Source organism: Magnolia sinica, chromosome 3 (assembly GCF_029962835.1).
Source record: "Magnolia sinica isolate HGM2019 chromosome 3, MsV1, whole genome shotgun sequence".
NCBI lineage: Eukaryota > Viridiplantae > Streptophyta > Magnoliopsida > Magnoliales > Magnoliaceae > Magnolia > Magnolia sinica.
In genome coordinates, this window is record NC_080575.1 from 118,239,199 (window position 1) to 118,375,830 (window position 136,632).

The 136,632-nt window shown below is 39.7% G+C and overlaps 1 protein-coding gene and 1 non-coding gene across 2 annotated transcripts; one reads left to right on the top strand and one right to left on the bottom strand.

The window, feature by feature from the left end:
• Positions 1 to 14,707: 14,707 nt before the first annotated feature.
• On the bottom strand, positions 14,708 to 102,646 carry LOC131239117 (uncharacterized). The gene is given in 50 exon segments (XM_058236675.1): positions 14,708 to 15,307; positions 16,084 to 16,234; positions 16,447 to 16,684; positions 16,773 to 16,983; positions 17,103 to 17,221; positions 18,449 to 18,595; positions 18,814 to 18,989; positions 18,991 to 19,055; positions 19,127 to 19,214; positions 19,216 to 19,504; positions 20,956 to 21,002; positions 21,157 to 21,192; positions 21,286 to 21,351; positions 22,055 to 22,098; positions 22,315 to 22,380; positions 22,438 to 22,576; positions 23,449 to 23,520; positions 23,602 to 23,673; positions 23,813 to 23,884; positions 23,991 to 24,062; positions 24,175 to 24,246; positions 29,641 to 29,712; positions 29,809 to 29,880; positions 29,963 to 30,031; positions 30,160 to 30,293; positions 31,957 to 31,978; positions 32,117 to 32,499; positions 35,040 to 35,190; positions 35,398 to 35,635; positions 35,743 to 35,953; positions 36,078 to 36,196; positions 46,790 to 46,936; positions 47,433 to 47,625; positions 47,699 to 48,072; positions 48,616 to 48,662; positions 49,024 to 49,059; positions 49,176 to 49,241; positions 72,606 to 72,677; positions 72,783 to 72,854; positions 74,288 to 74,359; positions 74,454 to 74,525; positions 74,607 to 74,678; positions 74,774 to 74,845; positions 74,962 to 75,033; positions 75,163 to 75,234; positions 77,441 to 77,512; positions 77,601 to 77,669; positions 77,765 to 77,836; positions 84,558 to 84,729; positions 102,445 to 102,646. Coding segments are annotated over 50 exon segments (6,069 nt in total). The 5' UTR covers positions 102,593 to 102,646; the 3' UTR covers positions 14,708 to 14,923.
• Positions 102,647 to 119,529: 16,883 nt separating this feature from the next.
• LOC131241592 (small nucleolar RNA R71) lies at positions 119,530 to 119,636 on the top strand. The gene has a single exon (XR_009169152.1). It is a non-coding gene; the product is annotated as a small nucleolar RNA R71 (small nucleolar RNA).
• The last annotated feature ends 16,996 nt before the right edge of the window (positions 119,637 to 136,632 follow it).

Sequence of the window (136,632 nt, forward strand, 5' to 3'; positions counted from 1 at the left end):
GCCGGGGCCGCAACTAATCTTAAAGAGTTTTCCAAACGTACGTGGATGTCGGCCAACAGGTAATGTAACTTATCATTATTTAGCCAGACTCGGATTGCCTGTTGTGTAGAACACAAGACGGATCATGGAAAAATTGTGTCCCACCATGCATGTGTTTTATCCAGGCCATCTATTCATTTTGTCGGATCATTTTAAGGCGTAGACCCAAAAATGAGGCAGATCCAATACTAGTTTTCAACGATAAGCATTCAATCCTCACTTTTCCTGTGGTGGGGTCCACTTGAGCTTTTAATCTGCCTTGTTTTTTGACTAATAACCTAAAGTGATCTAGAAAAATGAATGGACGGTGCGGATAAAACACATACATCATAAAGCGGCCCACAGAGTTTTGACTAGGTGCTGTGCTCTCCACTACACAAATCGTATTCAAAGTAGCCACGTAAGCGGTTAGATGGCTAAGTGGGTCCCTCATCTTTGAAAATTCAAAGAAACTCCTTTGCCAAAGAGACGAGCAGTTGGTGGTTAGATTGTGTCAAAACTAAATGCGCCAGTGTCTGCAAGTGAGACCACTTGAAGGTGAACTGTACTACATAATCTGATGGTTCTTGAATCTTGCATCAGTACAATGGTCTGGGAAGATGGCCAAAGATTGGATGGTTAAGATCTTCAACGGGAAATTTCTGGGACATATCCATCCACAGGTTTGCTCACCTAAACATATTTCCCTCAAGCTCTGACTGTGACTGGTGCATCAAGACGCGCTGAATACACCCTGATGCATCACGACCCAATACACTCTCCTGCTTGAATTCAAATCTGAGGTCAGTAGTCCAGACTATCGATCTGACCATGAATGTCCATGCCTCAATATCATAGAACATGGCTCTAGATGAAGGGCAAAGATTGGATGATTATGATCTTTCTATCAGTGAATCTTGAGGGCATGGTGCATCAACCGGTCAGATTAACATTTATGAAAGCAAGCCCTTTAATTAAGAATTCATCAAATCTCCCAAGTAGGATTCAAAACATCTAAACATGGGCACACTTGTATAATTAAATTCCTTGGTATAACAAGTTTTCTGGATTAAATCATATGTCCATAGTCATTGGTTATGACAAACCAATCAGTTTTTTCACCATTGCCATCCTTATCATATCTCTTCTTCTTTTGCTCCTTCGTGACATTAATTTGGCTGGTGGGTGTAGCATTAGAAGCAGGGATCGAAGAGTTTGGTTGAATTTTCAAAGACGTCGTACTCACACTTGCCACATGTTATCATTGTAAGGGGCGATGCAGACGTACATTTAGCAAACCTATTTCTAATATATTAGATTCCCTGTGGAAAGAAAAAAAGTAGAAGGGCGACAAAGGCTTTAAGGTTGATTGGTACATAGACAAAGACCTTAGCACCCGAAAATTGACACCTAGACGTACATAGATGGTGAATTTGGCCTTGAAATGCAAATGGAGAGGGGAATATGCGTTATTTTGCAACACAACGTTATTTGTATAACCTAAATGCCCTTACAAGTGCTTTCCAAAAAAAAAAACGTTGCCATCGTCGTTCATATTACTGTCTATGATCTTAATGACTAGAGCTTTGCTTAAGTCTACATGTCTGTGTAATAAAGCTCAGCTCATGTACAGGCTAGCTATACACATGTGCCACCATGACATGATAGGTCCATAGGTCTGAGGTCCATCGCATCCATCAAAAGACTATCACTGTATTGATGCCCTAGCCCAAGAATCAGACTGATATATCCATGGTCAGGTGGGCCACAGTTTGCAAAAGAAATGTAATTCTCTGAAAAAACTTGGCTGAAGCTTTTAAAAAAAAAAAAAAAAAAAAAAACTCATCCACGTGTTTCTAATATTGGGGCTATGCTGATCTGGACTATATTTTATTTCTGGGAAAATATGTATAAGGTAGAACCAACCTGACAGGTGAATAAGATTTCACACGTATGTGTTTGCTGGCATATTTGTGGCACGTGCCCAAGCTGTATTGCACATGACGTGTGAACCTAGTAGAGCTCCTCGGTTGCAATAATACAAGTCATGTACAGTAGAGATACCCTACTGACAATAGGGTGTGTACTTCCAAGATAATTTATTTATTTATTAAGTACAATACAAATAAGCTCCACGGACATGGAATATGAATGGCAAAAAAATAAAATGGAACATATTACTCTCTTTATTCCAAAATACCAGTATAGTGTCGCATCATAAAATGTAGAAAAAGAGACGTCTGACCAAAAGGTGAGAATGCATCCATGCATGTCAAAATAAAGCTATGATCAGTGCAAATTCTTGCGAGGTAGTCATGGTGGAAATCTCTATGTAGGGCCCTTTAAGTGATCTATGATCATGGCAGAACACTGTATATTTGGATTGTGTTTTAAAATGCACTTGTTGCAGTGATTCAGTGGCAGACTCTTTGGAGTTTCAACATGAGGTCACAAGTTCAAGCATCCCTTGCGGTGCAAGTGCGTGAGAGCATGTGGGGTGAGTACGCATGTGAATTTAAAAAAAAAAAAAATGTTTTAAAATTCAAATTCACATCTCCCAGGTAGGGGAAGATAACAACCATTGAAATAAGGCCATGCAAAATGTAAAGAGAAAAAAAGGCCTTGAAAATTTTTAATGAGACCATTTCTACTCCTATATTCACTTTGCCTAATTTGACTTTCATTGTTGATCATGGTTATTTCTGGGTGATATTCCATTGAGATGCATGATACATGTTTGATGGGTTACATGTGATAGGATTACATTATTAATGGTTGAGATTGATCAAACATATTGACCATAGGACATTTGGATTGAGCATACCAGTGGGTAGTGGGCTCTATAGAAGTTGTGATCGGTTTAAATACGGAAGGATGATGCACTTGGAGTCTGCTATGCATACATAGTAATTTAGATAAACATTGAATCTAGAGTATTACAATGAAATATAAATTCCGATAGAAAAATAAACTCTTATAATGTGGAGACTCTTTGAGGAATAATTGTGATGAGTTGAACTACCATATATTGGGTATTTCTTCCACATGAAAAATCTTGATGCTTCTCTTTCATTCTATGTTCTATGATACGCTTGTTTAAGTTGGAATTGATTATTACTCATCAAATCTCTTTGTATTGTAAATCTCATTGATTTATACATATTAAAAATATATGTTGTTTCCTCTATAACATAGCCCTCTTTTCTATAAATACATATCTTAGTCACTTCACCTATACTATATATATAACCTCTTCTCCCATCTTAAGTTTATAAAATGGTGTAACTTACAGAAGATCAAGTTACATCATCCTTCGTCGACATCAACAAGGATGGCTTCCCATGCAAGTATGAGTTTCTGGTTAAGTTTCTAAACTCTTTATAATTAATGTATAATGCAATCCTTTACTATGTAAATTAAGTCTAACAATATGTGCATGAGCTAAGGACATTCTTAAGAGGTATGCACAGTAGGTGTTCTCTACCATAAGAATCAGGTTGGCCCACCCAACAGGTGAGCACGCTTGCACATTAAAAGTTGTCATTTCCACCCTTTACGTATTTAACCTAATAAATGAATTAATATGAATTTTGAGATAATAATCATTCACCATGAATATCCACTCATATATGTGTAGGTGAGGGGACTAAAACTCTTGTATTTATAGAAAAAAAGAGTTATATGAGTTTAACTTGTCACAACTATTCCCTTCTCCATGAATCTCCATACTAGATAGAGTTCATATATGTGCATGAGACCATGTTTCACTAAAATACTCTAAAAATCATGTCTATCTGAAACATGTGCATATGTGGTAATCTAGGATCATCACCCATCTACATATTTGACTTGATCACAATTTATGTAAATTCTAGTATGCTCAATCCTAATAACCCAACAGTGATCATATCATCCAAACCATTGATCACATGAGGCCCATCTAATAAAAGTCTTATATTCTCTCACTTAGGCCACACTGATTAATACAGAAAAAAATTTAAAATGTTTTGTAGAATATATTTATTTGAAATCTCCTAATAAATACCCATTATATTTAAAAATTATTGCCATTAATAAATAACATGAGCAACGCTTATTAGATCTAGTCCCTTCAGATTAATGTTTTTGGATCATGGTAGTCATCAAAACATTTAACCTTTTCGAAGTGAGATAAATTACGGTCATAAATGTTAGAAATCACAACGACAAAAAATCAAGGCATGAAAGTATGGTATGAAGATTACATGTTTAACGTGATCACATGTGCCTAAGTGGTCCAACTGTCTCCGTTAAGAGCTTTATATGTCTCTAATGAAACCAAAAATTCTTCTTACTCTAAACAAATGTGCATACTGAATGAAAAGAAAAAACAAAAAAAAACAAAATAACATAATCATAAAAATAAATGAGATCTCTAAATGTTTGTGCATGAATTAGATCATACTAAAACTCATACTAATCCAATATTTTCACAGGTTTGACAACTCCCATGCAAGATATATGCCTCATAAATAGCATGATAAAGCAGATTTTAAAGAGTGAATCTGCCATCATCTCTTCTTGCAGATGAGTTCTACAAACACTCGATAATTCTATATTAAGGACTTAAAGCTATATTACTAGCTAATGTCTGCATTTAAGATAAGTTACATATTCTGCTTCCATAGTAAATGAATCCATTTTTTTATACCAAGACCTCAGTGTTGAAACGGAATTCCTACTATTAAATCAACCAACAAAATCTACATCCGTATATTGATCAATTGATTTCAAATGGTCGAATTCCTGTGACGTCTTTTGTCCGTTTGTAAACTCCATAACACTTTCTTTTATATCGAAGAGAGAGTTTTATAAAATCAATGCCTGTACTTATTAAAATCTCCAAGCAATTATTTTGGCTTCATATATTTAAATATTAATCATAAAGTCATGTTTGATTTTAATATCCATTTATTAGCAATCGACTTAATTCCTTTTGATAATTTAATAATATTTTTTTTCCTTATAGTTTTAAAATTGTCATTTATGACATTAATATTGAGACGTATCACTCTCATTATTTTTAAAATCCTTGATAAACTAAGAGTTTTCAGTAACTACAATCTTAATTGTATGTAGAAGATAATAGAATATGAAACATTTTAATTAATTTTTTTTGGGTATCCAACAATTAACTGTCTTGAGTTAAGTTTTCTTTCTTGCGGGTTAAAAAACTTGACTTCTATATTGTTATGGATAACATTGGACTGACCAAGCAACCAGAATGAGATAGAAAACAGAAGGCACGTAGCTCAGAAAAGGAGATCGGGTAAGAACTCGGTCTAAGCTAATGAGCACAACCTCCACGACTAGCTCGAGCACCAACCACAAGCAGTGACCTTGGTTCTACCTGACATCTCACTATCGTGACCAACAAATAACTATAAATGCTAACTCTCAAGATGACCTTGCGGCAGACTGAGCTACCGACCTTATCGGGGCAGATGTCACCGCTAGAGGTGGGCATGTTGGACCCGATCCAGTGGATCCGACCCGATCCGACCCGACTCGGTACCGTTCTGAACAGAACCGATGGCCTAGATCGGCCCTGGTCGAGTTTGCCAATCCAGATCCGATCATTTTCGGGTCAGGTTCGGATAGAGGTGTATTCGGACAGAACCGATCCGAAAACTCGAACCAAAATGGTCTGAACCGACCCGACCCGGATGTAAATATATCTCTAAACAAAAATTTCATCGCCTAGGCTTTTCGTTCGGCGCCAAAAAGTCCCGCCCAACTCTATCTCTATATCTATCTATTTCTCTTTATATTTGCCTCTCTGTCTCTGTTGAAGAAAAAAGTAAGAAGAAGGCTAATTAAATGTTCTTTGATAGATCAAATTCTCTTTTTTTGCTGTTGGGTTTTGTAGCTTGATGGTATTTCTCTGTTGGAGAGGAATATATACAGAGAAATGGTGTATAGTTTAATTCGAAAGAGAGAGAGTCGTACTTCTAGCAGGTTGACGGTCATACCCGAAGTTGACGGAAGCAGATTGGTTGGATCGGCCGGTGTAACGGGTCTGATCACGAGGTATGTGTTATATCCAAACCATCCATCCATTTGGTCAGCTCATTTTAAGGCTTCGGACAAAAAATAAGACAGATCTAACCATAAACTAGACCACACTTCAAAAATTAGTAGGTGGTTGAACGTCTGCCATTGAAACCCTTTTTAGGGTCACATTAAATTTTGGATCAATATGAAATTTGTTTTTCCTCTTCATTTGGTACTTAAGATCTTATGAAATTTATTTTTCCTATTCATTCAGTTACTTGTGACCTTATAAATAGATTGGATATAAAATAAACGTTATAGTGGGCCCTACAAATTTTTTAACGGTGAAAATCATTATCTCTATTGCTATTTATGGTGTGGTTCAGATGATCTTTGGATATGATTCATTTTTTTGGATAATGCTCTGAAATCATCTCTAAAAATAGATGAACGATGTAGATATAATAAATACATCACTGTGGGGCCACGTAAGATGTAACATTGATCTCCTTTGAACCGTTCTCACAACTCGGAGATCGAGGAGCGTCAGTGCTGTCTTCGCACAACACGTAGCCTATAGGCTAGGGACTAGGGAAGCGGACTACGTACTGAGTAACTCAGTACGGTAAGCGTACTGAGTAAACTCAGTGGGCGACTGTGTCACTCGTGCATTGTATGCACTCCGTCCATTTCTTTTAACACATAATTTTAGGTCTCTATCCCAAAAATGGATTATATCCAAACCTCAAATGGACCACACCACCGGAAACTATGTGGATTGAACATCTACTGTTGAAAAATTCTTGGGGACAACAAAGGTTTTAGATCAAGATGATATTTGTGTTTTCCATTCATCCATGTCCTTCTCATCTTATGAACAGGTTGGATGACAAATAAACATACTGGGGGCCTTAAAAAATTTTCAACGGTTGAAATCAATAGTTCCACTTTTTCCAGTGGTATGGCCCACTTAAACTTTGTGTATACATCAATTTTGGATTGAACCCATAAAATGATCTAGAAAAACGAATGGATGGCGTGGATAAACCACATGCATTCGTAGTGGGCCCAACTGAGTTTACTCGGCATGATAAGAGCATACTACGCGGACCAATTTCATAGGCTAGCTGGTGCTAGCTACAAATAGCAATTATAAAGCTTCTCTGAGAAGCTATATCACCGGTGTAAAGCTTCTTCAAGAAGCTACATACCAGTAGTTTTTATTCAACTGAGTAAATTATGTGGGCCCATCGTGAATTTTTTTGGTTTATCTACACTATCCATCAGTTTTTTCAGATCATTTAAGGAGTTGATACTAAATTTTAAGTGAATTCAATAATCAAGTAGATCGCACCATACGAAACACTAATATAATGATTTTCATGTCGTTGGAAAAAACGAACAATTCAAGCTTTCCCCAATCTGATCCGACTCGGTTTTCCTGATCGGGTCGGACCCAGATCGATTCAGGTCAACAAACGTTCGAATCTGTTCGAATTAGATGATCCAGACTCGGTCCCGGATCGGAACGAGTTCGGATCAGGTTCTACAAATTTCGAATCTGGTCGGGTTGGGCCGAATCCGATCCGACTCGGTCCGATGCCCACCTTTAGTCACCGCATGCTCCCGGCCTTCTGGCACCGGAGATGATGCACCTGAGGGTGCGCCCAATCGAGAGTCCACGCTTTCCGGGATGGACTTCCCATGGAACGCCCCAGATACAGAGAGTCTGTTGGAACCGTCCAACATCCCGAGAAAAGATAAAGAAAAGAAATGAAGAGAAAATAAGGGGGAAGAAGAAGGCCGGAGAAGGAAGAAATTGGCCGAAAAGTAAAGTATGGGTAGGGTTTCCAACTTACCAAAAATCACCTAGTCCGGTAGTCAGAGAGAGCGGTAGAGGCAGAGAGAAGTAAATGAAATGGGTCAGGGGATCCCCCCCTCCGTATTTATAATCTCCTCGGTTGCGGCATTGATTTCTTGCATTCAATGCCGTGATCAGAAGAGGCACTACAGCTCACGCCTCCCTCCATGTAGCAGATGCTGGTTCACAGACCGACTCGATTACCAAGGCAAAGCCATGTGTTCTAATGTTATTCGTCGAAAGACGAAGATACGCCACTTCAGCGCATGTCTCCTCTCACGACCTGTCCTGATCATTAATGAATCCTCCTTGATTCTCGTGTTTGCTGCCTCCACCATAATGACGAGTGGTCCCGACCTCCCAACCTGCGCGTGAAGCCTCGCACTTAGGTGTCTGTTCGAATCCATTTACTTTCCGAGCTTCTGAAAAGCACTCGGAAGTAGAGGGGCTACTGTTATGGGTAAAATTGGACTGACCAAGCAACCAGAATGAGATAGAAAACAGAAGGCATGTAGCTCGAAAAAGGAGATCGGGTAAGAGCTCGGTCTAAACTACCAAGCACGACCTCCTTGACAAGCTCGAGGACTAACCACGAGCAGTGACCTTGGCTCTAGTTGACATCTCACTATCGCGACCAACGAACGACTATAAGTACTAATCTGACTTCGAAGATAGGGCCCGACTACAGTCAACAGTTCAGCTTGGTCTGTAGGAACTCGGCCAACTCGTCTTAAAGGTCGGCATCGACTGTCGACCACGACCTCCTTAGAAGCCGATCGACCATCAAGAGATCTCCTTTGTGTACGAGGATGATTTATTCCCCAATATCTTCGCTGAGGATAATGCCTTGTATCTCGAGGGCGATCCCTTGCATGATACATGATTGAATGGCGGATTCACTGCCATATACATAATTAGCACCAAAGGGCTATAAATAAGAACCCTGCCTATAGTAGCAGGTATGCACAAAAACCTTAATTCTACTAGACCTAGATTGCATGTTTTAACTTTGGCATCAGAGGGTCCCCTGCTATAGCAAGGGTGTCCATCGTTATTTGGTTTTGCAGGTATACAATGGTTTAATAGGGACGACCAGATCTCAACATCAACATATATTACAACCCTATACAGGAAGGTGTCTAAACAGGGATTTTTGACACAGCCTCGCTTGAGACTCAATTAAAGATATGCATGGTGTATTAAGTGACGATGCAACAATTTAATATGTATTTTATAGAATTTAAATCCATTTAAGATAACTTATTCGTCATATGTAATGTATGCATAGGTATAACAATAGTGGTTATTTAAAGGTTACAAAAGACTTCTGCTTGTTCCAAAATGTATTAAGGAATGGTCCACAAATGTTTGTGTATCACTTCTAAGAGTTCCATACTTATAGTAGCACTCTTATAATGTTTGATTTACTCCTCCTTAATGCGATCAACACAAACCTCAAAAATAGTAAAGACTAAAGACTAAAAGATTCTTTCTTGCATAAGCTTTTCCATCAACTCATGAGAGATATTGTCTAATTATATGTGCTATGATAAGGAGAAATTTTCATTCCGTAGCTTTGCTTAATATTGCCCACGTTTTCATACAAAAAATTAATGTTGTAGACATTTAAATTAGTCAAATTATATTTGAATCTAGTAAGTATTGTCTGTGTACCTTTTATATGGAGAAGATTCTGTCCTCATATGCATGAGTAGGTGGGCCAACAAACTGATTTTGGGCTCAAACACTAAATGCTAATCTAAATTATCCTAAAGTGTCCTAATCAATGCATAACCCTCTATGATACCAACCGTTAAACTAAATTGTCGAATAAAAAATCACCTATGCATCAATTATGAAGATAATAAGAACTATATATTCTGTAAAGTCCCTCTTATCAAACAAACCTTTATTATCAAACCATGTTTGCAGTTGTATGAATTCACTAGAAAATGTGTCATTCCCTGATATAACAAGTTTTCTTAATTAAATTCTCCGTCCACGCTAGTTTTGTTATTAACCATTATGAACTGTGACAAAATCCATATTTTCATCTTCTTCTTCTAATGGTCCTATGAAATTCTATGGTCCATGCGACAGAGAGTAGTAAGCTATTGTAAAGCATAATATTAGAAAAAGAAAATGAAGAGTTCGGCCAAAATTTCAAACGTGACATACGGGGCTACATGCATATATGCAGGCACAATTAGTAAAAACCAACCTCCAATGGATTAAATTTCTAATAGAAAGAAGATAGCCGGCCAAGACCATTGCGTTGATTAGTAGTCAGAGAAAGACTTGCAACAGAAAATTGAACACACGTGCAAGAGAGGGTACCTTCAATTCCAGCCTGCAAGTTGACCCAAGAAAAATAGACTATGGAGGCCAGGGCAACGGATTGGCTACTTCCCCTGCCACTAGCCCGGTGGCTGGTGGTCGGTGCTCTGTAGGCCCCACCATGATGTATCTGTTTCATCCATTTTTACAGATCATTTTATGTCTCGATCCATAAAATGAGAGGGTTAAATCTCAGGTGGACCACACCACAGGAAAACAATAGTGATTGGATATCCACCATTAAAATCCTCCTAAGGCCCACTGTACTGTTTATTTGACATCCAATCTGTTAATTAGGTCATACAGACCTTGATGAAGCTAAAAAACAAAGATCAGCTTGATCCAAAACTTTTATATATGGCCCCAAAAAGTTTTTAATGGTCGACGCTCTTTCAACACTGTTTCCTGTAATGTGGTCCACTTGAGATTTGGATATACCTCATTTTTGGTCTCATACCCTAAAAAAATTATATAAAAATAGATGGACGTCATAGATGAAACACATACATCGTGGTGGGGCCCACAGAGCACCGACCACCAGCCAATGGCTGGTGGCAGGGGGAGTAGCCAATCCGTTTCCGGAGGGCAGTCCCAGCTGATTGGCTTTGTAACCAAACATCATCAAGTGGATCTTACCTCTCTACATTACACGTGGACGCGGATTAGCCACTGACAGGATGAGTAGCGAGACTGGCTACAGAAGTGACGTCACCAAGTTTTGTGGCCCACTATGATGGATGTTTTGTATACGCACCATCCATCCATTTGGAGAGATCATATTAGGGAATAATCCAAATAATGAGTCAGATCCAAGGCTGGAGTGGACCCCACCACAGAAAACAGTGGGGAGAGTGACGCCACCGTTAAAAAGTTCTAAGGGCCACAAAAGTTTTCGATCAAGCTGATATTTTGGTTTTCCCTTCTTTCGTGTCTGCGTTAACACATGAACAGGTTGGATCTCAAATAAACAACGATCATGGTGGACCTTCGGAAGGTTTCAACGGTGGGCGTCACTCTCCCCTCTGTTTTCTGTGGTGGGGTCCCCTCCAGCCTTATTCTTTGGGGTGGGGTCCATTCCAGCCTTGGATCAGCCTTATTCTTTGGATCATGCCCTATAAAATGATCTCTCCAAATGTATGAACGGTTTTGATACAACACATACTTCATGGTGGAGCCCACGGAACTTGGTGACGTCACTTCAGTAGGAGTCTCCCTACTCAACCTGTCAGTAGCTAATCTGCGTCCCATTACACGTGGCAGGGTGATATATCAATCAAGTTCATCCATCTAGTTGTCCCTATTGTGGATTTTCTTTTTCCAAAAATACACACATTTGATCATATATAATATCTATCTGATAATTGGCTTTCTAATCATTGAAATAAAATGAAAATAGTTAATGACCAAAAAATCATTAGAGAATTACTGGTGAAATTCAATGGCCCATATATATATATATATATATATATATATCCCGTGACCCGTTTGGTCAACCTGACCCATTTGCTCTCCAGACATACAGACTCAGGATGAAGTACCAGCATGTATTATTCGATGGGCCCACGTGTAACTAGTGCTGATAATCATTACCATCCATCCTATGATAACCGCTTGGACAGTTGAAGACCCTAACCATCCAATTTTTTCTTGGAACATGGCCTCTGAATAGTTTATGTTTTCAACAGTAAGTTTCAATGCCACCGATTGACAGCCTGGATCATCTGTTGCTGCGATGTTAGAGTCCATCCAGAGTAGTCCCTAACAGATGAAGATTTCAAATATCTGACCATGGCTTTATGTCGTCTCATCTTGCGATGCATGCTGGATTTGAATGGGTTGTGATGCACGTTCAAGATAACTGTAATTGCGGCCATCGTTTTAAGATACGACTCGTATTTTACATGGACTCGGATACGAGTCAACATACATCGAGTCTTAAAATTCTTACTGGACCGTGGCTTACTTGCACTGACTCATACACGGGCAGGCTCAAGTCCACTGAGTGACTCGTCCTGCTAGGAACTTGCAGAATGTACTCGAGTTTCTAATTCTGTCAAATGGGACTCATGCTATGGCAATCCAGACCTTTGGTTTGTTATGGATTGCAATTACCGGACCACCCTCCAAATAATTTACTGATTGGAATATCCCAGCCACAAATAATGAGGATTTTTAGGGAGTGTAGACCGCTGCTGAAAAAGGTCAGAACTTAGGTTGCTGAAGGGTTCCAGTCTTTTTATCTTTCGGGGCATCCTCTGCTCAAGATGGGAAACAACATACCAGTGGCTTGAATTACTGCACCATGGCCCCATTGGTCAGAATTGGAAATAGGGGTGACTCAGATGAGTCTTGAGCAGTATGACTGGACTCAGGAAAGAGCAAGCCAGTCCGAGAAGCCTTTCTTGAAGTCGAAAATCAACAGATCAGAGGCCCAATGTTTCTTCTAACATCAGCGACGGACTGTATCCGTCGTAATATTTTATGACGCATAAATCAGTTTTTTCTGTAGTTCAGTGACGGATTTTTTATTTTTGTGGCGGATAGTATCCGTCGTCAATTTATGACGGACTAAATCCGTCGCAACCCTTCGACGTATCCGTCGTTAATATAGTTTACGACGGTTCTAGTCCATTGCAAATTCGTGATTTTGGCAGTGTCCCCCTTACGTCCACTGTCCATCATGTTGGCCCAACCTTTAATGTGGACCGTTCAGCCTATGGGTCCACCTAAAATTGGAGCCTTTTACAATTCTGGGTTGTACCATAAAGTGAGTTGAGAAGAAAAGAAACGGAGAGAGGGATGGTCAGTGGTTCAAGTGTGGGTTTAAATCCTCACTTTTTTCTGTGTGTGTATGTGTTGTGCGTACTTCTGTAAAAAACAACTTATTACACTTCTATCCCTGTGCAACCCTTTAAAACTTACTGTATCAATGTGCCACAAATATGCAATAAACAAGCGGCCTGAAAGGTATGACCAGACTCTTCCTTCCAGCCCAGTGTCAAATGATGGTCTTACGAACGTTGGGAGTCTCAAATTGAAATTCTTGGAGTCGTTTTATGTTTCTTCAAGGCCATGTATTGAAGATCATTGACCACAAAAATCATGCTGTTCCAATTATCAAATGGGCCACACCATAGAAAGTTGTAGAAACGAATCGACAGCCCATGGATTGGTTCACTGTATGTGGCCCACCTGATGTAAAGATTGCCAAACCTTTTCTATAGCTCAGGGTCATAGACACATGCTGCTGCAACTCAGTGGATGATTAGCCTGCAGCATTCATCTTTTTACACATGAGAGATGACATGGTGTTGGTAGAAGTGGAATATGTGCACTGAATTATCGATTGTGATTGTCCACATAGTTGCCTCTGCTGTGGATGTGAAAAGGTTCAGAATACAAGTTTCTTGACTGATCCTACCCATCTAACTAGAGCTGTTATTGGGTGGGCCAGGTCAAGTAAAATTAAAACTTCACACAGGCCCAGCTGATAATTCAAAATCCATGCTGAAGTTGAACACAGGCACGGCCCATTAACAGGCCTACATTAAACAATGGTTTTCAAAGTAATAAAAGAACACAAAAGTAGTTAAAGCCAGCCATTCATTTTGAGAAAGTGCAGAAAATGAACTGTAGGAGTGTCTCATGGATGTGAACCTTGAAAGATGTGCCTTCCATCATACCGCCCACTAGACAACAGTTGCTATTGATAAGTCACCCAACCATATGTACCAACGAGATGGCTCTACTATATTTTGTTCCGACCTTATCAACCCCCACTTTAAAAAATACTAATTCTAAATGTGGAACCAGTGATCCTGATAGTCCATTTTCCTTACATTCCACTAGGATCATCTGATGGGTGGAGATATCAAATGAGAAGGCCCAGAGATGATGGCTTAGGTCAACCGAAGGAGGGCCCCAATTGTATAATTGTTAGGTGGAACCAAAAAGCATCAATAATGCCTCATAAATTATAGTTCTTTCTGTAAACAAACCAAAAACAATGAAGGCTTTGAGGAGAATGATTCTCCTTTACTTTTCAGTGTATTTGAGACAACCCTGAAAGGTTGAATATATAGAGTTTTACCATGTAAACAAACCAAAAACAATGAAGGCTTTAAGGGGAATGATTCTCCTTTACTTTTCTGTGTATTTGAGACAACCCTGAAGGGTTGAATATATAGAGTTTTACAATGACTATACAAGGTAAGATGATAAATTCAAAATCTTCTACTTATACATCGTTTATCTATAGAATCGGCTATACAAGGCATGTGGCCTGTCTAACACTTTCTTCTATCTTAACTAGGTTAATACATACATTAGTTTAGTTGCAAAGGCAAAGACCACATCTTTGAAGCAGCTAACAACCCAGTATTCATTTTATGTGATCTCAATTCATTTTATTAATTTTAACCCCAATTCATTTTATGCCTGTATAATTTGAATCATATCTGGTACATAGTTTCAGTTCATTTATTCAAAAACAAAGGTATCATACAGCAAGCAACCAGATGCATACAACCTGACCCAAGTACAAGCAAGCCACTGCCAATGTTTTTTAGTACAATTGTAATAATGAAACTCCGTATCTCTAATTTATTACAAATGAAAAGGAAAAGCCAATCTGTAATAGATTCCAAAAGCTGCATACGTAGAAATTAAAGTTCACTAATTTATGTTACTCCAACTCTGCGAATCCAGATTGATTGGATAGAGATCAGGGACGGGCACAGAAGATTCAGTCCAGGGCTGATCTGTCGACGCAATCAGGCTATTGCTTGGACTTGAGCTCACGCTTTGGATCTCTTGAGGCAAGTTTCCAACAGCTTTAGCATTGGAATCATCGCTGAATAAATTCAGGTCTGAAACTGGATCCTTGACGCCTCCGAGCATCTTCACTACAGCAGACATTTTAGGCCTAAGTGTGGGAGATGCACTGGTGCATAAGAGGGCCACATCAATCATTATTATTGCCTCTTCCTTGTTGAATTCTAATCCCAACCTTGTATCGACCAACTCTAGTTGATTTCCTTGCTGTTGCAGAACATATGCCTGCAATATCCATACAAACATCATATAGTGAACAACCAACCCATTATGAAAGCTTGAGAGGGTTGTGAAAGTTTCTTGGAGATTTGAGACTTGATCTTAAAAGCATCTCCACTGTACATGTACAAACATCTAAGGCAATCACCACTACTGTTCCGGTGGACCACCACTCAGACAAACCAAAGGCTAAAAAGTCAGGGTCCATTGATTATCTTAGCAACCTGATTGGTGTAAACTTCACCCACTGAATGTGGGGCCTTTGCTCTCTCTCTTTTTTTCCCTTTTTAAAATCTTGTAGCTCAGCCACCCATTTTCTGATCACTCATGCAATAGATAAGATAGTCCACATGCACAATTATGTCACATGAGAAATGCTCCAGTGCTCTCGGAGCACTATTAGTGCTCCTAGTTGCATCAGTTCAGTTAGACAGTACAATCGATTGATCTGAACTATCCATTAAATCTAGATAGAACACATTTCTAAGGCTATCATGCAATAATCGCCCTAATGCAATGATCCAATCCACCCTTGGTTTGGCCTTATTTTCTATATCCATCCATTTTCCAAGTGATGGATGGGATGGTTACAGTTGCCTAACAAAACTGATTCTTTAGAACCATAAACAATCCATGATGATCGCTAAAAAAGAGGGGGATCAAATTGTTGATTAGATCTATTCTTATGTACATGATCTTGACTGTCCTGGTTAATATTTGTCACTTGTCAGATTAGTGTTCGTAATGGTAGAAATGAAAAGTAGCGGGAGATTCAAACATACCCAATCCACCATATGAACGTGGTCCCCCTTTGGCCTGTAACCAATGATGCTCTTCCCACTGACAATTTCCAAAGTCACCACTCCAAAGCTATAAACATCTGCTTTATCCGTCAGGTAACCATGCATTGCATATTCTGGTGCCATATATCCTCTGCAAAATCAAGATTATTACCGAATTACATTTCCCTGCAGTCAGTCACACCCAGACAATGATAAACTAATGGATATACCATACAAAGACGACGGGTGTTATGAAGATAAAGAACAAGTCATATGTTAGATGGTGGATCCCACATGATCCATAGATCAATTATTTACAAGAAATTATAGAAATGGGTGAGAAATCAAAGAACAGTGGCTCACAAAGTTCCAGCTACTCGAGTGCTAATGTGGGTGTCCTCCTCTTCATTAAGCCTTGCCAAACCAAAGTCGGATATCTTGGGCTTAAGATCCCTATCAAGCAATACATTGGTGGCTTTAATGTCCCTATGAACAACTTTCAATGTTGATTCGTCGTGGAGATACGCCAAACCTCTTGCTATTCCAATACAAAGCCTATGCCTAGTTGACCAATCAAGCTGCAATTTGCATTCTTCAGGACCTGCAATTCATCCAGTTGACAAAACTGAGTCGTAATACTTGTTTTATGTGACAACATAAAAATGCCATGAAGCAACTGACAAGCTCACCAAACAGAGCGTGAGCAAGGCTATTATTTTCCATGTACTCGTATATTAGCAGTAACTGCTTTGCTTCGATACAGCATCCATAAATCTTCACAAGGTTGGGATGTCGCAATGCAGAAATCATGCCTATCTCATTCAAAAATTCACGGTTCCCTTGCCTTGAATTGGAAGAAAGTTGCTTCACTGCAATTATGGTACCATCTGGTAATAGACCCTGATTGGAGTAACAATTAAAAAGTATGTCATATATATGCAAGCTTAATTTGAGAAGGCTGAATGCATATGTGTCAAAATGATGATCGATCACAATAAACCAGTGTTTGTTTAGAATACCTTGTAAACGGACCCAAAACCACCTTCTCCAATTTTGTTTGCAGGATCAAAGTTGTTAGTGGCAGCCTTAATCTGTCGTAAGGTAAAGGAACCAGTTTGCAGGTCCAGGCCCCTAAGATCTGTCTGAATGTCATAAGAAATGGATATTTTGGTCTCTTTTTACTAGTGCTTGCACTCTCTATGTAGGTCATCATCCCACAATGAGCAAGAAATTTCTTTCAAAATGTAACTTCTGTGGCATACTGTATTTCGATATTGATCAATGAAATAAGGTAAATCCACACTACATATATTATTTGGTAACAATCCAATCTTTTCAGAAATCTCTGATGTACTCAGTTTGCGAAGCATGTCACAGAATGTGGCTTGTGTACGTTACTGAGCCTTCACCTTCAGATCATACCATAGCAACCAAGATTTCCCATCAAAATTGGTATTCAAGAAATGCCAAAATATCCTGTTTGTGTTATGAAATAAAATTCTTTTAAGAAAAAAAAAAAATCATTAATTTTGATATTTTAAAAAACCACGAGTTCCATTGTGGATTTTTTCATGAATTTGGCTTTTATGTCCCTCGATTGAGAAAAGAAAAATAATCGCAGAAAAGACTGAATCAGGTATTGAACAATATTCTTCTTCAAGTGCAAGCATATAGACCAATGTAACATTTGTTTTTTGTACTTCTCAATGGCTCCCCCTATAGATACTTTGGTAGCTCAGGGTGTCTTAGACAACATGATCTGTTATCTCCCTTTGCTTTCAATAGTGGCAGAAGGTCGTCGCAGATTATTTTCTAAAGCAGAGGCATGCGGCCTTCTTAAACATTTTCATGTGGGGCCTTCAAGCTTATTGATTTCCAATCTCCAAATGTCTGATGACACTGGCATTACGGAATACCTCAACTGACCAAGTTGCCAATTTAAAGTGCGTGCTTTGTTGCTTATGCACGCATATTGTAGTCATATGTACTCATAGAGAATAAAAGTGAAACAATACTATAAAATAAATCATGTGAAAGGGATGAAATCTAGCGTTGATCATTGTCAATAAGTGCTCAAAGTGGAAGCGGTGAAGTGAAGATCTTTCCAAAAAAAAATAAAAATCCTATTTATTGGTGTTATTGGTGTTAGAGGAGATGGTTTCTGTTTTCTTAAACGAGAGACGAAATAGCAACCTCCTTTAACAATTGACATTTATTCATTGTAAACAATCAAGGTAAAGTAGAACAGAATAGTATATGTTTGTTTTTCTTTTTCTTTTTCTTTGTTTATATGGTGGACATACTTTTTTTAAGGACAAGGCTGTGACGATGATGATTTAGGACTGCGCAATTAAATTCTTCTTACCTTGGTCCATGGTGTCTTTTCGTCTCAGGCAGCCTTTCCACCAGAGAATACCCAGAATCAAGAAAGTAAGAAACAAAGCGGAAGCTATAATGCCCGCCACAGCACCAGCAGATATCTTTTTGCCACCTTCTGATGGAGGAACAAAATCTGCATGAAGAAAAATATTGAACAACCATGCTTAACGGATGGGACTAACAAAGCAATTTATGTAAAAATAAAAATTCATAATGATAAAAAAAATAATAATAATAAAAAATAAAAAATAAAAAATTAAATAGCAAACTGAACCCATGTTCACTCAATAGCACAGGGGTGAACCAAAATACACAATTCGATACACTTAACTCAAGTGATACAGATTTTACCTATAAGAAAAACAGCACGGATATCATGAAGACAGAAGAGAAGCATACTAGGAACAACAGAAATAGCTGATATGAGAGGACCATAGATTCCTCTTTCAGGGATGACTGTTGTGCCTTTTCCTGCCCAGTAGAGACGGATCTCCAAGGTGTTGGTTGTCACGACTGCAGTAAAATTCTTCAGTGGGTTTATTAGGCCCACCAGCTTCATGTGCAATATTGAAATCCTTCCAAACTAATTTTCCCTGCAATAGACAAATTTAACTCAACCCAGTGTTTTCATCGTCAAAGTATCTCGAATAATGTGATTACCTACCTGAATACAAATATCAAATATGCGCTTTCCAAGGCTGCTATAATTATTGCCAGCTGTGAACTTTATCTCTGCAAAGTGAAGGTTCAGTGTACTTTTCGTTTATAAGACAAAGTCCATAATAAGTGAGGCAAAGAGGAGAGATCCGGGCCGTTGTGTACAACGCTGAGTTGGGGAAAGAAAGTATGGATATATTTGATGCTTTGTAGTTGTCTTTGTCATCGTCATTATCCAAGAAGTTCCCTGTGCTGCTAAATACCCAGTAGTCTCTAGAATTTGCAAAAAATGTTGAAGGGCGACCTTCATCTTGATCTTCAACGAATGTGATGCTCCCGTCGGTAACTTGCGTTCCTCCACAGTTTATATATAATGAAAAACGATCTGTAATGAAATGTGTGTGTGTGTGTGAGAGAGAGAGAGAGAGAGAGAGAGAGAGAGAGAGAGAGAGAGAGAGAGAGAGAGAGAGAGAGAGTTTAATGATAATGCAATGCAACCAAGAAAAAACAGCAATGCTTTCTGTTGTGCGAAATGCCACGGATTTTGCGAAGTCAGGAAGTCGAAAGAGGACACTGTCAGTCCGACCAAAAGTGTAGTGAGGGATTCCTTGGGTGGAGCAGAGCAGGACATTGTCGGTCCAACCGATGGACAAGGGTTTTGCGAGGTGGGAGGGTTTTCTACACTAGTAAGGGCTTGGAAAGGGATTTCTCAAGGGGATAAGGTTTTCCTAGGTACGCATCGCAAGGGAAGATCAGGTGATCCTGTAATCGAAGAAGGTGAGTGGTGTAAACTCTAAAACTTTTGATTATGGTGGAGATCTCTGTCGCTTTGTGCCATGGTTTTTTTTCCCGCAAGGGTTTTCCACGTAAAATCGGTATGTTTTGTGTTTGCTTACTTGATTGTTTGGTTATTCTAGTTATTTTGATTGTTTTATTTTTGTTAAACGTGCTTCTGTAAAGCGCACGGATTAACGGTGGTATTAGATCCAAATTTATAATACCTAGGGTAGAACCAGGTTTGTTAGGTTTCAGGATTACAATAAAGTTGTATCAGAGCCGAACCTGGTTTATCACAACACTTCTATTTCCATTAGGCTTCTATATTGGCCTAACCAAGTTTAGTTCCATATTTAATTTTAAACAGGCCTAATAATGTTTACATAGTTCTATTTTCACTTAGTTATTTTTGAAAAGAAGTTTAACAATTTCTCAGAGTTGGCAGAGAGAAAACCTCTAATTTGGGCAGACTTAAGCCACCTTGAAATTTATTGAACTCATAAAGGAGTGAAACTTCCGGGCCATCCATCCATGGGGTTGGTCCTAGATGGGTACTAGATGGGCCTTCTACATTAGAAATCGTTTTATTTTCATTCTTTTATATCCTCATTTCATCATCATCATCTAAGCCTTATCCCAATTAATTGGTTCAATTTTGTTCCGAACCATGATTGAACTTACGCGTGGTATTTTCTGTACTGAAATTTCAAATCTGGATCTGTTTAAATAGATCCAGATCCAAGCCAACAGAACTTCTTGTGTCAAGAAGCCACTCCAAATGAAGAAGTATGCACAAATCCACATTTTGTTTGTTTGTGTGTGTGTGTGTATTTCATCTTTCTTTTCTTTTTTTCCTATCTTTCGGATTCATTTTACCAAATCTGCCCTTAATTTTGTCATCTTGCATTCTGCAAAGCAATCCATTCATGTTGGTGATCCAGTTGTAGATGACAGAAGTTACATAATTTGGAAATAAGAAAACATCAAAGAGAACCACCAAAGACAGAAAATGTGAACAAAATACGAATTTCAAGGTACTCATGTTGTAATTTTATATACCTCTTTTAGGACAACGGAAGTTCTTCAAGCACGGAACAACTCCACTCCTAGATCAATATGGGGTCAAGAGTAAGCATTATAAGATTATATTCAAAGGTGTTTTATATAATTTTAAGATGAACAAAACCAGATGCAACAAAACAGACGACCATCTCTAACAACTCATTGTGCAATTTTACAATAAGAACATTAGAAGCTTACGAATTGTTCAGCATTGAAGAGGTCCCGAACAAGTTGCTGGAAATACAAAGAGAAAATTTCAGCTGCAGAATATAAGAAACCATGTGAAGACAGACTGTAAAGAAGCCATAATTACATAAAAATTCTTACACATTTCTTTGTAGACATTCACTTGGGGCGGAGCCTCCCACTGTGAAATTATTGTAAGAAAGATCACTGCAACCCAACATTATATTCCAATATGAGAAGCTGTATGCTGTGATAAGATGAAATCAATAATCTTTTTTTTTTTTTTTTGGTTAGCTTGTTAGTACATCCCACAAATCAATAATCTGATACTATGCCAAAATCATGCATTTTCTTTTTCAAGGAAACATTCATCATAAGAAATGGTTCATTGGAAACAAATTATAATTGTAAATTGCATGGTGGGTAACATATCCACCTTTCTTGTATTGATCAAGATTAGGTTTCATATTTTTCCTTTGGCATGATTCAGAGGTTTTATCTTTTGTACATCTCCATGTAGCCAAATCCTTTTTTTTTTTTTTTTTTTTCTTTTTTTTATGGCATGATTTTCTGCTACTATTTGTCTCAGTAATAAAACACTATTAGTTGAGGAATTCTAAATATTCAGTCTAATCAAGATGAAATGCAGAAAATTGCACATTTCTCATAGTATTCACACATAGGAAGTTGCCCTTAAATAGCAGTTACATTCTTTCAGAGTTCCAATTTTAAGTCCTGTAACTGTTTTTTTTAATTTTTATTTATTTATTTATTTTTATTATTATTATTTAGAATTAAACTGATGCAACTGTGAGTTTGAGCCCTGACCCTCAATAAGAATGCTGGAGAAATTTGAATTTGGGCAATTCCATTTTATGGAAATTAAATTTGGCGATACAAGCAAACACACCCTAGTTTGCCTTTCTTTAAAGTTCCCCAGCATGTCTGAAACATCTGTCAAAGATGATCTATTTAGTTTTCAAGCATGCTAGCTAAAGATAAAAAAGTAACATCAGAATTAGCCAGAAGGATACATGATATATAAAGAAAGATTGGTGAGAAGTTAGAAGTTGATTATTACATCTGATAGCTAATGCCATGAAAATGTGAAATTGCAATCAATTAATCAAATGGAAAACAAATGTCAAGAGTGCAGGAAGAGAAATATACATGTTTGATCCTCTCTCCAGCATCCAAACCAGTACATCCCCCGTTAGCAAGTTGCCAGTCAAATATCTAGTGAAAGGCCACATTGGAAACCTGTTGTCAATAAACAGTTGTTGCTAACAGCACCATAACACTTATCATGGAGATCTGCCCTGTTGTGAAAATTATTTTCAGAAACAGGATCGCTTGCATAAATTCAAATTCTCCCCTCTTAACTTCAAAGGTGGGTAGAATCGATCCCGACAATTGGTTATAGCTAAGGTCTCTGCCAAGAAAAATTACAAGACAATGGACAAATCATTATATTCCATCACTAAAGCTTTTAATCGATTGTGGCACGGATAGTAAGGAAAAAAAATGCAATTCCAAGTATAGCCAATTTTTACAATAAGAACAACTGAAACAAATTGTTGTTGAAATGTGATAGTGATTATAGACTTGAGTACATTTATAGAGCACTATACCAAATAATGTGCCTGAAATTATGTTACAACTGCAGAGTACGTTACTGAGGTTCGACTTAGTCATGAGACAGCTAGCACATAACAGCTTGTATGTCTTGTCCTTTTTAAAACTATTTTATTGTAGGGCCTGTTTGTTTAAGTTCCATGGTAAAGTAGTGTAATGTATAGTAAATGAGTATAATTATCTAGTTTTACTGCCATACTCAATGGGCCTCTCATGGCTTTGCATCCAAACATGTAAAGTACTTTCCCTGAGGATGTAATTTTATCAATACATGTTATATTCACACCATGCATCCATTTTGTAATATCATTTTAGGGCATGACACCAAAAATGAGGAAGATCCAAAGCTCACGTGAACCACACCACAAAAAATATTGGGATAATCCATCCTTTCTCGTGTTTCTTTTGGGAAAGGAGGTTGAAGTTTAGGAAACCATTTAGTGGTGCCAATCAAGGGACTCAAAACTCAAGATCATCAGGCAACAAAAACAGCTCTCTTTCCACTAGAGCGGATCTGCAAAGTCATCCATATAACCTATTAACCAACTGAAATGTGAAATTAAATCCTTCCCAAAAAAAAAAAAAACCCCTCATGAAGAGTGCAAATAAGAAGCCCAAAATCTAGCAAAGAACAATTTCATCTAATCTTTAAAGAAAAAGATAACTAACAAGGTTTTCAGTCTTGTCATTTGCCCAACTTCTTGAGGGATTTGTCCGGAAAGATTGCAATTTCTCAATATCCTGCAACATAGAATCAAACGTTATATACTTTGATAACACTGGAATGGTAGCTTCATAAAGAAAGAAAAGCATTTGACTCACAGTGTCCTCATTCCTTTCATTCTACCCAGTGTTGGAAAAGGTGAGCCTGATCCATTTATATCACTGATCCTCCTGCATATTAAGATTTTCAAAAGCACTAATTACAACAAATTCAGATATTTTCATTACATTTTACTTAATTGGTGATAATGCAAATTGTCATATTACACACAGTAACTTAAAGAGTAGGAAATAAGAAGGCTTTACTTACAAGTCAGTCATGTTTTCCAAAAGTGAAATATTAGAAGGAATGGGCCCTTCCAAACCGCTGGCTTGTATTGCTCTGTGATTGATGAAATTTTGAACACAATAAAGTCGTAACAAACGAAATTCAGAACTTCCATCCTGAAGAAACTCAGAAACTTGGAATTGGAAGAGCAGATGCATACACTCTCTTGAGTTGTGTCCAGTTCTGGATGAAATCAGGTATCTTTCCAGTGAAGTTGTTATCACTGATCCTACTGCATTACGCCAGAAAAAATAAATAAAAATATATACAGGGTGATTCTAGTCTTGAATAATTGCTTAACTTTGTATACAAGAAAATATATGAAACTGGAGAGAAAAACTTACAAATCCTTCAAGCTCTTGAGATTAGCAAGTGTTCCCGGAAGCATTCCTGTGAACTCATTTGAAGAAATTACACTGCAAACCAAAAATTGAGCATTAAACTGTCAGAATAACTTCGGATTATAAAGAAATGGTCTTTCAAGAGGACCCAGTAACAGAAAATACGTTTAAATAATAAAGAGGATCTCTCATGTAAGACCTTCCTGCAATGCAATCACAGAAACAGAGAATTGATCATAATATGCAAATGTATTAAAGAAAGATGCCAATCCTAAAAGGACCAAGAAGGCCAAAACACGCATGAGGAAGAAAGAAAGTTCTTCCATTCTCTATATAAGACCTTTCTCAAACGAAATCATTAAAACCAAGCAGAGAACTATCAAAATCAACTAGAATTCTAAAGAATATGGAAATTCTAAAACCACATAGAGGCCAAAAACATCAATAGAGCATAAACAGAGTCCTTTGTCCTCTCTGAGTAAGACCTTCCAACGCTGCAGTCACAGAATCCAAGCATTGCATGAACAGAATACGAGAGAATTCTAAAGAAATATGCAAATCTAAAAAGACCCATAAACTGAAAACACGTATAAAGAAGGATCTTACGTTCTCTTTGTAGAACCTTTGCACCATCCAATCACAAAAAGGATTTTTACCCGAAAATTCCTCCTGAGAAAATGCTTGGAGATTACACATTTGTCACGCTGTCAAGCTATGTGGGCTCCACTGTGATGTGTTTATGAAATCCGCACTGACCACCAGTTGTGTGAGCTAATTTTAGGTGTAGGTTTGAAAAAAATCTCTGTCCTTGATTCAGATTGACCAAATGATTAGAAAAGATGTACAGGACGACAAACACCCTCCAAACTATTTCCCTCTGTGTGGCGTATTATCCTAATTTTTGGGCACCAGCCTAAATTTCTGTGTGAAATCTAATAGTTTAACTGGATTTCATATAAGCGGACGCCTCTCTCCCATTTATTTCCTCTGATGGGTTCCATTTGAATTACATGTCAGCCTGAGTTCTTTTTGCCTTAGATCTAGCGTGGGATTAAGCATCTAATGGTAATCAGTCGGAGTGAATTTCACAAACACATCATGGTAGACTGGAGTTAGCGTCTCATACTTTTTTATTTTTATTTTTAAATATAGAAATAGAAATCTCCTTCTAACAGCTGGCGAGCGACTGACTCTACCGTGTGTAGCAACAAGGAAACCTTGTTGTGTTGTCAAACCTACGTGGCCACATCATGATGTGTTTGTTTTATCCATGCCATCCATCCAATTTTCCAAATCATTTTAAGGCATGAGCTCAAAAATGAGGTAGATCCAAATCTCATATATCATCCAATTTTCTAGATCATCTCAAGAAATGAGACCAAAAATGAGGTAGATCCAAATCTTAGGTGGACTGAATGGTAGGAAACAGCGTTCATTGCACACCCATTATTAAAAATTTCTTGAGGGCTAGAAAAGTTTTGGATCAAAATGATATTTGTGTTTTCCCTTCATCAATGTGTGTGACTCAATAAACATTTTGGTGGAAAATAAATGGTACAAGGGGCATATGAAGTTTTTAATAGTGGGTGTTTAATCACTACTTTCCTAAGGTGTGGTCCACCTGAGATTTGGATCTACCTCGGCTAATGCTATGGCAAAATGAATGGATGGCGTGGATAAAACACAAACATCATGGTGGGCCCACAAAGCTTTCTCAACACCACACATTAATTATGTCCTGGTGTATGCTATACTATGCAGCCGTGTTCCATATGGACACCTGCCCCACTTGGATTTTTTGTGACGCCCATCTTGATGAATATATGAAATCCACTTTGACCAAAATATTTGTAATCCTATGTTAGGCATACAACAAAAAATTATGATTGACATGTAATTCAAATGAGCCATACCAAAAGAAAAGGTTGGGAGAGAGAAGCCCACTGTTGATTTTTTTACGAGCTCTACTGTGATGATTATGTGAAATTCCCTTGATCTATCTGATGTCATACAAATATTTAGTCATAGGCCCGAAAATCTGGACAATCCGTGATTCAAATGGGCTACTAATAGTGAAAGGGAGGGAAACAGTTTGGAGGGTGGGCATTTCACCATACAACTTTTCTAATCGTTAGTCCTGGTGAATTATGGATAGGGATGGCTTTTAAGTCCTACAATTAAAAATTGGATCATGTCGGTCGTTGACGTGGATTTTGGAAACACATCAGCATACACAGCTTCATAGCCAACATTCCATTTACTTCCGCTTCAAAGTTATACATGGATTCTGTCGTAAGGGTGAACTAAGCCTTTTCTCCTCCTATTCATACCGTCACTCGAATGTTTTGCTAATCATCCACCCTCATAGTATTTTTCTCTATATCGCATTAGAAGTAATTCTGGTAAAAATCCCTGTAAAAAAACTCTATAAAAAGAACAAAAGAAAAAAAAATCAAGAAATTTTCCAAACACAGAGTGCATGGTAAGGACATGGGTGCTCGTTGGGCCCAACCATGATGCATGTGTTTTACCCATACAGTCCATCTATTTTATCCAATATTTTAGTGCACGAGCCCAAAAATGAAGCAATCCAAACTTCAAATAGACTACACCCTAAAAAATAGTGGTGATTGAACGCCCACCATTAAAAATTTCCTAAGGCCCATTGTAATGCCCACCGTAATGATTATCTTTCATACCTGTTGATTAGGTCACACAGACCTATATGAAGGGAAAACACAGATATCACCTTCATCCAAAACTTTGGTGGCCCCGAAGAAGTTTTTAGTGGGCTTTCAATCAACATCGTTTCTTATGGTGTGGTTTGAGATTTGGATCTACTTCAATTTTGGGCCCGTGCCATAAGATTATCTGAAAAAATGGATGAATTGCATGGACAAAATACATAAATCATGGTGAGGCCCACAGAGCCTATGCAATCCGCATCCAGGTTAAAGTTACAACAGATTAAAAGGCTTTCCGGCCCGCCACGGTGTCGCTCTGACCGTGGGGCCTATCTTGATGTATGTATTATATGTACATGACATCCATCGGTTTTGCCAACTCCTTTCAGAGCATGAACCAAAAAATTAATCAGATCTAAAATTCAGGTGAACTGGAAATAATGTTGATTAAATGCCTACTATTAAAAACTTACGAAAGCCCACAATAATGGTTTTTTGCCATCCAAGCTATTGATAAAGACACACATACATGGATGAGGGAAAAAACTAAAACTTTTGTAGCTCACAAAATTTTTTTAACAGTGTTCAGTCACTGCTATTTAATGTAGTGGGGTTGACCTGAATTTGGATCTGCATCATTTTTTGGATCACCTTGTCTAGAAAATGGATGGACTATGTGGATTAAATAAATGGTTTATGGTGGGGCCCATAGAGGACCAATATGTGGCGATTAGCTAAGGAAGCGTGAGTAGGCAATCTGCATCCATTTTCTCTTTCCCGCCTCTGTTTTCCCGCCACTGTCCCCCTGGACCATCCATCACTCTCTCTCTTTGATAGTAGATCTTACCTTGATGCATGTATTGCATATCAACACCATTCATCCATTTCTCCAGCTCATTTTAGAGCATGATTCCAAAAATGAGGCAGATCCAAATCTCAGCGGACCACACTGGAGAAAACAGTGGTGATTGAATGCCCACCATCAAAAACTTTATCCAGGCTACAAAAGTTTTGAATCGAGCTGATATTTGTGTTTTCCCTTCATCTAGTTCTACCTGCCCTTATCAACAGGTTGGATGGAAGCCCTTATGAAGTTTCTTATGGTGGACATTCAATCACCACTATTCCCTATGATGTGGTCCACCTAAGACTTGGATCTGCCTCTTTTTTTGGGATCATGCCCTAAAATAACCTGAAAAAAATAGATGGATGGCGTGGATAGAACACATACACATTGGTGGCACTCCAGATCACCACTGGTAGCCACTTGCTAAGAGAAAAGTCTTGATTTTTTTAGGAATTTCTTTTATAATAATACCTCATTAGTGATATTTACATTCAGATACCTATTTAATTATTCTTAAGCAATCTCATTAATTGCAGGGCAGATTTATAATTTTAGAAAAAAATTATACTTAAAACCAACGAAGCTACGAAGAGATTGATGGAAGATACCCTTTTGACAATAACTTGATTAATAATGATCAGCTAGCTTAATGAAAACGTAATTTTAAAAAGTATTAGGATGTAAATAAAATATTAATGAAGTACTATTTTGTAAAATTCCCAATTAGAATTAATGAACAATATTTACCCACGTGCAAGATGGGCCGTACTATCCACGCACATAATGGTACGTTAAACATGTGAAACTTCGGATAGTTCCGTCAGGTGGGCAATGTTGTGATAAAAAGAAAAAGCTCCCATATTTAATCTTTAATGGGACCATACATCACGTGGATCCAACCTCAGATTGTCCATCTTCTCGATGACTTTGACTGGATGATCTAACCAGCCATTTATTGGAAGGAGAAATAGACGGTCCATATTAATTTGGCTAAAATTGGTCTGATCATTGATCTAGCTCATTCATCATACAGAATACAACCTTTGATTGCACATCCCTCTCAAAAGGCCACTTTGGTTGGATGATCTTAACCGTCTAGTCCATGGCTATGGAAATGAGTGATGCATATTTATTGTAGTAAAAATGGTTTGTTCATTGATCTAAATCATCCATAAGGAGGAGTAACCTTTGATTGCCCATTCCTCTTAAAAATCACTTTAATTGGATGATTTAATAGTCCATTCAATAGCTAGGGAAATGGTCAATCCACATTGATTATACTAGAAATGCTGCAATCCTTGATCTAGATCATCCATCACATGTTTTCCGCCTTTGGTAGCACCTCTCTCTCAAAAAATCACTTTGATCGAATGATCCCAATTGTCTAGTCAATGGCCAGGGAAATGGATGATCCATATTGATTAGAGTACAAAAGATACAATAATTGATAATCCATCAAGTAGGTCTCACCTTCTATTACCCATTCCTCTAAAAAAAAACACTTTAATCAGATGATTTAATTGTCCATTCACTGGTTAGGAAAATGGACGATCCATATTGATTAATACTATAAAATTTTTTTAAAAAAATTGGTCTAATTATTGATCTAGATCAACCATCACATGCACCCTGCCTTGATCGCCCATCACTCTCAAGAAATCACTCTGGTCGGATGATCCTAACCATAATCAATGGCTAATGTAATGGATGATCTAGATTGATTATAGTGGAAACAGTCCCACCACTGATCATGATCATCCATCACATGGGTCTTGCTTTGGATCGGACAACTAGGGCCATGCGATCATTGTAATTTAAAAATAAAAAATAAAATCAAACACCAAATAATTGAAATACATAAAAATTAAAAAGAAACATGTTGATTATAGAAGCACCCAGAAGCGTAAAATGAGTTAAAAGATGAAAGGAAGGTCTTACAATCGTTCTAGAGTGACTATGTTTCCAATCTCTTCAGGAAGAGTGTCGTTAAAGCGGTTGGCTTCGAGTACCCTGAAAGATCCAATTTTATTTAATTCCGCTAAAATTCCCAAATAAGTAATGATAACTGGAATTAGAATCTTCTTCCAAAGGAAATTCGAAGCTTACATAGTCTTGAGAGTGGAGCTGTTTCCAAGCTCCTTTGGGATTGGCCCTGATAGGCGGTTTCCAAGAAGAGAGCTGCAATGACATACCCAATGTTAATTTTAGAAAAACCATGCTTTGATTTGCTAAAGTTAACTGTGGTGGTGAAAGTGCTGACATGTTCACCAATGGCATGGCTCCCCATTCTGGAGGAATTGTACCGTTGAGGAAGTTACGTGTGAGATCGCTGTGGAAGAGAGGATGATAGGTTACAGTTGAGGCGTAATTTAAGGAATTGACGCTGGAAGCATCTAAAATGCGCAGAGAGAGAGAGAGAGAGAGAGAGAGAGAGAGAGAGAGAGAGAGAGATGTTACATTTCTTGGAGGTAAGGAAGCTTGGCGAGCTCCCGTGGAAGCACACCTTGAAGATTCTGGCCTTTTAGAACTCTGCAATCCAAGATAGAACAGGTAATGGCAAGAATACTCTTGTAATTTTTACGGACGGTACCCTACCATACAACAGCCACGGTAGGGGCTGTAGTGGTTCGGGCTCATAGTGATGTACCGTCCAACCATTTTCAAAGCTCATTTTAGGAGATGATCCCAAAAATGAAGCAGCCCAAATCCTACGTGGACAACACCACAGGAAACAGTTGTGATTGAATCCCCACCATTAAAAACTTCATGCAGTCCACCGGTATGTTTATTTGCCATCCAACCTGTTGGTAAGGTCACAAAGAACTATATGAAGAGACCACACAAATATCATCTTGTTCCAAAGCTTTTGTGGTCCACTAGAAGTTTTTACTGGTCAATTACTACTATTTCCTGTACCATGGTCCATCTGAGATTTGGATATTTGGATCTGCTTCATTTTTTTGGATCATGCCTTGAATGACTTTTCAATACAGATGAATGGCGTGGATGTAATCATATACATGAAGGTGGGCCTCACAGTCGGGGGTCCCCCGCACCTAGGTGAATCTGGGGTCTCACCAAATCAGGTCCCTTTGATATGGGTTTAGGGTGCCCATGTGGTGTGTGGGTATGAGTGTGTGTTTTAAAAAGAAATGTTGGGGCCAAAGCCCGGCCAGCCCACAATAGCTTAAGTTAGAACGGCCTTGGAATCGGGGTCTCCAACGGTTCAGTGATCCAGACCAATGGTCTCTTGGGCCCGGCTATGGATGACCATTCCCAAAAAGTTTCGGCGCCAAGAAAATCCTAGATTTCCTTTTCTGACCTTCATGTGAGTGGTCAAGTTAAAAGATGTCTCGAATTGATGATTAGGATCTTCCAATGAGGATTTGGGGTTGTGGTTCATCTACATCTGATACGGTGGACTGGGGCTGACGGAAAATGAAAGCTTGCGCACAGTCATATCCACCACCCCGTTTAAAGATAAGATGGTTGGGAAACCTAGCAAGTAATTTCAAATTGTGAATTTTGAAAAAGCCCATCTTGAAATTAAGGGCGGCAATGAGCGGGTGACCTGCCTGGCCTGACTAGCCCCACCCAGATTTGGACAGGTCTTGGATCTAATAGCTTGACCCGTGGACTGGGCTTGGACCTTATATGAATGGCCATTCTAATCATTGACTCAGCCAACACATGCATCTTCTGTCTATTTCTCTGTGCATGTTCAGCCCAATTCATCAAATTCAAGTGGGAAGTAGGGATTTTGTTAATTTTCAGGCCGGACTTGATCGGTCCCAGGCCTGCTGCGATAGTCCAATGATAGGCTTGTGCCTAGACCTTAAATGTCAGGTCATGTCCAGGCCGAAGCTGGCCCCGCCCAAACCTGGCCCACTGCAACCCCATATGATGAGGACAGAAATCCAGCCCATCCATGATAATCCCACTGATGAACGGTGTCAAACCCCCAACACATTGCCCTTTTTTTTTTTTTCACACAAACCCACATCCACACCCAAGCACAATGCGACAAATCCACCGTAGAAAATCATCCACGTATAAAATAAACATTTGTTAATCGCATCAAAAGCTTCAATTATATTAATAAAAAATAGATTAAGGCACTATAGGTCCAAGATCCAATCCATCCATCCATCAGAAAGTCACCACTACATTGAGTTTATTTTTATTTTCAATCATATCTGGTACATAATCTCAGCTCATTATTAAAAAAACAAAGGTATTATACAGCAAGCAAACAGATGCATACAAGCTGACCCGACTACAAACAAGCTGCTGTCGATGTTTTTAGTACAATTGTAATAATGGAATTCCATATCTCTAAGTTATCACAAACGAAAAGAAAAAGGCAAGCTGTAATAGGATTCCAAATGCTGCATACTTAGAAAATAAAGTTCACTAATTGATGTTACTCCAACTATGCGAATCCGGATTGATTGGATATAGATCAGGGATGGATACAGATTCAGTCCAGGGCTGATCTGTTGACGCAATCAGGCTATGGGTTGGACTTGAGCTAACACTTCGGATCTCTTGAGGAAAGTTTCCAACAGCTTTAGCATTGAAATCATCACTGAATAAATTCAGGTCTGAAATTGGATCCTCAATGATGCCTCCGAGCATCTTCACCACAGCAGACATTTTAGGCCTAAGTGTAGGAGATGCACTGGTGCATAAGAGGGCCACATCAATCATTGTTATTGCCTCTTCCTTGTTGAATTCTAATCCCAATCTCGGATCGACTAACTCTAGTTGATTTCCTTGCTGTTGCAGAACATATGCCTGCAATATCCATACAAACATCATATAGTGAACAACCAAACCATTGTGAAAGCTGGAGAGGGTTGTGAAAGTTTCTTGGAGATATGAGGCTTGATCTTAAAAGCATCTCCACTGTACACGTAGACATGTCTAAAGCAATAACAACTGTTGTTCTAATGGACCACCACTTGGACAAACCAAAGGCTAAAAAGTAAGGGTCCATTGATAATCTTATCAATCTGATTGGTGTAATCTTCACCTATCGAATGTGGGCCTTTGTTTTTTTGTTTTTGTTTTTTTTTTTTTTAAAATCTTGTAGCTCAGCCGCCCATTTTCTGACCCCACATGCATGCAATAGATAAGTTAGTTCACGCACACAGATATATAATATGAGAAATGCTCCAGTGCTCTTGGAGCACTATAAGTTATGGTGGTCCTAGTTGCATAAGTTCAGTTAGATAGTCCAATCTATTGATCTGAACTGTCCATTGTGTCTAGAGCGAGTTTTTAAGGCTACCATGCAAAGATCGCCCTAGTGCAGTGATCCAATCCACTTTTGGTTGGGCCTTAATTTATGTAGACATATTTTCCAAGTGATGGATGGGATGGCTATGGTTGCCTAACAAAAGTTACTCTTTAGAACTTTAAGCAATCCATGGTCTCCAAAAAATAGAAGGATGAACTTGTTGATTAGATCTATTCTTGTTTAAATGATCCTGACCGGCCATATTAAAGACCCCTGATTGAAGGGTTAATATTTGTTAGATTAGTGTGATGCTTGCATGATCGCCCATGAAATATGGGTTGGACCTAGCAAACAGTCTTTGCTTGTCACTTTGTGCTGTGTTTTTTCCAGCAAGGGTTTTCCACGTAAATTCGTGTATTCCTGTGCATGCTTTGTTGCGTTTCTCGTTCACAGATTTCATTCAATTTTGAGGTTTACTTCTATGGCTTCCCAACACTATTAACTTAGAGCTCTCTCTACTATGATGTTTATATAAATCTACCCTGACCATACCACTAGGTGTGTCACCTCGTATTAGGCCAAGGGCCTAAAAATCACCCCCATCCGTGATTTATGTGGACCACATGATTGGAAACAGTGTACGTGGCAAAAATCACCCTCCAAATTGTTTCCCTTGGTATGACCCATCTGAATCATAGATGTGCCAGAATTTTAAGCCCTAGGCATAAATTTTGGTGTTGCATATAATGGTTAGAGTGGGTTTCATATATTTATTACTGTGAGCCTGTAAAAATCACGGGTATGAATCTCTCTCCCATATCTTTTCTTTGGTGTAGCACACCTAAATCACAAGTCAGCCTGAATTTTTGGCTCTAGGCCTACACTAAGATTCACATCTAATGTTTGGAATGAATTTTGCATACACATCACGGTGGTCCCTCCCCCTTAATCAAGTCCTACATCCTTCTCCACCTGTGTTCAGAGATTATTTAGGAAAAAAAGGAATTATGTGCTATACAACTTTTGATTTCTGATGGGGCACACCATGATGTTTAAGTAAGATCCACTCTAACCATTAGATAGTTAGTCCCATATTAGGCCCAGAGACAAAAAATAAGGCTGACCCGTGATTTTGGTGGGCCACACTAGTGGAAACAATTGAGAGAGACCTCCATCCTTGATATTTATGGGGCCCAAAATGATAATTATATAAAATCCACTCCAACCGTTAGATTCCACACAAAAATTTAGGCCAATGTTCCAAAAATCATACCCATTTGTGATTCATGGGGGCCACACTAAAGGAAGCACTTTGGAAGGCGAGCATTGACTTGTGCAGTGTTTCCAATTATGTGGTCCACCTGAATCATGGATGGAGCTTAATATTGGGCCCTCATCCTAACATGGGGTGACGCATCTAGTGTTTGGGGTAGATTTTACATAAACTTCGGTGGGGCCCACTCGAGCCATCCACCCACACATTTGTCGCATGCCAACATTGACAAAAGGCAGTGGAATGATTATTATATTGATTAATGAGGTCGTCTTTTGAAAAAAGTTACCGGAATGTAAATTCTATATTAATCAGGTTTGTTTGTTTTTTTTTTTTTTTTTTGAAAAATTCCCTTATATATAGAGAGAGTCACACTCGCACACCTTCGCACACGTGTCATGGGCAGAAAATCTAAATGTCCATGTGAAGCAGCACCCTATGGAACCCCTAGTACCCAACTTTCAACCTGATCCAAAACTCTTGTGGGCCATAGCAAAGAGAGAGGCAAATCAAAGGAGGAAACTGTTTCCTTTTTCCATGGCCCACTAAAAGTGGGCCCTGGGGATTTCATGGGGTGCAGCATCACGTGTACCGTTTAGATTTTGTGCTCACATCACATGAGATAAGTTCTCACGAGTTGTCGTAAGAATCGGTTCCCACCTAAGCGTGAAATGTTAGTAGAGATGCAATTGGATAGCGAAGACCCATCTCCAAGTTGGTCTCATGTGCCTCTCTAGCGAATCTCATCCCAATAAATTATAATAACAAGAAAATTGATCGCAATCGTAATGGTAGAAATGACAAGGGGACAATAAAACATACCCAATCCACCAGATGAACGTGGTCTCCCTTTGGCCTATAACTTGTGATGCTCTTCCCACTTACAATTTCCAAAGTCACCACTCCAAAGCTATAGACATCTACTGTATCTGTCAGGTAACCATGCATCGCATATTCTGGTGCCATATATCCTCTGCAAAATCAAGATTATTATGAATTACATCTCCCTGCAATCGGTTACACCCAGACAATGATAAACTAATGGATATACCATAAAGAGACGATGGGTGTTATGAAGATAGACAAGTCATATGTTAGATGGTCAATCCCACATGATCTATATATCAATTATTTACTAGACATTATAGAAATGGGTAGAAATCAAAGAATAGTGGCTCACAAAGTTCCAGCTACTCGAGTGCTAATATGGGTGTCCTCCTCTTCATGAAGCCTTGCCAAACCAAAGTCAGATATCTTAGGATTAAGATCCCTATCAAGCAATACATTGGTGGCTTTGATGTCCCTATGAACAACTTTCAATGTTGATTCTTCGTGGAGATACGCCAAACCTCTTGCTATTCCAATACAAATCCTATTCCTAGTTGGCCAGTCAAGCTGCAATTGGCATTCTTCGGGACCTGCAAATCATCCAATTGACAAAACTGAGTTGTAATACTTTTTTTTTTTTTTCTTTTTTTTAAATGTGTACAACATAAAAATGCCATGAAGCAACTGACGAGCTCACCAAACAGAGCATGAGCAAGGCTATTATTTTCCATGTACTCATATACCAGAGACAACTGCTTTGCTTCGATACAACATCCATAAATCTTCACAAGGTTGGGATGTCGCAATGCAGAAATCATGCCTATCTCATTCAAAAATTCACGGTTCCCTTGCCTTGATTTGGAAGAAAGTTGCTTCACTGCAATTGTGGTACCATCTAGTAATAGACCCTGCATTGGAGTAACAATTAGAAAGTTCAATGTATGCATACAAGCTTGATTTGAGAAGGCTGAACACACACACACACTTCAAACTGATAATCGATCAAGATAAAGCAGTGCTTGTTTAGAATACCTTGTAAACAGGCCCAAAACCACCTTCTCCAATCTTGTTTGAGGGATCAAAGTTGTTAGTGGCAGCCTTAATCTGTCTTAAGGTAAAGGAACCAGTTTGCAGATCCAAGCCCCTGAGATCTGTCCATTGACTAAAGTGTAAAAAAGGTATGTAATAAGAAATGGATGTTTTGATCTCTTTTTACTAGTTCTTGCACTCTATATGTGGGTCGTCTCTCAATGACCAGCAAGCAAGGTTTTGTTGTTGTTGTTGTTGTAATGCAACTTCCATCGCATACTGTATCTCAATATTGGCCAATGTACACCACATTATTTGGTAACAATCCAATCTTTTCAGAAATTACTGATGTACCCAGTTTGCGAAGCATGTCACAAAATGTGGCTTGTGTGTGTTACCAATTCGTTACCTTCAGCTCATACCATAGCAACCATGATTTACCATCAAAATAGGTATTCAAGAAATGCCAAAATATCCTGATTCTGTTACGAAATGAAATTCTTTTAAGAAAAATAAAAATCATTACTTTTGATATTTTAAAAAACCATAAGAGTTCCATTGTGGCTCTTTTTCTTTTTTTTTTCATGAATTTGATTTCTTTCTTTTTTTGGTCCCTCAATGAAGAGAAGGAAAATAATTTCAAAAAGGACTGAACAAGGTATTTAACGATATTCAGCTTAAAGTACACTTCCATTTAGCAGCAATTTCTGCAAGTGAAAGCATATAGACCCATAGAACATTTGTTTTTTTTGTTTTTTTTACTTTTACTTCTCAATGGCTCTCCCTTCGGATACTTTGGTAGCTCAAGGTGTCTTAGACAACATGATCCGTTATGTCCCTTTGCTTTCAATGGTGGTGGAAGGTCTTAGTAGATTCTTCTAAAGCAAAGGCATGCAGCCTTCTCAAAGATTTTCATGTGGGGCCTTCAAGCTTTTCGATTTCCCATCTTCAAATGTCTGATGACACTCTGGTGTTACAGAAGACCTCATCTGATCAAGTTGCCAATTTAAAGAGTGTGCTTTGTTGCTATGAGGCAGTCTTGGTCTTGAGAGTGAATCTGCACAAAAGCAGAGTAGGGCATATTGAACTAAAGGGGGATGTGTCAGTTGGCTTCTATAGTTTGATCCAAGATACAGTTGTTTCCACTTCTATATTTGCATCTCCAACTTGGGATCAATCCATAGTCAGTTCCCATCTGGGACCCAGTTATTGAGAAATCAAAAGAAGGCTTGCAAGAATTTGATTTCCCATTTGGGACAATCTGTCTTCCGTCCCCATGTGGAACCTGGTTATAGATATGATTGAAAGAAGGCTTGCATGTGAGACAGGGTACCTCGGGAGATCAGATTACTCTTACGGAAGTATCCTTAGCCAATCTGCTAGTTTAGTACCTCTCCCCATTGAAGATTCTGGCATCTGTGATCACAAAGATTGGCAAATCCAACAAGACTTCCTACGGGGAGGCTTGAGCAATAGGACAAAATTCTATCAGGTTAAATGGAGCAATGTCCAAAAATCAAGAAATGGGGAGCTTGGCTATCAACAGGATAAAATAGAGGAATTGGAGCCTTTGATGCAAATGGTGGTGGATGTTTGGTTCTGAAAAGCATGCGTTATGGAGAAGAGTGATGACCAATGGTCGGGATCCTCGCTTATCAATTAGATTTGTTGGCTAAAGTGTGGAAAGGCATTGTATCGATGGGGAACCATCGACTCTCTAGGGCAAAGTGTTGGTTGAAGGTCTTAGTTTTGTGGTTAACTAACAAAGGTGATAAAGTTCGCATTAGGGAAGATCTTTGGTAAGGAAAAAAATTGGCTCGCAGAAAAATTCCCAAGGCTGTTTTTTATACCAGTAACTCAGAATTCAGTGGTCATGTTCGAGAACAGATACAGGGTAGATTGGTAAGGAAAGTTTCTTTTAAAAGAAATTTAAAAGAAGAAGAAATTGAAGATATTTTCAGCTGTTGTTAGCATCTTTCCAATCTGTAGTTTCGGTGCCGAAAAAGAGGAGGATTCTAGAAGATGGAAGTGGAATGCTTCATGGAGAGTTTTTGGATAAGTCTTTCTTTATTCATCTGATAGAATCAGATCCTCCTTTCCCAACTTTGTTGTGGCAAGTCGAGGGTCCCCAAGAGTAGCCACTTTCATACAGTCAGGCTTAGAAAAGACAAGATTTTGATGGTTGAACATATCAGAATAGAGGTTTCTTTTCGCCAAGCATGTGTAATGTGCAAAGCCATGTGGAGATCCTTTCTCCTCTCCCTACATTTCTCCATCAATTATCTACGTAGGAAAATAACTTTAGTGGTAAATCTCCCCAGCATGGAAACTAAATTGATTTTCAGATAAATTTGTCTCATGCCATAGTCTTTGCTCAGTCACTCTTTCCCAAAGTTTCATAGGCCCATAAGTTTAATCCCATGCCTTCTTGTCCCCAATCTATTGTAAAGATCATCATAAGCCTTACGTTTATCTTCACTTACTACTTTCTTAGCAATCTTTTAGGCATTTCTATACTGTTCATAATTTTCATAAATTCTAGTACCTTGCTAGATCATTGGACACAATCAAAACCAGCATTATCAAGATGGCTTTCCATTCAGTGGAATGTTATGATTTTTTGGTGGAAGGAATGTCCTCAAAGGGGAGATTTGAGGTGATGTACGGTTGTTGTTTTTCGGCTGTGCTTGTTTCTTTGTGTCCTTTGGGTCAGTTATCTTGTGCTTCTTCAGTTTTAGACTTTAGTCTAATGACTCTTAGTTAAATATATTTCTTTTTTAATCTCGAGGCAAGAGGTCCTAACTCTTTAGTTATTTTGACTATTGTCGGTGGCCGTGTTTAGAGGATCGTAACCGTTACATGTATCGATGACTTGGGATATGGAAACACATATTGATATTGATAATGACATAATGTCACAGATACCAGGTTAAATATCATTGCTTGAGAGAAACATGGGAAACATTGGGAAAAGGTGGAATTTTCAGTAAAACTTTAGGAGATGTTAAAAGATGCATGTTTGCATAGGACTCAAAATATTACAAAAAATAATTGTACATAATAGGTTGCTACTAGCTGATGTGCAAGGGCCCAAATAATGTGCTGTCATACAATAATATTTAATTAGTAAATATGATTTTAATGCACTGATTTTATGAAATAATACAATAATGCAGCACATAATGAAGTAATATTTTTGAACGTAATGCAAAATTTTATTAAAAGAGAAAAACAGAGAGAACAATGGATGATGAGTCATCCAGGGATACAAAGGGGAGGAATCCCCCCAACTACCCTGAAAATCATCTACTGGACAACCCTTGAATATTTTTTCGGCTCTAGCCCAGTCCATGACTGACCATTTAGCCTTATGGAACACTTGATTTGGAGATGCAACCTTGTCATTTAAGGTTTTAGAATTGAGTACTCACCAAATCGACTGTATGATGGCCAAAATGGCCAACCGCCATATCATCCTTCTTTTCTTCCTGCTCGAAACATCATGCACATCAAAAGCAAACGATATGGCATAACCCATTGAACTTCTAAAAGTGAGAAGAATGTTTCCCACACTTCCTTGGGAACAGGCAAAGCAGTAGCTTGTGATCCACTTTTTTCCCTCATCTTGAAGGCATAAAATACAGCAGTTAGGGATTATCATCCATCTCTTCCTTAAGACTATCCAATGTAAGAATCCTGTTTTTCTCTGGTAAGTCACCACGTGACTAGGACCTGGATATCTCCAAATCTGATGAATAGGATCCTCTTCAAGGTGGTTATCTCAGGGACAAAATGGTCATTCCCTGCTGTATATGGTCCTAATGATCAGGGCAGCAGAAATCAACTGTGGAATGAGCTGAATGAAAATAAAATCAGATGGGAGGTCCCTTGGTGCTTGGGAGTGACTTTAATCTTGTTTGATTTCTAATGAGAAGCTAAATGGGACGGCCGTGGATAGAAGTATGCAGGAATTCTCTGACTGGGTGGAGTCTAAAGAGTTTATCAACGTTCCATTAATGGGATGCAGATTCACATGGTCCAATAATCGAGACAGCCCCATTATGTCCAGGCATGACTGCTTTTTTTTATTTTTATTTTTTATCTCCAAGGAATGGTATGAACAGTTTCCTAATGCAATTCAACAGATGCTGCCTGGAGTTTATCCCTGATCACTCCCTATTTCTTTGGAGATGAGTGAAGAATCCTGGGGGGCAGGGGCCTAAACCATTTCATTTCAAGCTATTTTGGTGTGAAGAAGAATTCAAAATCAAGGCTAGAGATTGGTAGTTGGAAATGGAGGTGTCCGGGTGGGCCAATCATAGACTTATGTCAAAGCTCAGGTTGTAAACAAAGCAAAAATAATGAAGGCTTTGAGGAAAATGATTCTCCTTTTCTTTTCTGTATTTGAGACAACCCTGAAGGGTTGAATTTATAGAGTTCTACAATGACTATACAAGGTAAAATGATAAATACAAAATCTTCTATTTATACATTGTCTATCTATAGAATCAGTTATACAAGGCAAGGCATGCAACCTGTCTAACATCCCCCCTCAAACTAATGCGGGTCATCGACAAGTAATAGTTTGCTAACTAAAAATGAGTGGCGTGTAGAAGTGAGGGACTTCGTGAGAATGTCGGCAATCTGATCATGGGAAGCGACATGTGGCAGCGAAATGAGCCGAGACTGAAACTTCTCGCGGATGAAGTGACAGTCAACTTCAATATGCTTTGTCCGTTCATGGAAAACTGGATTAGAGGCAATCTGAATGGCACTCAGATTATCTACATGGAGTGGAGTAGGATCTTGTAGATGAACGCCCAAGTTAGAAAGAAGTCCATGTAACCAGATAATCTCACTACAAGCTGCTGACATTGCTCTATACTCGGCCTCTGTGCTTGATTTGGAAACAGTAGCCTACTTCTTACACTTCCAAGAGATGAGAGAAGTGCCAAAAAAAAAACATAGTAGCTAGTGGTAGATCTGCGGGTGAGAGTACAACCGGCCCAGTCAACATCTGAATAAGCACGAAGATCCAGAGAGGCCGTGGAGGAGAAGAACAGATATCGATCCAAAGTTCCACATAGGTACCGTAAGATGCGCAATATTGCAGTCATATGAAGAGTTCGAGGAGCAGAAACAAATTGACTAACAACTTGAACCGCGTAGGCAATATCAGGATGAGTCATTGTTAAGTAAACCAGACTCCCAACCAAATGGCAGTATAATGTGGGATCTGCTAGGAGTTCACCATCGTCACAGTCATATTGAACGTTAACTTCCAAGGGAGTCTGAACTGTCTTCTGATCCGTTAAGGAGGCCAAGGCGAGAAGATCTTTGGTATATTTATGCTGGCTGACCAGGATTCCACGTATAGAACGCGAAAATTCAAGTCCAAGAACGTATGTTAGATGACCCAGGTCCTTCATCTTGAAGGATGACTTCAAAACGTCCTTTAATGCCAAAATGCCAGTAGTATCGCTACCAGTCAGAAGTAGGTCATCAACATAAACGAGAACAATGACGATTCTATGCTCAGAAGTGCGTAAAAATAAGGATGGATCATGACAACTTTGAGTAAAGCCGGCTCCTATAACAACATCATGAAAACGTTGGAACCATAACCGAGGGGCTTGTTTGAGACCGTATAGAGCTTTCTTCAGGCGACAGACTTTATCGGCAGGGCTTAAAGAACCAGGAGGAGGTTTCAAATATACTGTTTCTTGGAGGTCTCCATGAAGAAAAGCATTTTTCACGTCCATTTGAGTGAGTGGCCAAGAGCGAACTGATGATACTGCCAGAAGAGTGCGAACAGTTTTCATCTTGGCCACAAGAGCGAATGTCTCATCATAATCAATTCCGTGTTCCTGTTTGTATCCCTGAGCAACAAGCCGAGCTTTGTATCGATCCAATGATCCGTCAGACTTGAGCTTCACAGAATAAATCCATTTACTGCCAATTAATTGGTGGTCAGGAGGTCAAGTAACAATGTCCCACGTATGGTTATCATCCAATGCTGCAAGTTCTTCTGCCATAGCCTTCTTCTAACAATCATGACTGGCTACCTAATGGTATGAAGTAGGAATAGATATAATATCCAGGGTAGTATTCATGGCAGACATAGAGTATATCAAGCGATTAGGCTGTCGATGTTTACAAGTAGAACGACGTACTAAGATAGGATCTGGATCGGTTACAGGTACAGTAGGGAGAGTAGTAGGTGATGGATCCGTACGTGGTCGTCGTGAATAAACCTAGAATGGACAAGGAGGTGGACTCGACGCAACCGGAATGTCAGGAAAAATAGTAAGAGCAGGAGAGTCTGGTGTGGGCGAAGGAGGACCAGATGAATGGAAGACAATATGCTCAAGAAAAACAACATGTCGTGATACCCGTACACGACGAGAGACCGGGTCATAGCAATGAAAACCCGTCTGAGTTTTTCCAAATCCCAAATACATACATTTTACTGATTTTGGAGAAAGTTTTTTACATTCACGTGATGCCAGATGAACATAACGTACACAACTAAAAACACGAAATGTGGAATATGTAGGAAGAGAACCGGTGAGAATAAAGTAGGGAGATTTACTATTCAAAACTGTGGTTGGCAACTGATTAGTCAAGTAGACTGAATGCATCATAGCTTCTGCTTAGAAGGAACGAGGAACACTCATAGCTGTCATTAAGGTATTGGCAGTTTCAATAATATGGCGATTTTTGCTTTCAGCCACCCTATTTTGTTGTGGAGTATCAGAACAAGTGGTCTGATGAGTAATCCAGTGACCCTTAAGATATGTACGAAAATTTGTGGAGAGATACTCTCCCCCTGAGTCAGAGCGGAGAATTTGAATTTTCACTCGAAATTGAGTGCGTACCATAGAATGAAATATTTTGCATTTTTCAAACACCTGTGACTTAGAGTGCAAAAAGTAAATCCAGGTGTAACGAGTGAAATCATCAATGAATATAACATAATATCGTAGTCCAGAAAGAGACATAATTGGAGAAGGACCCCAGACATCCATATGCACCAGTTCAAATATAGATGATGATTTTGTAGTACTTAGAGGAAAGGGAATACACTTACTTTTTGAAAGGCAAGAGGAAGAACAAAAATAATCCAAATCACTTTTATTAAGATAAATATTCCCTAACATGCCAAAAGAAAAGAGCTGAATCAAACGATCAGAATGAGGATGACCCAGGCGAAAGTGTCAGAGTTTCCACATTTCATTTGCCGAACAAATATCCAAGGAAGAATGAGAGAAGAAACAATGAGCTGGAGTAATGGATGAGTGAAAGTCCAGCACGTACAAACATCCATGCCGCCTGCCCTTCCCAAGTACCTTCCCCGTTGCCAGATCTTGCACAAAACAATAATTTGGAAGAAAGATGACTAAACAGTTATTGGATGTAAGGTGACCAACAGAAATTAAATTTGAGAAGAGTTTAGGGACATGAAACACAGCATGAAGGGTAAACTGGCGATGGTCAGAAGGAGAGAAAGTTAAGGAACCAACGGACTGTATGGGTATTTTAGTGCCATCTGCAGTAGAAATAGCCTGATTGCCAATGTAGGGACGAGTATTGCGGAGATGTGAGACATCACCAATCATATGATTTAAAGCACCGGAATCGAAGAACCATGGAGAAGATGAGGTGATACTTGACATACCGGCCGCAGAAAGGGCCTGCACAATCTGCTGGAGCATCGCAGGAGTCAAAGGTGAGGAAAGACCTTCAACAGAACCAGTGGATGCAGTATCACTAACAGAAGGCTCGGAAGTAGTCGCAGAAGTAGCAAAAAGAACATAACCACGGCAACGACCTCGACCACCACGTCCACGGCCTAATGAGGATCCGTAGGCACGTGAACGACAGTCCTGAATACCATGACTAGTCCTTTAACAATACGTGCACCAATCTTTGCACTGAGCGACGACATGTCCTACTTTGTTACAACCGCAACAAGTTAAAGTATTGGAACCACGATTTGGTCCAGAGGTGGATACAGTAAGTGTTAGGTCAGATGGTCCCTGAGATATCCCTTGAGAGAGGACTTGCAGTCGTTGTTCCTCGGCTAATAAATCATTAATAACCGAATTCAGTAAAGGAGTTGAACGGTTCAGTAGAGCAGCCCTGTAATGTTCAAATTCCAGACGTAGTTTCATAAGAAATTGTCTAACTTGCGCACTCTCGCGCATTGTGTGGAATATTTTAAAGTCATTTGGGAATTTTGGATCCATCATAGCCATCTCTATCCAAATTGTAACCATTTTAGAGTAGAAAGTTTGAATACTTCTGTCACCCTGAGTAAGGTGAACCAAATCATGTTCCAGGCGGTATAACCGAGCCGCATTACTCTGTTGATATATTGTCTGAAGATGATCCCACATAACCTTAGCAGTGCGATGTGGCGTGAGGCCAACAGCTATTGATCGATCGATCGAATCAAGAATCCAGGTAATAATCCGTCCATTTTTCATTTCCCAATTAACCATTTTGTCGGCATTGGTGGAAGCGGGGATAGTAACAGATCCATCAATTAGTCCCCACAAACCTCGACCCTTGAGAAAACTTTGAAAGTGGATGGCCCATAGATTGTAGTTGGTGCCCTTGAAACTACATCGTAGGGCCTCTGTACGGGAGTCTTTATCCATACATAGGACGAGATAAAAAAACGATGTTAAAGAAGAAAGTACCTTGCAGCCACAGACCAGAACAGCAACTAGCAAAAGAGCAACAGACTAACAGATCAGGACGTGCAGATGATGTAGCAGATGATGCAACAAATCAGGGTATGTTACAGGAGATGATGCAGATGCAGCACGATAAGAAGAGGGAGTAAGGATCGAATGTAGCAGAAGATGATGCAGCAGGTGCGTACGCAGGGACTTGTAGCAGGTGCGTGCACAGGGTCATGTAGCAGGGGATGATTGGACGAGTAAGGACGTGCGGACAGGCCTGCGAACGAGCACGGACGTGCAGACGAGCAGGGGACGAGCAGACTTGAGCAAGGGACATGCGGACGAGCAGGGGACGATCGGACCTGAGTAGGGACAAGCAGGGGCATGCGGACGAGTAGGGACGAGCTTCGTGAGGGCCGGATCTGACAGGGGAGGAGCCGGATCTGACAGATGGTGGTGTCGGTGATGAAGAAGATGCCGGACTAGGATCGGTATTGCTCTGATACCATGTAAACAAAGCAAAAACAATGAAGGCTTTGAGGAAAATGATTATCCTTTTCTTTTCTGTATTTGAGACAACCCCAAAGGGTTGAATTTATAGGAGTTCTACAATGACTATACAAGGTAAAATGATAAATACAAATTCTTCTATTTATACATTGTCTATCTATAGAATCGGCTTTACAAGGCAAGGCATGTGGCCTGTCTACAACAGGCTTCTAAAGGTGAAAATAAAGGCATGCTACAAAGAAAACATGCTACAAAGGAGGATGAGAAAAGAAACATCTTGAACTCTATTAAAGATTTGGACAAAAAAGGAGTAAGTAACATTATCCGAAGGGGAATGTGCTCATAGACTCCCTTGTCAAGAGTTGGAAAAGTTTTTAATAGAAGAAGAAATCAAGTGGAGGCAACAATCACAGACTGCTCGGTTAAAGGAAAGTGATAGAGATACAAGATACTTCCATGGCATAGCAAATGCTAGAAGGATAAGTAATCATATACATAATCTAATGGTGGAGGGAACAAAAAGAAAAGAGGAAATATGTGCAAAGATTATTGATTTTTTACAAATGCCTTCTCAAGGGGGATGAGTGGAGTTGGTCGACATTAAGCAATATAGCATTTGATTGGATAGGGGAAGCAGAAGCAACTTGGGTGGAAAGACTAGTTGAAGAAGAGAGGTATTTGATGCCGTCAAATCTCTAGGAAGGGACAAAACCCCAAGACCAGATGGTTTCCCCATTTCCTTCTTGCAAATCATCTGGGAGATAGTCAAAGGGGACTTATTACATGATGCAGTAATTCTAAACACCAATTGGAAGGAGACCCCCAAAAAAATTGAAAAAAATAAAATAAAATCATTTTTTAGGTTTTGTAATTTTCTGGAATTTCAGACTCATTACATAATACAGTAATTCTGACAACCGTAGGAACAATCCTAAAACAAAAAAAAAAAAATGTTTTTTTTTCATTTGGTTTCTTATTTTCTGGAATTTCATAGGTATTAACACCGGTATTGTCAATAATATGGATAACAACGCATGATATCAACCATACAATAATTTTTTTGAAGGGATTCTGCCTCTTGCGATATCATCAGTACATGCAATAATATTGGCGATATTATCGACGATATCTTGCAAATTTTATTTCCATCAGTATCTGTATTGTTGACCCACCAATAACATCTGTGATATGTATTGGTAATATCAGTGATACCAAGAACATTGGTCAGTGGTTGCATTTTTTGCCCAGTTGTATTGGGACCTTGTCCTATTTGTTTTAACATTTTTTTTTTCTTGCTCAAAAGCAAAAAAGCATACAAGTATATGGGAAAGCTAAGCACTTCATGGACTAATATAGAATAAACTATTTGCAGAATGAAATATAAATCTGGCCATAATCAGTAAGACAGAAAGTAAATGTGGGCGTTCAGGGTTAACATAACCATGGTGGGTCATTCGACTTGGTTGAATTATATTTTAGGTAAAGACTTATTAACGTAGTTGGATTCATTTTCACCTTCATCCCTTGCAGTTTTGCTTCCCAGGCAGCCTTTCCTCCAGAGGATACCCAAAACCAAGAAAATAAAGAATAATACAGAAGCTATAATCCCAACCACTGCAGTAGTAGAAATCTTTTTGCCACGTTCAGTGGGAGGTATGAAATCTGCATGCAGAAAAAATATGAAGAAAACCACGGTTATCGAATGGAAATGTTAAGATGATTCCTGAAACAGAATTTGAGTGAGCCAAGTCAAATAGCATAAGTGTGCCAAAATTTCAGAAATTAGATACACAAGGCTGATCAATTTGTCCAGATCTGTTACCCAAACTCAACCTGCTACCAAACTGGATTCGCTTTTCCAATAAGGACTTTGATTATAACCTTTTTCCCTAATTATTTATATGTTTATATTTAAGAAACAAAAGAATATCTTACATAATTTCAGCTTATAATAATAATCATTTGTCTATCTTTTGATCGAGGTGAAATACTAGTCAGGCAAAGTTCACCACCCCATACAAATAAAATCCGTAAGATATGGGAAAGTATCAATGTAAAGGATACCACATAAGATTTATGTTACTTGAGTCAGATATGAGGATCAGTATACTTGAAACCATAAACAATGAGAAGATGCTGGTACAAATACATGACATACCGGGAACCACTGAAATAGCTGATATGAGAGGACCGTAGACTCCTCTGGTGGGGATGCTTTGTGTACCTTTTCCAGCCCAATAGAAGCGGATCTCCAAGGAGTCAGTCACATTTGCGGGAAATGTCCTCTCTATTGGTTTAAAAGCACCATGTGCTTCATCTTCAATGTTAAAATCCTTTAAGACCCGTTTTTCCTGTAGCAACAAATTTAATTAAATCCAAACTCTACAGACAGGCATAAAATATCTCAATACTGAGATTGACTACCTGAATATAAACATCAAAAATGCGCTTTCCGAGGCTTGTATAGCTTTTGTTGTTGGAGAAGGATATCTCAGCAAAGTGGAGTGTCACATTGTAACTCCCATTGCCCATACAGAATCCATAATAAGTTAGGGATATGGGAGAAACACGTGCCATTTTGTACAATTCTGGGTTGGAGGCATTGACAGTCTCTTTACTTGGTACTATATACCCATCTTCAGACTTACTGGCATCTGGGTAGTATCCTGTGCTGCTATATGCCCAGAATTTACTACGGTGAAAATATGAAGAGCCACTGTTATCTAGGTCTTCATCATAAGTGTTTTTGCCAACTTTTACTTCCTTTCCACCACAGTTTATATACAACCAATAATTACCTGCCACAAAGAGAGAACAGATTAGCAATCATTAGATGGTTAGACAGAAAAAAAGGAAAAAGAAAACTGCAACAAAAATGAGAAGCAAATTTAACTGATCAACAGATTTCAACTGCCTTGAAGTTTCTAAATTTACAAAAGGGCCACTTCAAATGAGAGAAGATGCACATATATTGGCATATATAGTCTTCTTGAATGGTTAACCTTTATGTATTGTCACTTCAAATGAGACTAAACCTCAAATAATAGATTTGAAGACCTGAGAAATTTGTAGTAAACATCGGCTCCTTTATAATTTCCCCAATTTTATCATCCTACAGGGATTTCTTTCACAAAACGTGAAATGTCTGATTGTTTGGCCTCTCTAATGAAACTAGGCTCTCTGTTATTCCGATTATGGATGACATGAAATGCAAAAGTTAAAAGAATTGTCAAAGAGGACAATCTCAAGCCAGGACAGTTTTTTGTTTTTTTTTTTTTAAATTTATGAATAAGAGAATTTTGAGGTTACAAAATGTTGTGATGCCAAAACTACATACTTACGGTGCTCACAATGGAACTTCTTGCTTGAACATTGAAAATCTCCACTTCTATATCGTCATATGCAATCAAGAACATGTTGGCATCATGAGATCATATTAAAGATTATTTTGTGAGTTCAAATTGACCAAAGCAGTAAGGGCTTGATTGCATGCCGGGTGGCACCACATGATTCGGATAGGATAAACTATCCATTTCATTTTGAACAGGAGAGGTAATGAAATATATTGCGAAAGAGCAAAATTTTAACATGTTTCCACCCCTGTCAGAGATTTTTTTGGAACAAACCTAAAGCCCAATTTTTTCTGGATTCAAATCCCTTTGAATAAGAAATTGAAAAATGTCAGGATTTGCCGCCACCCAAACAGTCGATAATATTACTGCTTCACGAAAACACATGTAGGAACTTACTTATTGTTCCCAACAAAGGAGCTTTTGAACAAGTTGCTGTACAGATACAGAAAGAAGTTAATTCGTAGGAAAATAGAACATGAGATGCCACATAAAGGTGGAAGTACAGAGGAAAACAAAAAATAAAAACAAAAATAAACAACTGTTCTTACACTCCATTTTGTTGACACTCAGATGCCTCATTGTTTCCTGGTGTAAAATTATTGTAAGACATATCACTGCATGCAATCATTATATTGTAATGTCAATAAATGTTCTTGAGAAGAAAATGAAGAAAATTCTGGCAAAAGTATGGCATGTTAAGCAGAATTACATGGAAGAGATCCTTTAGAGACTCACAATGGCAAAGTTTATAAAAAACAAAATGCAACTAAAGTTGATGCATATTTAGAAGCATTTGTCAAACTTTCCAAAAAAAGGGACATCCAAAGTTCAAGAGATTGGAGAATTGTTCTCTTCACATAAAGAAACTGTGTACAGCAGCCATGAGAACAGATGATCACAGCCCCACCATAATGGCAATGTAAAACTTTTTCCTTGAGGTGCACTGCCCAAAGAGAAATTTGCAGAAGCCATGGAGATGATTCAATGTTTTACCAATGCTATTGAATTTTTTTAATAATTTCCAAACTGGTTTGTAATGCCATCCTTTTTTTTTCCTACTTAAAAAGTTGTGAAAACAAAGAGCAGTTTTGAAAATAAAAATGAAAGATGGAATCAGCAAAAAGAAAAAAAGAAAAAAGAAAAAAAAGAAGAAGGTGTGCTCATCTTCAGCCGAAGTAGTCAAAGCCAAAGCAAGGAGTGCCATGCAGGACTTGGTGCTACAATATTGGATCATGTGCTTTTCATGGTTAATCATGGCTATCTCCTTTCATTGAGGAAAGTGGTGAAAACTGGACAACAAAAAATACCATATGCCATTGAAATTTTTGATTGGTAGAAGCCTTGGGTCGACATGTTAAAGGACTTTTCGACCGATTTAAGCCTCGGGTCAACAGGTCGATGGCCAGTCGTTCTTGCCCATTTTATGACCGTTGAAACTCAATTCCTTTATATAAAAGATCCTATCTTTGGGCAATTTGATGGGTTTTTGGTGCAATAGAAGCTCAGGTGAGTCCATGATCATATCCCTCATCCCAAGCCTCTAATCCAATGAGTTCTAAGTCATCTTCCTTAAGATTAACATTTTAATGAGGATTCCAACATCCACCTTAAAGATGTGCTTAAACTCCACCATTTTCTGGAGAGAAGACTCAACCTCTATAAGCATACAATTGTTTAAATCCTCTAGAAGACCCATCTAGATGAATATCTAGGAATTACAACTTCCCATTAGTTTTAGGAGATTCTACTAACTTCTTATCATCTTGGTCACCTCGAAGGAGCATCTTATGCAAGGTGGTTGATCACTGGAGCTGAAGCATTGATAATGTATCAACATCATGATTGGGGGAGCAAAGGGAAGCTGATTGAAGCACATGTAATCATCGATCGTGCAACCCTAGACAGCGTTACAAAAGGGGCTCAATCTGACAAGTAAGTTGTCAATTGTAAGAGTCCATGTATACTCTCTTTCCTTGTGTAGGATTGATGGTAAGAGTTTATAACCCAAATTCGAATAGGTTCTTGTGTAGGATTTAGGCTCTTGTGTAGGGCAAAATCCACCGGACACGTGTGTACCTATTAGTCTGTATATGAGCATCCAGCGGGAGTAAATGTAGGCCCTTAGACTAGGATCGAGGTTCATGGCAAGCTTATAGAAAACCACATAAGTCGCTTGCGGGAGCCTCCGGTGGGATTATACACTAGAGTCCTTGTGTAGGGCTGTAAAGGTTAGAGGTGAACCTGATTTAAAACCTTCGATAATGAAATCCAGTACACTCATGGGTTGAGTGGGTCCGCCGGAAGTGGAGTAGGGAAACTTAACCATTATACATGCCTGTGTTAGCACATCCCATACACATATAAACTATTATGTTTATAGAATAGTTGCTTAATTGCCTCATTTCTTATAGTTTATGTGATTAGACCCATTAAGGGCTTGAAAGCCTTAGTGTTAAATTGCTTTACTTAGTTTGACTTCCGCTTTAGTTAAATTGTTTTACTTAGTTTAACTTCCGCTTTAGTTTAAGTTAAGCAATTGTGTTTTTAAAATGCATAATTTTTATTTGGTTCTAATCACTACCCTTTACAATATATCCTTCATTCCTTAACTTCGCAAAGCTTCCTTAACTTCACTAAGCTTCCGCGTATAGCCCGTGGGCCCACCACATGCAATCTCAATTGGTATCAGAGTGGGTAGCTCTTACAGGGCTTAACTGCCTTGAGTTGATCTAAGGGGCTTAAGAATGATGTATACCCAAGAGGGGTGTGCCGTCACACGACCACCATATTTTGATGGGTCTGACTACGCCCGTTGGAAGACTAAGATAATGGTCTTTCTAGGATCCCTTGACCCTATGGTTTGGGTTATTGTCGAATAAGGATGGACGATCCCCATGGAACAAGTCATGGTTGATAGTAGAACCATTCGCACTCCTAAAGATAAAATCAAATGGAGTGTCGATAAGAGAGCGCGGTATACCTATGATGCCAAAGCTCTTAATGCTATTTACTATGTGGTTTCCCCCGATGAATTTAAATGTATATGCACATGTGAAACGGGGAAGGAAGCGTGGGATATATTGAATGTCTCTCATAAGGGAACTAGCATAGAAAAGAGATTGAAGCTTTAACTTTTAATGACCCATTTCGAAAACACTAAAATGGAAGTCAGAAACTTTCATAGAATTTTATTTGAAAATTAATGATATTTGCAATTCCATGTGAGGTTTAGGAGAGGATTCCAGAAGGGTGCATATATAGGAAAATACTTAGATTCCTACCGGATAGGTTCACTCCCAAAATAACCTTGATAGAAGAGTGTAGAAATATAGATGAGATGAAAGTGAAAAAAGTCTTCGGTTCCCTACAAACATTCGAAGTATACTTTAAGGGTCCCTCTAGTAGAAAGAAATTAGTTGTCCTCAAAACATCTCATAGGCATTCACATAGGCATAAAGTTATTTAACCTAAAAGTGATAGTGATGATGATGATGAGGAATTATCTAGAAAATTTAAGAAATTTCTCAAGTTTAGTAGATGGAAGAGTTTTGACAAGAAGGACAATATGGTTGAGAATCATAAAGGCAAATCTGTTAAACCATCTAAGCAAGTCTAATGCTACAATTATGAGGGTTACATATTGCCACCAAGTGCTCTAGCAAAACAGGATCCAAAGGCAAGGCTATGGAGACAACATGGGATGATACGGAGGAGTTTGAATATGCTTTAGAAGACTCTTCTAGTGTTGAAGACCTTATTGTAACATCCCAAAAATTTCCACGGCCAGAGTACATATTCGTGCCCGAGAATTTCGAGTGATAATAATGTATAAATTGGATGCTTCAAAAATCGCACCTTTTTTTTTCATCATAATCACATCTAGTTACATTCATGAATGTAACAATTCACGAGAATAAAATCAATTCTATTTATTATTTCATTAGAGTAAAAGAATTCAACAAATTATCAAATGCCCTCTCAATGAGAACTTATTACATTATCGAGTTTGTAACGGAAATATAAAACTAAATCATAAAAACTATCTTATTATTCTTTCAGCATAATCTTCCATAATGAGATAGTCCTCTAGGTCTTCAATTTGTGCATCACTTGCATCATCTGTACGATTAGAGAGGGTCAACGCCCTACTCATAGTGATAGTTATCCTTTAAGATTAACAGTAATTTAAGAGATTTATGAAGTAATGTAAGGGTTCTGATATGTCACGCACTCCACCACAACGAGAGGTATTAGCATGCGTAACCAATTTACATGAATGCATGCCTAGCAAAGTGTGTGTGGCTTATCATACGTAGTGATCATTACAATGTGGAATATAATTCATAAAAAACTCGACTCGCCCCGCATCTCATAACTACGGATATTCGCCGCCGTGTCTAACGTTAACGTGGATTTATGCAAACATCTCAAGGCGACACAACAACGCGAGTAAGGGATTTAAGTGACACGATGTGTTCATATAGCGACTATTTGCGACATCCAATCCCGAAAAGTGATGTAACACGCATGACGATTTACTTACATCGATCGTGCACCACACTAACCAACCCATGGAATTACGTGCTGACCAAGAGGACTGCTACCCGAAATGCATTACGTTCACGATAAATATTTGAATACTAGCCGTGATACCTCAAATACGTCACTTGCATCGATAGAGAGATAAATTGAATCATGCGAGTTTTGAAATTCCAAGACATATGCCTAAGCCTCAACGGGAGGTAGCACAAGGCTAACATAATAAAAGAGGAGAATAGAAATAGCTAACTCAACAAAGAGGAGAGTAGCAAGGGCTAATTCAACGAAATTAATAAAGGTAAGGGCAAGGCTTGTATCCATCGCCCTAGATAAATCAATAAGGATCACGCATAATTAAAATTATACCTTAACCATAATTCCCAAGGGATAAATAATTGTTAGTGGTAAATTAAACAATTGCAGGGAAAGCATTATAGTAACATGAAAGCAAAGCATGTAAAAGGCAAGATAAATCATATCAACTTAAACCAAGGTAAGCTTAAAGGAATCTCTCACCTTAGCCTTAGATCTAAACCCTAGGTAGATATCCATGTAGGAAAGCTTCTACATGAAAAGTTTCTACATGAATCACGACATCGCTTGAGCAAGAGGGAGACACCATACATATAGAGAATGACGAGGTCGTCTAGGCTTCTCCTTCTCTTTCTCTTTCTCTCCCTTTCTCTCTCTTTCTTTTTCTCCTTCTTTCTTTTTCTCTTTTTCCTTGGGCGTTGGGAGATTGGGCGTGTGAGTGGAGAGGGAAGAGCACACTCCGTTTTAAAAAGAGTGGGCATGTGAGAGGGGTGTGTTTCACATCCCACTTGGATTGGGTTTCTCCAATTTTCCATTTTCTGACGATCTTTCTTTAAATCTAATTCGTCCATTGTGTCAGGGTCGTCAAATAGAGCTAGGGTATATGATTTTCTTGGTGATCTGAAATTTAGATTGGCCTATCTTGAAATTCTCCTAACAGGTCCCAAAACGAACTTGATCTCAATTAATGATCCACACTTAATGATCAAGGCCCAATTTTGGTAACAATATGTAGTCAGGATAAGCAAATTGTTAGACAAAATTTGGTGGTTGATCGATGGTGAAAAAATCATAAATATAAAATTTCACATTTTGTACCAAAATAAAGGAACTGGCTTCAACCTTCAATGGTGTAGGATCATAGATCGGAGCCTAAATTTTGTATAACCACGTAATCATATGAGACCAGAGTGTGGTCCAAATATGAGTTTCGATGGACGAAAGGAAGTGGTTAAATCGGAAGATCCAGATTTATATGGAGTTGGTAAGCCTTATAGGATAACTTCGCGCCTAAGGAAAAGCCTACCAAAGTGGGGTCTTCATATTTCACACTTGGTCCATATTATGGGCAATCAAAGTCATTCATATGAAGGAAAATATCCTACTACAACTACCCACAAGGTTTCTTCACTCGATGGATACCAAAATCAACGGTTACGAGACTAATTTGTCAATCAGGTCACTTTTACAATGATCTAAGGGCCGAATTTGACATGTATGATTAATTTATGATACATAGCCATGGTATAAAATTTCACATCAAATGGATCATGAGAACCATGTGATCTAGAATTTAGGGGTCTAGGTTAATGGCATTTTCGTAATTATTGCTGATATGAGAGTTTTGGAAAATCTAATAGTTCTACATATTTGTAAGCACATTTCTAAGTAATTCTTAAAAAAGAACTTATATCTAAATCATTATGAATAAGAAATTATTCACTAAACTAATTAAGGGAGAATGTACATATATCAACCAACATAATGGATGGTCAGATGACATGTTAAAAATAGAAAAAATTGATGGTTAGTACTCTAATCATGTATGTAAGTGGGTGTATGGTCAGTTTTGTAAACGGATGATCACAAGTGGGTTTTTGGAGTGGTCAAGAGGTAAAACATATATACCGTTAGATTCAAGTGACTTGTTCACGTGTATAAGTTTCTTAGATTATAGTTTTGATGGTAGGTTAAGCATATTCATAGGTGGTGAACAAGATGAATGGATCAGAATCTCAATTTGATATGTGTACGAGTGGATGCTGAGATCAATTAGCTAGTTTACTATAATCAGGTAGTCCAAACTCAGAGTGGACGGTCAGATATCTTTACCTAGCGGTGAAAGTTGACTGAATGGTTGGTTATGATGGACAAGTGAGAATACTTGGGTATATGATGATTCTATCTCAAAATCAACGGTCAGATGGGTTAATCTATGAATGGAGATTATTCTCAACGGTCAAATTCATCTTGGAGAATGAATGAAAGGCTAGGATAGTTAGATTGGTATCGTACACATGTACATAATAAGGTAAATTTCATAGTAACACTCAAGAGCTTTCAATACTCGGGTATTGAAAAGTTCGGGGTATTACACTTAGTCACTTACATGTCTTAATGGCCTACACCACAATATCCCTCCCTAGAGATATGGGAGACCATAACACCTCAAGTAGGTGACCTTAGAAGGTCCTCATAGGCTGAATAGAAAATCAGAAGATCCAGCCCCATCTTGTGCTTAATAGTTAAATCTGTGGATTAAGCCTCATTCTTTTTGGTAGTTTAAGCTTTCGAGTTGATGAATTTTTGGTATCTCATGTTTTTAGCTTAAATTATCATTGGTCATTCCTAATTTAAATGACATATCTTTTAAATGACTATAAGCATGCTCCATGTTTTTAATGTTTATATGCACCGTTTAATCCTCTATTAGTATGTGCCTTATAAGTGATAAATCCATGACATGTAGAGTTTATTCAGATTATGTTTTTATTAATATATTTAGTGGAACTTAACTCTTTGTCAAATACTAACAAAAGGGGGAGAAAGATCAAGTCCCACAAAAAAGTTTAATTCTATTTTGCAAGATTGGTTTGTTGTTACAAGAATTGATTAGATATGGGGAGCAATTATAGGGGAGTTATGCGAGTGTTTCATATCTTATTTGTATTGAGTTGTAAATCATTTGTAATTTGACATATAATATTTTGAGTTGTTTTGGTATGTTATTGGTATGGACCATGACATGGTCTAGGTTAAGTTTTTGTCATGTAATTGACAAAGGGGGAGATTGTTAATTTACTGAGTTGTGCGCTTTGTTTGTCAATCATGTAAGTCCATTTGTTGTGCAATTAGTTGAGCCTTCAGAAGCTGAAGACCAAAGATACAAGAAGACATGAGCATCAAGGAACATAACATCTATATGAGGTGCCTCGGTGACCCTAACCCTTGACCCAAAACAACAACCTTTGAACCTCCAGATGATCATTAACTTTATAAGTAAGCCTTATTGATCACCCCTTAGCCATAGGAGTTTAAATTGATCATCCTAAGACTGGCTTTAGATGTCGAAATGGCCAAAATCAGGACAAAAAGAAAATAAATGATCCTGAAATTTTCAACCCATAGATGGACCATTTCGACAGGTCAAAGGTCAAGTTTGACTGGTCGAAAATGAGGGTCGACAGATTGAAAGTGGAAAAAAGTGGATCGTAAAAAATATTGTGTTAGTGAAAATTTTGACAGGTCAAAGCCTTGGGTCAACAAGTTGATTGCTAGCAATTTCTGCCCGTTTTATGATCGTTGGAACTCGATTCTTTTTTATAGAAGATCCGGTCTTTGAGAAATTTGATGGGTTTTTGGTGTAAGAGAAGCTCAGGTGAGTCCATGATCATATCCCTCATCCCAAACCTCTAATGCAATGAGTTCTAAGTCAACTTCTTTAAGTTTAACATTTTAATGAGGATTCCAACTTCCACCTTGAAGATGTTGAACTCCACCATTTTCTAGAGAGTAGACTCAACCTTTATAAGCATACCATTGTCTAAATCCTCTAGAAGATCCATCTAGGTGAATATCTAGGAATTACAACTTTTCATTAGTTTTAGGAGATTCTACTAACTTCCTATCATCTTGGTCACCTCAAAGGAGCATCTTATGCAAGATGGTTGATCACTGGAGCTGAAGCATTGGCAATGCATCAATATCATAATCGGGAGAGCAAAGGGGAGCTGATTGAAGCACTAGAGAGCATCGATCATGCAACCCTAGACAGCGTTATAAAAGGGGCTCAATCCGACAAGTAAGTTATCAATTGTAAGAGTCCACGTATATTCTTTTTCCTTGTGTAAGATTGATGGTAAGAGTTTGCGACCCAAACTCGAATAAGTTCTTGTGTATGACCTAGGCTCTTGTGTAGGGACGAATCCACTGGACACGTGTGTGTACATGTTAGTCTCCATAGGAGCCTCCGGCGAGAGTAAATGTAGGTTCTTAGACTAAGATCGAGGTTCGTGGTGAGCTTATAGAAAACCACGTAAGTCTCTTGTGAGAGCCTCCGACGGAAGTGTACGCTAAGGTCCTTGTGTAGGGCTGTAAAGGTTAGAGGCGAACTTGATATAAAAACTCCGATAATGAAATCCAGTACATTCATGGATTGAGTGGGTCCGCCGGGAGTGGAGTAGGGAAACTGAACCACTATACATGCCTGTATTTGGGATTGTATTAGAGCAATTGTTTAATTATGCTTAAGTGGTGAATGTTTAATTAAATGTATGCATGATTAGATGAATTCTAAGAGTAGATAGGTAGCACATCCCACACACACATGTACACTATCATGTTTATAAACTAATTGCTTAATTGCTTGATCTCTTATAGTCTATGTGATTAGACCCATTAAGGGCTTGAAAGCCTAAGTGTTAAATTGCTTTACTTAGTTTAACTTCTACTTTAGTTTAAGTTAAGCAATTGTGTTTTTAAAAGGAATAATTTTTATTTGGTCCTAATCACCATTCTTCTAGCACATAGCCTTTATTCCTTAGCTCCGCCAACCTTCCTTGCACAGCCCATGGGCCTACCACGTGCAATCTCAGTTTGAATAATAAGTGTCCACCTGACTAGCACTCAATAACTTAAGCTTTGTTATGCTTGTCCTAATCCACATGACCACCGATGGAGTTAACTCCCAATTTAGAATATTGGGCTAACATATGCACTTATCCAACTCATCAAGTTTATTAAAAAAAAATCAAAATCAAAATTTCACAAACATCGGTTTAAAACTCCTTTTAAATTAATAGTATACTACATATACTCTTCAGCAAAATATTATTTATAAAACCTTATCAAAACTTAATACCATCTCGTAGATAAATTTTCAAGTGTGTGTAAAGTGTAATAGCTCTAGAAACTTAGTGTAGATGTCACTAGATCTTCCCCGCATGGACATGTAATCCAAAATCGATCAAGCTACTTTCCTAATGTAACCAAGTCTAGTATGATCCGGGGACCTTTATTATTATATACTAAAGGAGAAACACTCGATCTCGTCATCCCTTACATAAGAGGGTAGTTGAGGACATAAAGAATCACATACATAACTAGCTATTTACACGATACAATGATTAGTTCAACTCAAGGCATTCTGTAGATAATAAAAATAGAAGAGGGCGCAAGCATTGATTAGGACCAAGTTTGCGCCCTCTTCTATAAAAATAAAAATAGAAGAGGGCGTAAACATTGATTAGGACCAAGTCATTATCTCTGAAACTGGGGTTGTTGTTCCACCAAAAAGTGATGAGTTGGGGGATTCCTAACTCATCCAAGTTCAAATGGCCCCTAATCTTCTTGCATAAAGTCTGCATCAATAGAATTGGAATGATGAGCAATTGGACTGGAGTAAATTGGAATACAAAAAAATAAGTATTGTACATAAATAGAAAAATAACTACTTGTTTTGCCAGGCCGGTTATACGAAGAAAAGCCTATTTTACAATGAAACTTACCAACTTCGTTTTTGAAACTCCGGCTTACAAATACAAGAACAAGAATAGGTACTAGATCCATGTGACTTACTATTCGATTTGATTTGGTTGGGTCAGGTTGGAGTTTTTAGCCAGGCTCATATTATGATTTTGACTTCATAAATTGACTTGGGTATACCAAAGCAAAGGTGTATCACTAAATCTTTGATCATGGACAAGAAAAGAGGAAAAAGTCGTATGTCATTCACACACGAAGATTAATGAAGAAGAATGGCTTTGTTTATCCGAGATTTGAAAATGATCCGATTGGATCCATTGGAATAAATTCTTGTTTTCATTTTCATGCCCCGAGGAATCGATCTCCGTGAGCATGTGGGAATGATTCCATTTCTATGGACCAATCAACCGGCCAGCCACAAGCAAGCATTAATTAGGAAATGAAAACTATACAAAAAAGTATAGGGCTATACGGACTCGAACCGTAGACCTTCTCGGTAAAACAGATCAAACTGATTATTGTCGAAATGATTCGAACTGTTTCAAAGACCCAACATGCATTTTTTTTGCATTGGGCTCTTTCATTAACTGATAGAAAGATCAGCTCGTTCACCATATTTTTTCTTGACAGGAAGATAACGAGATGGCTCCATGTGCTCTGATTCATTATTTGTATTCTGATTCAGGAGCAATACCAAAGTGTTTCAAAGAAGGGTTACCTTGACGTAGGTCTGCCTCCGGCCTAGATCAACCTGACGTTAAATGGAGTCTCTATCGCTCCGCTCCAAGAGTCAAATATGATACTTCATACACCTTAAAGTTCATAGGACGAAAAGAGGTTATTTTGAGGTCCTTATACTCATATTCATTATGCCTAGCATTGAATGGACTGGATATTCACCTTATCAATTATCAAATCAATGATGGGTTCTATTTGGCACCTGAATTGGTACCCGAATCGGACCGAACAAAATATTTGTCAGGCTGTTGTTCCCTCGAATCCATGGAGTAAGACATCGATTTCTCAATAAGATCAATTCTGTTGATTGAATGATGGACTCCCCTGAAAAAGCATTGGCGCGCGTGTAAACGAGGTGCTCTACCTAACTGAGCTATAGCCCTTGTCATAGACATCTTAACATCTAGATAATTTCTTGTCAAGATAGATATTCCATAATCCCACATGATAGCTCTCTGATACGTTTCCTGCCAAGGATTGGTATTGCTTAGAAGTCATATTCCATCTATAATTCCCGATGTGATGGGTCCCATTTTTTTTTCTTTGTGATGATAAATAACCTACTTAACCCAGTGGTTAGAGTATTGCTTTCATACGGCGGGAGTCATTGGTTCAAATCCAATAGTAGGTAGAACTTATTAGATACCATTGACTCCGGTATCTAATAAGTTTTTCTACCCACCCTCTTTTCTTTTTTTTTATGGATTTTGTATCTTTTCCCTATTATCCTCCCACTACTCAGATTTGTTTTTTTTTGTTCGTTGCATCAGATTCCAATTGATTGTATCCAATTGGAGTAATCCAAATATGGTGTATAAACAGAACTTCTTTTGATTATTCTGATGCAACGGCTAGTACGAAATAGCATTGATAGCCTCTACTCATGTCCTAGCTCGTCTGAGAACTAGATTCGCCTCAATTGCTTGTCTCTTGCCTTCAACTCTACTCAAGTTAGCTTCAGCTATTTCAAGAGTTCGCTGAGCTTCTTGTGGATCAATGTCACTACCCTTCTCCGCATCATTTACTAAAATGGTGATCTCATTATTACCTATTCTAGCGGAACCACCCATTAGAGCCATCGTTAACCATTGGTCGTTGAGGCGTATTCTCAAAATACCTATATCTACGGCTGTGGCAGTAGGGGAGTGATTTGGTAATACGCCAATTTGGCCACTATTAGTAGATAAAATAATTTCTTTCACTTCTGAATCCCAAATAATTCGATTAGGGGTCAGTACACAGATTTAAAGTCATTTCTTCAATTTGCTCTCCACTTCCAAGTTCATAGCCTTCGCGGTAGCTTCATCGATGTTACCTACCAAATAAAAGGCCTGCTCAAATTGCCTTGTGATCTTCAACCAATTATGTACTTCAATATAATTTACCTAGTCATTATCTACAGAATGCTTTGATTAGGACCAAGTCAACTACACCAAAATTGCTGTTTAGGAATGGCCTAATCTTTGGTTTAGAAATGGTTTTAAGTCGTTCCTAATTGGGGTCGGTTTTTAGTCGTTCTTACTTCTCGAACGAGCCCTACACCCGCCTTGTATGGGGCCCACTATGATGTAAGGGATTTATCCACGCCGTTCATCCCTTTTCTCACATCATTTTATGGGATGATCTAAAAAATGATGCAAAGCTAAGACTTAAGTGGATCACAAAGTGAGGATTAAGTGCCAACCATTAAAATCTTTTTGGGAGCTGCGAAAGTTTTGCATGTCTTGTGTCCTACTCCCGCTGGTCTCCAACTGAGAACGGGTTGGAGCTCTGAGTGGCCACCATGATGTACAAGTTTTATTCATGAATGTGGCTACAATTCACGCTATAAAGTAGACAATACTATGCATATTTTGGGTCTACAATATGCTAGTCATCATATGTGAGGCATAACTCATCTCATTCTCTCATAACCTAACTTTTCAATTAGGCCAACGTTAATTGCATGGGAAAGCAATTGAGCTATAAATTATTTCAACTTTGAATAGTCTCGTCTTTAGTTTCTTATGACCAAAGGTAGATATCACATTTTATCACTCGTATCCTCATCCTCTATTCTTCACAATATAAGGTTGTTCGCACATTGATTTGTGAACATCGATCATCTCAATTGTACCTCTCTTGTACATTTAGGGTTGGTCTACCCAAGAGAGTGGATGACCATCCTACAGACAACGATAAAGATATCCAAAGATGTCAAAGTAAATGCTGATGATCTACATATTTGGTAAAAAAATAGTGCTCAAGATAATCATTTATTAAGGAGAGAGAAAAGGTACATTGTAAATTATAGAAGTGTACGACTACATTGCTCAAGCTCTTCTCAATCCCCCTCATGCCCCGAGGGGAGCTTGTCCTTGACCACACTAGAATTGGAACCGTTAGAGAATCTTAACTCTCCCTTTCCAGATTGCGTAGCATCTTTCTCTAGGGAAAATTAGAGCATCCTTTATTCTTGCAGATTTCTGTCTGCATGAGAATTTCTCAGCCTTGCTCGCTTTTTATTTTGGGTGGATTTTACTTCTTTTTGCTTTTCTCCATTCCCTGTTTTTCTGAATAGCCGATATGATAGGTGAGGCCTGGTGTTTTGTGTGGTGCCCACCCAAAAGCCTCGTTTGTAAGAAAGAAAAAAAAGCCTAGAGAGCTCAATCATGATTTTTTTTTTAAAAAAAGCTCTTCTCAATCCCATCTACCTAATGGAACCTGGAACAAGTCTCTAGCTATAGGTTTCATCGTGAGATCCAATATCTCTTTGGTGTTAATGTAGCTGAAGAGAACCTTTTTATCTCTCACTTGTTTACGAATGTAATGATACTTAATCTCGGTGTAACTTTTGGTGGTACTTGGGGTTGTTTGCTAAGTAAATGGCAAAAGTGTTGTCGATCCTCAATGAATCGGGTTTATGGATACTCGGTACAACCACTAAACTTTAGAAGAATCTTTAGACCCATATACACTCCTGAATAGTAGCACTGCATGCAATGTACTCGGCTTTTATGGATGAAAGGGTTGTGTCTGTTTGTCTCTTGCTTGACCATGAAATGACACCTCTTCCAAGCAAAAATACACAGCTTTAAAATGATTTTCCCTCATCGGGTCATTACTCCAAGCCATATATGAAAATCCTTGAAGCTTAAGATTTGTGCCCCCATAATATGAAGTCTTTGGTTCCTCAAAGATTGCAAAATATACACTGATGGCTTGCCAATTAGAATATCCCAAGTCCTTTGGTTATGGCCAACTATAACTATATAAATAATATCTAGTCTACTGCAAAGCATGGCATGCATTAAGTTACCTACTATAATTGCATAGATTATTTAGGACAGTCAATTTCTTAGAATCAGTCTAGTGACACGACTTCCTGTCTAGCTTAGTAATCTTCTCCATAGATTCAATATGTAGGTAACTTGGGACAAGCCCAAGAACCTCTTACAATGGTCCTTAATGATCTTCACCTCGAGGACGAAGTTAATTTTATCAATATCTTTTATTTCAAAGTTCGAGAAAAGCCAATCTTTAGTTGTCATCAACGATTGCATATCATTACTAGCTACAAAGATGACACATACATAAAGAGTTAATATTAGAAGAGATCTTTCAAACTACTTCACGCATACATAATGTTCTTCTTTGCTCATTATGAATCCGAAGGTGGTGATGTCTAAGTGTAATTTCATGTACCATTGCCTCGAAGATTGGTTCAGCTTATAGATGGGTCATAATAACCTATAAACTTTCTTTGAAAATTTTATGCACATATCCGATGGGATGTTGCATGTATATTTCCCAATCTATATCACCATCTATGAATATAGTCTTTGTACCCGTTTGATACAACCTTAGATCTAAACTTGCAACAATGAACAAGATTATGCACATTAAGAAAAATTTTGCAAATGGGTAAAAAAAAATCTCATCATAATCAACACCTTTAATTTGTGTGAAATCTTTAAAAAGTAATCATGCTTTGTACTTGTCCATCGTACCATTTGTCTCTCTTCGTTTTGAGTCCCCATTATTTCCCTATCACTTTACGATTGGGTGACAGGTTTTGAGTACCCATTTATTCCCTATCACTTTACAATTGGGTGACAGATATATAAGTTTCCAAAATTAATTTTCCTTCATGAATGCGATCTCTTTATTCATGATAGCTACCAATCAATCGAATTTAGAAAAAAAGATAATGCATCATTATAAGAATCAGGTTCATTATTGTCAATCACAACTTAAAAAGTATGCTTCACCCTGATTTAGAAGTATCATGGGAGAATTAATCCTCTTTTGCTTCAACGCAATTCATAAGCATACTAAAGTGTACTCCCACTATTCTAATGAATAATGGGAGAATCTCTATTGTGAGAATCAAAGGTCTCATTCTCTTGAGATGTGTTGGGAATTTCAGAAAGTTTTATATTAACTTTTTTGCTTTTTTCGAAGGGGTATTTGTCTTCAATGAAGGTCATGTTCTAAGATTCTATCTTAATCCACCTCCATGGTCCTCATGAAGTAGAACGTATTCCTTTGAGTACATAGGGTACCTAATGAATACACATTTAATGATTTCACTATCAAGTTTACCTCCTAAGAGTGGGCAATAAAACATATCTTAGAGATCCTTAAGGGCGTGTTCGGTTAGAGAAGGAATCCTCCTATTCCAAATCTCATATAGCGTCTTGGAAATGGATTTATATGACTTTGTTAAGAACATAGGTGGTTGTGAACAACACCTCCCCAAAATGTGGGAGAGACATTAGCATGTACCATAATCGTATGTCCAATAGTATCCTACTTCTTCTCTTTGCATCTCCATTTTATTATAGAGGATAAGCCATGGTATACTGTTGGATAATGCCAATACTTTCATAGTATGATTTGAATGTTTCAGACATATACTCGCCACTTCTATTAGATTTAAGGATTTAGATCTTTTTCTCTAGTTGATTTTCAATTTCAACTTTGTATCTAAGAAAACATTCAAGGGCCACAATTTGTGTGAGATGAGATATATCATATATGCATATATTTGTAGTGCAAAAATTTGAATCAATTTCTAGCATGTACATTTAGGGGTCCATAGATATCATAATGGATTATAATGGATACTTAGACTTAGACCTACTTGATTTGGGAAATAGTTTCTTAGAATTTTTCTCGGACACACAATGTTTATAAAATGACAAATCAATTCTAGATAAAGGGCCTAATAGAGTCGAATAAGCTAGTCTTATCATATGGTTCTTTCTAGTATGCCTTAACCTCGCGTGTTATTTTACGGATTCAAATACAATTGATTCATTCAACATATTAAATAAAGTAAGAAATGCATCATCACTATTTGTGGTTAGAATAATGAATATGATGTTAAATTTCTCTATGCATAAATGCAATTATTAAGTCTAGAAAGTACTTTAGTTTTGGAAAAATGAATATCAAAACCAACTTTTAACAAATTAAAAACAAAGATCAAACTCCTGTATATATCTAATGACTAAAGAGTATTATGAATGACTATTATTCACTTGATGTGTATGAAGATGATCAATGTCAACCCTTAACACGTCTTCAGTGGCAGTGTTCCCTATGTACACCTTGTAGCTTCCAGTGGCTATAGGATGAAATTTTTCGAGTCTTCTACAATTTCCTGTCACATTCTTTGTTGTGCTTGAATTCGAAATTTACTTATTAGATTGAGTATCAACGAAAGGATTTCAGAACAAACGCCTACAAATAAAGTATTGGGTGATAGAAATTACTATCTTTCTGTTGGTGCACTGAAAAGCATGATAGCCAATACTTTTGTAAACAAAGTAGATGACATTAGATGTCTTTTGCTTTTTCGTTCCTTTCCCCTTAGGATTAGGAAGAGGTGTTGTGGGCTTCTACTCTTAATTGCTTTTCTTCACTTTCTTGTAACTTTTAGATCATCTCCTAGGAATCTTAGGATTGTGGGTCTTTGTTGTAAGGGACTTGTTTTTACTTGGCTGAATGACATTTATTTGACCTCATGTACCAAGTGGCCACAAAAGTCTGAAAGTTGTGATATAATAATGTGGTTCAAAATCCTTTTAATAGGAGCTCACGACTCGGGTACAAAATCTACATTTAGCAACTGATCTACCCCTCCCACCTCTCCTCAGCCTGACTATAAAATTGATAGACACCATACTAAAATCCAAAGCCAGTTTGAGAAGTTCCCCATGACCTTTGGAAGATTTTGGATTTCATCTATAAATCTCAGACATATTACGGTACCCCAATCTTTAACAAATTGAAAGAGCATAATAATCTTCAATACAATCCCCAAAGGTAACCCCCACCAACCTACTCACTTAATGCATCGCAACCCTCAACAACCTTTCTTTTGGGCAAATTTAGCTTGAGCCACGACCATATCTACCATGGTAGACTAAGAGTCCTCGATAGAATCTAGCAAGTCAAGGTCTTCCTTGATCCTTAGATCCATCTAGAGAGCCCTATGCATCTTTGAACTCCTCTTGCATATCAACTAACAAGTTTGAGATAACTTCCAAGGGGGCTGTTGTCACGCCCCAAACTCGGAAACCGGGCTCATAAAATTCTCGATTGTCGAATCCAGTGCCGACAGCCTCCGTAGTACCCCATTCTCGGCACCCAGCGCCTATACGCTAGATTCCGATCCTGGGATCCTACAAGGAGGATTTTCCAACGTACATTTATCTCGTAAGAAGCATAACCACAAGTTTACCCAAATCACAAACGCAACGTCATCATTACATATCCACTAATATAAACATTTGAATACAGTGCTAAAAGGGAAATACGTATATCAATAATCAAAGCTCTAGAAGATGGCTGCATGCTCCAAGCTCAACGAGGGTGGTGTAAGTGTGTGCACAAGGTAAGTGCCAAGTATTCAATACAATGTCATAATCATACAATATCGGAAATACTGGCAAGATCATGAATCACACGATATCGAAGTACGTAATACAAATCAGCTATGTAAATGAGGAGTCATAAAGAGCCAAATACCAGATACCAAGGATGCAATGCAATATACAATTCCTAGTGAGTTCACGAATACCGTCAGCCGTATCTAGGCCATATAAATGCAGAAACATAGTAACTCAAAATGCTAAATGTTGCGAATGCAATGCAATATGCGGTGCGAATGAAATGATTAAGCTGGAGTGAAGTCGAGATGATAGTACGTAGTATCACAGGCTATCTCAAAACTGAGAAAACACTAATTAGTTAAATTTGGATAACCTGGCTCAATGTTGTAAAATCCTGATCTCGGGTTAGTCGCGCACCTAACCGAAATCCTGGCCATTGTGAAGGTACACATATCAAATTTGTTACGCACCACCAGCCCGAGTGGATAGTGAATGAATGAATGAGTAAGATGCCGAGTATACAACTCCTACTCAATAAGTCCACATATCAACACCGTACATCTTTGAGATCATCATCGGCTCTAGTACACTCTACATGTAATCATCGCCCACTGGATGCGCAACCATGCAAGTGGAAGAGACCTCACTATCCGCCTAACCATTAGTCAGCCAATATCTACCCGACATGTCGATAGCCGACCCAATTACGAGCTGGTCAAACTTAGCCTAGCTATGCCCACTGCCCTCGGGCAGGTAAGGCCACAACCCCTTCTCAACCAACTATGACACAATGGGAGACGCGGCCTACTGGTATTCGACATCGGGTGCTTATGTATCCACTCAGTCTAGACGTTGGGGTGTCTCCTGTGAAAAGGCCAAACTATATGTCCTATATAGCAGCCCAATGCTAGTAATAGATTTCCAGTGTCCTATCTAACCATCCACAATATGCCTGTGGAGGCTACAGCCTGATGTTGCTAGGGCATACAGTAATCATAACACATAATGCAAGATACATGAGTCATACAATCTAGCCATGCATCAATCCTACGCATACCGTGCGCTCATGTGAGACAATCTATGCCTATCAGGGAGTCTCATAACTTGCCCAATGACATATGCAATAGTCAACCACATCTCATAACAAACATGCAGATGATGCATATGGGCATGTATCATGATGCTATGCTATCACATACTCATAAGTGGTGTTGATAACCAGCATCGACAATCGGCCTAAAAAAAAGGGCCTAAGGGAAGGTCACAATGTGGACATTTAACCATCATTGCCCATCAATGTGGACATTTAACCAACATCGCTCCCAAGGACTGACCATCATAGGACCAAACATATAGTGGGCCCATGGCCTCACACAAAGGCCTAATATATATCACGATGGGCCTCATTACCTACACCTCTCATACATCACACTGGGCCGCATCACATGAGCCTAATAAACATCGCAATGGGCCTCAATACATCGCAAGTGAGCCTCAAATATACATCACTATGGGCCTCGAATACAATTCAATGGGTCACGCCAAAAAGGGCCATAAATACACAACAGGTGGGCAGTCTCATATACATCAAGTGGGCCACATCTTATGGGCCGAAAATATATCATAATGGGCCACGTCCCATGGGCCACAAACATATCATGGTAAGCCTCAGCAAATGGGCCATAAATACATCAATGTGGGTTACATCACATGGGCTGCACCAATGGGCCTAATACACATCACAATGGGCCGCATGACATCGGCCTAATACACAACCCATGGGCCTCAATACACAACAGGTGGGCCCCATCACATGGGCCTAATATATATAACAGGTGGGCCTCGCGTACGCAACAAATGGGCCCCACCAGATGGGCAACGTGGGTACAACATACATCGCGGTGGAGCCCATGGCACCGCCCAAACATGTCCAACACCGTCCAGATCATCTGGACGGTGTGGATGAAACAAATACATCATAGTGGAGTCCAAACTAATGGACGGTGCAACTATAATACGTATACCAAGGTGGGAGCCACGTCCAGAAAATGGACGAACGGCGCAGTTGAAACACATACAGCATGGTGTGTGTCACACAGCACCATCCAGACAGACGGTGCAGATATAGAATATATACATCAAAGGGGTCCCGCCTATCCAGCAAAACAGACAGCGGTGTGGCTATAGAATACGTATATCAAGGTGGGCCACATCCACTGCCAAAATAGATGGACGGTTGGGATATAACCCATACATCAAATGGCCCACATAACTTGCTGACGTCAGTCAGTAGTGGGACCCACCATCCTGGTAGATGGAGCGCGTGAATATAGAATACATATACCAATGTGGGTCCCGCACAGATGGACCACGTGGATATAAAACATACATCATAGTGGTCCCACACGTGGGGTGTGGATCCAAAACATACATCAAGGTGGGGGTCCCACCGTCCAGGCAAAATACATCAAGGTGAGGGCCCCACCGTCTAGTAGCCTAGACAGTGCTGGACACAAGTATAGGGTGGGGACCCCTGCAGATGGACAACATGGTTGGAATACATACATCAGGGCCCCACCGTCCACTGCTGGACGGTGGGATGCAATACATACCTCCAGGTGGGCCACGTGGGTGGGGTCCATGTCCCAGCAAGGGACAGACGGTTAGGATAAAACCCATACCTCATGGTGGCCCACAGACTTGCTGACGTTGATGTAGTGGGACCCACCGTCCCAGCTCCGCTGGACGGACAGCTGGATAAAACCCTTACATCACATGGGTCCCATAGCAAGGATAGAACACATATATCATAGGACTGGACGGTGGATGGATGGTGTGGAAATCACACTTACCTCGTGATCAGTGCCCACAAAACTTGTTGTGTCAATACAGCAACAATTGTTGTTGGCCCACCATCTAGATGATGGACAACTGGGATCAACAGATACATCATGGTGGCCCCTACGTGCTGCACTCAGCACGTTATCAAGATGGGCCCCACGTCCCATGCATGGATGGGGTGTATAACATATAAACATCAAAGTGCGTCCCATATGGATGGGGTCCACCGTCAGATGGACGGTGTTGATAAAACCCATACATCAGTGGTCGGCCCTACCCAGCACGTCCAAATGGACGGCCCGATGGCATGGATATATCACAGTGAGCCACACAATCATCACACAAAAAGGAGAGAGAGAGAGAGAGAGAGAGAGAGAGAGAGAGAGAAATCGGATGGTGGAGGGACCCCGCCACTATGGGCCCCTCTATACAATGCATACATCGAGTGGGTCCCACCATGTGGACCCTCAAATCATAAAATCCAAACAAAATCACCCACCATTTTCGTTTCTTCTTGGTCCGATGAAATCCCTAGCTCCTTGACTTCAACTTTAACGGAGGGTGATGGAGATTGGATGGTTGGATGGTGGAGATGGGAGGTAGGAAGGTGGGTCACACAAAGCTCTCTCATGGAGCTTGGACGTTGGAGTTTTCTCCTCTCCTTGGGTTTGCTTGAAAATGGAGAGAGAGAATGAGAGAGAGAGAGGTGATGGGAGAGAAGTGATGGGAGAGAGGGATGGTGGGTGTACTTGATGGGTGGAGAGAGAGAGAGAGTTGACTTTAGGGGTTGCTTGGGGATGGGGCATGTACTTGACATGTGAGGTGATGTGTACTTGATGGATGGGATTGATGGGATTGATATGACGTTTTCTCAGGTTTTGCAAATGCACGGCGTTTTCCTCGAATTGAACGTGGGCCCACATCTCCAGGCCCGGGTATCGCCTCGGCGCGCGAGACGCGGCATCGAAACCACGGCGACAGCACGGTCGTAAGGGTACAAGTTTCGGGTCGAGCCGACTCTGGAATACGGGATACGACTCAGGGTCACGCGCAACTGCCGGTTATAGATCGCGGGTCGCCGAAATTCGATCGGGAGGACCGCAGAAGCCTATGGAACAGTACGGGCTAGGATATGGGTCTCACAGCTGCTATCAATGTCCTAGTAGAGTTGATAAAAGCTTCAGCCAAGGTCCCTTCCTCTCCTTCTTCCATCTCTTTTGGCAAAAGAAGTGATGAGCAACCATCTTCCTCGGGCTGAGTAAACGTCCTCAGAGATTCGGGTTGAAACAGTTCGCTTAGAGACAAAAAACTTGAATATGTATGTCCGTGCGTGCATGCGTTGGGGCACACACACCCCAACACGTGTGCCCCAACAATCCTGCCACATGTCATGATCACAAATGAAGGAAGAGATTGAATCGTCATCCGATTTTCAAAGTATTAGTATCACTACAAGTTTTGCTCATTGAGGATATGGAAACAATATCGATATTGTTGATAATGTTTTTGATAATTGAAAATTTGGGGAAACATGGGGAAAATGGTGGAATTTTTTTAGTTAATCTTCAGGAGATGTTAAAATACACATATTTGCATATTTATGAATAAAAAATTGCAAAAAGAATGCATACATAGTAAGTTTTCATTTAATGGGGAATTAAAAGCATCTACTATTATAAGAAATCAGTCCAACCATCCCATCAATCCAATCTATCCATCCAAAATCCATCAAACCATCCAACCTTCTATCCAACACATTCATTAATATTTCAAAATATTGACAACACACAATATTTCGCTAAGAATTCATCAACAACATGAAAGGAAATGAAAGATTGTGGTCTCGATATTGTCCATATTGTGATAACGACAATAATGTGGTATTATTGTCAATAATTTCAACACTACATACAACCATGCACCCATAAAAAATTTGAAAGGAATTTTTTTTAATAAACAAATATTTAGCGATATCGATACATTGGAGATATTATTAAAATATCGCCTATACATTGGCGATACAAGCAACACCTGGAATTTACACAGTTGAAAATATTGGTAATTCATTGGCGATATTGACACATTGGCAATATAAGCAACATCTTAGAAGTCGAAAATATTGTTGATACTTGATGATACATCACCGTTACCAGGAATTTATTTTTTTAATTTTATACTACTAGTGTTATTGATATCGTTATTGGAGTTATCGATATCGCCAAGCTGGAGATATGGATAATATCAGGGATATTTCAATAATATCGGTAATACTCCGAACAATGTCGTGCCGTCATCTCAACACTATCCACAGGATACGTGTTGTCTACTCGTGACCTTTGAACGTTGATACTGCCGCCCAAAACCTACCTCGAGTCCCAAGCCTTTTGCACCAGCATCTGAGCCAGCCCACGTGTACTAACACCACTACCTGTTGTAAAAAAAGGCTCTCGAACTGATAGATTTTCCTCCCGAACCTTATGTGTACTTATGATATTGTAATAAGGATATTTTTGGAATTTTAGGTTTTTCACTTGAGGTTGTAAAAGAAAAGGGTGGCAGGGACTTCCAAACCTAATCCCATCTTTTCTCCTCCTCTCTTCTTTCTACTTTTCTTCACTAAGCCATTCCACATTTAATACATCCATTATACAGTCCTACGAGATTAAGATTACACCAAGGAGTTTTTCCAAAAATCCTTAGGTTTTGCCCTCCCAAGGTCACGATAAAGTTTTTATACACAATTTCCTATTCAAAGTAGGTTGGCATTCAATCCATTTTCAGATAATCTTTGTCCATTGGTGTTTATTTAAATATTTCATGTGAAAAAAGAAGAAGAAGAAGAAGAAGAAGAAGAAGAAGAAGAAGAAGAAAAAGAAGCATAAATGATAATTGTGTTGGTTGCTAATTCATTGTAATTTCATATTAGACACATTTTCTGCTCTGGCAAGGCAATTGGCATAAATTGGTAATTTGCTACACTCAACATTTCTCTATAAGAGCCTAATATTTTGTGTGTGTGTATGTATTTTTTTATTTTTTTTTTGTGGGGGGGGGGGCGGGCCGGGAGAGAGACAGAGAGAGAGAGAGATTATATGCTAGGAGAAATTATATAAATATTAAAAGTGCATGCAAATGTGGTGAACAACAGCCTCAAGCATTTAAGAATCAAGAATAGACACGTACATGCTTGTACTTGGACCCAACTTCAACATCCAGTCAGGTATAGATCCACTTAGCAGGTTCCTTGTTAAGTACCTAATCAAAAGAAGCATCATCTACTCCTGAGATTGAGCATTGGTCTATTGTAATATAATACAAAGAGTTGCAGTAAGAGTTATAGAAAGAAAGAAAATCACTTACACAAATTCCAGATAAAATGTATTAGGCGAGATGCTTGAAAGATTTCCAGTCAGTTTGTTAAAGCTAAGGTCTCTGCCATGAAAAAATCACAAGAGGAGATAAGAATAGGGGTTTCTCTCAAAAGAAAATGTGCTAATTCATTTTATTTTTTCATATTCTTATAATGGTAAAGACTAGGGGAGAGGAAGAGACAAAAATACATAGAGTTGCTGTATTTTCTGGTTCTTCATAGCCATCTTCAAATCCCAATGATGTACGAGTGACATGAGTCACTTTTTGGGCACCAAATCATGTCCTAGTTAAAGACTTATTCCAGTTTGAAATCCTACTGAGCTCTAAAATGAGGCCAAGTGTTGGGATTTGGTCTGCGGAATCACACAGATCTAGGTCTAGGATAACAATCCAAGAGCACCAAGCAAACACAAAGGAACACAGAGATTTAACATGGAAACTTTCGGGAAAAAACCACAGCACAAAGCGACAAAAAATTCCACTATAAAAGCACAGATTACAAAGATAGAGGACATACCCGGCTTGAGTAATCCTCAAACCTCTCCTTTTCTCCACCCCTTGAAACCCTAGACCCTTTTTGGAAATACTTAGAACCCCTTAGAATACCCTCCCAGTCCGTATACAACCCTATTTATAGCTTTGGAAACAAGTATAAGCGGAATAGGAAACAAAAAATCGCAGAATCTGCGTTTCTGCAAACGAATCTGCGTAAACCTAGTTCGATGTCATCGAAGAAGGACCAAAATTGTCTAGCGACCAGGGCTGAAAAATGCGGAAAAATTCGATTTCATCGAGTTTGCTTCGATGTCATCGAGCTGGCTTTGATGACATCAAAGCTAGTTTGATGTCATCGAACCAGCATATATACAGATTTAAGAGATCTGTCAGTAACACCAAGATCATGCAATTCTAACATGAATTTTGAGTGAATTACAAACTATTGTTGCGATGGGAATTGGGGATGTCTTAGTCATTTTTAATAATTCATTAAAATGGATGGTTATGTTAGATATAGCAAATGGTTGGGATTAAGTTAGTGTTTTTTTTTCTTTGACTTGTAAAGACTATTTTATGAATGATTGAATGACACTAGAGTTTCTATGCATAAAGAGAGATCCTTTTGCTTGACGGAGCCTTTCCTCAAAAAACGATTGGTTGTGATGCTCAATTCGCACCTGGTTTGATGCTATGCTCATAAAAGGTATGATGCTTTGCATTTGCATTGCCTGCTTGACAGTGTGATGCTTTTCAACTTGTGCTGTAAGATTCAAACTCACCAATCCAATTGCTTATTTTAAAAATTATTGCATTTATCTATTCCAAAATACATTGCGATTGAGTTTGTGAGCTGATCGTGACCACAACAGGCACCATCCTGAATCAATCTTCTTCCTTCAAGAGTCTCTGAACTATAGAAGTATACTGCTCTAGTAAGACAAGGTGAAATCCAACATCTCTGCTAAATTTTGGTCTTACTAAAAGAATCGGCTTACAATTTTCTCAAGCTCGGTAACTGCCAAATATATGAAGGGATCACATCTGAAATATTACAGTTGCGCAGTGTCCTGCAACAGAACTAAAAGTAAGCTCTGCAATAGTACCAGATAATGGGAATTGGTATTACTTTAAGAGAATGAAAATGATAAGCACTCAACTTACAATGTTTTTAGTTTCATCATTTTATTCAACTGCGGAAAAGCCACCCCAGTCCCATTTATGTCACTGATCCTCCTGAATATTAAGCATTCCATTCATTTTTTGCCAAGTGACACAAAACAACTAACAATATGAACTCAACAAAATCTTACTTACAGATTAGTTAATTCTCCAAGCTGAGAAATGCCGGGAGGAATAGGCCCTCTTAAACCACTTCCTATCATTTCTCTGTCAATGACAATATAAATGAAATATGATAAGGAATAAGTTTAAGAATTCTATCATTTAAAAACTCATGTATTGAGAAGAACGGAAATGCTTACAATCTGGTGAGGTTAGGCCAGCTCTGAATAAAATCAGGTATCATTCCATTCATGCGGTTATCATTTATCCTACTGCATTGTGAAAAAAAGAAAAGAAAAAGAAACAAAAATAAGCATTCTAGTGTTGACTCTTGAGCAATTGATGAACTTTGTACATGTAAGAGGAAAAATAAAGTTAAATCTCCTACAAATCGTGCATCTCAGCAAGCTTAGCAAATGTCGTTGGCAGCTCCCCAGTGAACTCATTTGAAGAAAATTGGCTTCAATTGTTAAAAGAAAAAAAGGAAAAAAGGAAGAAGAAGAAGTCAATCAGTCAAATTAAGTGAAGTTTCCAACAACATGGCAACTCGAGAAAGACCCAAAAGTCAATATAATGAAGTAAGTATTACACTTTCTCTAAGTTGGTCAGATTCCCAAGCTCTTGTGGCAGATGTCCAGAAAACTGGTTGGCTTCAAGGATCCTGAAAATTCAATTCCTATCAGCATCACGCAGAAAGAGGCCACATGTAATTTACAAAAGAGAAATCAGATGAGGTCATCTTGAGTTTCATAATTGAAGTTTGGGATTTAGGGTGGTAGAAAAAAATAAAAGGCAGGGAGGATCAAATTTTTGGAGTTACAAACACAATACAAAGAGGTTGACTTTTAATGTTTTCTCCCTCTACAAGCATTCATTTTCTCTCTAAGAAATAACCCAAAATTTTAATTCACAGACCACGGGTCAAACCAAATGGCATCTATATATGTATATGCATATTTGCTTTCTTAGAAGTCAATATGAACAAAGATTGAATATTGCAAGGATGGGGAAGTGTACATGAAGGAAAGATTACGAAGAATAGAACTAACAGTAGGGTCACCTGATGCAGCATGGTAAATAGTACTCAAAAGAGAAAATTATGGAGAGCAGATTGAGATGGTTTGGTCATGTGCAACCAAGGATATACACAGTATGCTACTTCCTAGTTCCTCAAACACATGGTACTATGTGTCACTCTAATACATATATTGTGTATGTAATATAGTTTTACATATCAACTCATATTCTAATTTATATTTGGAATGATGAATGTTATTGCCGTAATAGCGTGACCCTGGAAAAGTGAACTGTAGCGGCCATTACGGGTGTGACATTTGAATGGCACCGGTAATGGTCGAGCAACGACCTTCCTTTTTTTATTATTATTTATAAAAATCCCTGCAAATGTGCTTCTTCTTTTTTTCCACTCTTCTTCTTTCACATTTCTCCCCCCTTCTTACTTCAATTTCGACCTTGTGCACAAAAACAAGATTAAACACTGACGATTTAAGGTTCCTGAATGGATTAAAGCTCCAAGGGCCATTCTAGGGGAAATTAAAAACTAGAGGTAAGTGGATTTTTTATATTTCTTGTTGGGAACTGTTTGTATAATGATTAGAAGACCAAATTGATCACATCTTGCTAAATTTGCGGATGATTTTGGCATTTTGTGGATGATCAATAATAACCCAAAATTTTAATTGACAAACATCACAGTGGGCCCCACCTAGCTGTTGCAGACAATCCACGTTCATTGAAAATGGGGTGGCCCAATTAAGCAAGGCCATACACCCTGATCCATAGCTCAAGTAGTAGACTGAGTGAAAGATACCTCATTTCAACACTGAGGTCTTGGTATCGATTCCCTAGTGGGGGTGGCTAACAGTGAAGTGTGAACTGACAGTAGGTGTACTAACAAGCTAAAAAAAAAAAAAAAGCAAGGCCATGATAGTGGGCCCGCTGTAATGTACTGTATGCTTGATCCATGCCATCCATTGGTTTTGCCAACTGATTTTAGGGCTTCGGCCCAAAAAACAGGACGGTCTACTCATCATATTGCCCACAATGTCTGAAACATATTGGACTAATTTTTAGCCCTCCATTGTAATCTAAGTGATTTTTCTTTGAGGACTTTTTCTGTTCTTTCTGCTAATTTTCCACATGTATTTGATATATATCTTTATTATTTTTTAAACAAATGGATGGATCATATGTCAACTGGACCTACTTTTGTGAAAATTTGTGATAGCCCATTCTAAAATTTGTGAATGTAAACCGTTTCGGTGATCACCCTGGTATTCTTTAAAGCATTTCTGCCATTGTGTACTTCTGTTTTACATCTCTACACTATCTGTTGCTGAACGATGGAGTTTCTTCTTTATTTGATATCAGTCAAAATCATATTATCTAAGAACATGTGAAGAATGATGTCTTAGTTTTGTTCCACATTACATTTATTTCAAATATATGGGCCCACTTTTATGACCCACCTGATGATTAGTTTAATTTAAGAATTGTCTTAACTATTTATCAAGACGAGTTCAACAAAATGATATTTTTTTATCCAAGTCTTTTTTAATGTGTCAATTTGATTTTTTTAATGATTCCATACTCCTAGTTCTAGTTGGTGTAACATATAGCTTCTTACCTATAACTTACAAGTCATCAATTACAAAAACCAATTTACGTATAAATAATTTACAACTTACATAAGTAGGATTACCTGTAACTAACTTTCACCTGTAATTAATTAGTTACAGGCAACTTACAACTTAAACAACTTACAAGCATCCAAATCCACCCTTAGATGAACATTTTGTATGTCCCTCTTAAAGATAATGGAAATAACAGTGAGATAAAATACATACAGAATTGTTAGAGTGGAGATGTTTCCGAGTGCCTTTGGGATTGTCCCAGATAAGCGGTTTCCCTGAACGTTGCTGCAATAAACATCTCCCCTTGGTTAATTTTAGAAAACCAAACTTTCATCTGCTAAAATGAACAGGGGAAAGAGTATGGAAAGCTAACATGTACACTAATGGCAAGGTACCCCATTGGGGAGGGATGGAACCGTTGAGATAGTTGCGAGCGAGATCGCTGTAAAAGACATGGAGAAGAGGGTGGATAAGATGAAAAGCATTTTGTTTGGAGGTGAAATTATGCTGAGAGAAGATAACTAGAAACGTTCTTACATGTGCTGGAGGTGGGGAAGCCTGACAAGCTCTTTCGGAAGCACACCTTGAAGATCCTGACGTTTGAGAGTTCTGCAGCAAACAGGGAGGTACGGCTTCAAGTCGGCTTTCTCGTCGATAGAAGAGTTAATACGGTAAGAATCCAAGAACCGTAAATACGTAATAATATGATGGAGCAATCTCTCTACAGGACACGTGGCAAGGCGATGTAGGAATCTGACCCAGTTAGGGCCTGTTTGTTTTTCAAAGAAATGGGAAATACCCGGGAAATAGTAATTATTACAATTTCACTGCGTTTGGAAATTCATAGGATTGCGTACTGTGTTACTCAGTACGCTTTTATCGTACTGAGTAAACTCAGTTGGGCCTACCGTGAATGTTTATGTGTTATCCACGCCGTCCATCCGTTTTTACAGATCATTTTAATTAGCGACTCGAAAATTTAAACACCCCCAAAGCTCAAGTGGACCACACCATAGGAAACAGTGGAAATAATGATTTCCACGGTTGAAACCTTGGTAGGGCCCACAATGATGTTTATTTGTCATCCAACCTGTTCATAAGATCACACAGAGATGGATGAAGGGAAAAAATAAGTAACAGATCGATCCAAAACTTCTGTGGCCCCCAAGAAATTTTCGACGGTAGAATTTGAATTCACACTTTTTCCCATGGTGAGGCCCAGTTGAGATTTGGATATACTTATTTTTTGGGCTAGGGCCCTCAAATTATCTTTTAAAATGGATGGACGGAGTGGATAAAATATGTAAATCATGTGGACCCCACAGAGTTTACTTTACTCAGTACGCAATCCGCGTCGCCGATATCCCGGTGGATTCAGATTCGGTGGTGACCCCTCCAATACCAACATCTCGGTACTGGTTGGTGCTGGAAAAGCTTTTGGGCTCCACGATGATGCATGTGCTTTATCCCCACTACATCCATTTTTCCAGTTCATCTCAGTGCGTGAGCCCAAAATGAGTCGGATCCAAATCTCAGGTGGACCACACAACACAAAAACAGTGGTGATTGAACACCTACCATTAAAAGATTCCGATGAGCCATTTCGATGATCATTTGCCATCCAACCTGTTGATTAGGTCACTCAGACTTATATGAGGGGAAAACACATATATCAGCTTGATCTGAAACTTTTGTGCCCCAGAGAAGTTTTTCATGGTGGACATTCAATCACCACCTTTTCCTATGGTGTAGTTCACCTGAGGTTTAGATATACCTCATTTTTGGGATAATGCCCTAATATGAGCTGGTAAAATAGATGGTCGACATGAATAAAACACATACATCATTGTACAGGCCATAGCACTGACATCAGTATTGGAGGGTCACTACAGAATCCCAGTCGGATCTCATCACTGCTTAGTGCTGTGGGGCCTACCATACATCGATATATGTGTTTTATCCATCTATTTTACCAGCTCATTTTAAGTCATGAGCAAAAAATGAGGTAGATCTAAATGTCAAGGGGACAACAAAATTTGGATAAACTGATATTTATGGTTTTTATCTTCATCTAAGCTTGTGAGAGTTAATCAACAGGTCGGATGGCAAATAAACATTACAATAGGCCCTAGGGAATTTTTTAAAGGTGGGTATGCAGTCACTACTGTTTCTTGTGGTGTGGTTCACTTGAGATTTGGATCTCCCTCGTTTTAGGCTCATGCCCTAAAATGAGTTGTGAAAATGGATGAACAGCGTGGATAAAACACATACATCGTGGAGGGGACTATAGAGCTTTTCCGGCACCAACTAGTGGGACACTACCGAATCCAAATCTCGTCCCCCCAGTCCATCGTACACTGACATCAGAGTTTCGAAATATAATTGTTTATGCTGTTTTCGATTCGCACCAATAGCGACCCTTAGACTTGCACAGATAAAAGGAAAAAGGTAACGCTGGCTTTAACAGGGGACCCTCCGATGCTAAAGTCAGAACCTAGGTCTTGGATTAAAGGTTTTTGGACGAGAGATTTTTCATACCTTTTATCGTAAAGGCTCTTGTATTTATAACGGTATTACGCCCCATAACGCTTCTGTAATTAGAGTAGATTACGGATCTCATGAGATCCGTAATCCCTGATATTTCCCAGATTCTCGGAGATCTTTTAGCCTTATCTCCTGAAAATCCTGAGTAGAAATCTAGAGTTTTACTAGGTAATTTCCAGATATGAAATGATATAACTCGGCCAACTTTTATCACGGTCGCACCGAGACAAGTTTTACAGCTAATCTCCGTCCACTCTATTGGCCGACTCAACCTTTCAGTCGGACTAAAGCTCGGGCGGCTCTAAAGCCAACTGATCTTAGGTCGGCTTGGGTTTTCCTCTATGAAACTTTCGATTGAGGTTTGAGGTGCATTTCCTCCTTTGAAGGCTTCACTTCATGACTTAGGACACTCAGGCTACGGCCGGGCTAGACGCCACACGATTCAAACCACATCTCTCCATCCAGCGCCTTATGGACTTTGGGCTTTCTCTAGACCTGGCGTCCAACGAGTCCAAGCCACTGCCTCACTAATTCTGTCAACTCTTAAGCCGACTCAAAGGACTTGTTATATTTTCCCCCCAACAGTAACCATGAGACAAATCCTATACTTTGCGTTGGTTTTCCCTGCAGCTTCTTCTTTTTTACACTAATCAAATGGAAAGGATTGTCTAATGGAGAGTGATTTTTGAGACAGACCATTCATGCTAGGGCCCTGCATTTGGGCAACCTGATTTGAATATCACTCTTCGACGTATCCTGTAAAGTATTACGGTGCTTCAGACTCCATGGTTCCATCTCCTGACAGAAGAAAGAACCATTTGCTGCTCAACAAGTTGGTCCCCAGCAAAACTAGGCGGCATGGGAGCAGAATTGGTCAGGGTTGAGTAACACTGAGTTTGGTCAGGCCATGACATTCGGGACCACCTTGATGTATGTATTGTATATTCATGCTGTAGATATGTTTTTACACTTCTTATTTTAGGGTACTAGCTCAAAAATGAAGCAGATCCAAATCACAGGTGGTCCACATCACTGGGAACAGTGGTGTTTGAAAGCCCACCGTAAAAAATCACTAACTCAGTAGGCCGCAATTAAAGATGGGTCTTACTTAATAGAATAAACCATCTAGTCAAATCCTACAATGTCATGCCTGCAGTACCCAATCTATGTCTGGGAGAATGCCATACCCTGCACTCCATTGGATTACTTGTGTTGAAATAAACCTAAGTTGGCTTTTGATTGATCGTCTTTTTCATTGAGATCCTCTAAACCTACAGCAAGATTGTCTACTTGGTTTGAAATTGTGGGTTTTGGGTTGTAGGCCATCCTAGGTGAGTAGGTGAAATGAAAGCTGTGGAGCCGGAGCATGGTAGAACCATCTCTCCACAGAAAATTAAGGTGCCAATTACGGGCATGAATGGTCTCTGGTAGGCCCTGCGGGTACCCGAGCTGGGCTGGGTAGGGCCACGATCAAATGGATGTAGGCACGAGTTTACGTTATTCGTTCAACCTCAATTGATTAATAAACGGGTCACATGGTAATTCTCACTAATATTTCCTAATTCAATCAAAATGTATGTTTGTTGATGACTAGAAATCGCCCATGTAAGGAAGAACCTTTGAGCAGCCCAATCATCAACAATAAGGATAAATAGAAATACAAGTACATTTTTTCAATCTCCCATTCAAGGAACAAATAAGCATCCATTAGAAAGTGAAGAGTTGTTTGGCATAATGAGAGCTTATTTGCTTATTCTAAAAGAGCAGTTCTTAATTTGAAAATGGATTGTTTGATAAAGCTTTAAATTTTCAGTTTAATATTTTAGAAGTTACTCAAAAACCTTTAAAAAAATAATAATAATACGTGATGGGAAAATCACATATTTTTTAAGAGCTTATTTGGCTAATGCCGATGGACAATTTTGGTAGATATTTGGACAAATTTTTCCTTACACTTTTCAAGTAATTTTCGTATTACTATCTTATGATCTCTTTACGGCCCACATGATGCATGACCCATATTGAAGGTGGGGCCCCACATGATGAATGGTCCTCAACAAGGTGGGCCCACATAATGCAAGGTTAGATCAAAGGTGGGCCTCACATGATGGATGGCCCACATCAAAGTGTGGCCCCACATGATGGATGATCACATTAAGTAGATCCCACCTAATGGATGGTCCCCATCAAAGGTGGGACCCATGTGATGGATGGTGGATATTAAATGTGGGACCACATGATGGAAGGTTGACATCAAAGGTGGACTCACATGATAAACAACCCATATTGAAGGTTGGGCTCGGCATGATAGACAGTCTGTATCAAAGGTGGGGCCCGCACGATGGACGGTCCATAGTAATGGTGGGATCCACATGATAAACGGTGGACATCAAAGGTGGGTCCTGCATAATGTATGACTCATATCAAAATGTGGCCCCACATGATGACTATCCACATCAAGTGGGCCACACATGATGGCATGCCTGCAACAATGGTGGGACCAACATGATGGATGGTGCACATCAAAAGTGGGTTCCACATGATAGAGGGTCCAGATCAAAATGTGGACCCCACATGATGAACTATCCACATCAAGTGGGCTCCATATGATGGATGGTCCACAACAAATGTTGGACCCATATTATTGATGGTGGACGTCGAAGGTGCACCGACATGATGAACAACCCACATTGAAGGTGGGATCTCATAAGATGAATGGTTCAGATCAAGGTGGGCCCACATAATGCACTGTTCACATCAAAGGTAAGGCCCATATGATGGATGGGCCAAATCAAAGTGTGGCCCAACATGATGGACTATCCACAACAAAGGTGGTACCCACTTGATGGGCGGTTGACATCAAAGGTGGGCCCACATGTTTAGCAACCCATATTGAATGTGGGGCCCACACAATAAATTATTCACATCAAGGTGGGCCCACATAATGATATAGTGGGCTTCACTTGATGGATGGCCCATGTCAAAGTGTGGCCCATTGTGATGGATGGTCCACATCCAAGGTCTTGTGTGATGGACAACCCATATCCAAAGTAGCTCAACATGATGTATGATTTACATAAAAGGGTGTCCCACATGATGGATGGTGGATATCAAAAGTGGGCCCCACATGATGGGCAATACGCTTTGAAGGTTGGGCCCACACTATAGACACATCAAATGTAGACTTTATGTGGTGGGTGATGGGTAGTGGACATTAATGGGCCCTACAAAAAGGACAATTACCATTGATGGTGGGCCCCACTTGATGGATGACCTACATCAAGGTGGGATCCACATAACGATAGTCCACGTCAAAGGTCAATCCCAATTGATGAATGGTCCACATCTAAAACGGGCCTCACATGATGGACACCCACTTTAAAGGTTTGGCTCACACCATGGATGGTCCACACAAAGGTAGGTAGGTTCCATATGATGGATGATCCACATCCAATGTATGACATAATAAATGGTACAAATGTCTTAAAACATGGAGATTGTAGCCATCTATTCTTATGTCATTTAAGGCATGGTACATCCATGGTGAGATCCACTGAAACAATTATGTGAATTGCTCTTATAATGGGATTATCGTAATATTTAAAATTGATATTAACTATCCTTAGAAAAAAAAACTTTTATTTAAAGGTTTCACCAAACGCGCTTATGTCAAAAAAGAGTTTTATTGTTATTATTATTATTATTTTGTTGAAAAAATAATTTTAGCCAATGAGCTTATTTAAAACAAGAGATAGAACAAAAAGAACTTATTAGATTTGCTCTTATTTGAAAAGCTCGCATTGCACTAGAGTAGAGATGCGAAACAATCCCTTGGGGCTTATTAATATTGATAAACTTTCTTAGGAAAGTCCATGTGTATATTGTGTGTGTGTATTTCTAAATAAACTATTTTCATAAATTTTTTACCCAAAGACAGGCCAAAGGTTTTTTTTTTTCTTTCTTTTGTTATTTAAACGTGGAACCCGCATGATGCATGGCTTGGATGTCCAACGAACTGGTCCCAATGGATGGACAGCATGGATAAAGCCCACAAAACTTTGACACCAGCCAGCTGGTCACTAGCCAAACCATGTTGTTTTTAACAGGTCATTTACACTTTGGTACCCACTTGGGAGACTTGGATTCCACACCCATATGGATCCACCCTTTTATATTCATTATTCCTTGCAGCCCCGGGGCCACGGGTATTTCAGCCCTGAGTAGGGCCAAGGCCAGGGCCTTGTTAGCCCAATTAGAACCAAGGTCAGGGCTCGAGTGACCAGGGCAGGACTAGCCTCGGCTCGCTCTAGCTTATCTATTCCACCGGTGCTTCACAGTACGCTTCACATGTGATGTGTCTAGTGAGACGTTGGGATGCATAAACTATAAAGACGACATCTAATCTACATTATGCTAAGAGTTAGTGTCCATCTATGGTAGGGGTAATTAGATGGGCAATCACAGATGATATTTTACTCTGCAGCGTGTACTCTCTTTCTATGTATAGATATGTATATGCATATATCTCTGTGTGTGTATTCCATAATCACGGTTAATTAATGATCCTTACCTTTTGATTTCTAGAGTTGGATGCAAGCCATTGAAAATTTTCTTTTCCTTGTTTTAAATCCATTCACAAATGGTGACAGCCACAGTCATCCTTTCAATGTAAGCTTCTTACTGTGGCTTGCGGCATATGGGGTTGACATATGAGCTGTAAACATTATCAGACCCCCTCACATAGAAAAATCATTCTCATGTATAAAAGAAGCTTGGCGAAGCTTACATGTTTACGACATGCCAAGGTTCCACGGTACGATTGCACGTGATGGAGTTCTTCTGTTCCTCGTCGATGGGAGCAGCGCCAATCGCCGGATCTGATTCTTCGCAACAAAGGACCTTATTGAAATCCCAAGTCGTTATGCCCAACTCCTTTGCAATATCTCCGAGCGCTTCAACTGAGTTAAAATAGGACAGCGATTGTCACTAAACATTTGCTTTCACATAAGCAAAGCTGTCTGCGTGCAGAGACTTGGGGCACACATATCTCCCAGTATCAAGCAATGTAATTTTAATATGTACTTGAAAATTCAAATTTTAAGATATTATATTTTTCTTCCAATTGGCTTTAGATAGTGGAAAATAATGTGTGCACCAAATTCAAATACTCCCTGGGTGAATGAAGTTGTGCTTATCATAAAATGGGAATATAGATTATAATTATGAATTGTGTGCTCACAACAAATGTCAGTCAATAAGGGTTGGAAAAAATGGCAGGGAAACAGGGTAAATGGTGCAGGCAGGAAGATGTGTCTTTAAGAAATTAAGATACAATAACCTTCCCATTGTAATGCAAGCGATATCAATGAAAATCATAACCTGTATTTGTCTTAGAACTTGCTCGAAAAATAAATAAAAATATAGCGCTGCTAAAGTATATGGTCCATGGACCCAACTACATGCTTGCATAGTGCTAAAAGTATGTGGTCCCTAGACCCTACAATATGCTTACAGAGTACAAATGGCCATCAATAAGGACATGGTGAGGAGCTCACCACTATCATGTTGTATTTGATGTATTAAATCAAGTTAGATATGTTGTATTTTAAATTATTTTAAATCAAATTGGTGTTTCAAAATATACGTTGGCCATAGGTGCGCACATGCCATACGGATGTGTCTTTTCACATCAGTCCGAAAGGTTGCATCCTTTCATTTTTTGTCTTGAAAAGTTGTCTTTTTAAGCCTAATGGTCGCACCAATTGGGTTTAAACCTAATAGTTACAACCCTTTTTGAAAGTGTGTCTTCACAAAGTCTATAAATAGACTTCTACTTTTAAGTTTTGCAATGGATTAAAAAGTTAGGTTTTGTTTTAAAAATTGTGTTTAAGTATTTCTAGTTCAGGTTAAGACTATAAATGGTTTAAGCCCGTGTACAATAAGTGCACCGCTGGGACCGGGTCATAGTCATTGTATCCTGGAGGTCGATTACTCTGGAAACCTGTCGCACTTGAGACGTTGTCCAAGGGGAGCAAATTCGATTTTAAGCCGAGTGACTTACATCATGCCTTAACTTCTACAAACCGATAAGTTTTCTATTTTCTCATTTTAAATTTAAATTTAAATTTATTTTATCTAAATAGTTTTCCAAACTCCATATCCCAACAATCTTGAAATCGAATTTGAGTTTGAAAAATTATTTAGAGATGTGATAGTGTAGCTAAGTGCACCATGGCCACACAAACTTAGGTTTAGTGTGAAACAGTTTACATGTTATGTAGATAGGGTCATCTATTGACTCTTACAAGTTTCGTAGTGGCCATTTATTTAAAAAGAAAAATAATTGACCGAAATCCTACACATGCTCACCTATATAATAGATTTTCAACAGCATGGTAATGTTGTGATTTCTTGATGCATTGATGTATTAGGTAACACACCAAATTGTGGCAAGTCATATATCTTAAAATGTGACATGCATCTCATATATAAGGCAATTTGTCTTGCCTATAAATTAAACAATAAAATAAAATGGTGGGTACAAAATTGGTCTTTACTTGGTATAAAAAAATATTTTTTTTTAAAAAAAAGAAGGAAAGGTGGGATTGTATCTGTGGAAGTTAACATGTGTGTATTAACAATACATGCATTAAAAAAAAATCACATTGATAAATCAATCTAATTATTTAATCAATTTGTGACCATAAAGACAAACCATTGATTCATATGATACAACCATAGTTCTCTTAATTTTTATGGTGTAAATTTCTTTCTGTAAGTCAAAAGGATTTTGTTCTTTATTTTACACACATCTTTGTTGCCCTCTCCTCCAATGGGTGTTTTGATTGGGATTGTCCATCTAGTGAACTCTATCATGGAAACATCTCTACCATTGCATCATGCCCCGAATTCATGATCTTATTCGGGAATAGATGTTCCCAGCCATTCTAATTGTGGACAAATGTTGACAGCTAAGAGAGAAATATACGGTATGCTCCACATTCATGGGAAGAAAATTTTCAGATCTAGAAGGACTAGAATGTCCCAATAATGATATTTCTTGGGCAATCTCATTAAAAAAATAAAAATAAAATAAAAATAAAAATAAAATAAAATAAAATAAACTATGGAAAACCATTTGATAACTTCTATCCTAATTGTTTGATCATGATGTTGTAAATGTCCATCTTTGTTATTTGCACTTGGATCAATGATCTATATTATACTATCTCAAAGATACTCACAGACAAATATGGTAGATACTACTCTAATTTTAAAAAAAAAAATGAAAAAAATGTGGAGAAGGGAGGTAGTTATAACCGTTTTAATTTCCTTTTTAAAATAGAGATCTTATATGAAAGAGTTTTGTTGATCTCTATCGGGTAGACGTGTGTTGCTGTTTGGATATTCATGGTGTAGTTTTTGTTTTTTAAAAAAAGTACAAAGAAGATGAGGAATAGTTGTGGAATATTTTTTTATGTTGGTTAGAATTATTTATCCTAACTGCTCGTGGATTTATTCTCTCATGGATTTGTTCTCTTAGGCAACATTTTACTACTTTTGCATAGCACTATGGTTTATACACATGCAATATATAATTCTATATGATATATGTCTTTGGACAATCTAATTCAGGCCCAACTTTTAGTGATCATTACTATTCAGCTAATGTGCCAAACCATGTATAATTTGTGTCACCACAATATTCCTCCATTGGACAATCTTATATGTCCAACTTGTAGACTGCAAGTGGATGGTTTACTGTCCACTTTATGTCTAAGAAATTCAGATGAAAGATTTTGAAAAATATTTGATCACTACTGATGGTGGGTGGCACAAGAGTGTATGATATGGATCGTGAAAAGATGAGGCCTTCCATATGTTGGTGGTAGAACAAAATATAACATGTCATTTTGATCAAGTGCATGTTGAGGAGTTGATTTTTGTGTGATTAATGTGCATAGAATGAATAAATATATTAATGTTGATCTTTAGAAATGTAGTAGAATGCACGGTTACACACTAAGGTATCACTCACACATATTTGTAGCATGAGTAGTTCATTATTCGGTCCTTATTCGTATTCATAATGACTTAAAAATTAAGTTATAGGATAGACCAATAATGGGTGTGGTTAACCTTTATGATAATGAGCGCACATAAGGAATATGGGGGTATGTTATATTAAACTTGATTAGATCAATGACCAAGTCTATCAAACCAAGGGCCCACTTATCACTGTGTATCTATAGACAGCGCACATTATTCTTTTTGTATCATTTCATGTATCTTGTGGCCTTTGATCCATCCTATATGGGTTGATGATTGATATGTTTGAGTTTTGTATCCATGTGTCATGTGTATAAAATATATTCTTCCCATTACAACATGAAACATTAACCAATGTATGACTCTTGATACATAGACACTCAGAAATTGTACATATGTGGAAAGAATTCTATTTATAAAGATTTTAAATTGTAGGGATTATGTACTTAGATGCACTGGTAAAACCAAATTAGCTTAAAGATGCACTTAGAAATGAATGTACAAGGTTCCAAAATTACAGATCCATACAAATATTATATTGGCCCATGTAGGATGATTAGGCTGGTGTATTTTTAAAATATTACCTTTTGCGTGCCTAATAGATGAAAGGCCTAGATCTTACATGTGTGCTACTTTTCTAAATATTAAGTACTAGTTAACTCACATTATATGAATGCTTGTCTCTCTAGAGTTTCACTTATGATGAAGCAAAGGGTGACTTGAATTTCCCAAGTGGACTAGTAGTGAATGTGCCTTAATTCAATGTTAATTCTGACTTACATTTTATTATGTAGAAAGTAATATTATAGAATATTGGGTCCAATAACAGACGGACCGTCAGCACATATCACTTAACCGTGTGACACACTTATCACTACCTTTTTATAAATTATTCATATTATTGCTTTTATACATAAAGTTGTTGATAGGGTGACAAATGCACATGCCAATTTATGAAACAACTTACATTCACTTTTAGTATCGTTTACCATACTTTTTAAACAATATTGCCTGCTTAGAAAGGTGAAGGAAATGTTATTTATATCCGATCATGTGTCAATCTAGAACATTTTAGATCTAATCAATTCATATGATAGTTCCTATGAAAGATTTTTCTTAACTCAAGGTTTGGTTAATAGGTTTATCAGGTGGGCCATAGATATATATATTAAGGCTAGATTTGAAATTGTGGGGTGCACTCGGATGCATAAACCACTTAACGCATGGAATCCAAGTTTAGTCAATATGTATTTAATAAATGGGTTGACATAAAATTGAAAATTTGCACTAAAGAAACTATATGTTGAATGTTATGGATCAATATACACATGTTTTATGTTGACGTGTAGCTCTTGGATATAAGATGTCAGGAATTAAACTAATTGCATGTTTTAATGATCAAATTGATAACTATCAAATAAATGGTCAGAAAGAAAATGGTCAATGGTCCAAATTCAACAAATGATTATTCGATCAATGAAATTTTCAAGCTAAACTCTATTCTTACTAGAAGCTAAGTTTGGTGTAAGTTTACTTATAATATTTTACTTTTTATGATTAGTAGACTTCTGCACTTGTGGGGGGCCATGTTTAATGAACAAATCATCGGTCATTATACTTGATCATTGATTGAGATGTCCTAATTGTTTAGGATCTTAGACCTTTTTCTTTATATTCAACCACAAAATTTCATTGATTGTATTGAATTGTAACCATTAATCGATAAATTGGCTATCATTGATTGTATTGAATTGTAATCATTAATCGATAAATTGGCTAACATTTCATATGTTAGAGAACATGTGATAACATGATAATGTTATAATATGATTATATGAAGGTTATACTATATTTTAGTTGTCATATGCTAGCCTCTTTGTACTGTAGATACAATAAGTCTGTTTGACTTTACCACCACTTGGTTGAATGGTGGGCTAGTGAAGTTGGTTGAATGGTAAGAATACATTTAGGGCTAAGACGGTTGTAATTAGAACTGGTGATATGAAAACTGTCATAATAAAAGTGATACTCAGTATCTGTTATATGATAGAGTCGTAATTGTGGACTCAGATATGAATAGTCAAAGAGGATGTGACTGATTGCCAAAGATTTGACTAAGGAGCAAAATGAGGAATCCACCTAACCAAAGACTCGTTTCTGTGTAGCTAGTTGGTGAAGCAATAACTTATTAAGGTGATGATCCGTAGTTAGTCTGAAAGGATGATTAGTCACTATGGGACTAAGACATTATAACGTCTCGGAAAAATCCGTACAAAGATCGAGTACAACCTCAGGAAGAACAACCCAAGGACTGCGTCCGGTTATATAACTTAGATGTAATTTAGTTAAGTAATTGGTGGATTAAGCTTGGGCCACCATTTTCACAAATGAGAAGGCCAAAAATCATGGGTACCACTAGACTAATACTATTTGAAAACGCATAAGAAATCCCAAGGGCCTGTCGCTCTCGGGAGTACACTGAAACTCAGTAACGGACCTAGACTGCACATCGGGGGTCCGATGACCTTGGAATTATAGGACGATGTCCATCCTGCTGGGCTTGACAACCATCGCGAAAACCAAGCCCAAACAGTGTCCAGAAACACCCAACTTGAGCCTTGGGTTAAGTGCATGGGAAACGCAAATACCTTAAGAAAATGAACTGAAATTTAAGTGAATTGGGTCATTCGCTCTTACGCAAAGTTGAGCATTTCTGACTATTAGTTTGTGACCAAACTTCACACTTAGAGAAAGGAAATTTCCCTACACATATTCGTATAGCCGTGGCCCCGATTGGACACGTATGACTGTTGATCTGACACAGGCTCTCCACGGTCGATCGGCTTATCCGATCGCACCAAAATTGTGTCCTAGTGTTGATCCATTGTCAGGGAGCGTATCCCATGACGTAGATGAGCCGTGGGCCTCCCTAAGAGCCCTGTTCGTCAGAAATGGCCGCCCACAAGGTAGAAACATAGTATAAAGTGGCCCTGGGGCCATTTGCACCACATCTGGGGCTATAAATAGCTCTCATTTCACCCTCTCTCTCTCTCATATACGAATTTCACAAACCCTAGAGGGAGAGAGGAGAAAAGAAAAAAGAGAGGAGGAAATTTGGGAGATCGCTGTGGGAAATCTTCTCCAACAAATCCACGTGCCTAAGCATCGTCCCTTTGCGCTACCAAACTTCTTTCGGCTACAATTTCGAGTAAGAAATACCAACCCTAATATCGATGTAGAGTTCCCGGATAGTTTTTCGTTAACCTAGCTAACTAGTTTCATCATTTAGGTGCCCGGCATTCCATTTTTAGAAACGTAGAATTTGGATGGAGTCCGAGTCGAGCGTACTAACGAAAGGTGCGGACTATAAACGCTTAGGTTAAGGTTTATCAGTGCTTTCATGTTAGCTAATGTTTATTCTTATCTTGATTGCTACCGTATTGTCTTAAATACGTTGATTTCTGTATGAGATACACCTGTGAACTGTGATAAATGAACGATGCAACTTATGTATTTGTTGAAATGTTTAAATGAGCAATAGAAAATGATTAGTGCTTGCCATGATTACTAATCCAAGATTCATCATTGTCATATGCATATAGATTTCTCTATATAAAGAATTGATAAAACATATGTTGTAACTAACATAGTCTATGTGTTTGGTAAATTGTCTAAATGAGAAAATTGTTGATGATTTGTATTTACTACGAGTATTGAGATAGGATTTTTATTGTCTTATGCATATGTATAATTTTCTCTATGTAATCAATTGATAAAATGTAAGTTATAGTTAATATGGTCTATGTGTTTGATGAAATGTCCAAATGAGAAATCCACATGGATTGTTTGTTGAATGCTGGGATAAATATTACACGTGGTTGTTAGAAGCATTTGGGTAGGATTGGAGCTACAAATGTAGTCAAGGCAATCGGTAAAAGTCCATGTTTGGGTGGCCGAATTAGTCTTGCCACCTTGGGTAAACTCGATGAATACGAGTCGTATAACGATTGTCAACAGTGGCTAGACCACGAGGGGCACTTACGCGCTTCATGTCGATTAAGTCAGCGTGCGCTCATACCAATCGAGCTTGCCTAATGAACCGATTGACCTATTGTGTATTTACCATGTATAAACGCGACTGCTTGAATCTAAGGTACCCCTCACCAATGTAAAGATCTACTTTAACCATGGTACCATGATCCTCAAGACTCGTGAGCCGGGCGTGCTTGTATGGGATACCGTGTTCGTGCTGTCGGCCTATGCTAGGGTGACGAACCTTCCCGTAGTGACCGCAGCACAACTTCTTACAACTTGCCTATCGTATGTGTTTATCTAGGAGTGACGAACCTAAATGGATCTAGAACATAGGAGTAGGATCACTGTGGTTATCTGATGCCTAATGTTTAATTTGGGTCAATATTAAAAAGGGAGGTACCCTAACTTCCCAAACTTACTGTATGAATGAGCATAATTAATCACCTGGCTAACATGACCATGCATCACCCTGTATTAGTTAGAATGTGGCAAAAAGGCGTTGGAGTCGCATGTTTGTGGAAGTGTTGTCATATGCGAAATAGGCGGTTGGAGTCGCGTGTTGAGGGAGCATAGATAGGTGAGGGTATGCATCATTACTTACACTCCATTCCTGCATTAAAAAGAATAGTTAGGAAGTGGTTGTTATGATTGCCTTATCATTACTGCTTTGATTGACTTGATAACATGTGTAACTTTTGTCTATAGAACCACTGAGTTGTTCACTCATTCCCACTTTGGGACGGTGTTTTAAAACACCAACCAGATGCTGATGTAGGTGCAGGTACTGACGACGTCTATGCATCCGAGTAGAACTTTTTTGTATGAGGGAAAATTCTCCTACTTCTAACTCTCGGGCGGGCTGATGTAGGCCACGTACCGTTATGCAAGGATCATTGGGCATCTGGACTTAGTTGGACACATTTATATTTCCACATTTTATTCATTTTGAAGTAATACATGTATATATTGAACCCGGTTACGTACTCATACTTTGGAAGAAACCTTGTAAAACATCTGCATACTTATAAAGACATGGTTTAGAATTCTACACTTGCTTAACTTAATTAAATCTGGAGTATGATACGTTGTTTAGTAAAATTTCAAGTAAAAGGTTTACGGGTCATAAATCCTCTGACCAAATGACTATCTAAAAGATTAGTCAATGATATATCAAATGGAATGGGGCTAAACCTAATATATGAGCTACCAGTGTTAGTAACCCAACCTGTACAAGTAGATATCTTATAAGATATGTTCAATGGGTAAACGATAAGACACGAGGTAGACGATTGCACTGATATAAATGAACCCTTTCTATACTGTATAGTGCGAGTAACAATGAAGAATGATGAATTTTTAAACTCTTAATAAATCCATAGCCATATATTTGGTGGTGTACCGAATTGCTGCATACACTTAATAGATTTCACTTATATGAGTGTGGAGGTGGAGGCCGCTTCTTATGATAATCTAGGTGAATTCTCTAAAGCACTCATAAAATTCAGGTAATGGTGCATGACCGAAATGCACCGAACCGTAAAATCACTTATAGTGAAAAAGTTGTGTGAGTGGCATGTACTTGTGATTTACATCAAAAGAAAACAGGTTCAAGACTATGGTGTCACCTGATTCCTGTAAACTCTGTCTTGCTTACTCTAATGTTGGTTCAAGTCTATGGTGACACCGACACCATTGCACAAACTCTTCTATCTTAACCTAAATGTCATAAATTTTGAAACATATGAGGATTGTTGTATTTTAAATTATTTTAAATCAAATTGGTGTTTCAAAATATCCGTTGGAGTAGGCCGTGGCCATAAGTGCGTACATGCCATACAGATATGTCTTTTTACATCAGTCCGAGTGGTTGCATCCTTTCATATTTTATTTTAAAAAGTTATGTCTTTTTAAGCCTAAGGGTCGCACCAATTGAGTTTAAGGGTCGCACCAGTTGAATTTAAACCCAATAGTCATAACCTTTTTTGAAAGGGTGTCTCTACACCCTTAAGGGTGTATTCACAAAGTCTATAAATAGACTTATGCTTTTAAGTTTTGAAATGGATTATAAAGTCAAGTTTTGTTTTAAAAATTGTGTTTAAGTATTTTGGTTTAGGTTAAGACTATAAATGGTTCGAGCCCATGTACAGTGAGTGTACCGTTGGGACCGAGTCATAGTCATTGTATCTTGGAGGTCGATTGCTCTAGAAACTTGTTGTACTTGGGACATTGTCCAAGGGGAGCAAATTCGATTTCAAACTAAGTGACTCACGTCACCCCTCGACTTATACAAACCGATAAATATTCTATTTTCTCATTTTTAATTTTAATTTCATTTTATCTAAATAGTTTTTTAAACTCCATATCCCAACAAGATATAGGGCATGTCAATGCCATTGACAGACTGTTTGATGTCACCTTTGATGACATCAAATGGTGCTCGATCCATTGAGTTTTTTTTTTTTTTTTTTTTCAGATTTTCTCAGTTGGTTGCTGGACATATAGGTGTCGTTTTTCGATGACATCGAGGAGTGCTCGATGACATCAAATGTCTAGTTCGATCCATTAAAGCTAGTTCAATGCAATTGAGATTTTCCAGAATTCTATGTGAGTTTTCTGGACAGTTTTGGCAGTTGTTCGATGCCATCGAAGTGGCTTTGATGATGACATCAAATGTCTAGTTCGATCCATTAAATCTAGTTCAATGCAATTGAGATTTTTCGGAATTCTATGTGAGTTTTCTGGGCAATTTTGGCAGTTGTTCGATGCCATCGAAGTGGCTTTGATGTTATCTAAGGTTAAGTGTCGATGACATCAAAGGGTGTTCGATGACGTTGAACTGTTTCGCGCAAAATTTTGCAAATCTGCTGGATCTGCGAAATTTGTTTTTGATTTCATTTAGGATTCTTTCATCGCTTATATATATGGGTGTAAACGGGATTGGGATGAATAATAATTAAGGTTTCTAAATCAAGGTTGTTTGAATCGGGTAGCTCTTTCTCTTTGTAATTTCTGTTTTTATAGTGATCATTTGTTGTTTTGTACCGTGGTTTTTTTCTCACAAGAATTTTTCCATATTAAATTGATGTGTTCTTTTATTGCTTAGTTTGTGCGACTGGATTACTCTCCTAGATTCATCTCTATGTGCTTCCACAGTTCCCCAACACACCAGTGGTGGTTTGGAGATGTGGTTGGATTTGATTAGTGGGGTTATATGTTGTTGGAGATAGGTCGGGCTTTTTCAAGTTTCGACTAAGTGCATTGTAACACCCTGAACTTTTTAATACCCGAGTATTGAAAGTTCTCGAGTGTCATCATGAAGTTTAACTTAATATGTACATGTGTACGATACTAATTTAACTATCCTAACCTTACATCTATTCTCCAACATGAATCTAATCGTTGAAAATAATATTCATCTATAGATTAAGCCATCCGATCATTGATTTTAAGACAATATCATCATATATCCAAGTATTCCTACTTGTCCATCATAACCAACCGTTCAGCCAACTATCCATTAATAGGTAAAGATATCTGACCGTCCACTTTAAGTTTGAACCACGATCATAGTAAATTAACTACTTGATATTTGCATCCGCTCGTACACATCAAATCGAGATTCTGATCCGTTCATCTTGTTCACCACATATGAATATACTTAACCCATCATCAAAACTATATAATATGAGAAACTTACAAATATGAACAAGTCACTTGAATCCAACGGTAAACATATTCTGCCTCTTAACCACTCCAAAAATTCATTTGTGATCATTCAGTTACAAAACTGACCGTACACCCACTTACATACATGATCAGAATACTAACCATCAAGTTTTTCTATTTTTAACATGTCATCTAACCATCCATTATGTTGGTTAATATATGTACATTCCCTTAATTAATTTGGTGAATAATTCTTTATTTATAACGATTTAGATATAAGTTCTTTTGTAAACATTACTTAGAAACGTTCCTATAACCATGTAAAACCATTAGATTTTTCAAAACTCTCATATTAGCAATAATTATAAAAATGTCATTAACTTAGACCATTGAATTATAGATCACATGGTTCTCACGATTCATTTGATGTGAAATTTTATACAATGCCTATGTATCATAAATTAACCATACACGTCAAATTTCAGCCCTTAGATAATTGTAAAAGTGACCCAATTGATAAATCGGCCCCTTAACTGTTGATTTTGGTGTCCATTGAGTGAAGAAACCTCATGAGTAGTCATAGTAGGATATTTTCTTTCATATGAATGACTTGGATTACCCATCATATGGACCAAGTGTGAAATATGAAGATCCTACTTTGGTAAGCTTTCCTTAGGTGTGAAGTTATCAAATTTAATTCATGACAATTAACCACTTGCTCTAAAATCTCGAACTGTTAGAGTGTGACGAAGTAATCCCTATATCTCATAGCTAAGGCCCTAAATCCATGGGTTAGGTCTTCGGTCGAACCCTCCTCGTGGTCCTCAAATCCATCGGTTCTGCCCTCTCATGGGCCCCAGATCCATGGGTTCCGCCCTACATGAGCTACCAGCCTCATATGGGCCCCAAATCCATGGGTTATGTGGGCCGCACACCCCAAGTGTGCCCCTGCATCCCACAGGCCAACCCACTTGAGCCCGGTATGAAAATGTAACTGCATTAATTACTCCAGGTGAGAAGTCTCAAATACGAGATATCCCGATCTGATACCAATTTGATGCAGGACAATTAACCACTTGCTCTAAAAGCTCGAACTGAGGCTTACCAACTCCTTATAAATCTGGATATTTTGATTTAGCCACTTGTTATCGTCCATCGCAACTCAAATTTAGACTAAACTTTGGTCTTATATGACTACGAGGTTATACAAAATTTAGACCCTGATATATAATCCTACACCAATGATTGTTGAAGCCAGTTCCTTTCTTTTAGTGCAAAAGGTGAAATTTCAGATTTAAGCCTTTTCTACCATTGATCAACCACCAACTTTTGTACAACTGTTTGCCTATCCTAACTACACAGTTCTGCCAAAATTGGGCCCTGATCATTAAGTGTGAACTGTTAATTGAGATCAAGTTCATTTTGGCACCCGTTATTAGAATTTTTATGATAGGTCAATCTAAATTTTAGATCATTAAGAAAATCATATACTTTGGCTCTATTCAACAACCCTGACACAATGGATGAATTAGATTTAAAGAAAGATCGTTAGAAAGGGTAAATTAGTGAAACCCAATCTAAGTGGGATGTGAAACACATCCCTCTCACACGCCCACTCCTTTTTATTAAAGGGGTGTGCGGCCCCTTCTTCACCCACATGCCTATACTCCCACATCCAATGGAGAGAGAGAGAGAGAGAGAGAGAGCGAAAAAGAAGCCTAGACGCCCATTATCCTCTTTCTTCTCCACACGTGTGGTATATCCCTTTTGCTCAAGCGATGTCATAATTCATGTAAAAGCTTTTCTACATGGATATCTACTTAAGGTTTAGATCTTAGGCTAAGGTGAGAGATTTCTTTAAAGCTTAAACTAATTTGAGTTGATATGATTTATCTTGTTTTTACATACTTTCGTATTACTGTAATTTTCCATGCAATTGATTGATTTACCATTATCAATTATTTATCATTTTGAGAATTGGAGTTAAGGTATAATTATAATTTTTCATGCAATTGATAGATTTACCATTATCAATTATTTATCCTTTTAATTTGAAAATTATGGTTAAGGTATAATTTTAATTATACGTGATTTTTATGAATTTATGTGGGGTGATAAATACAAGCCTTGCCCTTTGATAATTTTGAAAGCGATATGTACTTCCACTCTATATTGAGTTGGCTTTTTGCTCATCTCTCCTTATTTTTGTTGAGTTAGCCTATTTGCCACTCTTTTCTTCTATTGAGTTAGCTTATTATTACACTTCTCCTTTATTATGTTAGTCTTGTATTAGTTCACTTTATGGCTTAGGCATGCGTCTTGTAATTTCAAAACTCATATGGTTCAATTCATTTTTCCTTTGGTGCAAATGATGTGTTAGAGGTCTCACAACTAGTGATTCAAATATTTTATCATAGACGTAATGCGCTCTGGGTAGTGACCCTCTTAGTCAACACGTAATTCCATGAATTTTGGGTAGTCGTGTATAAATCGAGTAAGTAATTCGCAATGTGTGTTACATCACTATCGAGATTGGATGTCACAAATAGTTGCTTCATGAACAAATTATGTCACGTAATTTATTTGATTCATGTGTTGTGCCACCTCGAGATGTTCACGTAAATCCACGGTAGTGTTGGACATGCCGACGAACCTCCGTAGTTATGAGATGTGGGGCGAGCCATGTTTTCTATGAATTAAATTTAACATTGTGATGAGCACTATGTATGATGAGCCATACACACTTTGTTAGGCATGCATTCATATATATTGGTTGCCCATACCGATACCACTTGTAGTGGTGGAGTACGAGACGTATCGGAATCCTTACATTAATCTTATGAATCTCTTGAATTATTGTTAATCTTAAAGGATAACCATTACTATGAGTAGGGCATTGACTCTCTTCAACCATATAGATAGAGTTGGGTAACGGTCTGGATCAGATCGGATTGGGTCCAACTCAATCCGATCTGAAATCTCAATGGCCTGACCCGAACTCGATCCGATCTGGAACCGAGTCCGGGTCACTTGACTCGGACCGATCCAATGCATGGTTAGCCTGACCCAAACTGAGTCTAACTCGGTCAAGGAAACCAAGTCGGATCGAGTTAGGTACGATTTGGAATGTATGAATTTAATCCAACTGTTTCATGTGGTGTGGTCCACTTTAGCCTTCAATATACGGCATTTTTGTGCTCAAGGCCTAAAATGATATGTTAAAATGGATGAACGGCTTAGATAAAACATGTACATCAAGGTGGGCCCCACATGGCTCTGAAAGAACTGTATTCACACTTTCATCAGACGTATAACGTATTATAGTGTTGACGTGCACTACACTTTCATGCAGTGACATCCTTTTCACGCAAGTCTTACTGTGTTGACGTTAGCAAGTTCTGTGAGTCTGATCATGGAGTATGTGTTATATCCAAACCATTCATCCATTTGGCGAGCTCGTCTTAAGGCTTAAGACAAAAAAAGAAAAAAAAAAAAGAAAAAAAGAAGATAGATCTAACTATCAAGTGGACCACATGAATTGTTTAACGGTGAAAATCATTCTCTACTACTATTTGTGATGTGGTCCAGATGATCTTTGGATATTATTCATTTTTTGGATAATGCTCTATACTGATCTCTAAAAATATATGAACGGTGTAGATATAATAAATACATCACTGTGGGGCCCATATGACTTTGATCTCCTTTGAACCGTTCGTACAACTTGGAGCTCGAGGAGCGTCATTACTTGTCTTTGCACGCCACATACCTAACCTAGCTACAAGCCTACAGCAGCTATATAGTATAGTTGGTGACTGATGTGTGGTACACTAGTACTGACGGAAACGGATTGGCTACTCCCCCTGCTGGTGTTCGGTGATTTGTGGGCCCCATCATGATGTATGTATTTCATCAATGCCGTTCATCCATTTTTAAAGATCATTTTAAGGCTTGATACAAAATATTAGAGGGATAAAAATCTTAGGTGGACCACACCACAGGAAAACAATAATGATTAGATATCCTCCATTAAAATCCTCTTAAGGCCCACTATACTGTTTATTCAACATCCAATTTATTGATTGGGTCATACAGACCTAGATGAAGGGAAAAAACAAAGATCAGCTTGATCCAAAACTTTTATGACCCCCAAAAAGTTTTTAACGGTCAATTTTCATTCAACACTATTTCCTATAATGTGGTCCACTTGAGATTGGGATATACCTCATTTTTGGTTTCATACGATAAAATGATCTAGAAAAATAGATGGACGGCATAGATGAAACACACACATCATGGTGGGGCAGAGAACCGACTATCAGACATTCCTCTCCTCTCTCTCTAAATCTCTATCTCTATTTTTCTCTCTCCTCTTTCAAAATCTCTCTCTCTCTCTTGTTTAGTTTCAAAACCAGGGGAGTAGTCGATCCGATTCTGGTACTAACTACTGAGAAAACTCTGTTGGGGCCCACCATGAATGCATGTGGTTTACCTATTCCAGATCGGGTCGGATCGAGTTTCGGATCGGATTGGTCCGGATTGACCATGATCCGATCCCGATTCGAAAATCATTCGGATCTGAATTACCTAACTCGATTCGCAGCGATCCAGGCCATTGGTTCAGTTAGGATTGGGTCGAATCGGGTCTGATCGGGTCAGATCCACTGGATCGGATCTGTTTTGCCCAGCTCTACGTATAAATGATGCAGGTGATGTGCATATTGAAGACACATATGACAATCCTCCTACGGAAGATTATTCTAAATAAATAAAGAAATAACTTTTTGTTTAATTTTATTTATTTCCGCTACAAACTTTGATAATATAATAAGCTCCCATTGAGAGAGGATTTGAAATTTTGTTAAATTCTTTTAATTTAATGGAATAATAAATATAATTGATTTTACTCTCATGAATGGTTATCTTTGTAAATGTAACTGGATGTAGAGCTGTACACGAGCAGAGTATGCTCGGTTACTCGACTCGCTCGACTCGAAATTACTTGACTCGACTCGACTCGTCATGAGTTTGAGCCGAGTACGAGCGGGTTTTTGAAACTCGTTTTGATTATGAGTAGAGTACGAGTTGAGAGTTACTCGACTCGGTACTCGACTCATACTCAACTCATGTACTCAACTCGTAAGGCCTTGTTGAGTGGACCCTGAGAAATGTACTACATTGTCTTGTAGGGTGGAGACTAGAGAGAGGTAGGGAGACGTGAAAGAAAACGTACTAGCGTTTCAGAGTAAGATAGAGATGAGACGGCCACAATAATGACATTAGAAAACATTAATACTCTTCAGGATTATGAATATCCATTCTCACGCATATATTAATTATACATTTTGCAATATTTATCCCAATCTAAAACCGTTCATAAAGTGGGCCCCACTTGATATTTAGTGTCGTTACCCTTGAAAGTGTGATTTTTAATTGAACAGGTGGTGGAGCCTATGGTCCAACTTCTAGAACCACCTAACCGTTCATTCGATCTCGGATTTGTTTATTCTTTATGATATTTGGGATGTCCCATCTATGACATGGCCCACTATTTGAACGGTTTTGATGGATTTGGTTACATGTTTGCCACGTGTGCTGTTACAGTTTTGAACTGCAACCATACATTTAAAAGGTCCACCATGGAAGGAAGGGTGGCTGGAAATGGAATTGCAGAAGTGTCAAATGATACGTGTGCACCGCATCTTTACAAAGTACACACGAGTTCTCACTTCTGACTAGTGAGACCTAATTACAATAATCTAGACCGTTGGTTTGTTGATTACACTGTAGATGGACCATCCCAAAAAAATACAAAGATTGAAAGATTTCATCCATGAATATCATGACCTTTTTGATCTGGCTGTAGAATAGTGTGCTAGTACTCTTCTCAATTGTCTATTTTCGTATCAAGTAGATCCAAGGATTGCCTAAGTTGGACTCGGCTACTCGACTCGACTCGATTTCTGCTCGTACTCAACTCGTACTCGGGCGAGTAGAGCACGAGCAGGGTTTCCATGCTCGATTGCCGAGTAGAGCCGAGTACGAGTAGGACTCAAGGCATTAAGAGCCGAGTGCGAGTAGGGCGATACTCGGCTCGGCTTGACTCGTGTACAGCTCTAACTGGATGTGATCTAAATGGAAAGAAAATCAAAGTAAGATTTTGAAGCATCCAAATCTTTACATTATTAACACTCGGAATTCTCAGGTACAAGTATGTACTCGAGCCGCGAAAATTCGGGATGTTACATGCATACTTGACTCATCTCTAATAGCATACACCACCAATCAAATCTCGCCCCGTCACCACATCACCGCAGAGGGTGGTGAGGACCTCACTAACTGGCATCCCAACTGCAAATTGTGTTCTCAGAACAAGGGGCCATTCAGATGCAAGTAAAATTGTTTTCTGGATAGAATGCCTACGTCAGACCATCTTGGATAGACTATCCAAGACAAGTAAAATTGTTCTTGATGATCCTTAGTATGAATAGGACCGTTGTTCATTCAGTGCCGACCTTTTATTAGATACCTTCTCTAACCATTCATTTGTAACTTTAAAAAATCATTGATGTTGCGGTAAGAGTATCTGAAATTGAGAAGCTAGCTACTACGGATTCTTAGTTGGTTGGTGACATAATAAAAGGGGGGCCACATTCAATTTCTCGTGAAAAAAAAAAAAGGATATGAATTCTATATTTAACGTACATGAGCACCCATTGAGCACCCGCTGTCTAAGAAAGAGGTAAAAGAAGAAAAAAGAAAAAGAAAAGGTGAGATTGTCTCAACTCAAACATGAAGGGCCACAGAAAGAAACCACCAGGTGTACTATTCTATCATAAACGAACACATACAAAAAATATAAGCCTATCTATCAATTAGAAGATACTAATTCTCTTTTAAGCAATTTCAAGAACAATTTTTACCTTCATGAGGGTCCAACCGAGCCCCTACAGTTGGGACCTTCGCTAAGCAACTCAATGCAAGAATCAAGAACACAACGGACGGCGAGAAAAAGATGTTGGAGTTGAAAAGGTGTGATCGAGAACCAAAGATCATCCTAAAAGAAAACATCTCAAGAATCCCAGAAAAGAAATAGAGTTTCCAAGCAGTAGGTTTCTAGCGTTTGGAAATATGACTATTCGCTAGCTGCCCCTTTTATTTTGCAGTTGCGACACCAGTCGCTAAGTACCGCGAGCTGACGAGCAGTCAGCTAAGTTGGCATCTTTGAAAGTTCAAAGGAGCTCGTCCAGAAGAGTCAAGGAGTTGGTTGGGACGTGCATTAAAACTAAATCAGCCAGTGTTAATCATGTAGGGAGCGTTTCATTTCCCAGATGGATAAGAGAAGGCCCGATCGGAGACGGAGGTGATCTAGACAGTAGAACCTTACAACGAGTGTATATCGCAAACAGAAATAAGTTGTTCGACATACCATATATGATTTTGGGATATGATAAGTTACTTTAGCCAATCAACCTGTCTATGTCGGGTTGCCCATGCCAAATTTGTGAGATTCATCAGATGGACAGTTGATTTCCTTATTTATTTTCAATTTTACTATTTTTAGTAAGTTTTGGTTTGATTGTAGCTCTGCATCTGTTGGACTTTAGGAGTTGTGTCCAACATGAAAAGTGCTTAGAAAAATTAAGAGAATAATGTGGTTACGCCACATAGCACACTTACTATAAATAGTAAATTTACTATTTATAGTAAGTTACGAATTTTAGGGAGTTTTAGTTGTAGTTTAATTTTATGAATTTTCATGAATATTATTTTTATTTTCTGGCTTCTTCCTCTTGGATTTGAGAAGTCTGTGTGAAGAGTCCAGAGAAGCTTCGTGGATTTGAAGTAGTTGTCCTTGAGGAAGATGGTGATCAACTACATCACGTTCATTCCTACGTTAATTGCTATCAGAGTGAGAACTTCTGTCGGTCCGATAGCAAACAACGAAGGTATGGACCAAAATCCTATGGATGGTGATACAGGGATTCGTTTTTTTTTTTTTTTTTTGGAAGAAGAACTTTTTAATCATTGAGGCAAAATTTACATGAGCTAGACATTCAGGCTGCTTCAGGAAAAAAGGATCTGATAGGAGCCTATCGTGAATACACTGACTGTAGGAAATAGACAAAATGGCACTGGGAACAGCAAAAACAGGGCCTAACACTCTGGTGGACCCCGCTATCCGTTCGAATCCCTATTTGAGCCGAGCCGAACTGCCCTGAGACCCACTTTATGAAGGAAAAGGTTGCCCCTAACTCGGCAAGGGAGAAGAGAGATCTGCCTAACTAGGGAGGAAACCTGAGTGCTGCTAGCCAGCCGCGCCATACCGTCAGTAGGACCATTCCCTTCTCTAAAGATATGAGAAAATTTCACCTGACCATGCGCGTCAAAACTCTTGATTCGGGCCACCCAATACGTCCATTTCTAGCTGGGCTTGACTGTCCCATTCAAAAAGTCCATGACGAGCTTGGAGTCCGATTCAACTTCTCTCGAAAGGCCTAGTCAAGAACAGAATGAGAGACCATCGTGAATCGCTCTTAGCTTAGCGTAGACATTGGATGCTAACCCATAACCTGATAAGAATGCAAAGATGAACTCGCCCCTGTCACCTCTACAGATGCCACCTCCGCTAGATGGGCCCGAATTTCCTCTAGCCGACTGGTCAACGTTGAGCTTGACCCACCCCAATTGCGGTTTTATCCACCTGATGACAGTAGGAGATGATTTGACTTGCAATGTAACTACTATCCCCAACTCAGCCACAGGCGTTCTGTTAGGAGGCGGGCGAATAAGATCGGGAAAAAGGCTGGATAGCGAGTAGAGCTAGCGCTTCACTTTCTCCCGGATGGCTGCAGCTAGGATCTTTTTCCCATCAAATCTGGCAGAATTACGAGCTTTCCAGACTTCCCACAAGATAACGCAGGGGGTAATTTTCAGCAGAGGGGAAATTCTGGGTTATCGAGAGAGGGGTTCCACCAAGCAACTAGCATACCTTCAATAGTGGAATTTGAATTGCATACAATCCAAAAAATCCCACCAAACTACACCCAACTCCCCGACGCTAAAGGGTTGTTAATGAAAATGTGTTGCAGGGACTCCACCGAGTGGCAACCGGAAGAAGTATACCTTGACTGCAATTGCAACAGGAAGCTAATGACACACCACGCTTTTGGACTTCCACATCTACCGGGATAGCCTTGTGTAAGAGTCTTCAAACAAACAGGGAGATTCTCGAGGGCAGACTAGCATGTCATACCCACCGAAACTAGTCTTTGCGTGGCTTGCTCCATTTGCAAAGGTTCCAAGCAGAGCTGACCGAGAACTCACTGCTAGGGGTGAATGGCTAAGTGCGGGAGTCCGAGCTGTCCGACAGGCAGAAGCCAGCCTGGAAGATATAATCCACAATTTACTAAGGCAGAAAATCATAGGCTAAGAGGGAGGAAGCAGGCTAGCTGCCCCTAGAACTTGGTTGACTTTGGTCGACAGTAGAATTGTTGGCACTTGAGGAGACGCTTGCAAGATCAGCGGGCCCTAGCTCGACCAATTATCAGACTAAAAACTGTAGGTGCCCTATCCGATTTGCCAACGCACATGAAGGTCCAACAGGGGCAGCAGCGCATGGATCTTCTTCCACAGCGGGGAGGCGAATGCAGAGGATCTGATTGGACCCAATGAGGAGAGGTCCATATGATACTTGGCGTTTATGAAAGACTTCCAAAGGCTGACGTCTACCTTGTATCTGACAGCCCATCCTAGCTTCAACCTAAAAACTTTCACAAAATCTGGCAGCATCCTAATACCCAAACCTCCTTCTGATTTAGGAAACCTGCCTGATTTCTACCCTATCCAATGAAGATTTTTCTTCGGCCCAACCCCACAAGAAATTCGCAAAAAGGCGCTCTAATGAAGCCAGAACTTGGTTCATAATTAGAGTGGCTGCCAAGGTGTGAACGGGGATACTTCCCAGAATATGTTGAATAAGGACAAGTCTTCCGGCTTGGAAGAGACAACACGCTCGCTAGCAACAAATTTGGCCTTCAATGTTATTAATCAGAGGCTGGAATGAGCTCGATTTCACCCTACCAAAAGCTAACAGGACCCCTAGATATATCAGGTTTGAATTACACTTAGCAATGCCCAGCGATCTTTCGATGGTCTTGACTCTAGAGGACTCTAGAGGCGGCGATTTTGTTGGAGCAGAATAATGCGCTCTTGTGTAGATTAATTTTCTACCCCGAGGCATGTAGGTATTTATCTAGAAAAGTCGTGAGCCAGCAGAGGGACTGCTACCCTCCATTGACGAAGAGCAGAGTGTTGTCTGCATAGAGGAGGTGCGAAACCTATAGGCACCCCCTCTTGAGCCCAAAAGGGGTGCACATCCCCTGATTTATGAGACAATTGATACCTCTGCTAAGTATCTCAGCCGCAAGAATGAATAGACTAGGGGACAGGGGATCCCCCTGGCGGATCCCTCTAGAAGACTTGAAAAAGCCCGTGGCTTCCCCATTGATGAGAATTGAGAACCAGGCGCTGTTCCAACACTTCTCAACCATTTGCATCCAAGGGGTACTAAATTTGAACTTCAACAGAACCTGCTTCAGAAAATTTCAATCCAGCTAGTCATAGGCTTTTTCCATGTCCAACTTTAAGATGATGTTACCCCCTCGCACTTTCCTGTTGAGATCCCTGGCCAATTCCTACGCAAGAGCAATGCTTTCAGCCATCGATATGCCCTTAACGAATGCACACTGCTCGGGGGAGATAAGCACAGGGAGAACTTTGCTCAGCTTGGCTGAAATGATACCAGCAATGATCTTATAGAGGCAGTTACAAAAGCTGATGGGATGAAAATCTGAGAAGGATTTCGGGGTAGCCAGTTTCGGGATTAAACAGATGAGAATAGCAGAAATAGCCCACGGGAAGCTGCCACCTTGAAAAATATGATTTGCTGCCTTGAGTAGATCAGTCCCAACTGTGTCCTAGCAAGCCAAGAAGAAACTACTAGAGCAACTGTTAGGGCCGGGAGCACCGTCTATGGGAATGACCCTGACAGCCTGATGAACTTCCTGAAGCGATGGAGGGGCTATAAGCCTCGCAATTTGATCATGCGATAGAAGGGAAGGGATGTCATTAAGCATCTCTGAGTCAAATACTGTTCTATCAGCTGAAAATAACTCTGTACAGGGATTCTTTAGCCTCCACTAGAAGAGTTAGTTGACCATGCTAGATGGGCATGAGTTGGAATATCGATCCTAGCAACCAATAATGAAGACTTTTAGCCCAATGTAAACTGCTGCTAAAAAAGGTCCAAACATAGGTCGCTTAAGGATTCCAGTCTTTGAATCTTTTGAGGCATGCTCTGCTCAAAATGGGAATCAACGGACCAATGGTTTGAATTACTGCACCATGGCTCCGTATGTCAGAATTGTAAATGGGGGGTGACTCAGCTAAATCTTGATCAGTACGACTGGACTCAGGACCGAGCGAGCCAGTCCCAGATGCCTCGTCTTGAAACTAATGTTGCCGACACATCTTTCTCAGTAAATGTTATTTCCTAGTTAAAAAGTCTCTCGTGAAAGTTGCATGTTGGAATTTCTACAATTGTATTAGTAGCTGAAGTGGACGTGCATACTTTTTCATTTTCTGGCGATGAACAACTGATACTAGTGGAGTTGGCACATGCAACAGACCTAGTGAGAGGATGGGAGGGAAAAACTGGGGTCGAGATACTTTGGAGGAAGAGAAAACAAGAGATAGAAGAAGCATTGATAAAATACGTTATTACACAACGTTGCTACACACAGAGATGATCAAAAGAAAGCTGCCACCGGTAGGTGACCCAACCACAGTCTTCTTTTTTGTGATTTTGTGGTCCACTTGAGTTTTAGATCAGCCACTTATTTGAGCTGGAAAAATGGATGGACGGTGTAGATAAACCACATACATTCCCGGTGTGCCCAACAGAGTTTACTCAATACGATAAAACTGTATTGACACGCGATCCGATTTCGTCTGAGACGCCTTGCGTGAAACCACGTTACCAACGCATCTTTCTCAGAAAGGAGCGTTCCCAAAAAGTCTCTCGTGAGAAAATCACGTGTTTGGAATTTCTACAATCATATTAATATGGCTGAAGTGGACGTGCATACTTTTCAAACGATGATCATCTGATACTAGTGGAGTGGATGTGGATCAATAGATATATAACGAATCCAGGAAAAGAGTATTGAAACGTAGTTAAGTGTATTCTTGGGTATTTTAGGAGCACAATCAACATTGGGATCATGTTTGAGGAAAATGGAGTTTCGCCTGTAGGCTATATGGTGTGATCTACCGGGTTCACCTCGCAATCCATGTCAATATTTCAGATTAAAAAATGAAAACAAAATTTTATAGCCGGACATTTATTCACACACACACAAAAAAAAATAGATCATGATCATACCGACTTGTCCTAGTTAAGTAGACTGGAATCCTGATAGATCTGGACGGTCAGATTCGTAGTGCCTCCCATGGCCTAACATCCCCCCACCCGACAATCCTAACCTTCTGTCAGGATCCTGCAAATGGGTGCATTCTTTCGATGGTCGACCCATTCGAAATGATTAACCGGTACATAAACAATCCAACAAATAACCAACGGTGCAGATCGATCGATCAAGGTGAGACTCCCAACTATATAGATAGCGAAAGGCGAGCACGGATCATGCTTCCTCCAAGATATGTTACTCCAACAAGCTGTCAACGTAACACACTCTTCAAGTCTTCTTAGCAAAGCCGCCACTTATTTTTTGGTTGAAATTACAGAAACACCCTCCTCTTCCTCCAATTATTTCTACTCATTTTACACGTAAAAAAGCCATAATTTTTTAAGAGTCTAAATTATCCCATGGGGCCCCACATATAGAGATGATTAGAGGATCTGAACCATCCGTCTTCCTAATAATACCTGTTGATGCAAAAATCTGGTCCACCCTCTTTAGACCTTCGAGTGCCTGCACAGGAAGAAGACAAAGGAGACTCTGACTAGATCAGGGGACCCTCCGATGCCAAAGTCAGGCTGGGAATCTGGGTCTTATCGTATTGAGAGGATTTGGGCGAGAGTTTTTGCGTACCTTTTACCCTTGAAGCGTTTCTCATTTATAGGAGAGGGAGGATCTCGCCGTATGGGGATTCTCTCCCTGATTTCTAGGAGATTTCATTTAGTCGTAATCTGCTTACAAATGCTTCCCGATCCCGAGACCCTCGGGATCGAGAATCCTTTCACAAGATTTTTGAAGCGGTACTTAAGCTTACGCCATTTCTTCCTCGCTTGGCTCGGCTTTAACCGACTCAAGTAACAGACGAGTCTCGGCTGGCTGCAAGGCTAAAGCTTTTTGCCCCCTGTCGGATGGAACATGATCGACTTATGACCGATGTCCTTCCTTAATCCAATACCCGACACTGTATCTGGCCTCGTATGGGTCGGTTTTATGGTCGGTCAGGTTGCTTTTAACTTCAGGGCCTCAATTGGCCTCTTTAGACATTGCTGTCTCGTTAATCGAGCCAACTTTATGTGTCTTACTTTGCCTATGGCTCCTGACTCTTAGGTCTCAGTCAGGATTCGTTTATCAGAAATCCGAGCTAAGTCTCTCCTCTAGACTTTGTCTCATTGTTCACTCCCCAAGTATAGGGTTGTGATGTAGTAATAAACTCGGTAAGACCGAGGTCGAATCCACAGGGACTGATACCTGTACGTTATCTGAAACCAAGTAGAACTAGAACTAGACTAAGATGTGATCTAACCAAATAGAATTTTAAGGAATAATTGTGGAATAATTATCTAAAACTTTAAGGAATTCAGAGGAAGGAAACTAGGGTTTCAGAGGATCCACTTGTAGAGATCAGGGAGATCTTATGCCTGCATCAAGGATTATGGAATTCAAACTGAACTTACTTAATCTGGTTTTCAAGAGATGAAAGGTATATGAATTAGAATGGATTCCATCACCATACCATGCCCAAGAAACAAAGTAAACAACAGAATTAAACTAATTGAAAAGGCCAAGCTATATGTCCTAGAGGGGGGGTGAATAGGACAATGCCAAATAAAAACTTAAAACAGCGGAATAATAAAGAAAATGATAGCCAAATTAAATAATAATGCAGGAAAGAAAAACAACCTCAAAATTCAGATCTTGAGAGGTTGATACAAACGTTATTCTAAGGACAACCTTACACCAAAAACAGAGTTTATGGTAGGACAACCTTATTTCTAGAAAGGTCTTTGTATCAAGTCTCAAATCGAAGAGGAATACAAAAACAAATATGAACTGAATAGAAATAACTTGTAATTAAAGATGTATTGTTCTAGGGACAGCCATACACCATAAAAATGGCAGGGCAACCTTGCTGGAACAACTTTCAAAATGAAATTGAAAAACAAGCTTATAAAGGAATAGCAGAAAGTAAATTCTAAGCTATTACAACATTCTCACAAAGCTTGAAATAATTACAACATTCACCACCATACATACATCCCACAAAAAGAATAAAAATTAGAAGAGTAAATCAATCAACCACAACTCAAAGGATTTATAGTGGTTCGCCTGTGTGTTCACCAACTGTTATCCAATAGCCACACAAAAAGCTACTCCACTCCTAATATCCTCACACAGGGGATATTAGCGTTCACTAAAGATAGGTTTTCCCAGGTTCACCCAAAACCCTTACAATTGTGTCTTTGTATGTGGGCTTACACAATTAAAAACCCCCACTTCTGAGTTTCCTGGCTTTCCTCGGATAACCAAAATAACAAGATTTTTCCGCAAATCTTGAAAGAAACCAAAATAATAGAAAGGAATTTACAATATGTAAAATACGAATATCTTCTTCGTTGTAGGTAGAACCAAATCAAAGAAGATGATTGAATGTCCAAGTTCAATGTCCAGTACTCGATTACAATGGTTCTAGATCTAATTGATTTTAAATTAAACCAAACAGGGCTTGCCTTAATTGATTTTGATTCCAAAGAAAGGGAATAACAATTCCTCTTTTCAAATCAGATTGGAATAGCAGAAACAAAATCAATTAAAATAAAGCTAAGGAAAGAAGATATTAAATAAGCACACTTAGCTTAAATGGAGCACAAAATTATCTCTCAGAAGTTCGACGAAGATTGGCTTGAATACTATAATTAAATCGATGATTTCTTCTGAGATTCGTGCTCTATTTATAGGTGAGAAGATCAGGTCTTCGACTGGTCTAGAGTGCTCTTCGACTAGTCGAAGCTCTAACAGATATTTGAAAGATTAGGCGGGATAAGCGCAGACCGTTCTACGACTGGTCGTAGCCCTCCTACGACTGGTCGTAGGTCACCTACGACTGGTCGTAGGTTTGCTTCGACTGGTCGTAGGTTCTGAATATCTTCGCTGGACTTCGAGTCGTAGATTCTACGACTGGTCGAAGATGCAGAAACACTGTTCCTACGACTGGTCGAACAGATTCCAGGACTAGTCGAAGGCTAACAGATTTTATCCGAAATTTGTAACAAACTTACGACTGGTCGAGGATTTTCTTAGACTGGTCGAAGCAAGTCTAGGACTAGTCGAAGCAGACCTAAGACTGGTCGAAGAACAGACCAATCACATGTAAAATAACATTCGACTTATGTATCTGAAATGACCTACTTCTAAGGTCATCCTATGGTCAAACAAACCTCAATCAAAAAGTATGGACATTGAAACAAGAGACCATGAAGAATGAGCCTTGAAGTCTTGATGTAGACTAAACCTTGAAGTAGCTCAATCATGAAAGGGACTTAAGTTTCAGCTTGAGTCTTGAGTTCAGCTTGAGTCTTGCCTTGTACTTTCTTTTTCTTTTCAGCTTGAGTCTTGTGAGCAGTTCTTGCATTCAAGAGTCTTGTCCTTTCATTCAAGATCTTGAGTCTTGTACTTGAGAGCTTTGCTTGATGTGAGCTTAGTTTGTTCATGAAGTCATGAATGTTGATCCTTGAGAGAGCTTCACTTAAGCAGGTTATATAAAACATAATAGAGATTTTGTCACAACAAATTTGACAACTTACAGGGATATAAACTATAGCACTTATACTAATTACCAACCAACCAACAATGTATGAAGATCAGGAAGGGTACTGTCATCCTACCATGCCCATGGAACAATGATGAACAACAGGGCTTCCTGACTTCATAAACACAAAAAAAAGAGGAAAAAGAAATATTCAAAAGCCATTGCAAACCCATTGTAATTTCAGTCACAACAGACCATTAAAGACTGAAACGAATATTCTTTTAATAATCAACTTAAAACCAAGTTCAGTTCAGAAATTTTAACTTAAACGCATGAAACAGTATCTCCCATCTCGCTACAGGCTTCACCTCTTAGCCCTAGCTAAGAGGTTTAGCCACACATGATTGGCTTAAACCCAAAGCAAATAGAAAAATAAAAGGGAACAGAAAAGAACAATAAGGAAAGAAGAAAGATTCAGCCTCACATGCCAGCAGCTCTCTCTCCACCAAGCCGAGTTTTTCTCGTTCCAGCCACCCAGCAGCGTCCCTGCCTCTCGTCCAGCCAAAAGCAACTCCACGTTCAGCAGCCAACGTCTCTGCTCCCTTTCTCTCTCCGTTTCTCTTCCTTTTCAATCCCTCCTTCAATCTCCATTTTTTCCCCTCCTTTCTCTCTTGCCTTGCTCCTCCTTATAGAGCTGTCGTCGGGGGAAGATTTCCGCACTCCCTGCGGAAGTTTCACGAGCCGGAAGACTCCTTACACAACACTGCCGCTGCGTAGGCGTTTCCGCAGCCAAGAAAACGGAGGAAAGAGACTTCCACTTCCCTCACATTCTTTCCAAATAGATAACGTCCCTACGGACGGTTTTGGCCCCTCTACACAATAGACGGTCCGGATCACCGTTTTGATCAGCGATGATGGCCCACCTGGATCGACCGCAGCTTCCTGTTGCGAACAGAGTCGCCGCGGACGGGCGCTGTGAAGGCGGCGAACCGCTGATTGACGCCGTGTGTAAAATCCACTCCGACCATTCGATTCGCGTCGAAAAACCAGTAAGATTGGGCTGGCTTCATGTTGGATTCGGTGTGGCCCATGCGATCTTTGCTCCCACCGTCCATACCTGCGTTTTCATGAAATCTGCGTGTGTTTGCGTGCATGGGACTATAAGGACAGCTAGGATGAGGTTATGCCCACCCTGAGGAGAGTACGGATGGTTCAGATCTCCCAAATGGATGATGGATGGGCTCCACTAATGAAAAACGGACGGACAGCGTCCGTCCGCTGTTGATGCGGAAGAAGAAGACGGGTCAGCCCGTCTTTGACCGGGCTGACCGTCCGGTGCGGCGCGGGTAGCTGTACCTTATGTACACGCGCTGTACATGCGGAGTCCACTGTGATGATCGTGAGAAATCCGCTCCGTCCATCCGCTTTGACACGTGGTTTAAGGCGTTGAGACCAATTTTCAAGCACATCTAGATAGCAGGCGGGCCCAAAATCAATGGTTTTATGGGCTGATATGTCCGTTGGGCCAATTTCACAGCGGTCCAATGGATGAAATTTTACGTGTACGGTTCATTTATGGTCCTCAGGCCACGTATGGAGTTTTGAACTGATCGGATGGTGGGAACCCTATGATCTTGCATTCTAGACACTTTTCAGGCCACTTGAGCTTCAATTCCTCGATTTTCTTGGATCCCTGGCGTGCAAATCAGTCGATCTTGGTCTCCTGGGGTCCATCCCATGCTTTGGTGTCATCAGAGCGTTAAATCCATGCTTTAAGCATCCTTTTTCAGTCCATGCTCGTAAATACACTCTGCATCACAAACACAATTAAATCAGGCCATTAAACGGTATCATGCTTGTAAATTCATGCAATAACTGGGTCTGATATGCAATATTTGACCCACAACACAACCCCCAACCAGCATCTTGCTAGTCCCAAGCAAGGTATGCGAAAATTAATTTCAGAAATAAAGGGCAATTCCTATAAACCCAAGTGACTTGTGAACAAATAATTGAGATGTGAAAATTCTTACGATTCATGAATGTTAGGCATTATTCTCTCCTAGGCTCAAGCACACAATAAATTTCATAATCAAGTTCAAAATATTAGTCCATCAATTAGAACAATTCTAAACATTGAATTCCATGGATGTATAGTCTAATCTCGTCTTATCAACATTAAGATTCACCTCTCTATTTAAGGATATCTTTGGTAACCAATAAGAGAACTTACGATAACCAGAACTTGCCTCACACCTTATAGTTTTATTCTTTTAATTTTTGACTCTTTTTTTTATATTAGAAGTAACACCAAGAAGAGGGATCAAATCCTCACCTATAGGGAGCAAACCTATGGTAAAGACTGTACACCCAACTCTTTCTCAAATATCATCCATGGGGAATCGAATCCTCACCTATAGGGAGCAAACCTATGGTAAAGACTGTTCGCCCAATCCTTTCAATTTTCTCAGGCCGGTTCTTTTCATGCTTAGTGAGTACCACGTTAATCCTTCAATATCAGACTGAAACCTTAACATGCAAGCGAGATGTGTCTTGCGAATTCATGACTCAATCAATATTTACAAATTCTAATAATGGATTAACAATTCAAACTTAGCTGTGAAATTTAATAGATAACCGAATCCAAGAGTCGTAAATTACCAACATCATGTATTTTGCAATTCCCAATGTCCCAGATGGCCATCAAAATCACTTTGAATTCATATGAACTTCCAGAAAAATTTAAAATTTTCACAATTTTCGCTCAAGACTACGAAAACACTGATTAGGAAACCTAATCTCCCACCCCCAACCAAAAATCTACATTGTCCTCAATGTAAAAGAAATAAACATGCAATGCACATGAGACAACGAAAATATAGGAGGAGTGATGAAAAGATAGTACCTGGACGAAAAAATCAAGAAGCTGTCCAAAGATATCTACGTAAGAGCGGGTCAGCACAAGAGAGAAACCAAATAAAATAAAAAAATAACAAAAATGAAATCCTACCGACACCACTTTCGCAGGTACTCTCGATTGCATTTAGCATATGCAACAAGCCTTTAAACCCCTAGGTTACCCCTAGTGGACGAGTTGTAGTCTCGTGAGGGTTTGTAGTAATGTTACCCACAAACATTGAACTAACTAATGATAAAAACGAAATGAAATGAAGAGCTGGGTTGCCTCCTAGGAGCGCTAAGTTTACCGTCTTCAGCCAGACAAATAAGGCAACTACCCTAGTCCTATGAAAGCCATAAACCTCCCTATACCTCCATCAGACTAGGAGATCAATCCTGGTAAATAGGAGCAGTCAAGGTCATGGACATGTCCTCTGAATCAAATTTCTCGACAAATGGTTTCAATCGATGTCCATTGACTTTAAACTCCTTGCCATTGGCGGGATCTCTAATTTCAACGGCCCCATGAGGAAAACAGTAACAACAATGTAAGGGCCAGTCCAATGGGATCGAAGCTTACCCGGAAAGAGATGTAATCGAGAATTGTACAAAAGGACCTTCTGACCAGGCGTGAATGATTTTCGCAAAATGTGTTGGTCATGAAATGCTTTCATCTTGTCCTTGTAAATTCTCGAATTATCGTACGCATCATTCCGGATTTCCTCCAGTTCATTCAATTGAAGTTTGCGTAGAGAGCCAGCGTTGTCCAGATTGAAATTAAGATTTTTGATCGCCCAGTACGCTTTATGTTCCAGCTCCACAGGCAAGTGACAAGCCTTACCATAGACAAGTCTAAAGGGAGACATTCCAATAGGGGTTTTAAAGGCAGTACGGTATGCCCATAAGGCATCGGTCAATCGGATTGACCAATCCTTACGGTTAGGGTTAACCGTTTTCTCCAAAATGTGTTTAATTTCCCTATTAAAAATCTCGGCTTGCCCACTTGTCTGTGGGTGGTACGGGGTGCTCACCTTATGAGAGATACCGTATTTCTTCATTAAGCTCTCGAATGGTCTATTACAAAAGTGTGAGCCCCCATCACTAATGATGGCTCGAGGCGTTCCGAATCGAGAAAGGATGTTTTCTTTTAGGAATTTAATGACCGTGCGATGGTCATTAGTTCGACACGGAATCGCTTCAACCCATTTAGTGACATAGTCCACAGCGAGCAAAATATATAGATTTCCAAATGATTGGGGGAATGGTCCCATGAAATCGATGCCCCAGCAATCAAATCTTCAATGATAAGGATGGGATTCAAAGGCATCATATTTCAACGGGACAATGCTCCCAATTTCTGGCAACGTTCACAAGTTTTGCAAAACTCATGAGTGTCCCTAAACATAGTGGGCCAGTAAAAGCCACACTGCAGAATCTTGGCCGTGGTCTTTTTAGCAGAAAAGTGACCGCCACAGGCCTCTGAGTGACAGAAGGAGATAACGCTCTGATGCTCATCGTCTGGTACACATCTCCTTAGAATTTGGTCTGGGCAATATTTAAATAAATAAGGATTATTCCAGAAAAAGTTGCGCACCTCGGTGAAAAATTTCTTCTTATCTTGCGCAGTCCACTGTATCGATATGGCACCTGTAGCAAGATAATTAACAATATCAGCAAACCAAGGTGAATGGGAGACTCTGAACAGTTGTTCATCAGGGAACATGTCATTGATATGAGTCGTCTCAAGGGACTCAGAGGTATTAAGGCGAGAAAGGTGATCGGCCACTACGTTCTCTACTCCCTTTATATCTTTAATTTTCAAATCAAATTCTTGGAGTAGAAGGATCTATCGTATCAAACGGGGCTTAGAATCATTCTTCGAAAGAAGATACTTAAGTGTCGCATGATCTGTGTAGATAATGATCTTGGATCAGATCAAGTAGGACCTAAATTTGTCCAAGGCGGACACTACAGCTAAGAGTTCCTTTTCCGTAGTCGAGTAGTTCACCTGGGCAGAATTTAAAGTTCTACTTGCGTAATGAATGACGTAGGGCCTCTTATCTTTTCTCTGGCCTAGGACCGCTCTAAGAGCATAATCAGAAGCGTCGCACATAAGCTCAAAAGGAAGGCTCCAGTCGGGTGGCTGCATGATAGGTGCAGTGGTTAATGTGCCCTTAAGCTTGGTGAAAGCTTCCTGGCATTGCTCAGTCCACTCGTACGGAGCATCCTTTTGAAGAAGATTACATAAAGGACGAGAGAGGAGACTAAAGTCCTTTATGAATCGCCTGTAAAATCCTACGTGTCCTAAGAAGGATCGCACATCGTTGATGTTCTTGGGTGGAGGTAGGTTAGAGATAAGATCGATTTTTGCCTTATCTACCTCGATTCCCTTGGACGAGATGATATGCCCAAGGATAATTTCCTTCTGAACCATGAAATGACACTTCTCCCAATTAAGTACCAAGTTCTTCTCTTCACATCTTTTCAGCACACATTTAAGACTTTCCAAGCACTTACTGAAAGATGGACCGTAAACAGAGAAATCGTCCATGAAGACTTCTAGATATTGCCATACTATATCAGAAAAGATACTAAGCATATATCGTTGAAAGGTGGCAGGGGCATTACATAGTCCGAATGGCATCCTTCGATAGGCAAAGGTGCCGTAGGGACATGTAAATGTGGTCTTTTCCTGGTCTTCAGGGACTATCTTTATCTGGCTGTAGCCCGAATACCCGTCAAGGAAACTATAATAGGAATGACCAGCTAACCTTTCAAGGATCTGATCAATGAATGGTAAAGGAAAGTGGTCTTTCCTCGTGACGGTATTCAATTTCCTGTAGTCAATGCACATTCTCCAACCAGTAGTGACTCTAGTTGGCACGAGTTCATTATTAGCATTGGCTACGATGGTGATTCCGGACTTCTTAGGGACCACTTGAGTTGGACTCACCCATTGACTATCGGATATAGGGTATATAATACCCACGTCCAATAGTTTAAGAACCTCGGCTTTAACCACTTCCTTCATGTTTGGATTTAGTCTACGTTGTGGTTGCCGAGCGGTTTTTGCATTATCCTCAAGATATATGCGGTGAGTACAAATCGAGGGATTGATTCCCTTGAGGTCCGCTATCGTCCATCCCAGGGCTCCTTTATGCTCAATGAGAGTAGATATGAGCATACTCTCCTGTTCTTTTTCCAGGTGGGCAGAGATTACCACCGGATATGTCTCATCTTGACCTAAATAGGCATATTTCAAATCAGAGGGCAAAGGTTTTAGGTCAAGCTTCGGCGGCTTGAGGTTAGACGGTAGAGGCACTACATCGGTTTATGGTAATTCTTCAAATTGTGGCCTCCACCGGTTAACTTCAAGTACCGGTGCAGTATCAAGCAAGGCGCACGTCTCCCTAATCATGTCATCATCAAAATCATGGGAGTGGACCAGGCACGTCTCCAGATGGTCGGAGGATAAGGTCAGTGGTGTCGTATCTTCCACGAAAGAGTCAATCATGTTAATGTCGTGGAAATCGTCATCATCCTCTGAATTGCTGCCGTTATTGAAAAAAATGTTTGACTCCAATGTCAAATTTTCAAAAGACATAGTCATGACACCATTCCTGCAATTGATAATTGCATTTGACGTGGCAAGGAATGGGTGACCAAGAATGACGGGAATCTGAGTGCTCATGTTATTGATGGGTTTGGTGTACAGGATGATAAAATCTACAGGGTAGTAAAATCTATCGACCTGGACTAACACATCCTCAATTATCCCTCTTGGTACACGAACAGAGCGATCAGCAAGTTGTAGTGTGGTTAGGGTGGGTTTTAATTCACCCAAACCTAACTGTTTGTATACCGAGTAGGGAATCAGATTGACGCTCGCTCCTAAGTTAAGAAGTGCATGATCAATTCGATGGTTCCCGATTACACATGATATGGTTGGGCTACCGGGATCCTTGAATTTCTGCGGCACGTCTTGCTTCAGGATGGCACTCACTTTCTCAGTCAAGAAGATTTTCTTTTGAATAATTTTCCGTCTTTTGGTCGTGCATAAGTCTTTCAGAAATTTGGCATATGAAGGAATCTGTTTCACGACATCAAGTAGAAGAATGTTGACTTTCACTTGTTTCAACACCTCTAGGATATCCTGAGAGTTAGAAAGAGGTTTTGGTGAAACCAACCGTTGGGGGAACGGAGCAACTGGCTTCTCTAGAAGTTCCAGTTCTACTTTTTGTGGGGCATCACTGGATCCATCATTGTTGTCCTCTTCTGGTTCTTGAGGCTTTTCGGGCCTAACCGGAAGAGTTTTATCAATGACCTTCCCACTCCTAAGAGTGGTGATGGATTTAGCATGCCCCATCTGATTTGAAGAGCTGGGATCATTACTCTCGTACTGCGGTTTAGGATTGGGGAGAGGTTGTGCAGGAAGCATCCCCTTTTCTATAACCGTCATACGAGAATCTATCTTTTGCATAAAATCTGTAATTCCCCGCATTGCCTGAGCCAGCTCTTGTATGGGATTTTGAACCGGTTCCTCTTGAGGTTTCACTTGATTTGGATTTTGATTGAAGAAACCTGGAGGAGTAGCCGTCTGTCCATTCCTCCAACTAAAGTTTGGATGATTTTTTCAGCCAGGGTTGTATGTATTGGAGTTAGGTCCAGTAAAAGGTCTTTGATAATTATTTACGGCATTGGCTTGTTTATTCAACACTCCTCGAAAGGCAAGTATTGTAGGACAGTTTTCAGTTGTGTGAATGTTGCAATCACAGATGCCGCAAACAATTTCATTGACCTTATCCTTCTTTCCTTCCATGGCCTCAACTTTCCTTATGAGCGTAGTCACTTTACACTTGAGATCATCCTCTTCTTTCAAGAGATATAATCCACCTTTCTCCTTTAATTGAGTCGGCCTAGACGTGATGTTCGACTTTGGGTAATAGTCCCAAGATTGTGTTTTTTCAGCCAGACTGTCGAGGTAGTCCCATACCTCGTCGACATCTTTATTAATGAACTCTCCATTACACATTGTCTCGACCATTTGGCGCATGGAAGATGTCAGTCCATCGTAGAAAAAATTTGTAATGCACCACGTTTCAAATCCGTGTTGTGGGCATGAACTGACCAAATCTTTGAACCTTTCCCAACATTGGAAGAATGTTTCATCTTCCTTTTGGGCAAAGTTCATGATTGCTTTTCTGAGGGTAATTGTTTTATGATGTGGGAAGAATTTTTTTTATGAATTCCCTCTGCATGTCGTTTCATGTGCCAATGGATCTAGGACGCAGTGAATGTAACCACGTCTTAGCTTTCTCTTTTAAGGAAAAAGGAAAGAGTTTCAGCCTAATTTTATCCTCAGATACATTAGGAAAACATAATGTAGCTATAATCTCATCGAACTCTTTCAAATGCAAATATGGACTCTCTGATTCAAGTCCATGGAATTTGGGAAGGAGTTGGATAACTCCTGGCTTGATGTCCATTTGTCCTGTGTTTTCAGGAAAAATCATGCATGAGGGCGTACTCACTCCCGCTGGTTGTAGATAATCTCGTAAAGTACGAGGCGGGGGTGCCTGTTGCACCTCATTCTCATCTTGGGTATCCTCCACCCTGGGTGGAAGTAGAGGAGGTTGGTCTTCAGCCATAACTTCAATTAACTCAGGGGATTTTGAGCGGTGTCTAGTCCTGCGATGGATAGTCAACCCCTCAACCAATCCTCCTTCAGTCAAGAGACGTCGAGTGTTGTTACTGGCCCACTTGGGCATGAAACACTCACAGCCCTCAACTAAATTCAAAGCCTAATCCTAAGAAGGGAAAAGAAAATCTAGAAAGAAAGAGAGGGAGAGTTGGAAAGAAATTACCAAATTGGAGTCCTAAGTTAAAACCTGCAAAATAAAACAAAATAAGTTAGATTTTAAAAAGAGAAGAACGATCCTTTAAAAGAAAAATAGCAGTAAATTAATTTCTAAAAGAAGGAATTCCTAAAAGAAAGTGAAAATTTCTAAAATAAATTAGGAAAGACCTAAACTAGAAAGTAAATTTAAAAGAGAACTAAAAAATAGAAAGTAGGGAAGGAGCTTACCGAATGAGAAATTTCTATCTTAAAGGCCTACAAAATAGGAAGGTTAGTTTCTAACAAAAATTCTAAAAATAAATTAGGAAACAAATTAGATTCTAAAAGAGTTAAAATTAGAATGTTACTAAAAATAAAAATAGAAGGAAAATTTCTAAAATTTTAAACCCTAATTCTAAAAATAAGAAAAATAGATAGATTAGAAAGGAATTACCAATTCAGAAGTTTATGTCAGGATCCTACAAGACAGGAAACAAGTTAGTTTTGAACTCAAATAAAAAACTAAGGTTAGTAAAATCCTAATCTTAAACTAATCCTAAAACTAATTAATTTCAGAGAATCGTAACCGTCAGTCCCCGGCAACGGCGCCAAAAACTTGTTCACTCCCCAAGTATAGGGTTGTGATGTAGTAATAAACTTGGTAAGACCGAGGTCGAATCCACAGGGACTGATACCTGTACGTTATCTGAAACCAAGTAGAACTAGAACTAGACTAAGATGTGATCTAACCAAATAGAATTTTAAGGAATAATTGTGGAATAATTATCTAAAACTTTAAGGAATTCAGAGGAAGGAAACTAGGGTTTCAGAGGATCCACTTGTAGAGATCAGGGAGATCTTATGCCTGCATCAAGGATTATGGAATTCAAACTGAACTTACTTGATCTGGTTTTCAAGAGATGAAAGGTATATGAATTAGAATGGATTCCATCACCAAACCATGCCCAGGAGACAAAGTAAACAACAGAATTAAACTAATTACCAACCAACCAACAATGTATGAAGATCAGGAAGGGTACTGTCATCCTACCATGCCCATGGAACAATGATGAACAACAGGGCTTCCTGACTTCATAAACACAAAAAAAGAGGAAAAAGAAATATTCAAAGCCATTGCAAACCCATTGTAATTTCAGTCACAACAGACCATTAAAGACTAAGAAAATATTCCTTTAATAATCAACTTAAAATCAAATTCAGTTCAGAAATTTAAATTAAAGGCACAAAGTAGGATCTCCCATCTCGCTACAGGCTTCACCTCTTAGCCCTAGCTAAGAGGTTTAGCCACACATGATTGGCTTAAACCCAAAGCAAATAGAAAAATAAAAGGGAACAGAAAAGAACAATAAGGAAAGAAGAAAGATTCAGCCTCACATGCCAGCAGCTCTCTCTCCACCAAGCCGAGTTTTTCTCGTTCCAGCCACCCATCAGCATCCCTGCCTCTCGTCCAGCCAAAAGCAACTCCACGCTTAGCAGCCAACGTCTCTGCTCCCTTTCTCTCTCCGTTTCTCTTCCTTTTCAATCCCTCCTTCAATCTCCGTTTTTTTTCCTCCATCTCTCTTGCCTTGCTCCTCCTTATAGAGCTGTCGTCGGGGAAAGATTTCCGCACTCCCTGCGGAAGTTTCACGAGCCGGAAGACTCCTTACACAACACTGCCGCTGCGTAGGCGTTTCCGCAGCCAAGAAAACGGAGGAAAGAGACTTCCACTTCCCTCACATTCTTTCCAAATAGATAACATCCCTATGGGCGGTTTTGGCCCCTCTACACAATAGACGGTCCGGATCACTATTTTGATCAGCGATGATGGCCCACCTGGATCGACTGCAGCTTCCTGTTGCGAACAGAGTCGCCGCGGACGGGCGCTGTGAAGGTGGCGAACCGCTGATTGACGCCGTGTGTAAAATCCACTCCGACCATTCGATTCGCGTCGAAAAAATAGTAAGATTGGGCTGGCTTCATGTTGGATTCGGTGTGGCCCATGCGATCTTTGCTCCCACCGTCCATACCTGCGTTTTCATGAAATCTGCGTGTGTTTGCGTGCATGGGACTATAAGGACAGCTAGGATGAGGTTATGCCCACCCTGAGGAGAGTACGGATGGTTCAGATCTCCCAAATGGATGATGGATGGGCTCCACTAATGAAAAACGGACAGACAGCGTCCGTCCGCTGTTGATGCGGAAGAAGAAGACGGGTCAGCCCGTCTTTGACCGGGCTGACCGTCCGGTGCGGCGCAGGCAGCTGTACCTTATGTACACGCACTGTACATGCGGAGTCCATTGTGATGATCGTGAGAAATCCGCTCTGTCCATCCGCTTTGACACGTGGTTTAAGGCGTTGAGACCAATTTTCAAGCACATCTAGATAGCAGGCGGGCCCAAAATCAATGGTTTTATGGGCTGATATGTCTGTTGGGCCAATTTCACAGCGGTCCAATGGATGAAATTTTACGTGTACGGTTCATTTATGGTCCTCAGGCCACGTATGGAGTTTCGAACTGATCGGATGGTGGGAACCCTATGATCTTGCATTCTGGACACTTTTCAGGCCACTTGAGCTTCAATTCCTCGATTTTCTTGGATCCCTGGCGTGCAAATCAGTCGATCTTGGTCTCCTGGGGTCCATCCCATGCTTTGGTGTCATCAGAGAGTTAAATCCATGCTTTAAGCATCCTTTTTCAGTCCATGCTCGTAAATACACTCTACATCATAAACACAATAAATCAGGCCATTAAACGGTATCATGCTTGTAAATTCATGCAATAACTGGGTCTGATATGCAATATTTGACCCACAACACTCGTCTCGGTCCAACACGTTGCCTCGGATTCTCGGGCGGTGTCGATAGAGTTGGTCCATTACATAACCGGGTCTCCGGACTTGGTGTTTTTTTCCCAACAGTAAACCCCCTACTCCTTGTGTTAGTTATGTCGATACTAAGGAGTAACGAGTTTTTCTGAGTCGGTGTGCCCAGGAGACCGATGTTTTGATGGGGCATTTAATGCTTCTTATGTCGTACTTAACTGGCATCGGTTCAGTTCTCGAGGTCGCATGAGCGAACAGCCGTCAAAACATTTTGTCCGCTTATGAGCACCGAACGCATGGCGAGGGCGTTACTTGTGTCAGTCGGCGTACGCCACGTGTCGGACGGGGGAGTCAAAACAGGCGTCGATTTGACTCCTCCTTAAATGTCGTCGCCACGTGGCTCGGGTATAAAAGGGAAGAGCGGGATTTGTTTCTCATTTTCGCGCGAGCTTTCCTTTCCCATTTTCTCTTCTTCCTTTCTCCTCCTCCCTGCTTGTCTCTGTGTTTCGCCACTTCTTCTATTATTTTCGCCCTTCTTCCCTTTTTACTTCCCCAACTATGCACTTTTCGCCTCTCTAGTAAGTTTTCTTTCCCTCCCTTTCCTTTTCAGCTCTTTAATGGCAGCGCATTCTTTAAGTCTCCGGAAAGGGATTTCTGGTGATGAGGACGAAACGGGACATCTCTGGAATGTCACGGAATTGCCCTCATTGCTGGCGGAGATGACGATTAGTGCCGATGAAGCTTTCCAGTTCTCTGAAAGAATGTCTAGAACTTCAACGAAACGTCCTGCTTCGGCGGGTCCTTCCGGCGGAGGGGCGTCTCTGGTGACCACCCTTGGGAGACCTAACCCTCATTTTCCTAGGGATGACTTGGAAGAAGAGGATGCGTAGTTAGGAAACCACTGAACCAGTTCCTCTCAGAAGGTCGGCTAGGGCCGTTGAGTCGGCAGATGAAGAGGGAGATGCTGCCGAGGGAGAAGTTGGGGACGATCAGAAGGGTCCAATCCCATCAGTTTTAACTGAGGCGAATTTAGACAGGATCCGAGTCGGGTATTATGTCCCCGACTCGGTTATTATTCGTCTTCCACTTCCAAGTGAATTGCTTGACCATCCTCCTACTTGGATGGTCGCAATTTTTTAAGTCACAATGCAATGTGGCTTACGTCTGTCCCTCCAACCAGTTACTCGGGATTTTCTGTCCCGACTCCAAATCGCTCCTGGGCAGATAGTGCCGAACGGGTGGAGGAAGTTGTTCAGATGTTCAGTGTTGTGGGCCGAGACAGAGCAACCCCCACTAACTATGGACGAGTTCCTTTATCTGTACCAAAGACGGCCAAACCCTCAACAACCCGGCTGGTACTTCTTTTGCGCTTGGCGGAACAAGGGCGGTCCTTTAATAACCGACCCTCCTACCTCCAACAAACACTGGAGAGAGAGGTGGTTCTGGGCATGCGGTCGTTAGGAGACTGGCGAGCCTGGGCTCTTCGAATCTCGTATTCCCCAGGCATTTTCTGAAGCAGGTGACTCGGCATTTTCTTTCTCCGTATCTTTTTTGTTTTGACATTCCTGAGTCTAACTGAATGCATTTTGCAGATATTCCCAAGAAAAGGCCGAAGCTAGGAGCTGGTGCTCTAGCTTGGATCAAGGATTTGAGGGGACTAAGTCTGGAAGATCGGTCTTGGAAGACTCTTCTTCAACCGAAGCGTCTTCTTCTCTCGGGCCTAGACTCTGTCGTGACAGGTATCCTCGATTTATTCCGACGCGTTTCTCTTGAATTTTATCTAACTCTTTACCTTATCTGATACAGAGATGGCTGAAGCTCGACCCTTTCTTACACCGACATAAAAAAATGAAGGCTACTCTGAGATCGGTGCTTCTATCGAAGCCTCGGCCTTCAAAGAAGGCGAAGACAGCTCCGAAGGCTAAGGAGTCATCCACCCCAGTCGCCCCTACTCCGGTCGTCCCGACCGTGGTCATGCTTTCTGATCCCGAAGAGAGGGCAGAAGAGGCAGGAGCGGCTCCTACCGAGTCTCAAGCGGCTTCTGAGCCGGGACCTGTTGCAGAGCGAGTCTCGGAACTAAGAGATGAGCAGAGAGGGGAGACTTCAAGAGGGGGAATGACTCAACAGGAGCCTTCACCTTTCTAGCAGGTAGTATCAGGGATGATCCCTTGGGTCATCTCTAATGGGAGCAAGAGAGACTTCGCTAGTCTTTACAACGCCTCTTCACTGTAAACTCTTGGTCATGCGGTGAAGATACTTCTTGAGGTAACGCCGGTGATCTCTTTTTTTTGTGATTTCTTCTATTGGTGACTCAGTCTAACCTCACATTTTCCTTGTGCAGTTGGCTCTTTGTTTGGTTAAGGCCTGCTCGAATCTGACTTCCGCTCAAAAGCAAGCAGCTAAGGCGGGAGCAAAAGACGAGGCTTCCTTGGCTTGGGTTGAAATTCTGTTGGGTGAGTTGGGACTTGCTTGGAAGGCCACTGCTGATGCTAAAGCCGAGTGCACTTGCTTGGCTTCGCTACTGACAGAGGCTCAAGAAGAGAGTCGGCGAATCCGTCAAACCCACGCCTCTTGCGCAGATAAGTTGGCTCGGACTAAGGGTGAGGCTGAGGCAGCCATTTAGAAGGCCATCGACGAAGCTACCGAGGCCAAGGATCGGGCTGTGCAGGCCTTTCTCGAATCCCAAGAATTTGAGAATGAGAGGGATTGCTTGTATTAGAGCGGATACACGGCTTGTATCAAGGTGATGAAGGAATCTTTTCTTAACCTTGATCTGTTAGAATTCGATGATGATGTCTCTGGTCCCGAAGGCGTGGAGGCCAAGGCCACCGAGTCTGTTGGTGCTGCGGCTGGTGTCGAGGTCGAGGCCGAGGTAGCTCCTGAAGTTATTGAGGTTGCTCCCAGTGGTGGAAGCTGAGTCTGAACCACTTCTTTTGGTACCATCATCAGCTCTATTTTTGGCACTCACACCAGCTCTTTAAACAGACCGAGCTCCAGGGCAGGCTCGAGAGTATCCACGGCCAAGGAAGATGCTTGCGTGTCACAGCCGACCTTTCCTTTTGCTTTTAAGCCTTTTGCTTTATCAATGTAATGCCGCAACAAGATGTAGCTCAATGTAACAAACGTACTGATAAATGAATATACTCAGTTTTCTTTTATTCATCTTGATTCAGTTTACATGCTTGTTAGTTTTGAATCTTTCTGAACGCTTCGCTGGGCTGACCTAGGGATAGTAGATTTTTAGATGCTCGGCATTCCACGGATGGGGTAGCAACTGTCCAGTTAAGTCTTCCAATCGATACGTTCCTGGTCGGATGGTGCTTGAGATGACATAGGGTCCTTCCCAGTTGGGTCCCAGTGTGCCCGCACCAACTTCCTTAGTGTTGAGGAACGTTTTTCGGAGAACCATGTCCCCGACTCGAAATCGCCTGACCTTAACTCAGGCATTATAAAACCAAGCTACTTGTTGCTGTCGAGCCATAGTTCGTAACCGAGCTCTTTCTCTTTGTTCGTCCACCAGGTCAAGTCCGAGGGCCAAGAGTTCTTCATTATCCTCTTCGTTAAACAAACTGATTCGGGCTGAGGGCAGCCCGATCTCGACCGGGGTAATCGCTTCCGAGCCATAAGCGAGGGAGAAAGGGGTTTCTCCTGTAGCGGTTCGAACCGTGGTTCAGTATGCCCACAGTATGTTTGGGAGTTCTTCGACCCACGCTCATTTGGCTCGGTCGAGCTTAGTTCGGAGATGCCGTTTGATGATCTTATTAACCACCTCAACTTGTCCGTTCGTCTGAGGATGATGGGGTGATGTGTATACATTTCTAATTCTGAGATTACTACACATTTCACGAAAGCTCTTATTATCAAACTGCTTCCCATTGTCAATAACAATGGTCCGGGGTACCCCGAAACGGCAGATAATGTTCTTCCATACGAAATCTGTGATCTTTTGCTCGGTTATTTTTGCCAGTGGCTCAGCCTCAGCCCACTTTGTGAAGTAGTCCACTGCTACGACAACGAATTTGGTCTGTCCTTTTTCCATGGGTAGTGGTCCGATAATATCGATTCCCCACTGCGCGAAGGGCCAAGGACTGGTCATTGGAGTCAGCTCCTCCGGGGGTTGCCTTGGAATGGCTGCGAACCATTAACATTTGTTGCATCTGTGGACAAGCTTACGAGCGTTGTGCTGGATGGTCGGCCAATAGTACCCCTGACATAAAACCTTATGCGCGAGTGATCGTCCTCCTGAATAGTTTCCACATTTTCCTTCATGTATTTCTCATAGTACGTAGTCAGCTTCATTGGGGTTTAGGCATCGTAGTAATGAAGTGTAATAACCTTTCTTGTACAGCACCCCGTTGAGTATGGTGTAGCGAGAAGCTCGAATTTTTAATCGTCGAGCTTCGACGCGATCTTCGGGCAACTCTCCATTGTCGAGATATCGGATAATCGGGTCGACCCAAGTGGGTTCTGAATCGACTGTATGAATGGTCGAGCTAACTGGTTCACGAATACTCGGCTTAGCGACGTACTCGATTGGAATGGACCTAGGTATGTCGTCCTCGTCGGCTAAGGCAAGTCTTGCCAACAGATCAGCTTTAGCATTTTCTGTCCGAGGGATCTGAGTAACCACACACTGTTGGAATCCATCGATTAACTCTTTAACTTTCTCCACATATGCTTTCAATTGCTCTTTACGTGTTTGATATACACCAGCGATTTGATTGACGATCAATTGTGAATCGCTAAAAACATTGAGATGCGTAACGTCCAAACTGGCCGCGAGTTGGAGGCCGAGCAATAAAGCTTCATATTCTGCTATGTTGTTCGAGGCTTGAAATCCAAGTCTTAAGGCATACTGCATATAAGTTTGATCAAGAGTTTCTAGCACTACTCCTGCCCCACTTGCCTTAGAGTTGGAGGAGTCATCGACATACAACTTCCATGGGATTGGGTCGGGCGCTGACTCGGGAGAAGCGGTGGTCAATTCTTCAGTAAGCTCGGTATTCTAAGCCATTGAATCTGCTCGTGGTGTCACTTCAGCAATGAAGTCGGCCATGACTTGCCCCTTAACTGCTACTCTCGGCTTGAATTGGATATCGAATTCGCTAAGTTCAATCGCCCACTTCGTGAGGCAGCCTGAAGCTTCTGGTTTCTGTAAGACCTGACGTAGTGGGAGATCAGTCATGATGATAATTGTATGAGCTTGAAAATATGGCCGAAGTCGTCGCGAGGAGACAACTAACACTAGGGCCACCTTTTTTAGGAGTGAGTATCTCGTCTCTACCGGTAGTAGTGCTTTGCTGACGTAATAAACTGGCAGTTCCTTTGTGATCCCATATTAGTGCCGAGCTAACCGCTGCCTCGGACACCGCAAGATACAACAACAGGGCTTCTCTTGGCTCGGATTTCGATAAGAGGGGTGGAGACCCGAGGTAAGACTTTAATTGCTGGAACGTTGCTTCGCACTCTTCCTTCCAATCCACCGTTTGTCGTCCCTTCAATTGTTTAAAAAATGGGAGACATTTATCAGTGGCTCAGGAGAGGAAACGGTTGAGTGCCGCTATTCGTCCGGTCAATCTTTGTATGTCTTTTAGTTTTCGGAGACTCCATGTTGAGCAATGCGTTAATTTTCTTCGAATTTGCCTCGATTCCTCGCTGGCTGACTAGGAATCCAAGGAACTTTCCAGAGCACACACCAAAGGCACACTTGCTCGAGTTCAACTTCATTTGGAACTTGCGTAAGATCTGGAACATTTCTTATAGGTTGGTTATGCGTATACTTTTGACGAGCATGTCGTCAATGTACACTTCCATGGTTCGGCCGATTAACCAAGCAAAGATTTTGTTCACTAATCTTTGATAAGTCGCTCCAGCATTTTTCAAACCAAACAGCATCACTCGGTAACAATAAAGACCTTTGTCGGTGACAAAGGTGGTCTTAGATTTATCAGACTGATGCATTACAATTTGATTGTACCTTGAATAAGCATTCATAAAACTAAGAAGTTCGTGCCCCGCAGTGCTATCCACCAACTGATCGATCCTTGAAAGAGGAAAACTATCCTTTGGGCAGACTTTATTTAGGTCGATATAGTCAATACAGACACGCCACTTCCGATTGGCTTTTTTCACAAGTACGACGTTGGCTACCCATTCCGAGTAGTATATTTCTTCTATGAATTTGGCCTTGAGGAGCTTGTTAACCTCTTCTTCAATGATTTGTACCTTTCAAGACTACGTGGACGTCGCTTCTATCGAATCGGCCGGTAGGTCGGATCGATGTTAAGTCGATGTGTGATAACGGATGGGTTAATTCCCGGCATGTCTTCATGGCTCCATGCAAAATGCCGGCGTATCGCTGGAGCAGGGCTATCAGATTATTTTTCAATGGCGATCGCAGAGACAAGCCAATTTGTACCGTTGTAGATCCATCGGTTTTGACCAAAGGTATTGAAACAAGGTCTTCCACCGGTTGCCCACGCTCGTGAGTTTCGGCTCGGGGATCTAGTGACTCGATCATTGATACCTCCGTCGGGACTTTTACGGCTGTGGCGTAGCAGCGTCTTGCGTCTTGTTGATCTCCTTTAACAACTCTTACTCCCGACTCAGTCGAAAATTTCATAGAGAGATGGAATGTAATAGCACGGCTTGGAGGAGACTCAGAGAGGGTCGGCCAAGTATCGCATTATAAACGGACGACTGGTCGACTATAAGAAAGTCAACTATTACTGTCGCCTATTGCGGAGGGTTCCCAGCAGTAAGTGGCAGCGAGATGACACCTTCTGGGAGTATCTGTCCTCCCAAGAATCGGATCAATGGGGTACGCACCGGCTGTAAGGTCGATCATTCAATACCCATTTTATCGAATGCCTGAATCAACAGTACGTCAGCAGATGATCCTGTGTTGACGAGTATGCGGAACACCCTTCGGTTTGCGATGGTTAGAGTGATAACTAATGCATCATCATGAGGTTGCTGGATGCCTCGAGCATCTTCATCGGTGAACGAGATGTGATATTTTTCTCTCTTCCTTTCCTTCGTAGGTCGAGCTATGATCAGGATCTCGGACTCGAGTCGACTGATGCTCCTGGCGTGATTTTTTCGAGCATGATTTGAGTTACCTCCGCCGTGGGGACCACCAACAATAGTCCGAATTTCCTCCGTGGGTCAGTTGTCCCCCGAGCGTTCTTCCACTATCCTGGTTCTTTCGACGTGTTCTCTGAGCCGGCCTTCTCGAATAAGCCTTTCGATCTCTTCCTTCAAGTGATAACAATCACTCGTACTGTGGCCATGATCGTGATGGTAGTGGCAATATTTATCTTTATTCCGCTGGTTCGGATTACTTCGAAGCTTATTCAGCCAGCTGACAAATCCTTCACTCTTGATTTCCATCAGCACCCGCTCTTAAGGTTTATTAAGCGGGGTGTATGTAGAAAACATTTGGTCGGGTCGCTTGCCCGACTTTTGTTTATCGCATGTTCGGTCGTCCTTACACTTCTTTCCTCCAGCCGAGTCAACTTCCTTTTTGGCTGAAATTTTTGCGTTCTGGGCGGCCTCAAGCAAATTTCTTATTTCCTCGGTGTCCGCGTATTTATCTGACCGAGTCATGAATTCAGCCAAAGTCTTAGGCGGATTCTTGTCCAGGGATGCCAGAAACGGCTTATCTCTAACGCCTTGCATGATGGAATTGAGTGTCGTCTCCTCTGAATGTTTTCGAACTTAGAGTGATTCAAAGTTGAAACGTTTGATATAGTCTTTCAGTAGCTCTCCCTCTTTCTGAACTATGTTGTTCAGATGCGCAGGGGGCTTCAACTTCTTCTTCCCGCCAATGAAATTGGTGAGAAAGGCATCGCTGAGTTCTGCGAACGTGCTGACGGACTTTGGTTTCAGCTGCTTGAACCAAAGTCGGGCCACGTCGGCTAAGGTGAGGGAGAAAGCCCGACACATCACGGCATCCGAGGCATCATGCAGTTCCATGTACGTTCAGAAGCATTCGATGTGTTCAGTTGGGTCGGTTTTGCCTGTGAAAGGTGTAATCTGCGGAAGGCGAAATCTTTTCAGCAGCCGGTCTTGCATTACTTCATCGACGAATGGGGATGCTTTTGTTTGTCCTGGTTGAATATGCATCCCGACTATGCTTCATATCTGCCATCTCCTCTAGCACTTCTTTTTTAAAGTCCTGAAGGTCAGCTTTCTAAGGCTCGTTACTTTCTGTCACCCCTTCAATTGGAGGCCAGCCGCGCCTCCTCCGATCTATCTCGTGTCGGAGATCAGTGGGAGGTAGCACGACAGTCGCAGAAAGAGCGAGCGCTGGCTCGGACGGCCCATGGGGCTGACTCGACTGTGCCAGCGACTGCGGGGCAGTGGAATGAAGGTCGGCAACTTGTTGCGGAACATTCATCGCTTGTTCTTATTGAGGCTGTTGAGTCTGTTGACGATGCATCTGCTCCAACATTTGTTTCATAACATTTATATCGGCTCTGAGTTCCTGGACCTCCTGATCTAACCGTCCATTTCCTCGATTCCGCTGGGTATTCCTAGTTGCAGTAGATGCTGCAAGATGAGCCGCAGAACCTTGTTGGTCGTCAGGTTGGTTCTGAGCTCCTTGGGCCCCGTCTGGACCTAATGGTCCAGCGTTATCGACCTCATTTGATTCGCTAGGACCAGTTTTTCTGGTTCTCACCATTAACGCTCACTTGACACTTCTAGATAAAGCCTAGAACATGACCTTTTGTATCGATTCCCACAGACGGCGCCAAACTATTGATGCAAAAATCAGGTCCACCCTCTTTAAACCTTCGAGTACCTGCACAGGAAGAAGACAAAGGAGACCCTGGCTAGAGCAGGGGACCCTTCAATGCTAAAGTCAGGCTAGGAATTTGGGTCTTATCGTATTGAGGGGATTTGGGAGAGAGTTTTTACGTACCTTTCACCCTTGAAGCGTTTCTCATTTATAGGAGAGGGAGGATCTTGCCATACGAGGATTCTCTTCCTGATTTCTAGGAGATTTGATTTAGTCGTAATCTACTTACGGATGCTCCCCGATCCCGAGATCCTCAGGATCGAGAATCCTTTCACAAGATTTTCGGAGCGGTATTTAAACTTACACCGTTTCTTCCTCGCTCGGCTCGGCCTTAACCGGCTCAAGTAACAGATGAGTCTCGGCTGGCTGCAAGGATAAAGCTTTCTGCCCCCTGTCGGACAGAACATGATCAGCTTATGGCCGACGTTCTTCCTTAATCCGATACCTGACACTGTATCCGGCCTCGTATGGGTCGGTTTTATGGTCGGTCAGGTTGCTTTTAGCTTCAGGGTCTCAATCGGCCTCTTTAGACATTGCTGCCTCGTTAACCGAGCCAACTTTATGTGTCTTACTTTGCCTATGGCTCCTGACTCTTAAGGTCTCGGTCGGGATTCGTTTCCCAGAAATCCGAGCTAAGTCTCTCCTCTAGGCTTTGTCTCGTCTCGGTCCAACACGTTGCCTCGGATTCTCGGGCGGTGCTGATAGAGTTGGTCCATTCCATAACCGGGTCTCCGGACTTGGTGTTTTTTCCCCAACAATACCTATGTAGGCTTCAGGAGCAGACGTGACAAACTAGCATTCACGCAGGCTACCTGACAAGTGTATCGTGGGAGTTCAGCAGTAGGGAAAAATGTACGAAAACCATTTGGCAGGTTTTTTTTAATTTTTTTAAAAAAAAAAAAAAAAAAAAAAAAAAAAAAAAACCCTTCACGATTGAACTCCATACACCGTCAATCCTTGAAGATGTTGGAGCAAGTAGCTCACGTCGATTGATCCATAACCGAAAACCTGCTTGATGGTCACAGAAACTACTAAAACCAGAAGTATTAACGAAAAGGCATCAAATGTTGATATTAGTGGATGGGTAGACTGTTAAAATATCCACATCACTCTAATGATGGGCCACACATCAAAACACATTCTGGTCTAATGAACCTTACTATGAATTGGAGTTTTGTTCATTCAGTGCCAATCTTTTATTTGAAACCTTCTACAACCATTCATTAACAATTTCAAAAAAATCATTGATGATGCGATTAGGATTAATTAGTTGTAGTTTAACATACATGAACATCCATTGAGCACCAGCTGTCTGAGAAAGAATGTAAGAAATAAAAAAGTGAGACTGTCTAACTCTGTAAACATGGGCACACTTGTATAAATTCCTTGGTATAATAGGTTTTTTGGATTAAATCATATGTCCATAGTCATTTTCTTTTTAACCATTATGAATTATGACAAACCAATCAGTTTTTTCACCATTGCCATCCTTATCATATCTCTTCTTCTTTTGCTCCTTCATGACATTTGGTTGGTGCGTGTAGCATTGGATTAGATACCTTGTGGAAAGAATAAAAGTAGTAGGGCCACAAAGGCTTTTAGGTTGATTTGTACACAGACAGAGACTTGCGCCCGAAAATTGACACTTAGACGTACATAGATGGTGAATTTGGTGCTTGAAATGCAAATGGAGAGGGGGTTACGCGTTATTTTGCAGCACAACGTTATCTGTATGACCTAAACGTCCTTTCAATAGCTTTCAAAAAAACAAAAAACGTTGCCATCCTCGTTCATATTACAGTCTATGGTCTTAATGACAAGAGCTTTGCTAAGTCTACACGTCTGTGTAATAAAGCTCAGCTCATGTACAGGCTAGCTACACATGTGCCACCATGACATGATAGGTCCATAGGTTTGAGATCCATCGCATCCGTCAAAAGAGTACCACTGTATTGATGCCCTAGCCCAAGAATCAGGCTGATATATCCATGGTCAGGTGGGCCACAGTTTGCAAAAGAAATGTACTTCTCTGAAAAACTTGGCTGAAGCTTAAAAATAAAAAAATTCATCCACGTGTTTCTAATATTGGGGCTATGCTGATCTGGACTATATTTTATTTCTGAGAAAATATGTATAAGGTAGAACCAACCTGACAGGTGAATAAGATTTCACCCGTATGTGCTTGCTGGCATATTTGTGGCATGTACCCAAGCTGTATTGCGCATGACGTGTGAGCCTAGTAGAGCTCCTCGGTTGCAATACAGGTCATGTACAATAGAGATACCCAACTAACAATAGGGTGTGTACTACCAAGATTTTTTTTTTTTAAAGTACAATAGAGATGAGCTCTACGGACATGGAATATGAATGGCAAAAAAATAAAATGGAACATATTACTCTCTTTATTTAAAAGTACCAGTGTGGTGTCGCATCATTAAATGTAGAAACAGAGGTGTCTGACTAAAAGGTGAGAATGCTTCCATGCATGTCAAAATAAAGCTATGATCAGTGCAAATTATCGCGAGGTAATCATGGTGGAAATCTATATGTAGGGCCCTTTGAGTGATCTATGATCGTCGTGGAACATTGTAAAATTGGATTGTGTTTTAAAATGCACTTGTTGCAGTGATTCAGTGGCAGACTCTCTTGAGTTTCAACACGAGGTCACAGGTTCAAGCATATCTTGTGGTGAGAAGTGCGTGAGAGCGTGTGGGGGTAAGTATGCGAGTCTATAAAAAAAGAACGTTAAAATCCAAATTCACACCTCCCAGTGGGAAAAGATAACAACCATTCAAATAAGGGCATGCAAACTGTTAAGAGAAAAAAAAGCCTAGAAAATTTTAATGAGACCATTTCTACTCCTACATTCACTTTGCCCAATTTGACTTGCATGGTTGATCATGGCTATTTTTGGGTGATATTCCATTGAGATGAATGATCGATACATGTAATTGATGGGTTATATGTGATAGGATTACATTATTAATGGTTGAGATTGATCCAACATATTGACCATGTGACATTTGGATTGAGCATACTGCTGGGTAGTGGGCTATATAGAAGTTGTGATCAGTTTAGAGAAGGGTGATGCACTTGGAGTCTACTATGTATACATAGTAATTTAGATAAACATTGAATCTAGAGTATTACAGTGAAATATAAATTCATATAAAAAAAAATGAACTCTTATAGCGTGGAAACTCTTTGAGGAATAATTGTGATGAGTTGAACTACCATATGTTGATTATTTCTTTTAGGTTAAAAATCTTGATGCTTCTCTTGCATTCAACATGTTCTATGATATGCTTGTTTAAGTTGGAATTGATTATTACTCATCAAATCTCTCTATATTGTAAATCTCACTAATTTACACATATTTGAAAAAAACGTGTTGTTTCCTCTGCAATATATCCATCTTTTCTATAAAAACAGATCTTAGTCACTTCACCTACGCTATATATATAACCTCTTCTCCCATCTTGAGTTTATAAAGTGGTGTAACCTACAGAAGATCAAGTTACATAATCATTCATCGACATCAACAACAATGGCTTCCCATGCAAGTATGTGTTTCTAGCTAAGTTTTTAAACTCTTTATAATTAATGCATAATGAGATCCTTTATTATGCAAATTAAGTCTAACAACATGTGCATAAGCTGGTGACATTCTTAAGAGGTATGCACAATAGGTGTTCTCTACCATAAGAATCAGGCTGGCCCACCCAACAAGTGAGCACGCTTGCACATTAAAAGTTGTCATTTCCACCCCCTATGTATTTACATGTAATAAATGAACAAATATGATTTTTGAGCTGATAATCATTCACCATGAATATCCACCCGAGGGGACTAAAATTTGTATTTGGAGAAAAGAGAACTATATGAGTTCAACTTGTCATGACTATTCCTCCTCCATGAATCTCTATACCCGATAGAGTTCATATATGTGCATGAGACCATGTTTCACTAAAACACTCTAGAAATCATGTCTATATGAAACATGTGCATATGTGGCACAATCTAAGCTCATCACTCCTCTACATATTTGAGTTGATCACAATTTATGTAAATTCTAGTATGCTCAATCCTAATAACCCAATGGTCATATCATCCAAACCATTGATCACGTGATGCCCACCTAATAAAAGTCTTATATTCTCTCACTTAGGCCACAATGAATAATATTGAAAAAAATTTAAGATGTTTTGTAGAATATATTTATTTGAAATCTCCTAATGAGTTCCCATTATATTTAAAAATTATTACCATTAGATGATATAAGCAACGCTTATTAGATTTAGTCCATTAAGATTAATGTTAATATTGAATCATGGTAGTCATCACAACATTTAACCTTTTCGAAGTGAGACAAATTACAGTCATAAATGTTAGAAATCACAACGACAAAAAATCAAGACATAAAAATATGTTATAAAGTTTACACATTTAACACGATTACAAGTGCCTAAGTGGTCCAACTGTCTTCGTTAAGAGCTCTAAATGTTTGTGCATGAATTAGATCATACCGAAATTCATACTAATCCAATATTTTCGCAAGGTCAACAACTCCCATACAAAATATATGCCTCATAAATAGCATGATAAGGCAGATTTTAGAGAGTGAATCTGTCATCATCTCTTCTCACAAATGAGTTCTACAAACACTTGATAATTCTATACTAAGAAGGACTTGAAGCTATATTGCGTAGTATGTGGCTTTAAGATAAGTTACATATTCCGCTT